Source organism: Artibeus jamaicensis, unplaced genomic scaffold, assembly GCF_021234435.1.
Source record: "Artibeus jamaicensis isolate MK-2021 breed Jamaican fruit bat unplaced genomic scaffold, CSHL_Jam_final contig_432, whole genome shotgun sequence".
In the NCBI taxonomy this organism is placed as follows: Eukaryota; Metazoa; Chordata; class Mammalia; order Chiroptera; family Phyllostomidae; genus Artibeus; species Artibeus jamaicensis.
Window position 1 is genome coordinate 7379608 of NW_026521828.1, and position 121896 is coordinate 7501503.

Genomic DNA, 121896 nt, shown 5'->3' on the forward strand with positions numbered 1-121896 from the left:
ATAATTGGTTTTGTTTCTAAATACAAATAAATAAATAATTGAATTGAAAAATTAAAACAAAAAAATTTTTTTGCCTGAAAGTTTAGGCCAAAAACATGGGTGCACATTACACACAGGAGCGCATTATACACAGCCAAGGATCGTGGTAACTTCATTACCAACCCCCTCCACATAAATACAATATTATCACAGCCCTTTTATTCTTAAACGATTGGTATGATCCAAAGGCATTCAGTCTGTCTTAATAACATTCTGGTTTTTTAAAAAATCACAGCTTCTCCACAACAGAAAGAAAGAAAAGGCAGCATCTTAAGAGAACGATATATTTAACAACACACTGGACTCCCCCAAGAGCCGCAGGAGCAGGTGGAGGTGAGGCCGCCAGCCACACCTGAGCAGAAAGACACAGCACAGACCTGAGGGAATGAAGTCAATATTAACAGATACTTTGCAAAGACAAGCCTACTGCCTCTGAAATCTGGAGATGACGCCCACAGTGGGGAGACCGCTGTCACAGGACCATGACTACTTCAACGAGCTGGAGGAGAGAGACAGAGAGAGATGGAGAGAAACAGTAATTTTCAAAGGTTTCCTTACATTGAGATATGTTTGGCATACAGCATTTTGTAAGTTCAAAGTGTGGGCCATCGACTTTGTGCACTAATCCTGCAGTGTGATTGACACTGCGACTTTGGGTAACGCCTGCACTGAGTCACGTAATCATCATCTCTCGATTGTTGGGGACACTGAGATTCAGTTTCACAGCAAGGAGAATCTTATAATAGAGTTTCGTGGTCTATAATCCTTGCACTGTGTACTAATTAGGTCTCTAGGACTTACTTATCTACTAGTTGTACAAAATAAAATTTGTGAGGAGCAATGTGATGTTCTACATGTGGGTGACTTTTTTAAAGGTATAGAACAGGGTAAATCTGGGTTAGCAGCCATGCATTTAAAAAACAAATAAAAGTAGGGTTTTAACTGACTGCTCTGTGGCTAGTTAAAAAAAAACACACAAGCAGAAAACAAAGTCAGATTTCACGAATGGAGTGCACTTTCCGCGTCTAAGGAAGGTACCATCCCCACTGTAATCGCTGTACTAAATACCACATTCTACGAGAGACGCTGATCCACTATAATATATTCAAAGGGGAACACATTAGTTGGCTCGGGCTCTAGGAAAATATTCCAAGAAAAACCGGAAGACGTTTGCCCTGGGGGGTAGAAAGCAAAGAGAAACACAATAAGAAGAAAATTGCAGTCGAAATGATCCACAAAAAGCCCTCGAAACCACCTGCAGGATTCATCCAAGTACATATAGACTCTTGTTCATACACACTGAGGTTAGGAAATGTCAAAGGGAACAAACAAATGGAAAGAGACTATGCAACTAAACGGGTCTCCAGTCTCCAGGACCATTTATCAGTCCCGAGCTTCCTAGGGCTGCGCCAGCCAAACACCACAAACTAGGGGGCTTAAAACAGCGCAGATGTATTTCCCCACAGTTCTGGATGCAGACATCTGACACCGAGGTGTTGGCAAGGCCACGCTCGCTCTGAGACTTTGGAGAGAGAGAGAGAATCCTTCCTCATGTCATCTTAGTTTTGGGTAGTGACATAAGTCCTTGGTGTTCCTTGGCCTGCAGCAGCATCGCTGGAATCTCGGCCTCTGATGTCCCAGGACACTGAGTGTCTCTGTCTTCATATGGCACCGTCCTTTTCTTATAAGGACACCGGTCCCACTGGGCCCATCCTAATAACTTTCATCTTGAGTTGATTACCTCTGTAATGATCCTATTTCCAAATAAGGGCACATTCAGAGGTACCGGGACTTAAGACTTCAACCTAACTTTTTGGAGCACACAATTCCGCCCATAACAGAGGGATGTGTGGAACAAGTTCTAAATTTGCACACTGGTTCTAAAGGTCAGGGTCTAAAGCCACAGGGTGAGTGCATGCAGGTGAGATGGGTCTGCACTGGCCTTGCTACTTAATAGCTGCAGGCCTCTGCCATGTCATACGTAAAGTGGAGAAAGTGGCACACGCCCTCTCATGGGACCAGTGCACATCAATGACGTAACGTGTGGGGAAAGCACTGAAAACAAAGCCGGCCCCTTGCAAGTATGGGGCAACAACGGCTACGTTCTCTGTTATTTACGGGGGTGTCCAGCCTGTGGCCTGCAGGCCACACGCACCCCAGGACAGCTGTGAATGCGGCCCAACACAGAATCATAAATTTACTTAAAACATTATGAGATTTTTTGTGTGATTATGTGTTGCAATATATTTAATGTGTGGCCCAAACAACTCTTCTTCTTCCAATGTGGCCCAGAGATGCCAAAAGTTGGACATCCTGCAAGCTCTGTTGTTGGAAAAGAGGTTTAACAAATTGTATCATGGAATTGATAGTCATTTTAAGTGAAATCTTACTCGCAATAGTAACTAATCCCATTAGGATGAGCCGTAAGTGGCCTGGTTGGCTTTGCAAAACAGAGGCCCCCACTCACAGCTGTGTGTAAGCAGAGTCTGTATCCATCTGTTGGGGAAGGCACTGGATGCTAGCTCTCATCTGAATGCAGGGGGATAGTGCCTACCTCCCAGGGTTGCTGCACAGATTAAGAAAATCACAAGGGAAAGGGGAGTGGCCTGACACTTAGCAAGGTGTTCAGAAGGGGTTTTCCTATTATAATCCCACCTGTTACCGAGTCATTGTTAGAGAAGGTTCCAGCTGATCAGAAAACTCCCTTCGAACTCTCGGCCGGCCCAACAGCGCAGGAGCACCCAGTGTTGAGTGCATTTTCCTCATGTTTACTTCATAAGAACACTTGCCTCGTAAATGTTTCAGGAAGAAATAAATTCCAGGGGGTCTGCAGGCTGAGATTTTGAAGACTCATGAAATGAACGTGGCAGAATAGAGACTCAGAATCTCTATTCTGAGATTCCATGGCAGCATTGTTTATAAATAGTTAAGGCTGAAGAAGAATGGAACGCACAGAGTTGGGACTGAGCACAAAACAGCAGCGCGTGATCGAGAAGGACATGGAGTCGACCAGCTGGGTCTGGACGCCACTCACCACCCTCTGGCAAGGTCAGCTCTCCCAGCCACTCTCCTCATACGCTGAGGCTGCTTGTAGGGACTGAAGCTGGTAAAGCCTTTAGCGCAGTGCCTGGCAGAGCAACAAGCCTGTGGTGACGATAATGGCGATGACAACTGTGATTGTGACGGCCCTGGTGCCACCACCATGAGGAATAATCCTGTCTGTTCTTGCTTCACATGCATGACTCACACACACGGCTGCATTTTTTTTACAGCCGGTCATGCAGTGGAGAAGCGGCAACACAGTAAGCCGACGATGAAAATTGGCACTACCAGTGACCATCGTGCACCTGCAGACGTGGCTCATGATGGCACAGACGACACTGTCCAAGGGAGTTTCGGCCAGAAATACGTAACCTGAATACAGTCAAGAGACAATGTCAGATAAACCCAAATTGAGGGGCATTCTATAAAATAAATGGCTGTATCCTTCCAAAATGTTCATGTAGTGAAAGGTAAAGAAAGGCTAAAAATGGTCCCAGAGTAAAAGAGACAAAGAAACCAGACAGATGAATTGTCTACGTGATCCTGGACTAGAACATGAACTAGAGGCAAAAAAAAAAAAAAAGATTGTAAAAGACATTATTGGGACAATTGGCAAATCTGGAATATGGTCCATAGATAAGAGTGTTGGATCCACTAACTTTTCAGAAGGTGATAACTGCACCGTGGTGAGTGAAAGTCCATCTTCGCTTTCAGGAAATGGGCATCGAGGGACCAAGAGGTGAAGGGGCCTGAGCCACGCAGTCTGCGGTCATAGAACCCAAACCATCAGTAATCCTGATGTGTATGTGCGCACACACACAGAACACAAGAGCAAGGATGATACAGCAAATATGGCAATATGTTCAAATTTAGTGAATTTAAATGAAAGGTATCTGTGTATAATCGATACCAGCAACTTTCCTCTAAGTCTGAAGTGATTTCTATGTAAATAACTTTTTTTAATGTATAGGAGGGAAAGCAATGCAAGCAGACACGGCACGAGACTGGCTGTGAGCTGAGCCCCGATGAAGCTAGGTGACGAGCGCCCGGGGCTCGCTCTACTCCTCTGCCTACTTCTGTATGGATCGGAAAGGCAAGTCCTACAACACCAAGAACAAAGTGTTAGTTCCGTAAGACGTGTGCACGTGCTCACCCGTGTGATTGTGGAAGTGTGTGCATGGCTCTGTACTCCTATGATTATGGGGTATGAGCACGTGCATGTGTGTGAGCAAGTGTGCACACGCACGTATGAAGGACCAGGACCAAAGGGTGCAGAGTGCCCGCCCGCAACAAGACCGTGTAGATTACTGATGAGGAGCACAGGTGTTTAGAGTCGGGAAACCGGAGTTTTGAATCCAAACGCTCAGGTGAAACTGGAATTTGATGTTGGGAAACTTACTTAACCCCTATGTTCCTCAATTTCCCCTCCTGTAAAATGGGAATTACAGTAGCAACCACCTCTTAAGGTTAAATATATTCATATATAAAGTGTTAGAACAATGCCTTGCGCCGTTTTTATTTTCAGTGATGTCATGGGTAATTTTTGCTCTCTGCTTTACATTTTTCCTTGTTGTCCAAAAGGTTTTTTTTAGTGACTTTATCTAATCTGAAGGAAAAAAACTTTTTCATTTTAGCAAAATAAAGAAAGAGGAATAGAAGGGAAAGGGGGGGAGGAGAAGATTTGCTTTCTAGGGCTAGTTCCAGTTTCCCCTGAAGCTGAAGTCTGTGCCTTTATTGGATCATTTTAATTGCTATTATTAAAAAAAAAAAAACTTGAGGGGATTTTTTTTCTAGAAAATAAAATATTCTTTTGTAATGCAAACGGTGTATCTCTGGAGCATTTGTCCTATAATCATGGACTGGAAGTTTCTTAAAGGCAGGACAAGTATGAGTGCCCATCTAATAAGTCATCTTTTTTCTTTTCCTTGCTTTAATTTTGATCATCTTTAAACATACAAAAGTTGAAAACAATAGTATGTAGCTGCCACTTTTACCTCAACAATGATAAGCATTTTTTCATGTTTGTTTCCTCTAACACACTTTTTTTTCCCTAAACCGATCAAGTTGCAGGCACCATCCTGCTCTGCCCCAGAATATGTTGGTGTGACTCGCTTAAGAATAAGGGCGTTGTCTAGATAACCACCACAGTATTAGATAAGGGCAATTACACCCTCACATGGCACCAGTAAACGTTGCCGCGCAACTGGGCATTCATCACACAGATATTTACTGAGGACTTACTATCAACCAGTCAGTGAGCTACAGTGATGACCAAATAAACACGACCCCCACTCATGGAGTGAGAGGGCGACACATTTGAACAGAGTCCCGCCGACCCCTCCATGTAATTACAAACGTGGTGAACATCGAGAAGGAAAATGCCACAGCATATCCACTTCAAACTTAGTTTGATTATCTACTACTGCTCATAAAAATGGCTAGCACTGCTTGTTTATTAATTAGGTTTCCAGTTGCAAGTGACAGAAACCCAACTGCAGCTGGGTTAAGAGAAAAAAGGGAATTTATTGGCTCACTCTAGGCACACCCAGAAGCAGGAGCTTAAATGATGGTCTCCTCTGAAGGTCCAGGCCCCACCTTCCTCTTCACTGCTGATTCGGTTCTCAGGCACCCTCTCTCCATGTGGCCCTAAAGAGGGCTACTGGTAAACCAGATATATAAGGACCTATAAAATTCTAGACCCAGCAAAAAGAAAATGCCATCTCCCAACTCTTTGAAAAGACCTGATTTGCCCAGTTCGGGTCAGGTGCTCTTTCTGAACCAACACTTGAGGGAAAAAATGCGGTGTTCCCAATGGTCAGGCTGGGTCCTATGCCCGCCCACTGTGCCCAGGAGATGGGCAGGAATGATGCCATGCAAACTCCACAGGGTGGTCCTTGTACCAAATATTGCAGAAGGTGTTGGATGGTCAAAAGCCACCGGCCACTGCATGGCAGTGTCTGGAATTCTGCCACTTCACAGTCCTGAAGGCATTCCTACCACTGTGCACATAACTAACCAGGCACGAACAGGTGGGGATAGCAAGCGAAGGCTCCAGACTGTAGCCTGGTCTATGTCTTAACAGGCCGAGTCCACCAGAGGTCAGGGCAGAGCACAAAGCAGGAATGGTCCCTGAGCTGGGGCTTTGACCCTGCTCAAATCCCCAGCGCACACTAGTAGGCCCTGGGACAGAGGCTGCCGCTGTCACAGACAGAATGCAGCAAGGGCCATGTTTCCATGAGAACTGGCTTCCTAAAGGGCAGGCTAGGTTTCAGGGCAGGAACAGACAGAGGGAGGGAAGTGATTTTTAAAGCATTGTATTCTGCAGCGACATGTGGACCCAGAATCATGCCAAACGAGACTCAGTACGTACCAGTGCTGAATTGGCCAGAAAAGCTGACTTCTCTCTCGTTCCTGTCCCCTCCTCACCTGCCATCACACTTCTGCCTGCTCACTAAGAGTCAGCCACACCGACTGACTGCCTTTCTGCCACCTGATCGTGCCAAGCTTCTTCCTACCTCGGAGCCTTTGCACTTGTGGTACCCTCTGCTTGGAGAGTCCTTTTCCTAGGTCTTTACATACTGGGCTCCTTCCTGGCAAGGAGGTCTCATATTAAATGTTAGCGCCCCATCAAAAGCAGTGTGCCACCTAGCACCCTGTTTATTTCCTTCAGATCATTTAACACGCTCTCATCTGTTAAATCTGTTCATGTGTTTTTCCCTCGCCCCACAACAGAGCACAGAACTCGGGAACTTTGTGCTGCAGTTTACCCAGCACGAGGCTCTGGAAACAGGTGAGAAATGAACAAATGAATGAGCCCAGTTTCCCGCATATAAAACGAGATGGTTAGCTTATATGATATTAACAATGGCGCACACACATTGAATGTGTATTGCATGGTGGGTACATTGCCGAGGGCTGTGGGCAGTACTGTAGATAGGTGGTTGACTTGTTATCTGTTCAGCCTGAACAAGATATCAAATATTCTCCAAGTCCCAAATATCCAAAAGGATGTTTCTGATGCCAGAATTCCTCAGTTAGCTATTTATTCCTTTACCTTAGTTCAGAACTTTTCAAAATACCTTTTGACTACCAAGACATTTGTTCAAGTGAAATTTCACCTGGAAACCCCATATAAAAAACAATTGGGAAACAAGTATGTGTATCAGACCAGTAAAAAAGCCTTCAGCGAAGTTCAAGAACAGGAGTCTGAAGACATCATCTCGAGCCAGAAGAGATGGCGCTTATAAACAGTGGAAGAGGAGACATTTCTCTTTGTACAAGCAGTCTAGCTAATAATTGGAGGAAGACAGAATTAGTATTTTGCTGCTTTTCAAGACTGAGTGAATCTAGGGAATGAGCACAGATACCCGTGAACATGACAGAGACCGACAGATGTCACGTGCCTCCTGATAAAAGAGCATCTCACCGCCCGTGAAGAAGCCTCACCAGAAAGTCACATCTGAATCTGACCAAATCTTGTGATTTCACCACTGGTTTACAGGAGACACAGAGGAACCCAGGAAGGTACACCACGGACTACGGCCAGCAAAAGCCAAAGATAAGGAAAGGGAAAACCTGAATTCTTCAGAAACAAACTATGTGAGCAGGGGAAGGAGATGGAATGGACCCCGAGAGAGTGAAGAGCTTTAAAAGACACATCGACCAATCATAAAACATTTGGATCCCAATTTAAGCACACAATCTGGATAACAAAAGAGTTCAAAATGTATGAGATAAAAATGCTCAACACTGAACAGACAATGATCTTGAATCACTGTTTTCAGATTGACATTTTGGTGATATTTTTCTAGAGTCCTTTCATTTTACAGATACAAGCTGAAATATAAATAAAATGAAGAAAAAGTTAACAAATAGATCAATTTAAAATGGCGACTTATTTGGACATTTAAAAATACGCTGAGCCAAAAACTTATTGCAGCCTCTCCATCTTGAACTGAGAAAGGCGTGGGAGCATCACGCAGGTCTTGACTTCTGAGAAAGGGGGGCATGGGCAGCCGTGACCCACGTGGACAAGAGGCTGCGTGGGGCTCGCAGTTAAAAAAGACACAAAAGGCTCTTTAGATCAGAAACATGAGGAACCACTACGCTTCGATCCATAGTGGGTCCCTTCTCTTCCTAAGGAGCCAATATTATGGAACCCTAGCGACCGATATAAGTCCCCGGTTAAAATCTCCTGAGCGCAGATTTTCAATGACCTGAGGGACAAGTGACCAATGTTTGTTTCCGCCTTGGCGTTGTGGGCTGTCTCATTTATTACTAATATTTTTTTCTTTACTCTTTTTTTTCTCATTTTTTCTTGTTTAATTTTTTTCATATTTTTTTCTGTTTTCTTTTTCTTAATGCTTTTCTTTTTCTCTTCCTCTTGTTTTTTTCTGTTTTAGTTATTCTTTTTTATTTCTTTTTTTTTTTTTTTACTTTGTGTTTTTACTTTTTGTAGTCTTCCATTGTGTTTTGATTCTTTTACAGACATTGGTTCATCGGGTGGTGTCTGGAAGTGAGGTTCTGGTGAGGTGGCACGGACCAAGCCTCCGCCCAGCCGTCCCCAGGTTTACGTGACCTTAGGGTACCTCGCCTGCCAGCCCAGCTATAACTCCAACATGCACAGAGCCTCTCTGCCACCTCTGCTGAGGAGGAGACCCGTGTCAGCATCAACAGCTCCGAGACCGTCAGCACAGGCACCTCTGCCGTGGTGAAGGTGGCCTCACACGTCCCGGCAGGGAGAGGCCGCAATGATCACTGGCAGTACTTGACCAATTCCTCCCCCACAAAGAAAGAAACATGGAAGCTTTAAATCATCTCAACGCAATGGGATTATTGGAAGTGACGGAGGACAAGACTCCTCGGCAGAAAGAGCACCTGGAGACTCAGCACAGTGCACAAGAAGAGATCCAAGCCACATTCTGCCGGATGGTCTCTGCTACAGCAGGGGTGTCAAACTCATTTTCACTGGGGGCCACATCAACCTCATGGTTTCCTTCAATGGGCCAAATGTAATTTTAGGCCTGTGTAAATGTAACTACCCAACAGTTAAGCCAGAGCTTGGCACTGCCACCAGGTAGAAACAAGGTGCCGGGCTGGAAAAAACCAGGTGGAGGGCTGGATTCGGCCTGTGGGGCTTGTGTTTGCTGCCTCTGTGCTGTAGTAATGACACCAGAAATTTATCATCCACACAGACTTACTGATAGAAAACCAGCTCTCGGATGCTGACAAAAACATCAAGATTGCAGACTTAGACTTCACCAACAAGTTTACCTTTGGCAATGAACTGGACACCCTCTGGGCAGTCCCCTGTGAGCTGCCCCGGAGCTCTCCCAGGGCCAAAAGTACGATGCACCCACCGTGGCTGTAGGGACCTAGGAGTCATCCCTTACCTGCTGGACAGAACCTGAAGTGGCTGTGGGAGAGAGTAGAGGGTGACCACATTCCGCTAGACTTGAGCGTGGAATAGGAAAACTGCTCGAAGTAGTTCTCATTCTCAGTCCCAGCCAGAGAAGCCCTTGGGAGCAAATCATAAAGGGTCCGTGGATGAATGTGGGTCACGGGTGTGAGGAACTAGAGCCTCGAGTAGAGCCACTGTCTGACTACAAGGGCCCCAGACCAAATCGGTGCATCCGCGGGTCAGTTCTACACAGGAAGAGATCCGGGACCCGCTGACAGGCCAGAGGTACAGTACGGTGATGCCCGCCTCTCTGCTCCTGGGCTACCAGAGATCCAAGCTGCAGGTCGACACCCTCGCCCTGAAGCGCCAGCCTTCAGAAGATCTCACCAGCAGCACCGCCCCCATCACAAGGCACAGCGCAGGGTCCCTGCCAGCCGCCCCTCCCACCCTTAATTGCTGCATCACTGTACTTTGCTTGGGCTACTATAACAACATGCCGCCGACTGGGTAGCTTCAACAGACATTTATTTTATCACAGTTCTGGAGGCTGAACATTAGAGACCATGATGCTGTCAGGGCTGGTTTCTAGCAAGGCCTCTCTTCCCCGCTTGTAAAAACGCCTTCTTGCTGTGTCCTCACATGGTCTTTTCTCTGTGTCCCTGCCTCTGTGCATTAGCCTCTTTTTTCCATAAGAACACCAAGCCTTGTGAGCCAAAGGGTCACCAGTTCAATTCCCAGTCAGGGCACATGCCTGGGTTGTGGTCCAGGTCCCTGGTGGGGGCATGTGAGAGGCAACCACACATTGATGTTTCTCTCCCTCTCTCTCTCCCTTCCCCTCTCTCCAAAATAAATAAAAATCTTAAAAAAAAAAGAACACCAAGCCTATTCTATTAGGGTACTTATGACCTCGTTTGAACTTTATCACCTCCTTAAATGTATTATCTCCAGAACACAGTCCCCTTGGGGGTTAGGGCTTCAGCATATAAATTGGGGCAGGGGGACTGGACACAATTCAGTCCATAACAATTGCTGCTCTAAGAAACCTGGGAGGAGCAAGGCAGACCCTGAGGAGGGTCAGGAGAACGGCAGAACGGCCAGCATTCCTACACGCCCCCCTGTCCTGCCTAGAGAAGAAGAGGACCGTCCCCGGACCCTCTGCACACATCAACCCCTTCACCAGCGCGAATCAGAGCAGGAAGCCCCACCCCTCTGGGAGAGACGCAGCCTTGGCCAGCCCTCCACGCAGAACAGTGCCCAACCTCAAGGGCTTCTGCTTATGCTCCAGTCTCCCTGGCTCTTCCCCACCAGCACCAGGAATCGCACATGGCCTGGGTGTGGCCCTGCCAGGCTTCTGGGCTACACCCCGTGGAGGTTAATCATAACCTCCCATGCACAGGCCCCCAGTGTGTCCCTGTGGCCTCCTTCTCCAGCCACAGCCTCAGCAGCAGTGCTAGGACCTCAGATGGAACCAGTTTTCCCCAGGGTGTATCCATAGGAAACTCCATACGCACTGGGCAGCTCCCTCAGGTATACAGCCAGAATTGTACCCCAGTGTGACCTCAGCCTCTCCCACTGGTGACAGCCTCGGCCAGCACTGGGCCACTGGGGGCTTCTTTAGCAAGCTCTGCTTCCAGTCTGTAATGGAGATAACTTTGCTTCGGGTTTGCCAGCAGGAACCTGAATGAACCTGAAAGCAAAGACCAAATGGAGACGCTCACACCTGGAGAGGCCAAGGCGCACGCTGCGCTTTGCACAGAGCATGAAGACCACGAGCCCCACAGAGCCCGGCCAGATGACACGAGAGTTCAGCAGAGCGCTCTACACAACCAGCTGTCGGCACCAGCTGCACAAGACCTGCTGCTCCTGTGCGTGCCGAGCACTCCGGGGCCACCGAGCCTTCCTGCAGTGGAAGGCGGAGGTTTGCAGACTCCCACAGCGGTCTCTCAACAGGGTTCACTTAAAATACATACCCAGCGCCCATGGCCCTCAACAGCATCGCCTCCAAATAGCCAACGAGCTTACGCTTTAAAGGGCTGCCAGGTTTTTAAGGCAGTGGAACTACTCTGTGTGATACAATCATGGCGGCTCCATGTCATTGCACATTTGTCCAGGACCCTAGAAGGTACGACACCAGGAGTGGATCCTAATGTAAACTATGGACCAAGGGTGATGCGTCGATGCAGGTTCATCTGTCGTAACAAACGTGCCCCTCTGCAGGGAGGGGGATGCTGATGACGGGAGAGTCTGTGCACGTGTCGGGGCAGGGATCCCATCGCAAATGCACTAAGACAGGGTGGCTTCACTCACATGCCTGGTGGTTGGCAGAACACTTGGTGTAAGGGCCTCCCCTCCAGGCTTCTTTTCTTTGCTCCCTGGGTTTTCTCACCTTCTGCTAGGCTGGTCCAGGGCAGCAAAAGGGGCTCTAGCAGCAAGCGAGGGCAAGCCCGAGGCAGCGTTCAAACCTCTGCTTGCACCACAATTCTTAACATTCCTTTGACCAAAGAGGTCACAGGGCTGAGCCCAGGTTCAAGAGGCGGAGAAAGACTCTGTCTCTTGGTGGGAGGAGGAGCAGAGTCATGTGCCAAAGAGAGTGCACTCTGGGGCGGGAGGAATTCACAGCCGTTTTACAATCTACCTGCCTGCAAGGATTTAAACAACAATCATGTGAACTCATATTCTGGGTAGTCAGTGACTGCAAACACACGACTTAAACAGCCAACTTCTCGTGTTAGCCCTCTGTGGTTAATTCTTAAAGAAAAGCTTTTCCACCAATAACAAGTTTATAGAACAGTCTGCAATTCTGCTTTTCACAGAGCGCTCTTGTGCAAATCTGTTGTCCAAATGGGTCAGCCAAGACGTTTCTATAAACATACTATTTATATCAATGGTTCCTAAGAAAACAAACATTCCCTCCCCTGAACTCCACCCAGAGGAACTTACCAGACATGGAGCAGGCCTGCATAATGTGAAAACGCTCTAATAAACCACACAATTTTGTAGTGAGAAAATAAAAAATATAAAACTATTTTTCATAATATAAATTACAGAACACATCGCATGTATAAAATGGAAACATGGTTTTTAAAACTTGAAATACACCAGCCAAATACTAGAAAAATTTCAGTTGCAAGTATCCCCTGAGCTGGGTAGAAGCTATTTCTCTTCCAAAGAGACCCTGTGGGCACAGGGCCCGCTCAGAGGGACATCTCCTGGAAACAGCCACAGGGACAGTCTCCTGGCTGCATGGACCCCCGGCTGGTCGTCGGCACTTGGCGACCTGACAAGTGTTTTACATCCGAAAGGTCAAACTCTGACTGCATCTGCCCGGAGCCTCTGGTGAAGGAGGCTGTGCAGCTCACGCCTGGATGCCCAGGCCTGGCGTCTGTGCCTTGTTCTGCCCTGCTGACAGCTGTGGAGGAAGGGGTCCAGGGTCCCACCAGCTTGGCCTGTCAGGGCATGTGACAGAAGCTGAAGGTCAAAGTCCCATTCCCGCTCCAGGGAGCCTTCCTTCTCTTTGTCTCTCTCTCAGCACATCCAGCTTAATAACGGTTTGTGTTTTTCTGCTACTTCATAGTCTTAAAAACATGTTCCCTTTCACGCTCCCATCTGATCCTCTCCAGTGGGAAGAGGGTCAGAGCAATTAGGAGTTTCCCCTCTGTAAGAATAAGCAGCCTGGGAGGCCAGGACACAGTGAGTTGGGAGAAAGGGTAACACAGGGGCAAAGGACCAGGGCTCCGGAGTTAGGCTCCCGCCGATCGCCAGCCAGGGGACCCTGGACAAGTGACATCCTCTCTCCTGATTCAGTTTCCCTATATATAATATAGAGGTGATAATTTTCCTACTTTATAAGGTTTCTTCAAGAACAAAGCATAGTGAGTGAAATGTCTGGCGTATCACAGTAGCGCAGGAAACTGGCAATATGTGTTCATGATTTGTGTTGCTTCTCTCACCACACTGCTGGTGAACAGCTGAACCAGGACTAGAACCCACATCCATGGGCCCGGGAGCCACAGGCCCACCTGCGTCCTTGCACAGTGGGCATTCTGGCTGTTCTGCCATCCCCTGAAGTAGTCTAGAGACTCCATTAGATCCATTTCCCTAAAAGAAAACTTTTTTTTATGGCTTTCTAAAGCTTCATGAAAGAACCCCGGGGCCTTATGCTCTTTTAATTACTTTAAAAAACAAAACACACACAAACTAAAAAACAGGTATTACCAAAAACTGGGTTTGTCCTCAGAATACTGGGGCCTTTCCCTTCACAGCCTATGATTCTAACCCAGGAAAGTCAGTGTTCTCAGGGAAATCAGCTTTCTGGGGTCATCAAAGTTCCCATTGATTGCCAGGAACTTCAAATCCTTCCCCAACTAACCTTTCATCGGATTGGCTCCAAAGTCACCAAATTTTAATTGTTCGAGTTCCTTGTCCTCCTTCACCCCTGGGTAATTATCAATGACTATGTAGTAAGCAGGGAAAGGCTACAAAGTCCACAGTGGGAAGAAGCTGGAAACCTAAGAGTCCACCTGACCTGCGAATCAGGCTGCTGACCCCACCCACGGTTGACCTGCCCACCAAAACGAGAATTTAAATGCGTGGTTCAGGATGCAAAAACAAACAACCAAACGCTTAGAAGCAGAAAAGAATTAAATTTTGAATGTTCTACTCACAATATAGGAAAATATCAAATGGGAGAGAAAAATGGAAAGAGAGTCAGGATCCCCAGGAAATACGTTAAACTGTGGCTGTGAAAGGCAAGGGGGAGAGAAAGGAAAGGGAAAAAGGACAGGAATCTACCTTCAATGCACTGTGTCTGACCAAAGAACAGGATAATGAATCTCCTACTACCATTAAATTAAACATGAATTGCTTTGTTTCTAATTAACATCTGCCTGAGTCAAACGTGATATGTAAAAGTCTTCTTTCTTAACGGCTTCCCCATGCCACAGAAATATTGTAACCAGAGTGAAAGATTATGGATGTTTTCCAATAGCTTCCTCTGAAAGAGCGGCCAAACCTTATGACATATATGCGAGAGTCATTTGAATTCTAAATGCATTTTCAAGGACCAGCTCTATTACAGTGCATAGCAAGCCCTGGCTGGCGTAGCTCAGTGGACTGAGCACGGGCCTGCGAACCAGACAGTGCATAGCAAATGGATCCATAATGAGGAGATATTCCAGACCAATTGTTTCCAAATTATGCTTTTAGATTATCTTCATTTCCCTTTAAAAAATATGCCTTGTTATTTTTAGCCTGGCATAAGAAACCCTTGACTTGCCTGGCACCAAACGGCTTCTCCAGTCTGTGGTTGCTCTCCCTGACGCCTTCACACACCAGCCCGGCCACACCGGACTAGACCCTCGTCATTCCTCGTCGGCTCCTACCATCCTTCGCAGGCCAGCTCACACGTCACCTGCTCTGTGACACCTTTGCCAGGACTCCCAGGGGGAGTGAGAAATCCCTCCTCAGTGCTTCCTCCACTGATGTCTATGCATCTATTGGGTCTACAGGTGGCCCTCCGCAAGAATCTTCTCTTCCAATGGCTGAACCGCCCCAGGTGAAGGGCATAGCCATAGCACCTGAATTGTATTAATAGTCAAGTAACAGAAACCTGTGGGAGCTGGCTTCAATTTCAAAGGGTGAGGAGGCAGAATATATACTAGAAGCACGTGGGAAGCTCGTGGAATGGAAGCCAAGGCCCAGGAAGAGACCAATATAAGAGGTGGAAAGCCATCTGGAATCCAAGGTCACTACCTCCCATGTTCCACCACCAATTCATGCCTACATCGTGTTTGCTCATTAATCACTACAGACCAACTTTTGTGATCAGACTACACAGCAGAAGGGGAGGGTGGTAGTGGATGGACTCAGTTGCACATCGATCTTTGTACCCACAGGGTAGGAGATCAGCCATGCAAAAAAGAATCCCTGTTGCCTGCCCTTTGACCCAGTTCTAAATTCCGGGGAAAGAATCGACTGCCCCACTTGAATCAGGCGTCCACAGTAATCCAATTTGCTAAATTCAGATGGTCGGGGCTGTGAGGTTTATGGAAGGGAGGAGTAATTTAATTTTCGTAATTTTTCAATTACAGTGGACATTTACTATTGGTTTAAGGTGTACAAAGGGTCATGTAGTTTAAAGGCAGTTATTAGGGACACTGAAAAGGGGACAAAAGAGAAGGAAGAATCATTGTGAGCTGAGCAGACAGCCCGGAAGGTGACTCCAACACAGGCACTTTGTGCCATAGGAGGGACAGAGGAAGAGGAGGAGAGGAGGAGGACAAATCCAGATACACTCCAAGGGAGGGCTTCCTCCTGGTGCTAAGAGTCGGGTGGGAAGGTTAGGAGCTTAGTGTCTCACTAGGGATTCTCATGAACCCAGTGCTGGTGACATCTTTGACGTCTGCATGCACATGATGAGGGTCCGCAGCTAAGTAGCCACTGATATGGACTCTTACCTTCAAGAACGTGTGTGCTGACCAACAGCAGGGGCCTGTAGCTTAGCAAAACGCAAAACCAGGCAAAGAGTTCACCGAAGAGCCCCAGACCGAAAAGCCACATGCCCGTCAGTGGCATCTGCTCCCAACAACCCAGGGGCGCGTGGTCTTGTGTCTAGTAGGAATCAAAAGCCCCCGGGGAGGCAGGGGAGGAATTCCACCCGCTCCCACCAGAGTGTAAGTGTGTGCTCGCAGCAGGCAGCGATGTCAGCCCGTCGGTAAGATAAAGCCTTGTAGTCCAAGTTCCCCAAAGTGCGGTCTGCGGCAGAATCTCGGCCAAGTCATCTGCAGGTTGAACGAGCTCCCCGGAGGCTTCTCGTGCACAGCACCGCCGTGCAGCGGTGCAGCAGGCAGCCTCTAGAGTGAGCCCTGGCTACACCTTCTTGTAGTCCCCTCCCATACTGTCCCAGGCTTGGTCTGTAGGACCAGTAGCAGCGGGCAGAAGTAGCAGAATGTGCCGAGTTCTCCTCTCTCTCTGTCTCCTCCCTCTCTCTCTTTGGATCACTCCTACTATGGGAAACCATATCATGAGCAGACCTATGGACAGAACCATGTGGTAAAAAAGTGAAGCCTCCCGCCAACAGCAAATGAGTGAGTTGCTTCAGGAACTGCAGCACCTGCTCACAGCTTGGCTGCCACATCGCTGGAGACCCTGAGACCAGAACCCGGCATCTCCTTGGCATCCACCGTGACGCCCACTCAGGCTTTTCGACATTGGCTTCAAGTTCATTCCTGCTTCTACTAACTGGGAAGAATGAACATTTACGCATCTACTAGGTGTCAGGCACTATCCCAAGTCCTTTACTTCTCTTAATTTAGTAAGTGATTGCAGCAACCCTAAGAGGTAGGTCCTGCTATTAGCTCCACCCTCTATGTGGACAAACACATGCCGGAAAAGGAAAGAACTTGCCCAAGCTCACAGAAAGCTCACAGGTGGGGGAGCCAGCCGTGCGGCCTGGGCAGGCTGGCTCCACCTCCTTGTTCCCATAACCACTACTCCACACTCCCCTCAGTCCTACCAGGTAGCTGCCATTACCACCTCCATTCTCAGGCCGAGGAACCTGAGGCTTAAGAACAGTGTGTCCTGGCCCAAAGTTCACACTTAAAGACAAGAGCTAGAAGGAAAAGCTTCTCTAACGCCCATGTTCTTAAACACAACCCTTCCATGCACCCCCAAATGTGGAGAACATGCAGATTATATTGGGGTGTAGCCCAGGCATTTAATCTCAACTCTTCTCAGCTCTCTTTATCAGGTAATTTAGGAACAAGAGTAGTGAACCTCACACCTGTGGTGTAAATCAGCAGTCCTTAAACTTCCCGCACCTGTGGTGAAACCCAGCAGCTCCTAATCCTCCCGCCTCCGTTTAGTAGATCAGCAGAACTTAGAAACATTCCTTTGAGCTCTTTAAATGTTCTGCAAGCGGCAAACATGGATCTGCCCCTAACTCTCCACCAAGTTCAAGGGTCAACTGAGTAGTCCCCCCGTATCCGTGGAGGATACGTTCCAAGACCCCCAGTAGATGCTTGAAACCAAGAATAGTAGTAAGGAACTACATAGCTATGTAATATTTTCCCTATACATACATGGCTGTGATACAATATAATTTGTAAGTTAGGCAAGTAAGAAAATAACAACAATAACAAAACAATTATAACAATGTACCGTACTAAAAGTTACATGACCGTGGTCTCTCTCTCAAAACATCTTGTGCAGTACTCACCCTTCTCCTTGTGACGCTGTGAGATGGCAAAACGCCGTCACGAGGGGACGGAGTGAAGAGCTGGAGGGAGGTGAGTGATGGAGGCACCGTGATGCTGCTCTGGGCAAGGACGAGAGGGACGTGAACACAAGCACCAGACACCAGTCCATCTGAGGGCCGAGATGGCTACCGAGCACTAAGGGGCGGGGAGCACGCAGCGTGAAGATGCAGGACGAAGGGACGATTCACGCGAGATTTCATCATGCTCCTCAGAATGGTGCGCAATTTAAAACTTATGAACTGTTCATTTCTGGAATTTTCCGTTTGATATTTTCGAACCACAGTTAGTTGACCTTACTTGGCCTTTCTCTCTCCTTAGAATACACACCCCCAGAGCCCTGAGCCACCTGGTACCAAGTCTAGTTACCCTGAGGCCACCATGCCAGAGCGATTACACGAAGAGACCTTGCAGAGCTGGGGGGGCCGCTGCCGGAGAGCCTGGTCTAGGCTCGGGGCAGCTCTCAGACGCTCCCATGCTCTGCACTCCCCGGCCCTCATCCGGCAGAAGCAGAGCTGGGCTTTCTCCACCAAGCCTGCTCAGACTGCAGACCTGTGAGCAGAAGAAACGTTGTTGAGGGGTAAGTCCTAACCTCTGGGTGGTTTGTTACGGAGCCATCATCACTGAAGTAGGATGTGAAGCACTCATCTGAATAAGCTGTAGGGTTCTAACTCAGAACAGAGTCAGGCTGAGCTGCCAACGATGAAACTGTGTGTGTACCAACCTATCACCATGGAGGTTATTCATTTGTGTCTCTCACCTCTCCGTCCAACAAATATCTAGGAAGTGTCTGCTTCATGTGCTGGAGATTTAGAGGCAAAGACAGAACTGGCTTCTGCCTCGATGGAGCTTTCAGACCACTGAGGGTCAGAAACTAAAGGAGGAATTTGTGAGTGTTACAAAAGAGAAAGCCCGGGATGCTTTGTCACATGATGCCACAAGTCTTTTCTGGAAATTTCTTAAAGATGCATTCCCCTTAATTGGTGGAGTCTTTTAGATTCTGGCCACGTCCCAGATCCCCAGAGGAGGAAGAACTATCATTTTACCAGTTCAGCCAATGCAGGCTTCCTGGGTTACCAGGGTTAGTGGTGGCTGCTTTCAACCGTGGCCGTCAGCTGTCCTTTCTTTGGATTAAACATCCATGGACAATGGGCAATTGTACGCCTTTCCTGTGCCTACTTTGAAATTATTTATAATGACGAAACTAGAGGATCATCTTGTCCAAGGCACGCTGATCTGCAGAATGGCTGTCGCGTGGTTGCAAATCCAAGTTACAAGATCTTTATTACAAGCTAAAAGCTTTCTCATCAGGCTGCTGATAGTGAAGTTTGCTAACCATTCTAGTGCAGAAAGTGGAATTATGAAAACTGACTCAGTCTGATTATCCAAGAGTCGGGGCTTTTCCACGACTCTCAAAATGTAGCCATTGAAGTGGCTTAAAAACTCGTTGTCCGGAATTTAAATTGCCTCTTGCCAAGGCTCAGCGACTGCTCCAGGAATGAATGAAAGTGCTTGAAACCTCGGGACTGTGTGATTACAGGTAGCCCCTTCCGCCCGTTTGCTCAGTGATGTCCAGCTGTGCAATTAAAACAGACGGTGGCCCGTGAAAGGCCAGCTGGGGGGGAATTGGCCTGCGGGCAGAGGGCGGGTCCGGTAGAAGGAAGTGCCAGGCAGAGTGGGGAAAATAATGAGCAGAAAAGACACAGGTCCCCAGCAACATACCCCCTACGAGCTTTTGGGCTCCTGGGGGAGAAAGACAAGTAGGCGGCCACCGAGAACACCGAGTGCAAGAGCTGTGTCGCAGGGCAGCTGCTCAGAGTGGGACGGGGACGGGGAGAGCTAACCCGAGGACGTGACCTCCAAGCTGAAGGTGGCTTGGGAACTGGCAAGGCCAAGATGGGGGCACGAGCGGGAAATGAAAGCAAGGTCCCAGCTGAGCCAGGTACGAGCCAGGACACACACGAGACTCAGGGTGTTAGAAGGAAAGAGTTTGGGACGGCTGGAAGATTAGGAGGCCAAATGAAGAGAGGTGAGGCCAGAGGGTCAGCCTGGTCGTGACCCCTCACGGGCCATTGTAAAGAGGTTCTGCTTCCTGTTCCTTGGATTTCATTTCTAACGCAAAGCAGACATGTTCAGCTGGCACCTCAAAATAAGGTTGTTTTTTTGTTTTTTGTTTTTCAGAAATTCAATTTTATGAGGATCTCTAAAATTCAGGTAAATGAGAGAATCCATTCTTCTCTGGTCTACCTCCCGGAGACCAGCCCACAGCTGCTCACTCCTTACCTCCTCAGCCCTGGCCTCGCTGTGACCGGCTCACTAGAGAGGGAGGCCATGGGGGACATCAGCCTCCATTCTCAAGAGAAGTTTTTCCAGCAAAAAGGATAAGAATTACTGTTTCTGATATACAGAAGAAGAGGTAAATATCGAGACTTTAGAAATGGCAAACATTTTCTTTTGAATGCAAGAAAGACTTCTTCCTGTGTCAAACATTTCTGCCTTTTATCTGGGTCTCAGAGAAATCACGTTTCTTGCCATTCGGCACACAGCACATACAAACGCACGACCATAACTGGGTAGCAACCAGTTTTACTGTAGATGAAGTGGCTGCAGGCCTGTGAGTTTACTAAGTAACAAAATGAGCATCCCTCCTGAGCGCCGCCCTGTTTGTAGAAATGGCTGAACCAAGGGTGAGGTGTCTCCCTAATTAAACACCAGGTGTGTGGTATACCCAGCGTGGTGTGGGGGTAAGAAATAGAGATGAATGGCTCTGGCCAGTGTGGCTCAGTGGCTGCACACCAACGCGTGAACCAGAAGGTTGTGTGTTCAATCCCCAGTCAGGGCACATGTCTGGGTTGCAGGCAGGTCCCCAGTTGGGGGTGCACGTGTGAGAGGCAACCAATCGATGTTTCTCTTACACATGTTTCTCTTCCTCTTTTTCCCTCTCCCTTCCCCTCTCTCTAAAAATAAATAAAATCTTTAAAACAAAATAGAGATGAATTAAATAGAAGTTACAGGCCATTGCTAGTGCAGACACAGACCCAATGGCCTGAGGCAGGCTGGGCTTCGGGAGCAAACAATTCCGAATTCTGGGGAAAATTTGCACTTGCCTGAACCACCCAGGCATAACTCACAATAAAGATACCCCTTAACTTAAAATTGTCTAAGCAAAAAGACAAGTGTATTGGAGTTTCCTATTACTACTATAACAAGCTACTACAAACTTAGTGGCTCAAAACTATGCAAATTTATTATCTTACAGTTCCAGAGGTCAGAAGTCCGAAATGAGACTTAGAGGCTGAAGTCAAGGTGTGGAGAAGGCTGTACTCCCCTCGGGAATCTAGACGAGAATCCATTCTCTGGCCTTTCCAGCTCCAAGCCGCTACCCACACTCCTTGGCTCCAGCCCTGCCTCCTGTCACCCCACTGTGTCATCATTCTCGACTCTGCTGCCTCCCCCTTTCCCTTGTCATCACACCGGGCCCACCCAGAAGATCCAGGGTAATCCTCCCATTTCAAAATCCCTAAGCACAGTCGCATCTCAGAGTCCCATCCTGCCACTGAAGGTAGCACAGTCCCAGGTGCCAGGGATTTGGACGTGGACATCTTTGGGGGGCCATCATTCTGCCTCCCACCACAAGAAGAGAGCAGTCATCACACAGAAGGTAGGATCTGAGGGCAAGGCTGTGTGGATTGCTCCACACCCTCCCCGGCACACACCTGGCTCAGAACCAGTGCTCGGCCAACGCCTGCTGAATAACAAGCAAGTGAATAAGCAAATGTAAAAGGTGTGCTGCTCCCCGTGGGAAGTCCTCACGTGAACAAGGTACAGACGGTGCCAAAGTCTGTAATCTGCTGTCTTCTAAAGACAGAGGACTGAGGGTACAAGTTCAGCTTGGGGAGACGAAAAGCCCCAGAGACAGATGGTGGTGGCGGTTGCACGGCCATGTCAGTGGACTTCATGGCGGTGGGTTGTGCATTTGCTGTTACGTCATGTGTAAAAGAATATGAAGGACTGCCCTGGCTGGCGTAGCTCAATGGATTGAGCACGGGCCTGCAAACCAAAAGATCACAGTTCAATTCCCCATCAGGGCACATGCCTGGGTTGCAAGCCAGTTCCCAGCAGGGGATGCACCAGAAGCAACCATACGTTGATATTTCTCTCCTTCTCTCCTTCCCTTCCCTTCCCTTCTAAAGATAAATAAATTAAATTAAAAAAAGAAACTTTTAAAAAGAAAAAAAGAATATGAAGGACTAATGGAAAGAGTCTGTAAGTCAAGGGAAAGAATTCCAAATGACTCTTGACCAAAACAATAACACCTAACTTAAATAGATATCCTTCTTGTAATGATTCCCTGAGATGAAAGGTTTGGAGTGCCCTACATTCTGGGGCGGAATCTTCTCACTATTTGTTTTCCTCCTCGAGCATCAGAATTTATCACAGGTCACGCTCATTGAGCCAAAACGTTTTCATTATGCTTTTTAAGTTACACTAACTCAGGAGAGATGAATCAAGTAAGCAGCTTTCTACTGGGGCCTCTGGTTGGTTTATTTGTCTGCATCTATGGTTATAAACACACACACACACACTCTAACACACATACATACTCATACACACACAGACACTAATGTACACACTTGGACTCGAAGTCAGCATTCTCACGGTATCCAAATACTCTGTGGGTTCACACAAAAACCAGTCGGATTCCTGAACAGACTTTCCGCAACCTCCACAATCAGGGTGTGGAGTGAATTTTTCACTTATTCATCAGTTCGCTTGGGAAAACCGTATACACAGCTTTAAACAGACCATTCTCAGAATAGATGGTCAACTTTTATCCCAAAGTAACAACTGGGAACCAATTAGAGCCACTCTCTTCAATTGGGCTGATTACTGGTGCTAATCTGTGAATAGAAAAGTCCAATTGCGAGGAAGGTTAGCAACCCCAAACAACACCCCCGCGAGGTGCATTAGGCTTCTGCCAACACCTCCAGGCTGCTTTAATTGCTTCTTCAGAGCCGGTTTCACACGGAGAATGGAGCGGCTCCCAGCGCAGTTCTCTCAGCCTCAGGGGTGGAAGGAGGGGAAGAACACGGAAAACCGGGGCCACTCACTAAACCTGTGAGAGAGCTGTTTTTTAAGTAACTGACTTCAGTATTGCTCCCCCCAAAAATCAATAAAATAAAACCCGAGCCCAAATCTGTCTTCCTCAAAGTCTACCACCTTTCAGATGCATCACACAGAGTCAGCCCCAAGTCTTCGGAACATATGGTGCAGTTCTTCCTATATCCCGGCCATCTCTCCTCAGCAGCCAGCCATCTCTCTCATGCTCTCTTGGGAGCCCAGCCCCCCGACCTCCCCCACCAGACACACACTAAGGAAGAAAGCATTATGTGAGACCAACTTTCATGCCAACTATACTTACAGGGTGCTGGCTCCGTGGCTGAACCTGCGTCAAAGGTATCACACGCATTGTGGACCTGTGGTATCTTTTTCTTACGTATGATTGGTGATGCCGAGGTCTGAGACATCATTAGCAAAACCAGAGCCTGAATTTATGCCACCAGACTGAGTTCCAGGCCTTTCTGCTCCACCACGTGGCCTTTGGGGCCAAGACGCCGCATTCCCTACCCTGGTGAATGTCAGTACATGGAGTACAATGTTGGTTTTGCCATATAAACACACAGCACCCCAGGGAGGCAGTGAAGACAGCAAAAGAACAAGAAGCCCTTCGCCAAAGGAAGAAAGGACTCTTTTGTAAACAATGTTCTCTTGCATTTTGCTTTCAAAGAATTTCTTTACAGCAGCAAGAACTCCATGAAATACATTTGTGTTGGAAACCACAAGAATGCATCAATATCTCTTTTGTGCATCCTGTGTGCTGGGTGGAAGGAGCTGGGCAGAAACTGCTCTTTCCAGTGTGAAGCTAACCCTAGTCCTAACAGATCTACAAGAAGAGATGGATCCAGGGTCGGTCTTCATTACTTCACAAAGTCCTCACACTTCTTTAACCACCGATGTCCTAACGCATCATTGAAAACTAGGCTAGATGTTTCTTAAGAGATTTGCTCACAGAAGTTCATTATTTTTTCAAAGAGGCTGGAGTAAAAATCCTCCTGTGAGAACAGCCTTTCCAGCTTAACGTCCCTTCCTGTCTGTCTCCAGATCTCTGGGGCAGGGAGTGCTGACTCAGGAGCACCCCCTCTGCAAAGCTGAGGAGGGGGCAGGGTGCAGACTGTTTATAGAGATTCCAGTCACCAAGCAAGAGAAGATTCAAACTGGATCCTGACTGGACTTTTCTGTAAGACCACCCAAGAGATTGCTGAAATCCTTCTACGGGCAAAAAGAAAAACAAAACCCCCGAAGGTTGGAAAGGAGAGATTCTAAGCTCTTAATGTTTAGCATGTAAGGAGAACTCCTCCTCCTTGAAATTAAGCAGAGAAGCAAGCTAATGCCACCAACCAGTGGTAAACAACCGTGAAAGAAACCGATGGGGCAAATGAGTGTGGAAGAATATTTGTCCTCCTTTGAAAGTGACAGAAAATCACACAATTGTCAGACAGTCAGTCTCCAGGCTGCAGCCCAGGACAATGGAGGAAACTGCTCATGGATGACGTTAATACGCAGAAAATCCCTCTGTGGACAGGATGAACTTGTCAGGGAACTGGGTGCCTGAGCATGAGAAGAATCAGAGTCAACCGCAACAAACAGCTGCAGGGCAGAGCTGAACTGATCAGCAACGCCGATTTCGTGCGTATGGCTTGAGCTTGCAGCGTTTGCAGAGCTGAAGAGTTACATCTTCTACTGACAAGTCTCCTGGAGAGCTGCTTGCTGTTCTCTAGCTGGTCATGGTGTTTGAAAACCCCAAGCCGAGTGGCCCTGGTGGGACGTGCAAAGAAAATTCCACTTCATCTGACTGACACCGGGCCAGGGTCAAATTGTGACCTTAGCTGAAGCCTTGTGGTATGACTTAGAAGATAAACCACCTGACCCCACAAAGGCCCGGCCACCACTGCTGGGGAGTCAACCCCGGGCCTTATTTTTCTCTTCTGCAAAACGATGTTTTGACGAGGTCATCTCTAGCCTTCGTTTAAGCCTTCACCAGTGAGGTTTCTAAATTGGTCTCTGGCCCCTTTTTATTTCCCTCAAAGCCCTTCTCCCCCAGTTCTGTTGCTTGCCTACTGTATGGCAAAAACTGTCCCATATACTTCTGTATATGACAATGTCTATAAATATTATTTGATTTAAAACACTCACATACACAGAGTAGAAAGGTACTAATACCTTCATCTAACACAGGGATCTCTAACCTCTGGGCCTCGGACCATTACTGGCTTGGAGCTGTTAGGAACCAGGAGGTGAGCTTGGCAGGAGGTGAGCTTGGATATAATGCTCTTGAATCATCCAGAAACCAGCTCCTGGCCTTTGGTCCGTGGAAAAACTGTCTTCCATGAAACCAGTCCCTCGTGCCAAAAAGATAGAGGACCACTAATTTAGATGATTCAGAAATTGAGAATCGGAGAGATTAAAGTACTTGCCTAAAATCAAAGACCAAGAAGAGAGCCATAGCTGGATTTGAACCCAGACTGTCTGATTCTAAAACTCACATACTCCTTCCTCACCGCACCCCGCTGTCTGCCTGTGGGCCTACTATGAGCTCCATGACCAATGACATTTCCCTCCATTTAAAACCCCCAAGGATGGAGTCTCTGCTCCCCAACAAAACCCGCGTGTCCTACCCCTCACTTTCTCCAGTGCCCGTGAGTTTGGAACACACTTTCTTTCTGATAGAGAGCGCAGTACATATTACGATCCACTTATAAAAAAGGAGAAAGAAACCAAGGACAGAGGAGGCAGCCTGCCCAACCTCAGAGTATGGCCCCAAACCGGCCGCTTTCTAAGCTCTCACATACAGTCATTAACCACCAAAATATCACTGAATTATTTGGGATTAATATATTAACTCTTATGTATAATGTTTCAAACAAGTTAAGATGTTCTCTTCCACAATAAAAAGAATACAAGTTTATTTTTGAACAATTTGGGAAATAATTAAAGCAAAGTAAGACAAGGAAAAAAACCTTCATAACTCATTCAGAGGACGGCACCGTTAATTTTATCAAATTTACTTCCAGTAGATTTCATTTCTTTCTTTTCCTTGGAATCACTTCGGTTATATTATTTTTGTCACAAGACTTACTTTTTTTCTGAATAGTGTGTGATACACAATAAGATACCACAACACAGCTACCTGAATGGCTAAAAAGTAAAAAAAAAAAAAAAAAATGTAGAAAGTATAGAAAACTCCAGAAGTTCAAAGAAAAAGGAGACATTTCCAAAACACTGCTGCTCAACAATAATATTAAAAACTGCAGTAACTGCTTTTCCATCCTTTTTCCCCCAGGTTTATGGGTGTGAGTGGGCATTTTACAAAATGAGTACCAAACAGATTGTATCTTCCTACTGTACAGCACCACTATCTCTGTGGTACCTCCCCAGATCATTAAGCTTTCTTCAAAACTGTTGCCTTACAACTTGCTTAGCCCTGTGTTGAACACTTCAGATTCTCCTTCCGTGGTGAAATAACACCGAGATGAACATGCGCAGGCAACTGCTGTGTTTGCCGAGGGCCTGGCAGCCACCCAGTGCTTTCACCACAGGGAGGTGCTTTTCGAGGCAGCGTGGCCTTGTGGTTTGAGGAGGGAGCCGGAGTCCGACTCCGCCACCTGCCACACGGCCACCTGGAGAAATTCACCAAATCTCTCTAGCCCATCCCATCTGCTGCGCTGGGAGGCGGGGTGTGGGAGGCGCCCGGTACTGCGCCCCGCACGCAGCTCCCAGTCACGTCACCCAAGCACCGTAACAGTCAGTGAGAATATTTCTGATGAGAGAACACTCAGAGAGATAGAGGAAGACGCTGTAGACATAACAAGGACCGTGCCCCATGTGACCTAGTATCACCACGTCCTGCACAGTTTCCATCGTGTAAGACGTGTTCAGTAAACCCAAGCGGAAGGGGTGAGTGGCGAGCGAATGTATCAGTAAGAGGGTAAACCCCTGGCTTTCATACGCCGGGGCCTGTAAGCTTATCCCGCCCCTGGCCCTCCAAAAGCAGTTGAACACATCTCTCCTTTGTTCACTGAAATGATATGATAGACCTGAGTTCCAAGTCTGGTTCTCTCTCTGACCAGCTGTGTGTCTTTGGACTAACACATTGGTGACAACTTGCCATTATTCTGTTCGACTATTACAGTAGTCTTCTATGAGGGACTGGTATAGAACATGTCATTATCCCCTCATTCAGAGGAGGAAACTGAGGCCCAGAGTAGAAAAATGATTTGTCCAAATTCTCTCCTCCCACCAGGGGCAGTCAGGAGAATGACCTCCTGGGCCTCTGGCTCTTAGGGACTCAGACTGCAATGCTTCCTTCCACCACTGTCTGCATAGGCTCCTTACCCTATTGTCTTCTGTGCTGCATCCTGTGTCCCCTTCTCCCAAGCCCGCTGTGCCCGGCTGAGCAAGGGATTGGATTTTGGACAGCAGAGGGGGCTGCTGAACCAAAGGAGGCTTTCTCCAAATAAGGAAGAGAAGGTTCCGCCTGCTGAGACACAGCAGCTTGAGTTCCTCATTCCACCACGAGCTCTACAAAGACTCTTAGGTTGCGGCGACACAAAATTCTCCAAGGGTCTACAGTACAAAATATAATCCACCAGAAACATGTGCTCTGGTCCTAGCTCCGTCATCCCGGGAAAGGCCCTCCATCGACAGGTAAAAACGCCCTAGCCCAGGGACTCTCGGATGCTTGTAAAACACACCATCTGGCCTCCCATCCCAAACCTACTAAATCAGAACCTCCGGTGGCATGGAAGCTGGAAATCTCTCATTTTACAGTTTAAGATCCCGGGGCTTTCCAATGCACAGACATGATCAGGGGCCACTAAACTGGATAAACTGGAAGGACCTTATTTTTCATGGTAACATTAAAAACTCAAAGTGTGTCAACTTCTCTGTCACTCCTATTAAACACCATGCTGTTATTTCTGGTTTGATGATTAACAGCCCAGAGAACTGCCTTAAGAACGATTTGAAGGCAGCGCCCCAGGGTAAGAACAGGACATGAGCCACAGATGTGAGACGCGTAAACATGTTTACATTTTCTAGTAGCCACTTAAAAGAAGTTAAAAGAAGCAGGTAAGATTAAATGGAAGCATATTTAACTTAACCTAATAATGCAAGATATTATCATCTCAACTTGTAATCAATACCAAAAAATTGAGATATATTACTTTTATTTCTTCTGTGAGTGAGGTCTTCCTGCTAGCCACATGTCAAATGCTCGCTAGCCACATGTGAGCGGTGGTTGCCCGTATGAAAGAAAGCTGCTAAAGCCACATCAACAGGAGACAGCGCGATAACCAGCAGTGTCTCTACAATGGGACTGGAGGGAGGCACAGAGGTTCTATGCTTGTCATCCCTGGGCAGTGGGTGCCCAGTGACCTAATTTCTAGTTCTCTGAAGATCAGACACAAGCACAAAAACACAGAGGTGTCTGACCTAGGTTTTCCTGAGGAGGAAACAGGAAATCCACACTAGTTAGCGGTTAGAAGCCCTGCAACCAAGTGGAAGAAACATTAACATAAGTAAGAAAAAGATTTGTGGGTAGAATAGGTCAAGCACCAACACTTGAGAATATAGTTTGTATTCATGTTATGCAAATAATCTTCAACCAGGGCCAATATAACAGCCTAGTGAAGGACTATTGACTGGTTTACAAGGTGCATTCACAGTATGGCTGAACCTCTACTCTGAGAGACAGACAGCTGATACACAGCATAAAAAGGAGTGGGGAGGGCGCCCTGGCCGCGTGGCGCAGTTGGTTGGAGCGTTGTCCATACACCAAAAGGTGGCAAGTTCGATCCAGGTCAGGACACACACCTAGCTGGCGGGTTTGGTCCCTACTCAGGACATGTACAGAGGCAACCAACTGATGTTTCTCTTTCACACCGATGTTTCTCTTTCTCTCTCTCTCTCCGCCCCCTCCAATAAACATATCTTCAGATGAGGATTAAAAATAAAAAAAGAAGTAGGGGAAGTGAAGACATTGAGAAGTACAGGTTGGCAGTTAAAGCATAGGCCTGGGGCTGGAAAGTGTAGCACAGGAAATTCAGTCAGTGATACCATAGTAACTGTGTGTGGTGCCGGGTCGGTACTGGAACTGTCCGGGGCAGGGGAACCCTGTGTAAAGACATGGTTATTTAACCACTACGCCGTACACGCGAAACTAATGCAAAATAATATTGAGTGTAAACTGTACTTGAAAAATAAAAAATTTAGTTTAACAAATTAAAAACAAAGAAAGGGGGTACCTAGGCCATGAAAATGATAATGTAAGCAGTAACAATAACAGGCCATAATTAAAATGTATGGTTTTAAAAAGCATTTTGCCATCTGTTTTCATTTAGTCCTACGACACTTGGGACAGGCGGGCAGGGCGCACGGGCCATTGTTACACTGGGGACTGAGGTTCTGAGGGGTGTGGGTTTGCCTGGGCCCCAATCCGGGCAGTGAGCTGAAGTCTCTCCACATGAAGCACCCTGGTCCACCTGGGAATTCAGCCTTGGCCTCATTATCAGCAGCTCCCCCAGCTACTTACCTGATGCAGCTATAAATATCACTAATTCACTTTTCAAAGGGCTCTCCTCTTCTAATAGATTAAGTTCCAGTCGCTTCCCAGCCACCCCTCCCCGAGCTGCACCGGCACCTCCCCTGCCGTCTCTAATCAGACGTCTCCCTGGAAGGTGTGAATGCCTTTGCCTGAGGCAAGGATGCCTTTTCTACTGTGCCACGTGCAGCCGCAGCCGGCTGGCAACAGGAGCCCCGCTTTCCCTGTTCTCTGAGTCCAGACGGCAATCTGCAAAGTCACTCGGGGAAGCATGGAAGGGTTTCAGGCAGGAAAGTGATGTGATGAGATGAGGCAACGTAGAAGGCAGGCAAAGAGCTGAGGGAAAGGGGGAGAACTAGAAAGGAAGAGAGGAAGAAGAGAAGAGTAATAACGATAATAGGCAATGCTGGCTTTTCTGGCCATTCAGCTCGGAGCTTGTATCCCTTGCTCAGGGAGGCCTTTCCTGTCCCACGTGCCTGAAGTAGCCACCCCCTCACTCTCGGTCAGTTCACGGCCCCATCCTTCCTGTCCAGCAGCCGTCACTCTCAGACAGGTCTGCGTCACCAAACCTCCACACCCCGGGCGGACTGTAGGTCTGTGAAAGCACCAACCCTGTGTGTGCGCTTCACCCGCTGTGCTCTGCAGACACCACAGCCACACCTGGCCGGTTAGAAACACCCATTAAATGTTAATTTAACGAGGGAATGAGGGGCTGAGCAAAGTACTTCACCACTGTTTACAGGTTGTATCACCGAATCCTCACGTGAGCCCAAGGAATGACATGTTACCACCTGCATTTTACGGGTTCTCAGAGTGTGAGTGTGAGGTGATGCGAGTTTGTAATCCGCATTCAGTGAAGTCGCTTTTGGGTCCCAAATCTCCAAACCCAAAACGTTTTTCTCCACAAAACCTTTTCTCATTCTTCTAGCCTTGCTTCAACATTTGAGAGGGTTGTCCCTGCATTTCTCCTAGAAAATCTCTTTCGGATTCCACTCATTGCAGCATTATTTACAATAGTCAAGATATAGAAGTGACCCAAATGCCCACTGATAAGACAAATGGACAATGGTACATACATACAATGGAATATTAGCCAGCTATGAAAAAGAATGAGATCTTACCATCTGCAACAACATGGGTGCTCCTAGACAGTATTAGACTGAGTGAGGTAAAGTCAGACACAGAAAGACAAATACCATATGATTTAACTTATGTGTGGAATCTAAAAAAACATAATAAACAAAATGGGAGCAAACTTACAGAGAGAACAAACTGATGTTTGCCAGATGGGACAGGGGTGGGCAGGTTCAGTGAAGAAGATGAAGGGATTAACAAAGTACAAGCTGCCAGTTACAAAAATAGCCACTCAAATGTAAAGTACAGCATAGGGAACAGGGCCAGTAATATTGTAATAACTGTGTGTATGCTGCCAGCTGGGTACTGGACTTACAAGGGGGATCACTTTAGTTATATAAATGTCTAATCGCTATGCTATATACCTGAAACTAATATATTATTGGATGGCAGCTGTAATGAAAATTAAAACATTTTTTATTGTATTTGACTAAAAGAATACAGATAATATACATTTTCCTTTGCCTATCTGTTGTATTTCCAAAATTGTGATACTTATTACTTTGAAGTGTTTTTATTTTTTCTCAAATATACCTTTATATTTGCCCAGTAGAACAAAGTTAAATAATAAAGAAATTTAAAAGGCAAACATCTACTCATTACCATCATCACCACCGTCAAATCCTAACCCCAAACTAACCACCATCCATTAACTCTCTAGCTCGGGGCCTTCGGGCTTTTCCCTGTGGATTAACCAGCATGAACCGTGCGTGTGTTCATACATGCACACACACAGGGTTGTTTTGTTTTACCACTTCTGTGGAAAACCGCAGGTCTGTAGTTTGGGAGATGATTGAACGAACACCAACCCTGGACACACCTGATGCCGCTGCGCTGCACCAGGTACCAGGGGGGCCGTGGCCCCACGCACACGGGCGCCTCTGCCGGTGGGCCCAGGGCTTCACTTGATCCCCCCCTTAAATACAAGGTTTCTGCCTTGTGCACCCAAACCAATAACTCATCTGGCTGACTCTGCAGTGAGTGTCCTTGGGTGCAAATGTACACAGCATATCTTTGCACCAGTGTTTGTTAGATAAATTCTTAGAAGGGAAACTGCTAGGTCAAAGGGTATATTCACTTCAAGTGTTTCTAGATGAGTCTGGATTGTCCTCAATCCGGTGCCGACTTACACCCTGTTCTATCTCGCTTCCTTATCAACACTGAATGTTATATTCCAATGTGTGAAAGGAAATAGCATGCTGCCTCATTCTGCATATTTTGAGCATTAAAATAATTGAATCTTTCCTATCTTTTATACGTCTAATGGGCTTATAGTCTGCTTTTTGAGTTGCCCGTTTGTATGTTCTTTGTCCTTTTCCTACAGAGTTGTCTGTCTTTTTCTTGTTGATCTTAGGAGCTCTTTATCTTGTAGGGTTCTTTAAGTAAATATTTGCAAATATCTTCACTCAGCATAGACTTTGCCTTTTCTTAAGTGTATAGTGTTTGGCTCTGGCTTAATTTTGTTTTGGTTAGAGTCACATCAGTTTATTTTATGACATAGCTCAGTGTGCACTGGTAGGCCCAGCAACAGTGTGACTCTGTCGGTGTAAGAATTTCCCACTCCTAGAAAAACCCTGGGTGTGTTTCTGCAAGGTCAGAAGCAAAGCTGTTCTAAATGAAGTTAAGCATCATAGCTATTCTTCTGCTCTGAACAACCCAATATATTTTTTAAATCCACACAATCCTAGTTCTGAATATACAAACTGCCTTTGAATGTTTAACCAGTATTCACATTGCCTCGGAACTCCGACTGGAATTTCTTAGTGCCTATTCAACCGGGGGTGCTGAACAGCAGACACACATGCCGTCATCACCACCACCGTCCCTTCTCACCCACGGCCGACTTCACTAATTGATCACTTTCTTCCAGGGCCCAGGCCCGGCCTAAAAAATCTCTCTCTCCGTGGCATTCCTGGGAACTGCCACCCATCAATCAGGATTTGTGTGTAAGATAAAACCTGTTGGCCACCGTGGTTCAAGTCCAACCTTCCATTTTTAAAGAAAGAAAGGCAGGCCTCCGGTGGGAGTATAACTTACAGGAGGATGTGCAGCAAGGCCGGCACAAAACCAGGCTCGGAACTGGGCTCCAGTGAGCCAGCCCGGGGCTCCTCCCACGGCACCGCTGCGTCCTGCCTCTCTCACCCCGGCGGCCAGAGAAAGCCCTCCAAGGAGCATTGGGTGAAGACCCTTGCACAGAGCGAATTCTATAGATACGGTCTGATCGCAGCATCTGTGTCAACAATATCCAGATAAGCTCAGAGCCGGGCGAAGAAGGGCACCAGCTGGGCAGTCGACAATCTGTAAGGGGACAAAACACAAAGACAAAAGTAGGGCAGTGGGGGAGCCTGCCTGAGCAAGAGCCCCTGTGGAATGGGACGGCATATCAAGTAAGTCGTGTGTGGTGGGAGTAAGAAGCAAGGGCACGGCCAGGCCAGGCTCCGTAAGGACAGAGGGTCTCTAAGCCTGTGGTCTGATTAACCCTTGTTTGGTGGGGGCAGGGGTGGGGTGGTGGGTGTTGGCAGCGATGACAAATCCTCAGTGACAGTAAAGGAAAGACAAGGCTAACAAAAGGTGGCCTCCTTCTCTGTCCTTCCCCGACTTGTGCTCCTCCAAACTAACACTGAACAAATATCTAAGGACCTGAAATTTCAAGGATCACAGTATCGCCCTGGCTGGTGCGGCTCAGTGGATTGAGCACCGGCCTGCAAACCAAAGGGTCGCCGGTTCCATTCCCAGTCAGGGCACATGCCTGGGTTGCAGGCCAGGTCCCCAGTGGGGGTATGCAAGAGGCAACCACACATTGATGTTTCTCTTCCTCGCCTTCTCCCTCCCTTCCCCTCTCTCTGAAAATAAATAAATAAAATCTCTATTAAAAATAAAGGATCACAGTATGACAGTCTGCTTTGAGCACCAAGTCACTGAGCCTCAGGCCTTCCCTGACTCCTACCTGCCCCCATACCTGCCCCCATCACCTGCTTCTCCTCTTGCTGATTATCATCTGCATCTTGATGAGGCCCTGGGAATGTGCTGGCTGTTACCAGCAAGTACGTCTCTACGGAAGGACAGCCTGCTTCTCCGCCAAGTACAGACTGTGCCTTCTCCTTATTCGTGTGCCATGAAGCACCCAGTTGACAATGTCCTTGCTCAAAAAATATCTGTTGACTAAATGGCAAAGAGGAAAAACTCACATTAACTTCTGGGCTTGACTTTCAAAAAGTCCGTGGAGATCCTGGAAGCAGCCGAAGTTTCTCTCCCTCCGAGGCCTATCTAAGCAGGCCCTGAGCCACCCACGGAAGGGTTCTGCTTGGAGAGGCCTGATTTTGAATTGCCGGCACTGTTTTTATTTTTTGAGTGACTCCCATTTTATCAGAGTAGCCATTTGCTTCTGTCTGATCTCACGCCTAAGACTAGTGGTGGGGCCCACGATGTAATTTGTTGTGTCCTCTGGCATGAAGGCTGGAATTCCAGAAAGAGGTGGGGAAGAACAGAAGTGGGCCAGGAGTAAGAGAAGGTGGTCGAGGTGGTTGATGACGTGAGCTCACTGATAAAAGCAACTCTTTTGTAGAAGACTGGTTCTTAACTCGGGGAGAGCGCATCATCCCCCGAGTAGGTTGCCACATTAGGTACCGTACACCCAGTGAGAGCTGCACATTCTAAAACGTCGTCATTGTTGTTCTGAAATTCTCACTTAAATAGGCATCGTGTATTTTCATTTGCTAAATATGAAAATCCTGTCCCAGGGCACATGGGGCGATGTCTGGAGGCATATTAGGTTGTCACAACTTGGGGGTTGTTAAAAGGTAAACTGAGGCATACTAAAAATTCTAAGAGTTTATTGGAGCAAAAATCCATTCAAATGGGGCAGCACGGAACAGGAAGTATTTAGGAGCACCCCCACCCCAGAGCCGGGGGGGGGGGGGGAAGACCTGTACAGAGAAGAGGCAGAAACAGTGCAAGGAAAGTATTTGAATGGCTGCCGTGTAAGCAGTTGCCTTATTTGGAAAAGCCTAATTGGTCGTTTGCAATTGGTTGTCCTTAGGTTTTGACTTCTTAATCTTGAGGCATTTACAGGCTTAGGTTTTGGTTTACATATGTAGGTGGCTGAGGCATTAGAACCGCCTTAGTCTACTCACCTCCTTCTCGAACTAATTTAACGGGGAGCTACCGGCATCTAGTAGGTTGAAGCCAGGGATTCTGCTAAACATCCTTCCATTCTCAGGACCATCCTCCCAGCAAAGAACGGCCTGGGCCGAAACGTTGACGACGTCACTGCTGAGAAGCCCTGGTCCAGAAGAGTAATTTTTCACTCTAAAGAGCACCTAGTGTGGCTGAAACAGCACAGTAGGAACACAGTACGCATGTCTATGTGTATGCATGTATATTTCCCCCCAGAAAACTTGTTTGCAAAGTTTGTTTCCTTTAATTCTACAAGTTATGATGATCTACAGTTTTATGATTCCTCTCTAGGGAGATACAACAAAATTCAAATCACATTTGGAGGAGAAAAAAAAAAGTACCGACTGCTGTGGTCTCACAGAGCCCTACGGAAAATAGAATTAAAACTCACAACTGCTGAACACATTGCTCATTCTGCTAAAGCCAGCCTGCCTGCCCCTGTCTGGCTGGGCTCTCACAGTGCTTTCTAGAGAGCACGCACGTATGCACACACAGCCCCAACGGCTGCAACAGGAGAAGATCAAAAGTTTGTGTAACTGATTAGTACCCAGAAAGCAACAGCCTCCTTTAACCTTGAGATGCAAATAGCCAAAGATTGTCAGGGGATCTGAAGGGCTGGAGGATTTGATGAAAGATCAAATTCCCGGCATTTCCAGGGCAATTAGTTTCCCATGCAAAGTCACAGGAAGGTCCTGCCTGCTCTCCACAGCAGTAAAGCTGTAATAAGACTCTGAGCTTTATCAGCTTGGACTAATTGGCTTGCTCCTACCCGGCAGAGTTCATTATTGTTATCCCCATTTCATAGAACTCCAAAGGTGGGTAGAAATCTTTTTACTACCCCACCACGAGGCACAAGCTGCTTTAATACTTCCCACTCTGGATCACTGTACATAAACTCCTGGTACCGAAGGTCGGGATTGCGCTGCTAATTATTCATCCTAGCAGGAAGGAAAGGTCTGGAATTAAGTCAACTCTCTTTGCAGGTGCCTCTTAAAATTCCCCTTGGAGGTGAGTCCTTGGCCTCAAAAAGGTTTAAAACAGTCCAACACTTTCTTTTATCTGATAGTTAAGGAAACCAGGGAGGAAGTTGCTGTCAATTACAGCAACGATTTTGGAGCATGAGCCAAATTGATTTTGAAAGGCCTGATTGCTGGATGGCTTCCCTCGCATCAGTGGCCAGGGCTGGGGCCAAGGCTGACTTCTCCAGATAGACTGTTCGAGGTCGAGGTCCAACCAGGTGGCCCTGTCCATTTGGTGACTAAAATGGAGCCTGTGGTCACAATGGATTTTCTGCTTACAGATGCACAGTTATGTCTGCATGTCTTTTGTCATGGCCTCGACTTCCGGAAGGGCAGCACCTCAACTTCCTGCAGGTTCCTTTCCTGGCTGGGGAGTCTTCTGCAGGGAAACCCTCCGTGGCTGAAGGGGTCTCTGAGTATGTGACAACCGCAGACACTCTTGGGCTTTCACCTTGATGTTTGCCTTCCTCTGGCATGGGCGAGGCTTAATGACATGCAAGCTGTCAGCCTGCTTTCTCAAATCAGCCGGAGGACTCTGGTCGAAAAGGCCTGCCCAGAGAGAATGTGGCCGGCCAAAGATGCCGGTGGGAGGCATGACTGCCAGCAGGACTGACCCCTTGCTGAGCAGCTCAGCACTGGCTTCCCTGCCCTGTTCACTAACCTCCCCTGAGAAAGGAGGGGCTAATGCCAAGAGGCGCAGGTCCTACAAAGACTTCTGCCCCCGCCCCCTTACCTCTCTGGGGTGGTTAAGAACAGGGCCCAAGTCTCCGCCACTTTACCAGCTGGGTAACCTTACACAAGTTATTTTTTAAACTACAGTTCCCTCGTCTATAAATGTGAGATAGTGATACTGAGACCACAAACCACAGGCACGAAGTGAGGGCTCAGTAAAGACGACCTTGTGTGATGGTGGGGGTGGTAGTGGGGGCTTCCCTGTCAATCAAAGTCATGGGAAAAGCCAGGCCTTGAGGAACAAAAAGAAAATACATCATGAAAAAACGACAAACCCCAAGTTGACTCCCTCTCTCATTCGCCCCCTGTTGCCTTCTGAAAGCTCCTTCTGTCCCCACCCGGCCTCAGGGCCCTCCTCCAGCCCTGCTCCTGCCAGAACCCACACTACCCCCCTCACCACTACTCACACAGCGCTCCCACGCCCACCCTGGCACGTGGCACGAGCCTGCGCTGCCCGTCACATCAAAATGCCCACTATCTGCCCCTCCAGGCTCTCTGCCGTCGCAGCCTACAACCTGGACTGGCCCTGGGCATTGGCAGGTCACACGGCTGCCTTCAAAGGGTGAGCAGAGGAGTGCCAGGAAACCGGGCTCCGCCGAGCGGGCGCCTCCCACCTGGGCTGCTGGGCAGGGCCTGCCTCCCATCCTCCCACCCTCCCAGCTTCCCACCCTCCCATCCCCCCATCCCCCCATCCCCCCAACCCCCCATCTCCCCATCCCCCCATCCTCCCATCCTCCCATCCTCCCTGGCCTAAACGGGGCATGTGAGACTTCCCCTTTGGGCAGCATCGTCCCCACATCGGCTACTCCTCTCCTGTTCGTTTATTACATGAGAGGTGAAGGAAGGCCACTTCCCTTCCTCAGCGCCCAGCAAACCATCAGTTCACAGAAGCCGATTAGATCTAAAGTGCGTTGGAAAGCCAGCCAACCGAGAGAGCTGGGACACGGGACGGGGAGGTTTTGATGGGCTCACAGGGAGGAAACATTTTAGTACGTGGAAAACAGGCAGCTCTGTGTAACAACATCTTTCAGGGAAGAATGAGGGCTTGATGTCCTGGAACTTACATGGGAAGAGGCCCGTGACTGTCGGTCAGAGATGGGTGGGAGAGGTCAGCTTCTTCCAGTCCCCTTCCTGCACCCCAAGTCCTGCCTCCCCGAGCCAGAAGGCAGAGCTGTCTGGCTGGAAACGCACATCCAGGCACCCACACCGCCGCAGACGGACCGCCGTGAATATTTTAAATCTAAGTTTTCTGTTTTGTCGTGCACTTGAAAACTCTTGCAATCAAATTGTGAAAGGCAGAGAGCCTAAGGGGGGGAGACCATTACTTTCTTGGGCTTTAACGTATGATGAACCTTCATTTGCAGGGTTTGTGGGGTAACTGCTATAAAAAAGGAGGGAGCAGGGGAGGGTGCTGCATGTGGGCTTTTATCCTGTCCCCGTGATGGGTCACTTTGTCTGGGGACAGAATCCACGGGTAGAAAGAGCAATCATAAATGCAGAGCAGAACGCACAGACCTCTGAAGTATCTCAGTGTATAAAGTTATTCCTTCAGGGTACCGGAAGTACTTGAAGTATCGAGTATAACTTTTATTGACTTCCACAGATGCCATTAACACCGGCATCGAACACTCCTATACCCACACACCCAGAAATAAAGAGAACGAAGGGAAAGGATCGACAGATATGTTAGGGTAACAACCCTCTCCCACCAAATCTCAGTGATCTGTGGGGGAAGGTTTTACCTATTCCCAACACAGTCCGATGTGGGGTGCTACTACTCAGGTATCGAGGTCCCTCCAGTACATTCTCTCTTTGGAGCTGGTGGAGACAGGAGAAGAAGGAAGCTCAGAGAGCCTCTCCTGGGCTTAACCAACTTAGCCCAGAGACGACCCATATTGCTCCAAGTTTCATTCCGTTGGTGGGAATTAGTCACATGGCCAAGGCTTAATGCAAAGGAGCTGGAGAAACACAGTCTGGCATGTGGGGGAGAGAAAACGGACTGGCAAGCACCCAAGTTTCCACCACAGCCAGTGACACCAATTTTAGCATCTAGTCAGTTCCACATTCAGCTTTCCCTTCAACCATATGGAAAAATAACACAATAATTAATAGGTAATGATAACACAAGAATAAACTCTGTGTTCCGCCTACTCACAAGTGCAAACCTACTTTTGCCCAGCCCCAGATATGACACCAATGTGGCTGGGCTGAACAAGACCGGAATTCCCATGAGTCAGAGAAATCTTCTTTCCCTAGATGGCACTTCTTGGGCAGGTGTGCTGTCACTTGTAATTTCCCGCCCATGGCTGACATAGCTAATCAATCATGACATCCTTCCCTGTCACTCCCGTCACAGCCGCGCAAGCCTGCTCAGTATGGAACTGCAGACGGCCAGCTCCAGTGGATCAGAGTCAACGTGCAAAACAAAGCCTCTCTTTCCCCCTGCTTGTTTCCACCCCTTACGTTTCATAGACAAGGAAACTGAAAGTCAAGGAAGTAGAGTCACTTCATTCACTCATCGGAAAAGTTGTATTTTTTCCCTTACTATATACTAGACATTGGGTTAAGCTCAGACAGTGTTACTTCAAGCAAGATACCGGCCTGCCTCCAGAAACTTGATGGACAGTGGGAAGTCACGAGAAGGCAGGTCATTGCGATACAGTGTGACCAGCGCTAAGAAAGGGGTAAGGGCAAGATGCTGTGGAAGAACATGGCACAGACAGCTAACCTACTTTTGGTGAGGGTTGAGCAAATCTTGCTGGAGGAAAAGCCATCTATGCTAGTCATGAAAGATAAATAGACTTTAGCCAAGCAAAGAACGAAACTGGAAGATAAGATCACTGCAGGCAGAAAAACCAGCCTGTGCAAACAACAAAAGGTGAAAGTGAGGATGACAAAGAGGAAACTGCAAGAAATGTAGCCTGATTGGAGCCCACAGTGCAGAGAGATGGAACGAAGGGTACATCAACTAGCTATTGCTGTGTAACAAACTACTCTAAAACTTGGTGGCTAAAAATAATAACAGCATTTCATTGCTCATGATTCTATGGATCGGCTGAACAATTCTCATCTCCCCTAGTCTCCTTCACGTTTAGACAGTCAGCTGAGAGCTGGGCAGGGGGCTCTTTCTTGCATGTCTGGGCATTAGCTAGCTGTGGACTGGTTTAGGGTAGCCCTGGCCGTGACAGCTGGCTTCCCCCCAGATAGTCTCTCATCCTCCAGCAGGCTAGCCTGGCCTTGTCCACATGGCAGTGGCAGGGTTCCAACAGAGAGAGCAGAGGCACTCGAGGCCTCGGGATTGACACAGTGCCACTTCCAGTGCATTCAGTGAGCCAGAGCAAGTCACAAGGACAGCCCAGAGTCAAGAAGTGCAGAAATATACTCCACCTCTTGATGGGCAAAACTATTATACACAATCTTTTGGCAAAGCATGCAGATACAGGGAAGCAGAATTTAGGTGATATTTTTCTAAAAAACCAATGACCACTGAGGGAGAACAGTGGCAAGAAGGAAACTCACCAAGATAGACAGGTCCAAAACATAAGGTCTTGTTTTCCAAACCAGTCTTTGGAGAGGTAGTGGAGAACCATGGAAGAGTGTCATATACAGACATTGAACTTGGCAAGGTGCTGCTTTAACCCAAAAGACTTGACAAAGGCTTGGACCAGGGCAGGAGAGATGGGTTATACAAGAGACAGATACAGGTGCTACCTACTGGGATGAAAAAGAGGGAAGTATCTGAGGTGACAGTGCTGGTGAGTAGCAGACCTGAGATTCAAGCCAGGTCTTCCACACTCCAGACTGATGTTATTACTCTTCCTCCCCGGGAACCATAGTTAAAGACCAGGGATTTTCGACCCTACCCACTACCAACTTCCAGTGTTTCCTTGGCTCCTCTCTGAATCCATGACCTGGAAACAGGGACACCAAGGCCATTCTAAGAAGTAAATCTCATTGAGATATGAAGCCCTGCCTATCACAGCTAACTGTCAGCCACAGAAAGCCTTTAGACTTGGAGGAGTAACAATGGACTCTCATAACTAGCAGGTCTACCAGAGGTGGTGTGGGAAATCATTAACCACCTTTAGGTAAAGAGATCCTGGCTGTGGCTTATCCAGGAGCCTGTGAGAAGCCGCAGGTTGCACATCGACACCTGTCATTAGGAGCAGCCACCTTTTTTTGACTTCCAAGGCAGGACTCATTTTCCAGACCAGTTTGTCCTCTCTGCCCATTGCCCCTTAACCCCTGGCATCTGTCTTCCAGCCTGCAGTCTGCAGGCCTCAGCTCAATTTCAGATGCTTTGGCGAATGACTTCTCCAGAGCTCCTCACAAGTGAACCACACGTATGCCAAACAAATCTTGCCTGTATCTTGTCTGATTGTTGCAGACATACCCTCCAAGTCTGACTGCATCTACCGAATTGATTGTGCAGGTCACAGTGATGAACAGAAACTAATTCTCTTTGTTGGTAGTGGATGCTTGCCCCTAAACTGTGTACAATGCCCTTTTCTACCAAGGGGCTCCAAACACTTTGTGAACGATGTTTCATTTAATAGAACCCCCTCGGAGCCAGGTACGAGTCATCTGTCACAGATCCTCTCTCTTTTTTGGGTCCAAGGGTGGTAGTCGATCTGCAAAGATGGCCTCGGAGATTCCCCCTGTCCCTTGCATCGCACAGGCCACTCCCAACAAGAGGTGGAATCTCTTTCCTCGCTTCTTGAATCTGGTTTGGCCTCATCACTTGCTTGAACCAAGAGAATATGGCGTAAGCGACACTAGGCAACTCAACAGGCCTTGCAGCTTCTGGTGTGTCTCTCCTGGACCTGCTGCCATGGTAACTAATGACTGACAGCCTGCCGTGCTAGCCTGCTGGAGGATTAAACAAGAGTATGGGTACTAGGTTTCCTGTTCAATCCCCAGCCAGGACACATGCAAGAATCAACCAGTGAATGGATAAATTTGTGGAACAACAACACATCAGTGTTTCTTTCTCCTTCTCTTTCCTTTGTCTCTCTAAAATCAATTAAAAAAAAAAAGAGTATGTGTACGGAGTCCTTAGTACAGAGCAGGTGATACAGTAGACGTCAGTTTCCTGCCTGTCTATGATAATCAGTTCCTATCCAGGTAAGGCTTGAATTAAATTAGTAATTTCTGCACATTTCTGGTTAAGAACAGCAGAATAGTCCTTCCTTCTTCCTCAGCCAGAAATGTTCTCAGAACCTGGTGTGATGGTGGCTGGCCGAAGTGTCTCAAACATGATTATCACCTGGCAGACAGCCCCAGGCTCCTCAGACCCGCCGAGCCCCTCACAGGGAGCGAGGGCTCACTCTGTAATTCGTTCTCCGGCAACCTGTGCACAGAGGACTTTGAGTTCTGAATACCAAGTACAGTTCAAAACTCCTACTCATTGGACAGCAGAAAGGAAAATCACAGGCTTTACAACAAAGTCACTCTTCAGGTTCTCGGAATCACTTGAAAAGACCAATTTTACTGTTTGCCTGCCAAAGCTGAGTTTTTGTCCCCAGGCTGCTAACCACACAGGTCTTGGTGGGTCACCACGACTGGCCTCTGCCTCCGAGGCAGAGAGACTGGGCCGCTGTAGCAGGAAAAACCAGTTCAGCGGGTGGAGGGCAGCGCAGCAGGTGGCAGCTTGCTCCTTCCTTGGAGTCCTTTCGGGTTTACAAGGAGAAAGGTGTGGCGGGTGAATGGGTGAATGGGGGCGTCAGGAGGGCGGTGTGTGACTGTGGCAGCAGCAGAGATGACATCAGTCCAAAATCTGGATGGCCATTAATAGATAAAGACACCGTGCCTGCTAAACGTCCTGACCAGGACCAGGAAATACAATAAACCAGGGTCGCTGTCTTTCCAGAGCCCCCATCCAAGACCGATGCATGCTCTTCTGCTTGCTGCAACTGTGACCACACAGTACGGCGGGCACCAGGGCCTGAGAGTAGTGAGGGAAGGGAGAAGTCAATGACCTCCACATTTGGTTCTTCTGGCTGGGGCAGGAGGAAGGGCAAGGTTATGCCTAAGCCAGTTTACCTTTGGCATATGAGGTGATGCTTGCCAATACCTGCAGTAAGTTGAAGTCTGTTTGAAAGTTATTTTAATGAGTAGAAATTGACTCAACCCTCTAGATTTGAGCAATGTCACGTGTGTTTCTTTTTCTAAACCACATAAAATCCACCTTCTAGCCCCACACAATGAGGTTAGTAAGAAGACTAACATCTGTCACCTTTGTAGCATCGTCTCTCTGTCTTGAAGACGGTCATCATCACACTGGTGGAGCAGAGGAAAGAACCCGACACTCCAGGTTCCCTGCCATTCTTCGGATATGAAGGGAAGTTTTACCTGCTCTCTCCTTGGCTCTGAGGCTACCACAATGAACACAGCGAAACATAAGCTAAATAATTATTAAGGACAACCCTCCCGATTCTGAATTGTGGTCATTTCTCTGCCCTCCCACGTTTGGTAAATAACAGGGAATCTCAATGGACAGAGATAAAAATGCAAAGTCACTTACACAACTCGATCGTGCTTTCTTTGCCCAAGACAGTGGAGTTTCTTGGGCAGTAAACTCCCAGGGATCATCACCAAATGCTTTCTTTTAACTATGGTTACAACACGATGCACCTGAGGTGGTTATTTATGACGATCCCTTCCAACAATAATTATCATCATCACCATTATCCTGTGCTACCATTTATTGCAAGCTTATTTTGTAATAAGCACTATGTCAAGAGCTGGGCCTGCATTACCTCATTTTATCCTCAGCACAATGCATAGAAGTAGGCATTATTATCCCCATTTTCCAGCTCTGAAAAAGTAAAGCTCAGAAACATTAAATTGCCTATCACCAGCTACTACGTGTAAGAACTAGGATCAAGAACCCATTGTCTTACTTGCCACCATGGAATTTTATGCAGCAGAGAGAAAGAAGGAGCTACTACCTTTTGCAACAACATGGATGGAACTGGAAAGCATTATGCTGAGTGAAATAGGCCAGGCATTGAAGGACAAATACCATATGATCTCACCTTTGACAGGAAGCTAAAGAATAAAACAAACAAGCAAACAGAATAAAAACAAAGACGCTGAAATAGAGAACAAGTGGGCAGCGACCAGAGGGGAGAGGGAAGGGAACTTAAGGGGAAAAAGGGGGAGGGATTTTGAGGAACAAGTATGAAAGACACAGAGATGAGGTCTGGGGGGGGGGATTGGAGGGAGGGGGGAGATCGGGCGGAGGGGGGGAGAGAAAAAAAAATGTACTTGAAAAGTAACTAAATAAAAAAAATTTAAAAAAATAAATAAATAAAAATAAAATAAAAATAAATATCAGCAAAAGCAACACAGAGTTTTGAAAAAAAAAAAAAAGAACCCATTGTCTTACTTGAAAGCCCACGCTCTGAACCTCTGTGGCATGTCGTCTTCCTACCACACACAGGGTATGTCCAAGAGCGGCTTCCTAAGGCCGCCATGACCTAGCCCCTACCTCCTCCCCACACATCTGTACTGCTTGGTAAACGCTACATTTCAGGTCCGTCGGAGAACTTACACTCCCTGAACACACCCTGCTGTTGTACCCCTCGGATCCCCGGTTCATAAGGGTCCCTCTGCTAGGATCGCCGGCTCCCCACCTCACGAGCTTCCTGAGAGCCCTTTCCCAGTCCTCCCTCGACCAGGGTTTGTGTCCTTACTCTGTTGTCCACTAACATTCTAGGTACTGTCTGTCATATCCTTACCAGAGTGTACTTTCATTCTATACTTCCTGTTTATTTAGCTTCCTACTTAGACTTTGGGCCTTTTCACAAGCAGGAGCTATTCTAGATAGGTAGACAGATAGATGATAGATAGATGATAGATAGATAGATAGATAGATAGATAGATAGATAGATAGATAGATAGATGGTTTTGTAATCTCCAGTCCTCAGTACATTCCCTATTACATGTTAGACGGTCAGTATTTGCTGCCTCACACTGCCAACCGTGTTAAGTGAGTTGCCAGTGCTGTCTGAGAGTATTACCCACAGCTTTGGAACAATAGGTAAAAAATGATCACCATTCAATTAAACCAATATTTGCCATAAAGTCATTATAAGAGTAGGAAGGCTGGTGTGAGAATCCTGAACTTAGAGAAGACTTAGTTCAGGATGGTCGTAAAGTTCTGGGATGGGAAGCATGGACATCAGTTCGAGTCCCTCTTAGCTGCCTTCCGGCTCAGGGAAATATGTGATCCTGTGCTCTGGTTGGCACGTTCATCTACAGAACAGGGTTAATCATATCTTACGGGCCGTGAATGGCTGGTGTGAGAATCAACTGAGGTAGTACTTATGGGAACACTTTGTTTGCTGAAAATATTACACAGTGAAGTGCTTTTGTTTTGTTTTTGCTTTTCACAGAGCCTGGGACATAGTAAGTCCTCAGGGTTGATGCTCCATGAATGTTTCTGGAAAGAAGAAAAGGAGGGAGAAAAGGAGGAGGATCGTACAACCGGGAGGAACTGAAAGCCCTAGTGCGCTGATTCCTCCGTCGCAGGTCCCTCCACTTGATCATGGCAGTGGGTGCTGTAAGTCAGTGGTTCTCAAAGTATGGTCCCAAGAACCAGCAGCAGCAGCGTCAGCCTGGGGTGTCTTAGAAATGCAGGTTCTCAGGCCCCGCCCCAGACCTGCTGAATGAGAATCCTGGGGGGTCTGGCCAAGAGTCTGGGCTTTTCTTCCGTGAGGCCTCCAGTGACACCTGTGCACGCCGACACTGGACAGCCAGGACGCTGGACGCTGGGGGAACTCATCACCTGCCTCTACGTGAGACATATGGGAAGACAAGGGTGAACTTATTTAAAACTTGCATAATTTATTCTAGAAGCCTAATGCACGTTATTTTCATCATCATTTCCCACAAACGACACATTCATGATTCAAGGGGATACATTAGTAGAAAGATTGCACCAATAATACAGACTATTTTTGGTTTAAAATAGCAATTACTGAATTATTTTTATAAGTATTGATTATATGACATGATTGATCATTATTAATAATGACCAATAATTTACCCATGAATAATAATGGGTAATTCTAAAAATTGCAATGACACTTATATGGTGCTCACTATGTACTATGCATGATTTTAAGCACTTCTACTATATTAACTAACATTACTCAAAACAATCCCTTGAGGCAGGTACAGTTTTTTACTATTGCCATTTTACAGAGAGAACACTGAGGCATGTATAGATTCTGTAACTTGCCAAAGGTCACATGACCCGGTAGAGCCAGAATCTGTAACCAGGCAGTTTAGCTCCAGAGTCCGTGAGATTAACCACTGTGCTGCACTAGGAATCACCGACAACTTAGAAATAATCACTCACTGTTAATATTTATGGAGAATCTAGGATTTTCCTCCAAGTTGGTAAATGCACACACACACACATCTGTGCACATACATGTATATATATAAAATATTGGTAAGTTTATTTATTTATATGTAAGTAATTTCAACATGTTTTTTTTGACATTTTTACATATTTTATAAATGTATTTCTTTACAATTAAAAAAATAAAATCGGGTCATACGTAGCTGTAAGCTAATTTTTAATTTAACAATTGATACAGTTCTAAGATCATTGTAAAGGACCTCTGCGCCCACACTCAGCACAGTGGGAAGGGGGAGCAGAGCTCTACTAGCTCAGTCCAGATCAACTAGAGGGTCCGGCTGGGGAAAGTGGAGGGAGGACAGAGGCTGGTATCACCAAAAGTTTCGGGAAACTCCTCTCTCTGCGCTGTGCGTGTATGTGTTGCAGTGGGGGGCGGTGAGATCTGAATAATTCCCAACGTCAAAAATGACACTGTATTGTATTTTTTGCATTGGGTGGGGCCTCGTATTCAGAGTAAATGTTATACATGAAATTAGAAAAGAAAAAAACTATAAATTGGCACTGTTAGGAACTTGCAAAAGACTGGAAATCATGTACCATATTTCGCCATGTATAACACACACTTATTTGCCCAAGTTTTTGAGGGAAAAATAAGGATGTGCACTATACATGGGTAGCGCCTGAGATACCCTGTACCTGTTCTTGTGTTTTGTAAATATTTGTTACATAAAATGTCTTGTAGCACAATATGTTAAAAATAAATGCTAAGATTCCTTTATAATATAAAAAAGTATCTAAATAAATCATTGAATTAAAAAAATGAAAATGAAAGATATTTTTTCTGAAAGTTTGGGTTAAAAACATGGGTGTGCATTATACATGGGCAAATACGGTAAATATCAGTAAAGAGTTGGCTGCGTAAATAATAGTTAAGTACTCACAATGGAGTTTTCTAACCTGTAAAAATGCTACAAAGGGATCTCCAAAGTATGACATTGAGTCAGAAAACAGGGCAGAGAACAGTTATTTTAATAAGCTCTTGTTTATATACATATATGCTTATATATACGTTATACAAGGTCTGTCCAGAAAAAGTCCAGCCACTGTTACGAGAATGGTTTGTGCAACATCAAGGTAACCTGGCAGCCAAGGTAACCTGGTAGCCAAGGTCACCGGGCAGCCTGGAATGAGCATGCATGAACAGCGATGACTTCACTCTACTAGTCAGTGGGGGCAGTAGGTGCCATTGAGTGAGCATGTGCACTGTGTGGCCATTGCATTCAAAATGACTGAGCAAGTACAGCAACGAATCTGCATCGGATTTTGCATTAGGCTTAAACATTCCCCCATGAAGAGATGTAATGCGGTGAAAACAGAGGCAGCTATGGGCAAGTGGTGATTGGCAGCTTCGTCATGAAAACGTGCCTGCTCATGCATCACATGAGCTCAGGCATCACCTCTTCGGAGTTTTTTGGCGAAACAGCACATCACCCAGCTGATTCAGCCCCCCTACAGCCCAGATTTTGTGTCCTGTGACTTCTGGCTTTTTCCAAAACTTTTCTCACTTTTGAAAGGGAAGAGATTTCAGACCATCCATGAGATTCAGGAAAATACAACAGTTGCAGCTGATGGTGATTCCAACAAAGGATTTTGCAGTGTTTTGAATTGAACTGTGGAAGAGATGCTGGGAGATCCGGGTGAGGTCCCAAGGTGCCTACACTGAAGGGGACTGAGGTGTCACTGTTCTATGTGTAATGTCTCTTGTATCTTGTTATCTTCTTCAATAAATGTCTCTGTCATAACGCACAGCTGAATACTTTTTGGAAAGACTTTGTGTGTGTGGGTGTGTGTGTAGTGTCTGTATATAGTTAAAACAGAATGTTACCTACTGGGGAAAAAGGGAACAGGGTAGAGGAGATACACTGAGAAACCAGACTTCCGAATATAATTTAATTTGCAGATTTGACTTTCAACCATACAAATGTTTAAATGATTAAGTAACAAAAATAAAAATACTCCCCGTGAAACAAAACATAACAATATATTAAAAGGAATTCTTTCACATGATATTAAACCACAGTGATTTGTATATGACCAGTGAAGAAAAAGAACAGCAAAAAGCTAGCCTAAACTATTTTCAGTAATCATCTTATCAGTATTACTGCTATTATTCTGAAACTATTATACTCAAAGCAAATAAATAAGTTTTAATGTTGGGAACCAAGATTTTCATAAGGAAAAAGAAATGCAGATATAAAAAAAGAATGTAAGTAATAACCTGTAAAAATAAATTTTGAATTATTATGAACTCATATTGTCTTCACTTTTAAATTTTTAAAAAAAGTTTTTACAAGCTTTGTCCATTAAAAAGTCCTAGAAATGATAATAAACCCAGTATTAATAAACACTGCTAACCTTTAGATCGTGGCCTCTAAATACCATTTCCTTGGAGAAATGGTTGACCCTACATTAGGGCCGAAAATGCAGAAGAAAGCCTGACTACCCTGTCATATTAAAAGGAAAGAAGCAATTAAAGAAATCTGCCGTCATGTCAAAAGGAGCCATAATGAAAAACCTCTCCCTGGCCAGAGCTGGGATCATTTGAACACTAATAACAACTGCAATTGGGTCAAAGTCAAAAGTATTAAACCACATGACTTCATTTTTAAAAATATTATATTTACTTATTTTTAGAGAGAGGGGAAGGGATAGAGAAAGAGAGGGAGAGAAATATCAGTCAGGTTGCCTCTCGCCCGCCCCCAACCTGGGATCTAGCCCACAAGCCCGGCATGACTGGGAATTGAACCAGTGCCCTTTTGGTTCACAGGCCAGCACTCAGTTCACTGAGCTATACCAGCCAGGGCCATGACTTCTTTTTTTTTTTTAAAGACTCATTTTTGAAAGATGCTAGGGAACCAACTTTCTTATTGTCAAAGTTTCCAAATAATCGATGAAGGACAAACTTCTCTTTAGGAAAAAAAACTCCAGTCGAATGAACAAGGACTAATAGAATTAGAAATAGGCCCTTTTGGCAAACCTCAAATAAAATAAGAAATCTAGGCAATAATCACTAATATTGCCGCGGAGACACCCCAACACCACGTACTTTGTGCTGGGATTCCGCCAGTGTCACTTTCCTGGCTGAGACATTGGAAATTAATTTTCCCATAGATCTGGAGACATATGTGTGAGGCCATTGAGAAACATAAACATTGACTAATTCTGAAAATTTTTTACAATATTAAGAAATTTTGTGGTTATGCTTTTAAAACAGTCCTATCCTTCGGAGATAGATATTGCAATCTTTGTGGATGGGTGGTGAGACATCGGGGATCTACTGTGAAGCAGTCCGTGGGGCCCTGGGGGGTGCTCAGTTGTCTGAGCGTCATCCTGCACACACGAAAAGGCTGTGGGTGTGTGGGTTCCATCTCCAGGCGAGACGCAGACGCCAGGCAGCCAGCTGCAGTTTCTCTCTCTCTCTCCCTCCCTTCCTCTCCCTCTAAAATCAATAAACATATCCTCAGGTGGAGATTTTTAAAAAACTATAAAATAAAGTAGATAATAAAAGAAAATAACCCTGTGGGGAAGAAGGCAGAGGGAACATTGACGACAGCAGAGTGGCAATGCTTTCCACGAGCATCAGAGTTAATGACAGGACCTTGGGGGTGGGTACAGCGGGCTTTTATTATCCCATCCTCTCTACTTTGGGGCTCACAAATGTATAAATGAATGAGTACGTGGGGGGCATGCCATGCACCCCACCAGCAAGGGTAAACCTACTGAGATGAAAATAGGGAAAATGAAGGCACCCAGGAGCATAAGGGGAAATAAACGTGACTGACAAAGGAGCATAGCTACGTAGCCCTTTCTAGATTCCAGGCCAGGCAAGAGGCAAGGTGTATCCATCTATGTGGAAAGTCACAAATCTCTGCTGTGTTTCATCTTTTGAACATTCCTGCAGTAGTGGGGAAACTGAGTCATTTTACAGATAGAGAATCAATGCTCAGAGATGCCTGGTGCCACAAGCTGCGAAGGACCTGAGGCGAACCGGCACCCAGACCATGTGTGTGCCCCTTCCGCGAGCTCAGTCTGCCTCTGAAGTCCAAAGCGGAAGAAATAAACACAGCACCTGAGTCCAGGGAGAGTGGCCTCAGTCTGGAAATAGAGCTTTCGGGTCTCTTTCTGTGTTCTTAAGGAAACTTGTTTTAGGAGTTCACCTGGCTTTGTCCTCTAACAGTGCTCTTTATTTAAAAAAAAAAAAAGTTGTCGAAAGGATCCTTATGCAGTAGGAGTGCTTGCAGTCCCATTTCTTCCGCAGGTTCACTTTTACACTAATGGATGCCAAACCTTCTCTTCATCCCCATGATGTCAGTGTTGAGCTTGAACATCGACGTGAACAGAGAGCGCGCGGAAAATGCGCATGCGTTCCTTCTCTCCTGCTCAGAGTTTCTATGCGCAAGCTATCTCAAATGGAAGGGCATCCGTCTTTTTCGTTTGGAAAGTATGTTTGGGTTCTGTTTTTTATTTTCATGGCCCTCTTATTAATATCGTGGAAAGCAGGCTCTGTTTGAGAAAGATTTCCACCGAGGCAGATAAAAATGAAAGCGTCAGCCCATGAAGCTGAAGCTGGGCTGGCCCGCGGTGCTGCCGGCATTGCTCGAGCTCCTGGAATGCCTGCTTCTCTGTCCGCCCCGATTTTCACCTCCCTCATGAGTACTGGTGAAAGAGTCGAGGTGCAGGTCGATTTGTCCCTTCCACAATCATCTTCTTGACACTGCTTTTTCAAGCTGCTTGTCCTCTGGCCACCTCCCCCTCTGCCAGGATGGGCGGAGGGGACAAAAGAGAGAGGGGCTTTACTTCCCTTTATGAATCTGCCTCAGGCCCAAAGAACTCTGGGTAGAGGGTTACAGAAGGGCCTTCTGGTCCGGCCTCTCATTCACAAAAGGACTAAAGTTTGCCTTTAACGTGACTTCCAAATGGGTTTATATACACAGATAGAAAGACAGGCTGGCAGGACTGCAGGATACTGGTGTCCACCTTGCAGCTTGGACGGGCACCTGTCCCCGAGCAGCAGTGACTGTGTTCTGTGCAATTACCCGGGGAAGCGCACACTGTTACTGCCTGTGTTCCTGTGTGTGTTGTAAAGCACCACTGTGTTATATATAAATGTTTAAAACATACCGCAATCCTTTGCAATCATATTTTGTAATTTCCTTGTTTCTTTTGATACACTGGTAGCCTCCAAGATGGAAGTGGCCCTGGCCTCTCTGGTTGCCGGACAGGCCTCGAGAGGAGGAAGAGGAGGAGGAGGTGTGGCAATAACCGTCAGGGCAACAGTAACTACACAGAGGGCCTTTTTATGCCAGACACTGCCAAGTGCCCTATTTAATTCCCTTCAATTAGCTCATTCATTGCTGTGTACTAATTCATTTAACTCTCTCCTATGAAGTAGGTGTTTTACAGATAAGGAAACGGCTGAGGCACAGCTGATAAGCGGCTGCGTGTCGAACCTTCCGGAAGGGCTGGAAGAAGCAAGAGGGAATGACTGAGTGTGAGGGAAACGGTCTAGAGCCCTTTGGAAACTTCCTGGCTAAATGGGAAGCACCTAAGAGGTGCACTGCCTCCTGAAGGCAGCTTCGTTCCTGGAAGGCCCCAGCTCCTAGCCTCGTTTCTGAGCCCTCACGTTCCCACAGGAGGGTAGTGCCTTCCCCTCTACTGCTCTCTGGAAAATTCCACCCTCCCAAGGGCCGTTCTTGTTCCAGGCGTCACTCTTCCTCACTCACGTGGTATCTTCACCCCAGGTGAAAAATCTCGAAGTCTGAGTTACTCAGAATTAGAACGACACCCAGAAATTTTGGACAGTGGTCGGCAGTAGGGTGGGGGTTGTTGGCGCTCCAGGCGTCTGGTCCTCTTTGGTGTCTCTCTGACATGGTAGGTGAAAGTTAACAATTTTTATTCTATCTCAGCCTGTCCGCAACTATTGGATCTACCAGTACCTTCCTCTGACATTAATTGTCAGAGGACGTTAAGTCTAAACCAACTCATAGGGATGTAGAGAATTATCCCTAAACGATTAATAATTTGCAAACGTGACTTTCTTCACAACGGAGGTAGTGCTTTGGATTACAGTCATACCTCGGTATTTGACGGCTTCGGAACTCGTCAAACCCTGTACTTGTCGCATTTTGACAAGAAAAAAGTGTTTCCGTGCCTGGCGCCGGCTCAGGACCCCATCACACTTATTAGAACTTGTGTGAGTCCCAAGGCTGCCCTGCAAGAGAAAACGCAGTCAGTGTTCCTAGCTTTCAGCCCCCATCATGAGTTCCGGAAAGAATTAATGATGAGGACTGAGCGAGGTACCACTGTAGTGTGGTTCGTTCATTTGACTCACTGTCTCCCTCCCCTAAAACTGGGTTCCTTCTGGGCAAACCACCGTCCCCCCCCCCCATAACTGCCTGTGATAAACAGGAGGTGGGTGGGTGAGGGCCCGAAAGCTTCTTTGGTCTCCCAGCTTCCAACAATGTAAATAAGGCCGTGTGAGACTACTTTTCAAAACACACTTCCTCCACATTCTAAGTGATCAGTAGAAAACTGTGGTCAATGTCCTTTGGTCACATTTTGCACCAGCACCCAAAATATTTATTGAGAGTTCCCTGAGGGCCTGGCAGTTCTTACATACTGTGTAACTGCTTCCTCTGAGCCAAGTGCCAGGGCCTGGCCCTCACCCAGCTGCGGAGGAATCTTGTGTTAACATTTTTTTTATGGTAAACATTACTTGGGGCTAGCCCCAAGCACAGGGATAAATTGGTACTGTAAACAATTCAGAGGCAGATTTTAGAATGAAAGCTCTATGAATTGCTCATAATGTCCAGAATTCAGGTTAAGTTTTCCAAAGTACTTTCACACATACCACATTGTTTCACTGTTACAATAACATGGGAAGGTCATTAGACTTGGCATTAATACACCAGGAAATCGAGACTAGGAGAGTTTACGTGACTGGGCAAGGTCATTGAGCTAGCTAATTAATCATAGACTAAAGCTTGGCTTTTGGCAACCTAGTCCAACTCTTACCAAAGCACTGGAGTTTCACTTCTTTATATCCACAAAGCATTTCATGGTTATTCACCCTAATATACAGTTCTATGCTTTGATCCAGTGACAGTGAATTGTGTGTGTCAACAGGATGGGGCTAAGTGATGTCCAGATAGCTAGTAAAACATGGTTTCTGGGTGTGTCTGTGAGGGTACTTCCGGAAGAGATTATCATTTGAATTGGTGAACTGGGTAAAGCAGATAACCCTCCCCAATATGAGTGGGCATCATCAAATCAGTTGAGTGCCTGAATAGAACAGGAGGGTGGAGAAAGAGTGAATTCGCTCTCTTTCCCTACGAGCTAGGACATCTACCTTCTGCCCTCAGACATCATAACTCTTGGTTCTTGTGCCTTTGGACTTGCTTGGACTGGGACTTCCACCATCCCCTCTGCCGCCTCCCCTGGTGGGTTCAGTGCTGTGTTAAGAATACAAATCTGAGGTCCTGGAATGATCTCTGAGACGACAGTGCTTAGACAGGAGGAGACAAAGAATCTTCATATAAACCAGGTGCCAGCAATAATTCTAATCATCGTTATCGATATCAGGGAAAACTTCTGAGAGTTATCATCAACTGATTTTCAACAAAGCAATTCATTGGGGAAAGAATAATCTTTTCAACAAACGGTGCTGGGTCCCTTCCTGACACCATATACAGAAAGTAACTCAAAGTAGATCAAAGACCTGAGTATAACAGCTGAAACTCCAAAATTATTAGAAGAAAATGCAGAGACAAATCTTCATGATCTTCGATTAAGCAATAGTTTCTTAGACAAATCACCATAAGTAACCGAAGGGGAAATTGCCCTGGCTGCTGTGACTCTGCGGTCCCAGTGTCATTCCAAACGACAAGAGGCTGCAGGGTCCATCCCTGGAAGGGTTTAGTCCCTGGAAGGGGCACATAGAAAGGCAACCAATGGATGTTTCTCTCTCACATCCATGTATCTCTCTTTCTGTGTCTACCTCTGTCTCCTTCCCTCCCTTCCTCTCTCTCTAAAATCAAGAAACATATTTAAAATTTGTTTAAAAAATAGATAAACTTCATAGAAACGAATAGTGCTTCAAAGGATGTCATCAAAAATGAGAAAAGACAACCCACATAATGGAAGAAAATAGTGGCAAATAATACATCTGATAAGGAACTTTTGTCCAGAATACATAAAAAACTCTTACAACTCAACAGTAAAGAGACAAATAATTCAACTAAAATATAGGCAAAGGACTTGAATAGACAATTCTCCAAAAATAAAATACACAAATGGGAAGCACTGTCAGCACATAAAAAGATGTTTGACATCATTAACCTTCAGAGAAAGACAAGTCAGAATCACAGTGAGGTGCCACTTCACACCTAGTAGGATGGCCACGGCCAAGTGCTACCAAAGACGTGGAGAAATTGGAACGTTTGTACATTGCTGGTAGAAATGTAAAATGGTGCTACCACCTTGAAAAACACTCTGGCAGTTCCTTGAAAAGTTACCCATAGAATTACCATATGACCCAGTAATTCCATTCCTGGGTATGTACTCAAGAGAATTTAAAACATTTGTCAACACAAAAGGCTGTACACAAATGTTCATGGCAGCATTATTCAAAGTCACCAAAAAGTAGAAGGAATGTACATCATTCAAATGTACATCAACGGATGCGTGGATAAACAAAATACGTAAGTCCATATATGAAATAACGCTTGGTCATAAATGAGAAATGAATTACTATGTGCCACAAACAGATGGACCTTGAAAACCTGGTGCTTACTGTAAGAAGCCAGACACAAAAGGCCACCTACTGTATGATTTGATTTATATGAAATGTCCACAATCAACAAATCCATAGAGACAGAAAGTGCATTAGTGGTTGCCAGGGATGGGAAGAGAGAAGGAAGGAAAGTAACAGCTAATGAATTCGGGTTTGGACAGATGGTGATAATGTCCTGGAATTAGTGGGGCATTGTCTACCTTGTGAATATACTAAAAATCACTGAATTCACACTATAAAAGAGTAAACATTATGGCTTCTGTATTGTATCTCAATTTTTTTAAAAGAATAACCCCCAGCTTCTCACAGGTGCTACCATAAGGGCAATGACTAAATCACTGGATTCAGTGCTCCTCGGCCCATCAGGGAGCCAAGAGAGAAAAGATGGAGGCTCAGAAAATCACGAGGGAGGGCAGACGGGTTGTTGGGACTCTAAAGTATTCTAGTAGCACTCCAGGACAGTCTCCACAGAATTTGCATCCTGCTTAACACCAGGACTAGATCCAAAGTGAAACTGTGGTCTTAGGACCAAGCTGATCTCATTTTCATAAACCTCCCTCTTGCCATCTTTCAGGTGCTTCCTGTGAGGTCTCAGAAAGAATGAAAGTCAAGCTTATAACTGGTTCTCAGAGAACTAAACTCAATTCCACACATGTCACTGAGCACTCAGAATATGCCAGGCACTTGCTAGACCTGGGGAGTCAGCTTTGATCAGGACGAATGCTCCCTTCCATAGACGCAACCTATAATCTAATACGACAAACGGGTAATAAACAATATGCTGGTTCTTCTTCAGCATCCAGCCCATCCTCAAGCCATTCGGTGGACTTTTCTGCCCTGCTTTGCCTTCTGGAGGGGTGGGGCTGGCCTCTGTGAATTGTACCACCCAGGCTCTCCTCCAATGGCAGATTAGACAGCAGGAGAAGAGAGATCAGGGTATTTCTTCTGCTGTTCTTTCCCTACCTCAGCACCACCGTTGTTCTTTTAATCTTTTTTTAATTGATTCTAGAATTAAAGAATCAATCTCTACCTTCTTCTACAGTGAAGAAGGTAGAGACAGAGTGAGACATGGATTTCTTGTGCCACTCATCTGCACATTCATTGTTCGATTCTCATGCGTGCCGGACCAGGGATGGATGGAACTCACACCCCTGGCACATTGGGATGAGGCTCTAACCAACTCAACTATCCAGCCAGGGCCTTATTCCTTTCCTTTTTTAATTCTCCTGTTCCCAGCCCTTTTTCTACCTCAGGCAATAACAGTTCTAATTTTTTTCAACTTCAATTAATGCTGCCTGTTCTAGCATTTTGTAGAAATGGAGTCACAACTTCTTGTGTTTGGCTTCTTTTGTTCACTATTATGTCTATGGGGTTCATCCAGGTTGCTGCCTATATTACTACCTCATTCCTTTTTATTGCTGAGATGTATTTCATTCAAACGACATACCACAATTTGTTTGACCACATTCTGTTGATGGACATTTGGGTTGCTTCTAGATTTTGGCGACTGTGAATAAAGGCGCTATGAACATTCTTGCACAAGAACTTTGACACAGATTTCCAAGTGAATTTATGGGCCAAAGGCTGGATATGTGAGGCTATATGAACACATTTTACTTTTGTAATATAGAACTAACAAAAACATTCCAAAGAAAATGTTTGAAGAAAGAGAAGGTATCTGTCTTTAAACAGGTAATAATACTTGCTTTCTTTTTCTCCAGTCCCTCCCCTCTCAATAGGTATTTAGGTCGGTGAGATCTTAGGCTTCCTAAGCCAAGTCAGCAACCCACTACTTTTCAGGGTGAATCATCGAGGATGGGGAAATTCTAATGTTACACCTTCCCAACAGGAACTGGATTTAGATTATCACCCACCAGGAGCCATGAACTCAAGGGATCATTCAAGAGAACTGCTAACACACAGGAAAAGCAGCTTCCACAGAAACCACTTGCAAACAAAACAAAACAGAACTCATGACACTCCTTTTCTATAATAACAGCACGTCACCAGAGTAGATACTTAGCATTAACAAAAAAAAAAGGGGGGGGGAGGTTCTGAAAGTAGTCAAATCAGCACAAGAAAGAGAGTAGCGGAAGCAGCCTCACCACAAGGAAAGGTGTATGAGCAAATTGTGGAGCAAACCTTGGTAAATTCCAAAGCTAAACTGAAAGTCCAATGTGCTACAAAAATCCAGCCCGTGTCACAAAGACCTATTCTTCAGAGAGATTGGCTAGAATGTGCATATATTTTTAACTATTAAAAAATAATATTGACCTGCTGCCAGTGAGAGATTTAGGAGCGCCTACTGGCCCATGGCCCACCACTGCCTTTTCCCTCAGAACGGGCCTGGAGTCCTGACCCACAGGAGGGTCACGGTATCAGTAGTTCCTTTAGAATACAGCTTTTTGGACCAGGGATGGGCCTCCGATAGGTCAAGTTTGGGTTCTAAGTGCCACGGGAAGCCATTGAAGTATTCTGTGCAAACAGTAACATGGTCCCATTCATGATTCAGAAGAATCTTGGAGGAGGAAACCAGGAAGCTTTTGCAGTGCTTCCGACAAGAGCTGGTTATGAGGGAGGGAAGTAAGTCCACTCAACATCTACAAGGCAGGGAGGAGAACACAGGTTTCTGAGGGGGCCTGACATGTTGGAAGAACTGGAAGGCTGGTGGGTAGCGAAAGTAAGAGAGCAAGGTTATGAGAAGAAAGACGTAGTCAACGGTGGCCCGAGAAGCCTGTTTGTGAAGACGACAGCCCTTCTATAAGGGGAGCAGAGACACGGGGCTCCCGCAGGAAGATGCCGAAGTGACAAGGAAGTGACTGTAGCATGTCTGCAGCTTCTTGGTGCCCTTCAGATAAAAATCTAAAAGGCCATGCCCTTAGCTTGACACACAGGTCCCTCCTTGTTGTAGGACTCCCTGCATCACTGAGTCCCAGGAGCAAAGACGGGCCCACTCAGTTTAGCTGAGCAGAGCACAACGAAGGGACAAGTCACAGCAGGGCAGGCAGGGGAGGGAATGAACCTCATCTGGGGGAGCACCCGGGGTCAACCTCGGGGTGAAGAGAGCTCGAGCTATGGGAGGCAGACCACCTGAGACCAGAGGGACTCGGAGACGGTGGGGGGTGGGGGGGAATATCACAACTTGCCCCTCCCCCATCTTCTGACCCCACTTCACAACATTGACTGAACCCAACGGAAGACAGGAGCCATGAGAATGCAGGTGACAGAGTCCTTAGAGGTCAGGAGGGAACATGGCAAGGCTGACCGTGCTGGCTCGCGTCTGACTATCCCACCCCTCTTCCCGCAGCCTCCCTGGGCCTCCTTCCACACCCTGGAACATGCTGAGCTGTGCCCCATCTCAGGCCATGGCACAGCCTGTTCTCTCTATCTGGAACGCTCTTTCCCTCTCTACCTCATTAGCTCAAAATGATCTTTCCACCTTCACCTGAAATGTCACTTTCCCACAGAGGCCTTTCCTGTCCCTTGTCCCTACCTAACCTGAATGAAACACCATTATAGTCTCTCATAGCCTCTTGTTCTTTTCCTCCACTATGTTTGTCGTATTCGCAGGGATAGATTTATCAAGATGTTATTTGTTTGAAATCCATCTCCTCCCGCAGACTGCAAACCTAAGGAGAACAGGGGCTGTGTCAGTTTTTCACTGTCTACTTCTTGGCAGTGGGGTGAGTGCCCACATACATATTTATTAAAGGATCTGATGCACCCGCTCTAACACCCTCTCCCACACTGCCCATGATTTCTGGATATAAGCAGTTCAGCAACGCTAACAGATCTTATTCAATCAGTCCCTGCTACGTGTCAAGCGTTATGCAGACATTTAATGCACTGTCATCTCAGTCACTCCTCCCAGCAGCCCTATGAGGCAGGGACTCTTATCAACCCCATTTTCTCAACAAAGGTGCAACGGCCTAAGAGGTCAAGTAACTTAGTCAAAGCCACACAGTTTACAAGGAGTGAACCAAGGTCCTGATGATAAGACGGCCGATGTTCTGACCTGCCCCCCACACTGAGCTGCCTCCTTAAATATCTCACTGTGGTTTTGTTTGTCTATTTATGTGTCTATCTTCCACAGTAGACTGTAGGCTTCTCGGGTAACAATTGACTTGAGTCATCTATTTAACTCCACTGCACACTGCAGATGCCAATAAACATTGAACGTTGACTCTTTCCCACCAGGAAAGCAGGCCTTGTGCTGACTGACCCCCACCCCAAGTCTTCAGCTGCATTCATGTGTTTATTACAGAGCAGACGTCTGCCTGCATGTCACATGCCTTTGATGCCCACTGCAGCGAGCCTTCCCTCTACAGCACAATTGTTTTCTAATGATCTGATGGAGTTCAAAGACCAGCAGAGCCTCCGTGTGCACTCTGGACACCGGGGGGCTTTCCCAGGACACTTGACCTTATCCAGAAAGACCCTGCCTCAGAAACCAGCCAGCCCGTCCTCTCGGGCATCCACCCCATTCACTCCTGAACCTGACTCGACAATGCTGACTAGTTGCTACGTTGATGGCACCTTGGCTCCCCAGAATAGAGCTCTCGGAGGCCTAGACACTAGGAGCAGTACGTCCCCCCTGGGCCCGCCTGTGGCTGGGGGACAGGAGAGAGCATTGCAGGAGGCAGGGAAATGATTCCAAGAGCACTTGCGCCTGCGCATTCTCGCAGAAGGACTGCAAGCGTCAGCCCTTCAGAGCACCTACCAGGCTTTCTGACTAGGCCCACCTGAGCCCTGCTGGCAGCGCGGACGGGAGACGGAAGTTCAGCCAAGAAGAGCCCAACGGTCAGCGGGTCAGAGTCAGTGAGGGCACGCCCGGCTACCAGCCTACCTGCTGCACAGCGCTGCACCGCCCGCCACGCAGCTCCCGCCCCCTTTGTTGCCCCCTTTTCTCTTCCGTAATTCCCCATGGTAATCGTTTCTCATTTGCTCTCCAACATTTGTGGAATTTGGACCTTAAAAATAAAAGGTACGGTGTCACAGCTGGAAAGAACCTTGTGTCATTCCAATCCAGAGCATCCCTAACCCCGGTAAAATCACTTAAGAGGGTTTTTTGTTTGTTTGTTTTTTTAAATACAGATTACAAGCTCCCACCTTAGACCTAGGTTTAAGCAGAGCAGGGAGTTTAATTAACAAAAGGGAATGGGGACACTTCAGAGGTAGAATTTGCTTCCGTTGCTTTTCTCTGCCAGGGTGTGGCTTTCTTCAGAGCTTCTTCAGAGCACCCGTCTCCCCCAACTCATGGGTTCTCCTAAAGCTACCAAATCTGTAATGCATACTGATTTTCAACAAGGTACCAAATGTAGGTGATTGGCTCGCACATAGTCACATGGTCAAACCTGGGCCAATCAGAGTCATTCCCCGTGATATTCAACTCGGTGAGAGACGGATTATCTCCTCCCACTGGGTTGCCTAGTTGGAAAAATGGTACCTATTCCCCGCAAGGTAGTGTCCTTATTACCTGCCAACTAGGAGAAACCTATCTGCAATAATGGAAAATGAGAATTAGAGAGTTTCTGACATTTGCTAAGTTCCTGAGGCAAATTTTCTCTCTGAAGTGTCCCCATGCGCCTTTGTCAATAAACTCCTTTGCTCTGCTTAAAGCTAGATTTGATTTCTGTCACTTGTGACCAAGAGTATACAGGATAATACACCTATTGAATCGGGAACTCAGGGGCCAGGACGAGACCATCTGAAATTTTTAAGGGTTCTAGGAATGTCTGATTGTATGGCAGGGTCTAGGATACTCTGATAAACCAAACTTCTCAGTCTATAAGGAAAAAAAGCTAAAACCCGCATAAGAGGTATGATATTAATAATGAGGTAGGACTAAGTGAACATTTACTACATGCAGGACCCAATGTGAAGTGAGTTATATGCATTATTTCATTTGATCCCGAGCATATCACTTTTGAGTTTATCATGCTTATTATATCATTTACTTATTTATTATCTGTTTATCTGTAAATTGTAAATTTCATTTATCAGTTGTACACCCACCACCCAGCATAGCACCAGAATATAGTAAGAGCTTACCAAATACTTCTTGAATATTGAATAAATTTTATAGATTTATATAATTACTATTATTATTATTTGGGGGAAGAAGAGTAACAATAGTAGGAACAGCATTGCTACCATTTACTGAGTGTTTATTTTGTGTTAGATACTGTCCTAAGTTCTTTTTAAACATTACCTTATTTAACTGTCTGAAAAAGTCTTTAAGGCAGGCTTCTAGTACCCCCCGTTATGCTGAGAAAACTGAGCCACAGAGATGTTGAATGATTTTCACAGCTCAAACCCAGACTCTAGCTGCAGAGTTCCAGGGCACAGCCTCTGTGCTGTGCTGGTTTGATTAACTTACCCCGAACGACCAAGCTACTGAGCATCAGGTGCAGAAGCTGGGCCTACGTTGGTCTCAGTCCTGCATCTGCACGCTTGAACTATTGCTTTATACTTCCTCTCTGGGATGAACTGTCTGGCAGGTCATGGTGGTCCACATCGGGTTATGCAGTGTATAATCCGCACGATTCTTGTGGCCACCCTGTCCCTGTGATTAAAAACTGAGTGTCCTGACTTCCAGAGAATAGAAACAATAATATCAATGGAGCTATTTTAAAATGGAGCCAGAGCTGCAATGCCAGGAGAACTGCCTTGAATATCTTATACCTTAAACCTTGGCATGTTAAAAAGAGGGCACAATTCACCTTTGGACCAGACCTAAGCAAATTTGTTTCCCAAAGAACTATTTGAAAAGCTACCGAGAAAGCAGTTATTATGACTACTGTACTGAAATTTTAAAACCTTGTTTAGAATTAACATCACTGTGTTATTTTATGTGCACCAACAGAAATGACTTCCTTCTATTGATGTAAGTGTTCCCTTTTACCTTCTTGTAAACACCACTGCCTTTGCCTCCTAACCGGAACACCATTTGGACTTCTGCCTGAATGAATGATTTCCAGCTAGCTATTCTTTGATCTCAAAGGTACACTTATTTGCCTTTCACTTTGAAAGTCCTTTTTATTTTTAGGTTAGCAAGAGGAGCAGTCAGGTGTGATTAAAAAAAAAAAAAAAACAAGACTGTTTGAGCCAAATGCTGAAACTGATTGTTTGCCTGTGGTGTCCATGCGCACACTGCGGGAAGAAGCAGCCCAGATGGAATTAGAAGTGGAAGAGATTTACGGAGGGAAACACCTATGAAGGATTCAGGGAAAAGGGAACAAGAAAGGGACCAAGGTGGGGAGAGCCCAGACCACAAGGAAGTTCTGACATGTGCCACAGAAGGGAGGGAAGGCAGGAAGACTGGGTAGGACGAAGGTCCCTCAAATGGCAGGGAAGTTCTGAGGACACCCAGACCAGGTTGATGGGGAGACCAGGACAATGTTTGCCTCTTAGAGAAGCCCAGCCTTGAGTAGAAATGGCGCAGCTCCAGGACACCGTATTCAGTCACTGTCTGGGAGCAGCCCAGTGAGAGCAGCGTCCCGATGGGAATGCTGTGTCTGATCCCCGAGGAGTGGCTGCGGGAAGCTGTCAGCCGTTCCGGTCCTCACACTGGTTCCCTGGCAGAGAGATCTGGACGGTGCTTTCCCGGGGCTGCCACACCCTGTGCCATGAATTCAACTCCTCCAGAGGAAAATACCAAGGAGCCCACCACGGGGGATCAGTCAGTGTTTATGATCGCTCCTCATATATAAATAACACAACTGAGTACATTTACTTTCAAACCTTGTGTTGGCTTGGCCTGTCAGCTCATTTAGTGAAAGATATGCTTTCCTAAGGAGGGGTGGGTGGGGCATTTTCTAATTTATTTTTCTACCACACACACTTAAATTGCCACAAAGAAGTTACTATGGAAACTGCTCCCAACCTGGCAAGATAAGAGGTAAAAAAGGAACACTTTGTGGACATGCGAATACGTAGTCTTTGTGACCACTTTTTAATAAACTCTCTTTGTTTGGTTCTTCTGAGTCCATTAGGGACTCTCTTGAACGAAAGGCGACGGGCAGGTTTTCGGTGTTACATGCTAAATGGCCCTGGACAACCCTGGACACGCCACAAGTGACAACCCTGGAATAAGTCTAGACACTTCCAAACTTGGTGTTGGAACAAGCAAAGCAGACAACTACATTACATTCTCTGGGTAAATCTGGTGAAGCTGACAGTGAATTCCTATAAACAGGCAAACAGGCTCAGAGCTCTGAAAGTAGTTATATTTATGCTCTGCCCATTCTGCTGGTGTACCCTGGACCCCTTTGTTTGAACGTTAACTTGCTGAGCTCTTATTTATGCAAAGTAGTTTCTCCTATCTCTTCCTGCCACATTCTATCCTTTAAATCTTGGGCTGCCCAGTCCTTTCAACAGGAAACACAAACTTCTAGCTTGCAAGTCCAGTTTCTCTACCTATCTCTGCTCATCTTTACCCGCCCACCTCTCCATTTCACTTCAGGTCTGCCAGGCACCCCTATCTTGACAAAGTTCTGAGATAGCTTTGTCCTGAGTTCTGTTCTTTGTACTTTTCTGCCTTTTCTACAATTCTTTCAACTTGCTTCTCTCAGCCTTAATTCCGAAGCCTTATTGAAACCCTGTTCAAAACTGCTTCCAGTAATTGAGTGGATGCAAGGAAAAGAGGTTACTTGACCTGAGGAACTAGGGGTCAGAGGTTCTGGGTCCTTAATTTGGGATTCTTATTACCTGGCTTTCTGCCTGGCAGCATTTCACTTCTTTGTGAACCAGTCTTTGTCTGTTCCCTTCACCAGGGATTCTTTTATTGCGGATCTTTCTTTTGTAGCTACCTTCTCTTTCACTTTTAAGATTCACCCTAAATATACTGTCCTCAAAGGGGCCTAAATATTCCCTAATGTTATTTTCTTCCAACATCATTCTCTTTAATATTATTGCCCGTCTTCTTCACACACTTTCTATTTGCAATTGTCTTAGATGTTTCCTTGATTATTTTTCCCCCCAAAGACCTTTAAGACCCAGGAGAGCTGGGGCCTCTCTGGCTTGTTCCCAGCTGTATTCTCCACTCACGGCACATAGAAGATGCTCATAAATATTTTTAGAATGAAAAGAACTGTAAAATCTAAGCAGCTGGGCCAAACGAACTTTAAGAATGTTTACAGCTTTAAGATGAACATCGTCAACAATGAGTAAGTGGAAACTGAAATAACAAGCACCATTGCAATAAAACGCCGAATGCAGTGTGTGTAGGCACTTGTACTTTAAGAACATGAACCTGCTAAGTTCTGGAGCATGTCATAGTGCTGCCTTTCTACTGTTTGCAATGGAGTGTGAACTGAGTTTCTGGGCTTTATGATAACGTATCTGACAAGGATATCAGGTAGCTAAATATGAAACCACCGTATCATAGAATTAGAATAGTTTTAGAATACAACCTCTTCAATTTGCAGGGAAAACTAAGCCCCAGAGAAGGAAGTGTATTTGGACACTTAGAACCAAATACAGAGCTGCTCCTGTCGGTGAGGAATACATATACCACTCACATTTCCCTATAATCATTGTTAATAACTGCAATACTTAACATTTGAACCAGTGGGTCGGCAACTTGGGCGTGAAGGACGTATTAAAGCACAGATTGCCGGGCCACGCCCCCCAGAGTTTCTGGTTCTGTAGGGTGGGGAAAGGTGCAGAATACCCCGGCAGTTTAAGAGAAATCTTGCCAACCTTAACACGCCAACTCAGTTTAAACTGCTCCTCGTGGCGCGCAGAACTACTAGTCCCGGCGTGCCCCGCGCGCAGCGGGCGGAACACTGGGCACTTCCGCTCCACGCAGCGCCTCTGCCCTCGCGTCTCGACGTGTCACCGGCGGCGCCGAGGCTGTGGCTGGAGAAGGAGCTGACTTGGGAAGTTCGAGGCGGCGGCCGGCAGCGACCCGGCCTGGATCTGCCCTGGCGCGGAAGTGATCGGGAGTCCCTGCGGAGCAGGAGAGGGAGGCGGCGGCCCGTCCCGCGCGGGGCACGATGTTGAACATGTGGAAGGTGCGGGAGCTGGTGGACAAAGCGTGAGTATCGGGGGGCAGTTGTGACCAAGGCCGACGCGGGGAAGGGGAGAGAGGGGTACGGGGAGCTGACCCTACGCACCGGGCGGCCCGCGTCACGCCCCCCGGCGGGGCCAGTCTCATCATGGCGGCGGCCTGCTCTTTCCCCGGCCCTGATCCTCGTCCGAGTCGGCGACACTGGGAAGGGACTCTTCCCCATTTCAAAACACCCTCATAGCCCCTGTCGCTCCTACCGAGGCCCTACCTACTTTGTTCCTGCCCACGTTCCCCTAGGCGCAAACCCTGGGGTCAGGGAAGGGGGCGGGGTTGTCCAGAGCTGGGTCACTGCCCTGGCCGAGGACTGTGGCCCCAGGCTGTACGCGTTGCTTCTTGGGCAGCCGTGGAGGTTTGAGGGTGGGGGACGCAGTGCACTGGCCCTTGTGTCCCTCTGGTGTGGTGCAGAGTCTTGAAGTCTGGTCCGGATAGATCCTCTACCTTGCTGGGTTTCTTTGAATTCCTAATGAACCTGGACTGGTGGAGTGGGTGCTAAGTGTAACAAGTGGCCATTGTGGTCAGGCTGGAGTTACTCAAGAGGAGACTCATCCTTTGCTAAGTCCAGTGAAAGTGGATCACCAAATAACTTCTTGTATTTCTTTTTCTGTTTGCTTTTCCACTACACTTCATTTTTGGAGGGCCACTTTTTTCCTATGGTTTAATTAATAAGTCATTAAGAAATTTCCCCTAAAGAAGAAAACAGTTTAGGTTGATATCCTGTTGTTCTGCTTTTAACTTTCCCGATAGGTAAAATGACTAATACATAGTTGATTTCCTTTAAGACTGAAGTTATAACTTTAGTATCTTACCGCACTAGGAAAACTTAAACACTTAAATTGATTATATCAGATACAACAGTGGTTAAGTAAGGTCTTCTAGGCAGGAAATAAAGTTTAAGAATTTAACCAATCTCTTCCTTTTGGGTTTTAGTGAGTATGCAATAAGTGTGGAAACAGTTCATTTGTGCCACAACATCCCACCTAAAATTGGGAACTGTGGACAACAAACTGTTAGGCTTTCCGACAACAGAAAAAAAAATTAACAGTGGCTTGGATAATGTGTCAGATAGAACTCAGAGTGACCATATCTTCAAATGTTCTGTGGTACGAAGAAGGTAGTAGAGCGCCTAAGGAGCAAAGGTTTCAAGAGTTGGTTCGAGTGCTGTGACAGTGAGAATGCATCTCAGAGTGTCCCTGTGTTCTCAGGCACACTGTGAAAATGATAGATCCCTCCTTACCTTGGAATGCCAGCATGAAGGGCTAATATGTTTAATATGTTCAGATCAGTATACTTTTGATAACTACAGCAACTGTTCTGCATGAGAGTGAAGTGAACTTTGTTAAGAGAGAAGCCCCATCTTTGAAAAGTGATTTGCTTTAATAATTTCCCTTTATCAGCTGTTCTTTTGACCACTAAGCCCTCAGACATGTACTTTGGGCTTATTTTGCTATTCATAAACTCTGGTTTTGCTTTCCAAAGATAAAATACTGCTTCTTTTCCAGACCCTGGTTCATTGGTTCCTTTTTTCATATATGGTATAAAGACTAAGGTACTAGCATAAACAGTTTTTAAAAAGTCCAAACGTTTCTAAGTAGAAGAAAACCACTAAAAACACCTTGTTATCTTAAAAGACTAAATTTGTGGTACTCAGAAATTCGAATTTAACCTAAAGCACTAGATTAGTAACATAGGCGATAAAGACAAACAGTTTCATTGTTTGTCTTTATCACCTGTGTTGCTAATCTAGTGCTTTAGGTTCAGTTTGCCACGGAAGTAGTTATCATCCACTAGAAGAGCTGTTGTTGAAAAACAACTTCTACCTTTGTACTTCTCAATTTAGAATGGAGACTTCAACCAAGTTATTCAAGAACTTGTAAGAATGTTGCCACCAAGGGCTTTTGAAAGCTTTCCTGGGTGCCTGACACAAGATATTAAGATTAGAACATGAGGTTATTTCATTGATGCATACTCAGGATTTAGTTTTCATCCTTCACTGGCAGTAGAGAATGTACATTTACAGAACCGGTACCTGTGGCACTGTGTACAGGTGGACTGTTCACCTTACAGTGCCGTCAGTGGAGGGGAGTGGAGCCCTAGAATGTCTGCTCTGGTTATCACGGGGGTAAGGTGATCAGGGAACTTGCAAATGAGGAAACAGTGAAGTGATTCAAGGCTGCTCTGAGAGCTTAGGTTAATATGATAGAAAGGGCATTGGTTTGGATTTTGTGGACCTCAGTTCAGATTTCGACAGTGCCTTTTAGACTAGCCATATGTATCATTGGAGGCAGAATCACATGAATCTCCAGACCATGGTTTCCTTATCTATAAAAGGAGGGACTGGGCTAGAGTATCGATTTTCAACCTTTTTCATCCTGTGGCACACCAAAAAAATATACTTTTGCCTATCTGACCAAAAAAATTGGTAGAATTTTGATCCATTCACACTAGACGGCTATTGTGTTGGCTGTTTTCATTTTTTAATGTGACAGTCTAAGGGAAAAAGGTCTGTGCCCCTGACTAAATAGTCAGGTGTTGCATGTTTTGAAAATCACTGGGCTAGAGTAAGACTTTTTTTCCCTTCACTGACTATTTGGAGACATGAATTTCCCTCGGGAAAGAATTGGAACTAGTAGTTCATAATAGCACATCAATTTTGGAAAGTCATTATCCTTCAGAGATAGTTTTGGTTTAAAAAGGACATCTTTTGAAAGAGAGATGGTAATCAATAAATGTTATGTTTAAATGCTTTGTGCAGTAAATAAGTGCAAGCTATGACTCAGGAAAACTAGGATCTTTATGTAGTGTATATTCCTACCCAGTGAGGTTTAGAAAGAAAAATGCACTCTTACAAAGTGTGTTCCTGGAGCTCATGTTTGACTCAGGGTGGTGGCAGTTCTTAGGTATAATGATATATGGCAAATACTGGCTTTTCAGATCTTTAAGACTTAACAGAGAGTGGGAAGATCTTTTCCACAATTGTGGCACCTCCTGGCGGTATTAAATAGCTGTTTTGCAGAACAATGTGGACTAAGGAAAAGGAGATAAAGCCATAGGTCAGCCAGGGCTTGAAATGCCAGTTTCCTCCCACTTGTCCTCTAGTCCCGCAGAGGCAGTCGTGGCAGGAAGGGATAAGTGGCACCACTCCCAACTGGGACTGGCTTGACCATCACCATCCTGTCTGTGCCCTGCCTCCCTTGCTTGAGGCTGTAATAAACTTGAATACTTTTGCATTTAGTCACGCCATACATGATATAAATTGAAAGTTGCTGCAGTTCTGTTACATTTTTTTCTCCAAAGTTTGGAAGCAGGGTGACATGGTATAGTGGTAGATCAAAACTGCTACTTATTCAAGCCTGGCTAATGGTAAATCTATCTCATCAGTGGCTCCTACTCTTTTTATGATCGTGATTCAAACAGCACTGGCCAAGGTCTAGAGCACCTGCTGTTGATAGTCCACTTCCAATTATTAAGCATAGCCTGCATTCCCCCCCCCCACCATAAGTTGATTTTTGGTGGTGTTTGGTACATGTTTTTAGTCCCTAAATGTCAGCCAGTGTAATACAGCCATAGAAGCTACTGTTCTAATCACACTGACCACAGAGGGAGAAACTTTTGCAGTGTGTAGTATATTCATTATTTACTGGGTTAGTACTGTTTTTTTCTGAACTTGTGAAATAAAATATATCTGCCTTAATAACCTTGCCACTGCAGATATGCCACACATTCCTTGAACTCATCATCGGTTTTGTTTTTCTTTTTTTCCTGCCTTACCAATAAGTCTCTGTTCGGTTTGCTTCTTAGCACGTAAAAGTAAAGATTGTCAGCTTTCTAGTCTTCCCATATCAACTTTTCTTTGAACCAGTTGTAAATAATTGTTATTGCTGAAATAGTAAGTTGATTATCCTTTCTTCTAGTAACTAGACAGAACTAGATTAATAAGAATTTAATTCCAAAGAAAGATGAGTTTAATTTGTCTTCTGCCAGCATTTCTTAGGGGTGATTTTCTATAGCCTAAATTAATGTTTAGTACTACTGTCCAGATGCTTTTAAAAAGCACTTACCTGCTTCATGTTTTCCTGAACCCTTTAGTGATAGTTTACAAGTAGTTTTTCATGTTTACTGATAACATCTGCTAAAAGTACTAGCGAGGCCTTCTTAAGTACAGCCTACTAGTACTCCTAATTTTTACAGTGTAGCTCTACAGTCGAACCTTTTTCTACGCTCTTGTGTTATTTTCTTACTTATTTCCAGTGCATAATGTTTTCTTTGAAAAGAGTATAGGCAGCTTAAATAACATTTTTTTAATCTTGAAGAAATTTTATTATTTATATTTAGATCTAGTCTCCATATCTAGTTGGAATTTGTTAGTTTTTACTATACAAAATTTCAAATACATACCAAAAAAAGGAGGGACCATTTGTGTACACATGAATAGCTCCAGCAGTTTGGCCAGTCTCACTGCATCCGTGCTTCTACATAACACTCCCACTCTGTATTGTTCTGAAGCAAATCCCAGATACCATGTGGTTTCATCTATAAATCTGTCAGTCTCTGAAAGGGGAGGAGTCTCCGTTCATTTAAATCATAACCACACTACCACTACAAAATCTTTTTTAAAAGGATGGTTACTTAATATCAAATGCCCAGTGAGTTTTCATTTCTTAATTGCCTCATAATTTTTTAAAAGATTTTATTTCTCTCTAGAGGGGAAGGGAAGGAGAGAGGGGGAGAAATATCAATGTATGGTTGCCTCTCGTGCATCCCCTGCTGGGAACTGGCCTGCAACCCAGATGTGTTCTCTGACTGGGAATCGAACTGCCATTCTTTGGTTCACAGGCCCGCGCTCGATCCACTGAGCCACACCAGCCAGGGCTAATTGCCTCAAAAATCTTTTTTGATGTTTCTGGTTAGTGGGCATATCTCTTGATTCTCTTAATCTATAGGTTCAACCTCTACTTTTCTTCCCCCTTGCAGTTTATTTGTTGAAGAAACATGGTTATTTGCCTTTCCCTCAGTCTGGATTTTGCTAATTGGACTCCCATGGTGTTATTTAAATATTTATCTAACCTCTATTTCCTGTAAATTGATAATTGTATCTAGTCATTTTGATCAAATTGAAGTTCCAATTTTTGAAGAGCAAAATACCTCAAAGTACATTTTTTGGTACTAATAATGGGTCTCGTGTACAAAGTTAACTCTTTTCCGTCTCAACCAACATTACTTAACATTCTGGGAAAACATATTTAACTATTTGTTTCATATTTTTTTAAGATGGCACTTCATGAGAGATTTCCTTGTTTAGCCTAATTATGTGTTTTTCCATCTATGCATTTCTATACTAATTTGCCAGCCATACACACTCTCCTACTAGAGATAGCCCCTCTAGATGGAATTCAGGGATCTGGGAAGTGGTTTGTGGTTCAGAGGTCAGAACTAGATTGAAATTGTAGGTTTGCTACTCAGAAACGATGATCTTGGGCACTGGAACCGTATCTCTAGATTTCCCTATCCAGAAAGTGGAGATGTTTATTTTACGGAGTCCTTGTGAGATTAACTACATGTGGAACACTTAGCATCGTACTCGACATAAAATAAACTCTTGAATCACCTACCTGCCATTCTCATTATTATTATATAATGCACAAAATAACTTTAACATCTAGAACAATCAAAGGAATGCAATATTGGAAAGGATACAGAAAGTGTTGTTGCCAGACTATTCAGAAGTACAGGAACTGCCTTAATTCATGGATCATTATTTTCCACGGGTGCTCTCTACTTAAACCTTTCACCTGAGTAGACATCTTAACCCTACACACAGGAGAACTCATGTAAATATCTCTATTGTGCATGCCTCCTGTTGTGTTTATTTAGCAAATTATAAATGCTTCTACTTTAATACTGTAAAGCATATTACAGAAGTGACTTCTGAAAGACGTGTTGAGGAATAAAGTCTTTGGAAAGACATATCGCTCCATCTGCTCATTTTTTTTTTCAGTTTTGTTTTATATTTTCTCAAGATTTTAAAGACACTGCTAATGTAAATATTTTAAAATGTAAAAAGGTTTATTTTTGAAGGAAAATTGAAGTTGACAGTTTATCCTTCAAGAGAGTGAACAATATCAAGAGAAAGAACCCCCTAAAATATGGTACCAAATTCATGGTCTCTGACAATGACTGAGCAGTATATACAAGGAGAACACATTGTAGAAAGAAAGGACTTTGTGATTGTGCAGCCCAGTCTCTCCAACCGACAAGAAATTCTTTTTGCCTTACCAGAGCCCTTTAGCCTGCAAATCACATACAGGTAAAAGAACATAGCATATTTCCATGTTGGAACCAGTTTATAGCTATTTATGACTTGTGGATAGATTTAGCTAATGAATTATTAAATATGAGTGATTTTGTTACAATGCAACCATAGATAGGCATGTTTTTGCTTAAGAAAAGCCCAGTTAGCCAGTTAATTTAGAATGTTTCCTTTTGGCACATGAATTTTATTTAGTTTCTAAGTTCTTAGGAGAGTATTTTATTCTAATATAAATAGTTTTTTATAATTTCCATATAAACTCACCATATGTAGTAAATGTGTATACATGCTTTTGAAATGTTTCACTCAAAAATTGTCATAAAGGTAGCCTTACATTTTTATAGTAGAAAAGTGACATGCATTGAAATATCACTTTCTTAACTTTCCTTACCATTTGTTCTCATGAATTTTTAGCAAATCATTAAAGACCAATGCAAATAAACATACTGTTTTTTTTTCTATTTTTCTCATTCATTTTTCAGTTGTCATCTTTTAAAGTTGTCATCTTTTAAGTGTCATACACTTAAAATTGTATGATTGAAACTTTTTATTTGCAATTAAACCACCATGGTTAAATAATATCCTTAGTTTGATGTATTTGGCTTATAAATTTGGTACTGAATGGGCTTTTGAGATAAGACTCATTTCTCATGAAGCTAAATAAAAATTTTAACTATTTGCTCTCCACACAGTAACAAGAGTGATTCTGTAAAAAATATTGTCAGATCTACTCAGAACCTTCCCAGTCTCTTCTCATCTCCCTGTTCACCAGCCTCTCATGATCTGGCTCTCCGAGGCCCCCACCAACCTCATCTGCCACCACCCCGCATTCTTCCCGGGTTCTGTGCCTGTGTACAACAGCGTGTGTCCACACTGCACTCTCTTCCCCTGCCCCCTTTATTCACGGATATACATGTGCTGCCTCTGGGAGGTAAGCTTGTAGAGGGCAGGGGCTTTGCTTTGTTAGTGCTGTGTTCCTAAATCCCGGAACAGTGTAGGACATGGAGTGAGTGCTGCATAAATATTTTCGAATGATTATGTTAAATTTGGCAAGTTGATTTATATTACCAAGGAAGTCATTTAAGTCTAGATATTCTAATAAACACTAATAGTTATTGATCATTTGCCATGTGCCAAGAACAGTGGTGACAACATTGTTATCTTCAATTTATTAATGAGGAATCTGGCCACAGAAAAGTCCAAGAACTTGCCCATAGTAACACATCTAGAAATAGACTTCAGATTTAAATCTACATGATCTGCTTTCAGAACATATAGTCACAGTTTTGACTAACTTTTAAAGGACATTATTTAAGTAAAAAATTATTGCATTTCACTATAATAAAGGTGACTTCTAATGCATACCTTATATAAGTTAAAAACTACTTGGAAAAAAATTATGACACAAGTTTCGACACCAAATTCAGTGAGGATGCTTAGTTTCTTTTTCCCTTTTGTGCTCCCAGCATGGAAGTTTGCAGGCCTCTTGCAGCAGTCTGAGATTTGTACACTGGAAGCCCGCAGTGAAAGGGAGCAAATGTGTGTCTGTAGGTGCAAAGGAGAATCGTGGCCATTGTAACAAAGATAGTCATTGTAGTTCATTCTTTTAAAAATGTGACATTAAGGAGCAGTATTCAATGCTTCAGAATGATTGGGCCTCTGTAACTAGCTAGCTTCACAACCATAATAGGTTTCATTTAATCCTGTGATCCTTATATGGTGGTTAGTTTGCTGCGCCTGTAGTGCTGTGTCAGATTAATATGTGATTGAAATACAACTTTCCCCAATTTTACTTACATTCAAATTGGATAATTTAGGAATAACTTCCTTAGGCCATTATGTACCTATCCAAGTAGTGTATTTTTGGCATAGGCTGTAAATATTTAAATGTTATGCAGTAACTGAAAACATGTTACTGACATCCTTCCTAATCTTGGCCATGCCTTGTAAGGGCCCTTCGGTGACTGTTTATTAAATACCAGCCATGAGCCCTGCAGAGCACTGGAAGGTGGGAGCCAGACCTTACAGTCCCAGTGGCAGCGGCTGTCAGGCACATGGAAAGCATCTGAATGTCTTGGAAACGCTACAAGATGGTGTGGTATCTGAATTTGGGGTAAAGGGTATAAATACTGTAGAAATTTAGAGAATGGAGAGAATTGAGATGTCAAAGCTTCCTGAAGGAGATATATCCTGGTATTTTTAAAATGTCTACTTGCTGAAAGGACGGTGAGGCCAAGTCAAGTACAGAACATGAGGTGAAGATCTGAATCGGGTCAGATGATGATGCAGGCTCACTGATAAGAACCTTTGGGGCGGTAAACACAATACAATATACAGATCACGTATTGCAGGACTGTACCCCTGAAACCTATGTAATTTTATTAACCAATGTCACTTCAATAAATTTAATTAAGAAAAAAAGAATCTGTTCTCAAACGGTTGCAAGAAACAGGGTAACATCAGCGAATACTGTTCAAGTACCTGTTCTGTTGCACAAGGAGGTCCCCCTTCTATACCAATCAGTTCAAACTAGGTCATTTGAAGTGTGGGCGCTTGTTGGTTGTATTTTTAGAGTTTGAAGGAAAATAAATTATGATGGTTTCAAAATTTTAGCAGTGAGGTTCTAGAAACCATTTTTTTTTCATGTCAGGAATGTTGAGTCTAGTTTTGGGGATTCATAAATGCATTTGTGTAAATCTATAATCAATCATAAGTGAAAAATGGAGAAAAACTATTATTGGCTTAATTTAAACAAAATATCAGTATTTAAGTGTATGTAGAGGTACTTATACAAACTTATTACTGTTAAAGTGCAGGATTTCTCATTTTTATCATTCTACTGGTAGGGTTTTTCAGTTATATACTTCCAGTTAAGTGCTTGATATTTGGCTATGCATCTGAATTTAATCGGGGGTGAAAAAAAACCTATAAGTGATGGAATCAAGCTACATAATAGCAAGTGTTTGTGTTTACAAAGATCTGATAGTCTCAGTGCAAGACTTGTCATCATTTTATTATCCTCTTAGGAGGGTTTTGTGCTTTTTTTAAAAAAGTTTTAACATCAGTACATTCAGATTTTTTTCCCATGAGGGTGTCATTTAATAATGCATTTAATAGAACTACTTTAACTGGATAATTTAAATAGTGCCATGTATTTATTTATTATTTTAAAAATAATTTGTTTATTTTCAGAGAGAGGGGAAGGGAGGGAGAAAGAGAGGGAGAGAAAGATCCACCTGCGTTTCTCGTGGGCCCCAGGCTTGGGGACCCAGCTGCAACCCAGGCAGGTGCCCTGACAGGAAATCAGCCTGCTGACCTTTCAGTGTGCAGGCCTGCACCTGGTCCACTGAGCCACACCAGCCAGGGTGAGTGTCACGTATTTAAAAAGATAATGTGTAGGGAGAATGTCCAAGTTGAGCAAATTTCTTTGGGTTTCAATTAAAAAAAATTATTGATTTGTGTGCGTGAGAGAGTCAGACAGATATTGATTTGTTGTTCCACCCACTCGTGCATTTATTGGTTGATTCCTGCTTGTTCCCTGACAGGAATCAACTCTCAACCATGGCTTATTAGAATGATGCTCTGACCAACTGAGCTACCCAGTCAGGGCTCAATATTATTTTTATTTTTTAAAAAGATTTTATCTATTTATTTTGGGGGGGGGGAGGGAAAAAGAGAGAGAGAAACATCAATGTGAGGTTGCCTCTTATGCGCCCCCTACTGGGTACCTGGTCTGCCACCCAGGCAGGTGCCCTAGACTGGGGATCAAACCAGCAACCCTTTGATTTGCAGGCTGGCAATCAACCACTGAGCCACACCAGCCAGGGCTCAATTTTTAAATGAGGGGTAAGGAGGGGAAATTGGAGGGGAAAGACATAAATAAAGAGACTTTGTTCATTTTTGCTGTACAAAATAAGGGTAAGGTTTACCCTTCAAGACTTAAGAGAATTAATGAGTTAATAATATATTGTGAAAATGTTTACCATTGTGTTCTCAGCAAATTCTTGTTCTTTGCTTTTGTTTTGGTTATTTAGTTTTGTCATTGTGAGATAGCTTTAAAAAGCTCTAACCCAAAATAAAAGATATATATGAACAAAGGCTGTTATTCCTTAGATTACTTCTAACTGTAGTGGCTATTTTATCATACCTGTAAAAGTGAGAATTGGAGTCTATAATGCAGATGAAACTCTTATGCTTTACTCATTTTTTAATATGTTGTATACTTGATCTGCTTGTCCCTTAGCTATTTGATCTGCTTGTAGAGCCAGTTTAACATAGGATATCTCTTGACAGGAAAAACATCACACTGTGCTTTTTTTAAAAAAAAATAGTGGATTTACTAGAAAAGCAAAAACTGTGCCAGTGACCGTAAGCAGCTGTCAGCAATAGGAAAGATTGTTTCACAGTTAAACTTACACGTAAAATGGTGTGAGTTTGAAACTGCTTCAGGTACAGAGTATGAGTGTTTGGGGTTGTTGATTAGGAATAATATTCCCATACTTTAAAATAATAGACCTTGGGAACTTAGGCTTTTAAAATTTATTAGAGATTGCGTTCGAGGTCCTGGCCAGGTGGCTTAGTTTGTGGACCATCATCCTGCACAGCAGGAGGCTGCAGGTTCAGTCCTGGTGAGGTCTGTTAGAGAGGCAGCCAGTCGATGTTGCTCACACTCCTGCCCCCTCCTCTCCCTCTAAAATCAACCAACATGTCCGCAGTTGAGGATTCAAAAAATGAAAGATGAAGTCCATATTTAAAAAAATTAAAAGCTGCCTTTAAGGAACTTACACTTGAATTGGTAAAGTGTACCACAGGGTATACAGTTAAACTTGTGATGACTCAAATTTGCAAGACAACTCAAATGTTTTACACTAAAGGCTTTATTAAAATTTTTTCTAGCAAGTGGAAATTGGTGTCCTAGCTATGTAGAGTCCTAAACATACTCTTAACTATCGTACTAAATACATTTTGCTTTTGTTAACTTATCATTACATATGATAATAGATTACTGTTTACAAGAAAACTTGTAACTAGAACAATCTTAAGAGCTTCACTGAGGATGTTTTTGTTGTCTTAGTTGGGTAAAATGTTTAACCTTTATGATTTTTTTACTCAGGAAATAGGACTGCTTGATGGTTGGGGGGCGTGGTTGCTGATATCCCCAAACAATAAGATTTGCTTAATTCATCCCATAGACCGCCTCAGTCCATGGCGTATATTGTTCCCAGAACCTCAGTGGATGCCTGAAACCATGGTACCCAACCCGTACACAATACGTACAAAATACAGACAGGGTGTCTAACCCATAGCCCCAAATTGTAAATGTGCTTAAAAACCTTTTTTTTGCTCATCAGTTTTTATTAGTGTTTGTGTATTTAATGTGTGGTCCACGACAACTTCTCTTCTTCCAGTGCGGCCCAGGCACACCAGAAGGTTGGACACCCCTGCAAGTACAAAGTATCTTATTGTCCTGTGCTCACCTTTCTTTTTCTTGTGATGCCACATTGCCTCTGTGATGAGATGGAGTCAGATGAGTGATGTTGGCATTGTGACATAGCATTAGGGTTACTGTGAGGGTTACTTGAACACAAGCACTTGGATACCCACAACAGTCCATCAATAACCAAAATGGCTACTAAGTGACTAATGGGTGGGAGGCTTATACAGTGTGGAGACACTGGACAAAGGGATGATTCATGTCCCATCTGGACACAGCTGGACAACGCAAGACTTCATGACGCGAACACAGCAGTGTTCAATTTAAAACTTATGAAATGTTTACTTCTGGGATTTTTCATCTAATATTTTTGGACTGTGGTTAACTGCAGCTAGTGAAAACACAGCGAGCGAAGCTGCGGATAAGGGGCGCTGCTTTATTACTAACTGTTCCTTTAACTGTATGTAACATGTAAAGTAAAATGACATTAATTATAAAAATTAGATAAGCCAAATTTTATAATTGTTTTAACTCTGATAAACTTCCTTTACATTAAATTTATGTGTTCTGTGTTTAAAAAGTATAATGTATACTCTGCATCTAGTAATTGCCTCATTTGACACTAAAATAAATGTTTTCCAAATTGTAGAATCAAGAAAATGACAGCTCAAAATGAAAGGGTTATAAACCAACCTGTGCTTTTCATGAAGTTTGACCTTGTTCTAAGTATGTTTAAGAAGATTTTTTTAAAAATGTATTGAGGTAATAGTCATACAACATAAAGTTAATGGTTTTAAAGTACTGAATTCAGTTGCATTAGATGTATCTCATTAAAATTTTTAATAGTTTTATTTGAAATTAAAGTTTTGAAAATAGTAAAGAGAATACCTATGTACCCTTTGCCTATATACCAGTTTTTAAGATTTTGCTACGTTTGTCATTCTCTTTTCCTCCTCCACTCTTTTTGTCTGTGTACACACACACATTTATTTTTCTGATCATTTGAAAGTTGGTTACATACCCACTTTGCTTCGAGACTTGTGTGCACTTCCTAAGAACACAGACTATAGCCTCAGTATTGTTACCAGATTCAGAAAACTAGCGCTGGCTGCTGTAGCTCAGTGGATTGGGTGCTGGCCTTGTAAACCAAAGGGTTGCAGGTTCAATTCCAAGTCAGGGCACATGCCTGGGTTGTGGGCCGGGACCCCAGTGGCAGGGGCATGAGAGGCAACTACACATTGACATTTCTCTTCCTCTCTTTCTCCATCCCCTCCTTTCTCTCTAAAAATAAATAAATGGATAAACTCTTTTTTAAAAAGAAAGAAAGTTAAACAGTGAAACAATGATTTTTCTCTCTCTGTGGTCCGTATCCTGATTTTTTCACTTTTCCCGCTCCAGTACAGGGTTATGTCCAAGGTCATACACTGTATTTAATTGTCATGATTCTTTAGCCTCTTGTACCTTTTAAAAATCTTTAATAACATGGGCAGTTTTGAAGATGACAGGCCAGTTATTTTATAGAATATTCCTCAATTTAGGTCTGTCTGTTGTTTCTTCAGCTTATGTACCATGAGCCGGAATATCACATTAGGTAATATTGAGTCCTTTTCAGTAGGAAAACAATGTCTGTCTCTCCCTTCTTAGTCGTTTTCATTTTGATCATTAAGTCAAGGTGTTGCATGGTTCCTGCACTGTTCACACTTGTTTTTCTCGTTGCATCTGATGAGCAGTCTACTCAGAGACACGCTGAGACCTCCTGCTCAGACTTCCCCTAGGTGTATTCTCTACTGATGTTTCTTGCTTGAGCTGATCCTCACTGTAATGGGTACAAAAGGTGATTCCCATGCCCAAACAAAGTTTGTCTAACAGTTATCTTCTCTGTAAGGCACATCACAACCCTCTTCTGCTCAGGAACACTAGACGGCAGCTGAGCACTGGGGTTGGGGCCACGTGACACAGCGCAAGCACCAACAGCAAGCACAGGGCAGAACACGGCGCCAGAGAGACCTGGGAAAGGACACTCGTCTACAGTGTGAGAGCTGAAAGGAGAGGCAGAGCATCGCCTTTGAGTCCCCTCGGCTGGGACTGTGCGTGAGGAACGACTCGAAACTTCCCTTGCTCTGCATGTTCACCAGTGACCATGAGAGCACTGTGTATGTTAACTTGAAGTTTACAAATACATTTTAGGGGGCAAGCCAGATTTGCAGATATGAAGCCCCCAAATAATGAGGATCAATTCTTGCTTTTTAAAAATTTACACTGTAATAAGGGAATTAAAATAAATTCACACATAAGTCATTGCACAAGGCAGAACATAATACATAAGAGTTCTAAATGTAATGTTAGATTTCATCACAGGAATGGGAGACTGTGGTTTGGAAAGAATCAGAAGGGCTTCATTTTTGTTAAAAACTAGGTTTGCTTTTAACTGAAAGGAGATTCGGGGATGCCAGGACTAGACCGTCACTAAGGTTAGTAAAGGACATGTTTAAGTTTCGACTAGTAACACAGTTTATCCCATGAAGAAAACGCAACAGAAGTAGTGGGAGAGAAGGCTAGCCAACCGAGTAGGCCGAGGCCAGATCATGCAGATCCTGATGACAAGTTCAGTGAGGACTTTTTTGTAGTCAGGAAGGAAGCTATTTAAGAATTTTAGTCCTTTTGTTCAATTACTCGGTGAATGTACTGAAATCCACTGTCACTGAGCATGTCCCATACACTGAGGATCTTCCACTGAATAGACCTTTCCAGTCCAGAGGGGGCAGAGGCCTGCAAACAAGCATGCTGGCTAGAGTGTGCTGGTTTTAATGTTAGTTCCGAGCAGTGGAAACTTCACGGCAGGGCACTGCAAAGAGCCTGTATGCAGACCCCCAGCCTCTTTGGTAGTTACAGAAAGATTTCTTGGAGGGAGTGGCACTAAAGCCAAAGCCCAAGGGCGAGGTGGACTTAGCTGGGGGCAGGCACAGGCGGGCAGAGGACTTGGTGCACGGGCCTGCAGGTGCACAAGACGCTGATGGAATGAAGAAACCAATTGGTATCTCAGGTGAAGGGCCTTTTTTTTTTTTGGTCATATTAAGGAATTTGGACTTCATCTTGAAGGTAACCAGGAAGCCTTTACTAGATTTAAAATGAAGAGCTCGGTTAGGTAGGGTCTGTGTTTCAGCAGGAGTTTGTTTTGGTGGGACAGAGAGGAGAAGCAGGGGCACTACTGGTTAAGTTACAAGGTCATTGGCAACAATCCAGGTGTGAAATGGTGGTGTCCCTGGACTGAAGTGGCAGTGTGGGTAGGGAGAAGTGGATGGACATGTTTGAGACCTACATAAGAAGTCAAGTGGAAAAGTCCTGGGAATGGGTTGGATACTGGATAGGGGAGCGGGGAGAAGTGATCAACACCGATGTTCAAGACATAACTCTGAATGGTACTGTCCACTGACACAGGAAGAGGGAATGTCTGGGGGAAGGTGGTGATGAATTTGTGGTGGGCTAACATGGCTAATCCTAAATATTAAGAAAATGGGTCAGGAGGATGAGTAAAAGAATATCCCTGCAGTGGAGAGACTGTTAAATGGCTTTTGTAGGAGCCTAGGCTAGAGGTAAGTGCCTGCATTTTTAATGTAGAATGAACAGGTCTTGGAAATTAGTGGGAAGTGGGCGCGGAGAGCAGAGGCTCCCAAAGACGGCTCCAAACGTCCCAGTGCAGTGCCTGCCTGGAGTGCCTTCCTTGCATGTGCCCTGAGATCATTTCTCAGGGTGAGAACTAGTGAAGCTACTTTCCTGTTTCTACTTCTCAAACACATAGAAACGAACATTTCATTGTTAAAAAGCAGCCATAATTTGTAAGAATAATCTTTTTTTTTTCACCCTTGGCACTTGATAAAGCTAATTTCTTTTTGAGTATCTCATAACACATATTTCATTGATCTTGTTTAAAATGTTACCTCTGTATGAGGGGCCCAGAAAAGCAGTGGCTGAGTCAAGGTTAAGGGGAAAGGCCATTCATCTCTGCCAGCGCTCTGAGCGCTGTTTCTCTCTTCAGCTTTGCATTATAAAATACCGTAAAATATGCAGGAGAAAAAGAAACGTTAACACGTTTATTAGGGCTAAGAAATTAAAACTTAAAGCTAAAAATAAAGTGAGGACTTTGAAGGTATTGGAATAAAGTTTAAAAGTCTTTTAAACCCAGTGGGGGAAAAAGGATACAAAAAGAGTAAAACAATTGAGACTTCAAATAGAAAGGTAAGATCAACAGTAAAGAAGCAAAGAGTTTTTAAAATAAGATAAATGAGATGTAAAGGAAGATAAAAAGCTGAAAGCCAGCCAACAGATAAGAGTTTAAAGACATAAAAAAAAATAAAAGATTACAAGGAAAATATTTTTAGGAAGAGATAACTATTAGGAAAGAAAGGAAGGGGTGGAGGAGAGAAAAGAAAGAAAAAAAGAAAGCATGCAGTGTGGGGTAAAAGTAGGTTTACGTTCGTATGTGAAACAGCTTGTTCTTGTATTATTTATTAATTACTGTATTATTCCCTATATGAATACCTGTAAGCCCCACCCTGTATTCTAAAAACAAAAGGTATAAAGTGACCTTTTCAAAGTTTGGGGGGGAAGGGCAATTTTTTAAATAATATATATATATATTGTACCAAAGTGGGTTTCTTGGGACACTCAGAAAAAGCCTCAAGGAAAAGGTGTGTTGTGTCGTTCCTGACCTTTTAGAGGAGTTAACACTGTCTCCTGCTGGAGGCGCAGTGCGTGTGTTAGGGTAGTGAGTGGATGGAGCCCCTGAGAAGTTGCCTTTGTTTTTCCATAACACTTCCCAGATCTCACCACGGAATCCTTCTCTCACATAACACCTACTAATGTCTCCCAGAGTGTTTTTCACAAAACACTAGAGTACTGTTTCAGAAGAAAATAAAAATGAAAGTCTTAAGAGTTACAGAGATGCGTGATTTAAAAAAAGAAAAACAGTTGGAAACAGAAAACAGCATTGGCTTGGGGCTGGCATTCCTAGGGAATAGTCTTCTGTTGAGGCGGCGCAGTCCTGCTGCTAGCCAGGGGGCGGAGAGCAACTTGACACTCTTAGCCCGGGCCCAGCCTCGGAACTGTCTTTTCAGAAACCTTTTATCTGTGCAGACAGGGCCCTGATAGAATACACAGGCTGCTGAGCCTCAGCGGAATTAAATCACCCAGCCATGGGGTATTTCCTAGCAAGTGAAGAGTAGTTTTATATACAAGTGCTGTTTTTTCTTTTTTAAAAATCAGTTTTTTCCTTGCTTACATAAAATTTGAAACAAACGTGCCCCCCACGCCATTCTCCTGGTTTTCATTCCTCCTAGGCTTTGGCCATGTGCACGTGTGTTTTCCTGTAGTCGATAGTGGTTAGCATTCTGACAGTTCTGTGTTGTGAAAGCTCTTTCTCTGTGACGGTGAATGGAAAAGAGTTTCCTAGTGGCGGCTGCCTCTGCTGGCTCTCCTGCTGCAGTGTCCCAAGCACCATTCCTGCCACACTTTGGAAGCAGCTTTCCGTCTGCTTCCGTGAACCACACAACGAGGCCTCTCTTTTGTGGCCATAATACACTCTCTCCCCTCTCCCAGTCTTATTGCCACCAGCATGCATACCTCTCTGCAAACTAACTCCTTAGCATCATGGGACCTAGCTTGTGTCAGACAGCTTCTTTATAAGCCTGTCACCTGCAGCAGTCCCTGTGCTGGAGGGGATGGAAGGACTTCCATCAAGACCCATGGACATGCAGACGTTTGCTGGTATTAAAAGTCCTGTTCTTCCAGATGAAACAGCACAGAAACTGGGTATCATGGCCTGTTTAGAACAGGTTCTAAAACCTGTTCAGCCAAACACCTCATGGAATGAGTAATGTAGACCTTATTTTTGGCATTTTGAAAGGTTATAAATCTCCTTTTTATATTCCTATGTTGTAAACAAAATTCATGCTAGATCATTTTCCTTCTTATTATAATGACTTCAATCTTTGTTTTTGGCATAATTTGCTTTGGTATGTGCAACCCCAGTAGTTTAGTTAGTTCAGTGAGTTCAAAAAAGTAGAGACTGTTTCATTATATGATACGAGATTACCACTAAAACAGAAATTGCTACTTAATGTAAAATAAAGTCCTAGCTCATAGTTGGTGGTGTGCTAAGACTAAGCAGAGTTAACTTCAACATATGAACTCTAGTACGCATAAAATAGCAAATGTTGTGTGCTGGGGCTTGTATTAATAGATGCTTGTCCTGTTTTTTAATGATGCACATTCTCAGCTCATTGGCCATTTTTAGTATAAGTCGTGTCTGCCTTACGGTATAGTTATGTCTTCAAAATCTTCATTTTGGGTTCTGCACTGTGACTCAGAAGGGCTGCTAGTTAGTGTAACTGTTAAGTTCTGCAACAATGAATGATGTGGGTAAATCATAAGTATTATACCAGTCTATTCTAAGGACCATGTAGAGCATATCTTAAGACTAAAAATAATAAATACTGGCAGAAAAAGAACCATGAGCGCTAAATGCTTTACACAAATCGTTTCATTTAATCTCCGTATTAATACATAGGAGCTACCTTCTAGAAGAAAAAACGGAGAGATTTGTCCAGGGATCAGAAACAAGATTTGGCCCCTGTTAATTTCTTAATTATTGATCAGTAATATGTATATTAATGTGCTTTTTTTACAGAATTAGCCATAAAAGATGAAGCAAATTATGAAAATAGGTAAATGTGCAGTATTTTCTTCTAGCGTGGCCTTGGGCTGTGGGCAGGTCCTAGAGTCCAGGCCCATTTTAATTTCTGAACACGGGCTGCTCTCAGGTGGGTTTTGTAAAGTTTGCATTGCTAAAGTGGGTTTTGAACTTGTGAGGAAAGGGAAGTAGTAGTACAGTTTCTTCCTCCCACACGTCATAATTTAGTTGTGGACATAAGGATGTTTTTCTTGGCTTATGTCATTCATATAGTTTTCCTTGCACATCTGTTTACATAAATTACAAAACTATTTCCTTGAAAAGTTGCCAGTTTAAGTCTCACTTAATAGTGATCAAGAGGTCGGTTGGTACCTTTTGGGAAAAAGAATGGAATGACAGACTTTGACGGACAGAAGTCCGTTCTGGTTTTATTGTTTTTTTGTTTGGATCAGTTCCTATATTTTTTGAGGCATTGAAATAACTATATGTGGTTTCTGGTGTTTCTGAAAAAACTTTATGTTGGACTATAAACATTTAATATCTTACATATAAAATGGGGTATTTAAATCACTGCTTTTATAAGTTTTTATCTTTTCAATGATCAATTTAAATATATGTTCCAGTCTAGTACATAGTTTGGCATTTGAAACTAAATCTGGAGTGTTGCTTTTTTAAATAATTATTCATTTTATGTAATTCTTCCTGACCTTGAATAAACATAAAAGAATGATTTTCTGTTTTTTTTCTTGGAAAAGAAAATTCATAAGATTTATTCTGCTGGTTATATTTTAGGACAACACTATACTTAAATGTTGAACATATCAGTTTTTGTGAATCTCCGAAATTCTGGATATGTCTGGTTTGTGTGGGCCCATGCAAACTGATACTGAATCAGTACTAGAAATTTTCCTGGAATGGTAGGTGAACTCTTGCGTAAATCAGGGACTGAGTATTTCTTTAATGTACAATTTGAAATTGTGGGGATCTGGAATATTGGTTTTTAAGCTTGAAATATTTAGATATAATTTGGAATACTGATAATCTGTAATGGATATTTTTAGAGATCAGAAGTGAAAGTATATTTATTTTAAGTACGTTAATGTTAGTTCCTGATAAAAGTTCTTACATTAATTTTTTTATGTTATATTGCCTCTGGAACCATTCTCTTTTCCAAAATACAGTAGATTCATGATAAATTTTTCTGTTCAAAGTTGTGATTTTTTAAAACAGCTCTAGAAGATTTATTAAAGAAAAGAACACATAATCTGGTTGTGGTCCAGACCCAACTTGCAGTGTGTGGGCGGGTCCCCTGGCCACGCTGGTCACAGCCACCCGCCTCCACCTCTGGTGTGCTCTAGCCCCGGGCTGCGGCAAGACTTCAGCTTCTTTGTGAAAACAACTCAAAGAAAGCCAGCCTCCAGGATTGGTAGTGAACCTGGCAGAGCCTAAGAAAATCATGAATCGTGAACAGAAAATAGGGTCTTTCACATGTATTTAGAGAGGAGCACCAGGTTTGGTGGTACCTTGAATTATTGACACCACCATATCTATACAAAGTCAATAAAATTATGTTCTGCCATGCAGAAGTTTCTTATCTGAAAAATAAAATTTGGTGAATCTAAATATTGGTTACCCTGAGCTGCATGAGTATAGTATGCACAGGATACTTTAACTCTTGATCGAATCTGGAAGATTGTCTAGAGTTTGTGCAAACGTTTCCATTTTCATAATTTTGAAGATACACAAAAGTGTTTAGCTAATCTTTCAAGAATGTTAAGGGTTTATTCTTACAGCTTCTTCTACCTGCAGAGTTGTATCCAGTGTTTAATTTCCTCCCTGTCCAACTTCACCAAAAACCCTGAATGAATAATAAGTACTTTTATGGAAAACAGTTTTATAGAATTTATCTTTATACTTTATCTGTAAGTAGCACAAGTGCAGTCTAAAATTTTGAATCAGGATTACAGGAATATTTGGTTGTAACAGTCAACAGTGTTCAGCAATAGTAAAAAAACATCAGTAATGATTAAAATTCTGTAGTTCAATGCTGCACCCCCACGATGATCCTGGACTGAACTGTTACTGCAGTTGAGGGCCAACATTGGCCTGAATGGATCAAAGAATTTGGTAGCAAGAGTTAATGTGAGAATGGCTTTTGGCCTTCATTTTTTTAGAGCTTAAAACAGGTGGGTATTTCAAAAATAGTTAACAACAGGAGTAGTTTTCTATTGTCTTAGGTCATACTGGGAGGGAACAACCAAAGTGGTGTTTTGAACAATAATAGATTTTCTGTGGTTTTAATGACATAACATGCAGGCTTCTTGAGTGTTGAATTAGGCAGTTTTTCTTGATCTCTAAAAAGGACTATGGGACTCCTACCCTCGCTCAATAAAACCTGGTAGTAAACTGCTTTACTCTTTATTTTATTTACTGATTAATTTTGACTGGTAGCTGAAGGATGAGATATAATATTTCAGAGCCAATTCTTGATAGTCATTTTAAAAAACAAAAGTTTCATGTTTTACCATTTAGCGTTTTATGGTTCCCTTTTGAAAAGAGGAAAACAGAAGGTGCATTATCCTCTGTAAATAAGTGAAGTCATAAATAATCACATGAGCATCCCACACACTTAAACATAATTAGATTGAAATAGGGTGTATGGTTTTTAAGTAATAATGTTACTCCTTTCTGAAACTGTGTTACTGTAGAAGAATGGCTAAGACTTCAGATAGGTTTAATTTGAGTTTTCCCTATTCAAACTTCATTTTCTTTACTCTGCTTTTAGAAGGGGGTACATTGGTTTCCTCCTTTTCAGTTGAATAGTTTGTATTTAATATTTACTAAAACCAAAGAAAATGCAATTTCCATGACAGAATATGCAAGTATTTGTTTATTTATTTTTGGTATTTTTAAATGTTAAATCAGCATTTAGTTCTTTTAGTAGCACTAATCAGTGCTGTCAGATACTGATTAGTAGGCTTTTTCATTTAGATCATATGATACTGCCAATTCTCTGATTTTAGGGCAATAATAGAAAATGGGCTTTGGAATTAGAAAACCTAACAAACTTGAACATCCATTGCCACCTATCAGTAAGGTGGTCCTGAGTGACTTGACCTAACCTCTTTACTTCTTTACTAAGGACTTGCTGTTGAATCTGTTTTCCCTCATTCCTCCCTCTTTTCAGTACACAGGGCTGCAGCTCGTGGTGGCAGCAATAGAAAGCACCAGTGTTGGGTTTGCCACCTTTGCTGCTTCTGTTCTTCCCAGTAGTTATTTCACTGGTTTTCTCCGCTGTAGGTATAGGGAGCACTGTAGTTTATTCCTTGTTTTAGCACTGTAGCTATTTTATAACTAAGATACTATCTAATCAAATATAATGATATTCGCTTTAGTAGCAGTAAGTATCCTGTTGAACTATTGCTTGTGTTAAGACATTTTCCATTCTTGTATTTCATTTTCAGATTAAGAAAATACTTTTGTGTTTTTTGGTAAGTAGCAAATATCCAGCCAAGAGGATGAATCCGTTTTTCCACCTCCCCCACATCATTTCTATATAGCTTCAGATTTCTGCTAACAACAAAAATTGTGTTTGTAGAATATAGGAGTACTAGAGTTCTTAGTTATTGACCATAAATTTGATACTGTTCACTGGACTGTAATAACATACAACTTGGTTTTAGAATATGAGTACTGAATCTATAAAATGTTCAGCTTGCAAATAAGGGTAACACGGTGAAGACCATTTCCTGATAAAAAACGATTAGCACAATAGTCCATTATCAAGCTTTTAGAGCAGGTGTTCTTAAAACTACTTCCCTAGTGTTTTGGCTAGAATGGCCTTTCTTTTCTTCTTCTTTTTTTAATGTAACAAATTTTCCTGGCTTAAGTGACTTGTTACCTCAGAAAATTTTCTTCATTGTTCATTTTATGGGTGCTTTATTATTTTTAAAAAGTTTTTTTTAAAGATTGATACTTTATAGGGAGCATAATAATTTTAATTAAATCATAAAAATATCTGAAATCTTTGTTGCATTGAGATTAAAAGGTAACTTTTAAGTATAGGTTTTATTGTAAGGAATCATTCTTCCCTGATATTTAAATAGTTTTTAAAAATCACTTTAATTTCAGTGTTAGGTAGTTAAATTATCTGTGTAGTCTTACACATAGGGCACTTGCTTGGTATCCGTATTTAGTGTGTGTGCATGTATTTCAGTTACTAGTTTGCTGCACTTACTAACCTGACAAAACAGAATGTTGGAAGTCTACATAATACTCATGTGGTCTGTAACGATGCCTGTTTTTCCCTGTGCATAAAGTATAGCTAATAATGATATAGTACTTGACTTATGTTTTTAATGACATTTAATAATTGTCCTTTGGTTACAGTATCATGTTCATGGGGGAAATTTTGGAAAATTCAGCGTTATTTAAAACCATTACGTTGACCCTTATCTATCTTTTCTCTGTTTCTCTGTTTCTGACCCTCTGTGTCTGTAAGTGTGCGTATAAGGACATGCATACAATGAAATAAGTTTAGAGATTTAAAAGAAAATACCGCAAAGTACTTTCTTGACCTTGGAGTGAATGAATTATTTATAATAAGTTCAAAACAAAAAGAAAAAACTATATTATAAATACAGACCCATTGACTCTTTTAAAAAACACTTCTTACTACATCAGTGTGTGTCAGGTTTTTTATTCCTTTGTTAACAGTACCGGGTTACACTTACACTCTACCTTTTCTGTTTGTGTATAGTTTTCTTTTAAAACTAAACAAAATGTGCTTATAGTTTGTAAAGCACATTCTTGAACTTTTGACAGGAAAGATATAAATAGGGCTGGCTATTCAAGTTTTTCTTGTCGGTCATTTTACTGATTGTTCTCAATGTCGATGAGAAGCAGCTCTGGCTGTCTGAGTAGAAGCCCCGTTTTAGCTTTTACTTTGAACCAATTTTGCCTCCAAAACATGGTCTCAAGTCGTTATCAAGTAAACTAATGTGATATTTTATCATCAATGAGTGGTGAAATAAGCAGAAAATGGGGAATAAAGAAAGCCAAAGTGAACGTTAATAATTTACAAACTGAATAATCAACCCTCAACAAAGTCACTTCGACTGTCTTTGTTCAAACGGCCATAGAAGCCAGTGTGTGGAGCTGGAGGGCGGTCGGTTTGAGCAGCTGGCGTAGAAGGGCCAGCGAGCCAGTGGCGCTGGGCCGTCCCGAGTTAAGCACGCTCAGTGGGGACTCATAGCTCTTTCCTACTTACGTGCTAGGGTGTTGTGAGGAGCAAATGTGAAAACTAAAAGAGCTGTGGGAGCAGTGAACGGTCTCACAAATGCAAACAAATAATGATTTTAATTGTGGATTTTATCCTTGTAAAAAGCAGTTGTTCAGTATTGCTGTAAGGTAAACTCTTCAGAACATGGGCAGCTTCTTATATTCTTTACTGATAATTTCCTATAATTTTGTTTGCAGAACAGATCCTGCACCTTTGTCTGAATTTTGTGTTTAAAAAAACTGATGAGAGAGCCCCCTCTAGTGTCTGAAATACTTGTCCTAAAACATTTGCGTCGATCATGGGACATTTTAGGAATTAAATGAGCTGTTTTTTCCTTTCACATCTGGACATAATTTTTTTTTTTTACTTTTCATTTGGAGGGAGGGAGGGTTTTTCTTTTTTTAAAAAGGTCACCAGAATTATGGGCAGGGTGTGGATTGAAAGCAGTAGAAAACATGGGAAAGGAAGGCCCAAAATGCTATTTCTACCTTTTTAGAAATAGTTATTTTTGAATGACTTGGAAGAAGGCCAAACTATACAGTGTTGTTTTGTTTTAGCTTACATTTGTTTCTCAATTGAGTGCAGCTTAAAAAAAAACTTTGTTTCGGAATTCTTTATGCCATCAGGTCTCATCTTAAGAGAGTTCTTTCCAGTTTCTGAGAGCAACAGTTTTATTGGAAAATGGCTCTAAAATAGAGCCCGATTCTCTTCGTGGAAGTGTTCTTTGTTATTGCCATTGTCCTATGTTTCTGTGGACATACTTTTTAACAACATTGTGAGTCTGTTCTAATGCCAAGTTGTCATCTTACACAGTTCCCATTTTTTTCAAACCAAGGAAGCAGAGAGATTCTGAAATCATTGGCTCTCTGCCACAGCTCCCTCTCAACACACAACACTCAAACACGGGCCTTCGGCTTAGAATTTTGGGAAGGGTCACGGAAACAAGGCCTTTTTCATTTGACCCATGGGCTTTTGTACCTCGAACAAGGAAAGTGGTGTTCTGAAAGCTACAGCATTTACGAAGGCTCCAGTGAAAATATTTCATGTGCATGGACTAAGAGATTAACTTCTTTCACCTTATTCTCCAACAAACTAAACAGTGCAAACAGATTTCAAGTGCCTTCTGGTAATGAAATGCTTGGATGAATTATAATCCTAATTGCTATTGTTCATTCACACAGCTGCATTTTGACACTTTTTAACTGCCTAAGCCAGGGATTCTTCAGCCACTAGGACAAACAAGCATTCTGAAATCCTTCATTGTATGACATCTTAAACTGCATATCTGTCATTGGCTGCCTTGATTTTATTTTGATTCCATCGTTGACAAAATTAAGAAAATGTGATTATTTATACATAAAATTATTGATGATAGAATCATTATTGGATTTTTATGAAAAGTCACTTATTAATATCCTTAAAATTTGAGGGAGGCCGTGGAGATTGTGTTTTTATTTTAATCCCAGGGAAATAATTTGTATTTATTTTATCAAGCTAGTTGATATTTTAGGAGGCACTTTCTCCAAGGTGTGAAAGAAAATAATAGGATTTTGCTTTTCTTCCTTAATAGAAGAGTATTCTGAATATCTAGAAGTCAGGTTTATTTTGTGGTTTGGCAAGTTGTAATTGTATGCATAATGATTCCTTTAAAATTTGACTCAAAACTGTTGATAACTACTCTGTTCCTTCCTGAAGTGTTTGCAATAAATCTGAAATTTACATTTCTTTATATTTGAGAAAGATTTGAGTGCCATCTTTAACAAAACCTTTCTTATTTAAAAAGCAGAATTTTTTGATGACTGAAAAACTGTACAGCAAAAATTAGGTATATTAAAGTAATAGTTACCAAATTCGGATCTTTCACTATTTCTAAGACTTAATTTTAAGTGGGAGATTTGAATTAGCATATTCATTGGCATCTGTTGTAACAATTGTTTAGTAGTAATTGGAGCTTTAAATGTCAAATTATTGCTAGTATTCTATGTCATATTTAAAAGTATTTCTTTATTCCTCAGAATGTTTCGGAATTTTTAAACCCATTTTAAGCATGAGAAATTGCTTTAAAAAGCAAACAATTTTGCCATCTCATGTCTTAAATTTAACATATTCTTTTAAAAGTTAATCCCTTTTATAAAAATATTAATGTTTTAAAATTCTAATAGGTGATTATTGTCTCTAATAGTAAAATAAGAGCTAACATTGAGCACTTCTTATGTTCAACACTGCAAATAAGTACCATTTGTAGGCTATTCTTTAAGCTATAATTTTTCTTATTTATTCTGATTTTGCATTTGAGAAAGCTGAGTTTAAAAGGGTTAAAATAATTTTGTCAAAGGTTATTACAATGTGAGTGAAGTCAGATCTTTCTGACTCCTAGAAGCCATGTTCTTGACCACTGCTGAAGTCTTAAGTGAAAGTTAAATGCGTTGTCATAGTCTCCTGATGGGTTATCATGTAGCCATTAAAAGAGGTTTACAGTGCCTATAGTGAGGTTGCAGATGTATGTGATGTAATTGAAAAAGACTAAGGGGTTACAGTTATATGTTCATAGTGGTTCCAAACATTTTTAGAGTGTTATGTTTATTTGTCACTGCTTTTTAAAAATATATAAATAATGTCCCACTGTTATATAATTTTGTCAGTTAATTTGCCAGATCTTTAAGACTGCACACAAACTACATCTCATCAGGAAACTGACAACTTCAGTTTTAATCAACTCTAGCATGTTCAGTTTTCTTTGTAATTTAACCCCAAACCATTTTTTACTGGGCTTATGCCAGCTCTAATATAGTCTATTATCAGGATTCTTGAAGAGGAATGGAATAGTAAAATCTTTTTAAAGATAACTTAAATGTGTTATATAGTGTCCTTAGGGTAGCTAGTGCACAAAAGATATTTTCTTTTCCACTGTAGAGGTATCTCATTAGGACACCCAGTTGTGTCATTATTAAGTTTTCATGTGTTTCTCAGTTTTGATGCTAATCTCTGTGCGTATGTGCGTGCATTTTTTTCTTTGCAGCACCAATGTGGTTATGAATTATTCAGAGATCGAGTCTAAGGTTCGAGAAGCAACGAATGACGATCCTTGGGGACCTTCTGGGCAACTCATGGGAGAGATTGCCAAGTAAGTGATAATTTGACTCAGCAGTGCAGAAAGAATCCAACCATCTTTACACAGAAATGTGAGATTTGCTTTCAGTTTTAAATCGTTTAGCTTCCAGATAAAATTTTTGCATAAACATTCAAATATTAACGAAGGAAGTTTTACACAGGGTCATTCCCCTTAAAAATTAGCTCAAAAAGTAAAACAAAAAAAATCTTTTTCAATGACATTTATAAACTTACTGTAGTTTATACCATGTAAAAATTACATGTAACAATTAGACAAATGTATATAAAATAACTTGAAATAACTTTATGAAAATTGTTTCCTCATGAACATCTGGACCCACTATGCCAGTGAATGAGGGACTTGTGAAATATATTAATTAGTGGGGCTTACAAATGTGTTAGATGTTAAAATATAGGAAAAACATTCTTAAGAAAGCATATCATTAAGTTTTTTTAAATTAAGTTCACGTATAATTTTTAAGCTCTTTAGGAAAACACAACAACTTAGAACAAGCCTGCCATCTACTGTCAAAATTGACATATTGCAAGAAAAATTATTCTCTTTTCAGGGCTACATTTATGTATGAACAATTTCCAGAACTTATGAATATGCTTTGGTCACGAATGTTAAAAGACAACAAAAAAAATTGGAGAAGAGTTTATAAGGTATGGGCATTTGTCTATTGTTATTATTTAACATGTTGAAAAATGCTTGAAGATTTAAGGTATTTGTAGTTATTACGAAACACATTAAATCCTGGAATATCCTAAAACAGGTTTAAAAAAAGATTTGCTCTTCGAGTTGTTTTCTAGTCGCCATAAAAACTATTCTTAAAATGTTTAAAATTAACACTACTTCTAAATGTTGAATATTTTTATTATATGGTTAAAGTTGTCCCAACTAAAACCAGTTGTGCATATCGAAAGTAACGAATCTGCAGCAGTGTGCATATTTAGGGTGTGCACCATCAGCATGAAAACTGCAGGCCAGAATGGTCTGTCATCTCCACAGAGGAACGTGCCTCGTTTGTAACAGTGCCGTTCAGTGTTCTGCAGCGACACTTAGCTTATGGGGATCTGTCTTTATCTCCTCCTGTAATGCAGACTTTTAAACCAAGATAGTCATCTGTTCTTCCACTCCCACCATCTTTTCTTATTTCTCAGAACAAGTTTGTGCTTTCCAAAATGATACATAACATTTATCACTGAAACTTTGAAAGCAACGTTTCTGGCTTTCAAGACTGAAAATCAGTGCTTTATTTAGTTACATGTTTTTTATATTATTTATTTCTGAAAATATTCACTGTTATTTCTTCAGACGGTATAGTAGTTGCAATGAAATACTTGAAATGTCTATAAATTAAGTATTTTTTAATTAGAGTTAAAAATTTTGGAGGGGTGTTGGTAACTTTTTTAAAGAATTCATGGTATGCTGAGAGTTTTTACCAATCACTTTTACCAATTTAACTAAATTTTACAGATCTAACCATCTTTATGTGAGGCTTTCTCTAAGCAAAGTTAAGTTCAAAATACATGATTCACTGATTTTCATTGTAATCAGAATAGTGCAACATTCACCACTATCTAATACCAGCACATTTTCATGACCTCAGAAACAAGCCTCATAAATCCTTTTTTCTCTTTATTTGTTAGCAGCAAGTGTTTGAAACAAAAGCCACATCATTACTCATCCCCCACAATTAAATTTTATCTACGGAAAATGCTGTGGGATCTTACAATTACCAAGTAATTGTTCTCTTTAAGTTTTTAAAATTTATTGATTTTAGAGAGGGAGAGAAGGAAACATCCGTTTGTTGTTCTACTTATTTATGTATTCATGGGTGGATTCCTCTTTGTGCCCTCACCAGGGATCAAACCTGCAGCCTTAGCAAACAGGGAGGATGCTCTAGCCAGTGGAACAACCAGACACGGCAGTAATTGTTCTCTTTCCACTGCACTCTAACCACGCACAGCTCTGGGATGCCCAGATGGAGAGGAGAAACTGCTCCAGCTTTCTAAAGCTTAGTGTTCAGTGTATATCATACATTCAGATATTTCTTAGGACCAGAATTATATTTTTTATCTTCTGACACATGGTATCCAATGGGTCGTTTATTTACTATACTTGGTGTAAGAGGAACTTCAAACTGATAATAGACTGTATAGAGTCTAACGTATGATGAGTTTCCTCCCCCCCAACACAAATGAAGATTATTTATTTGCTAATGTTGAAATTATTTTTTAACCATTTACCAAAACTCCACCAGTATTTATTTTGTTGAATCATTTGGTGTTTTGTATTTTTACAGTCGCTGCTGCTCCTAGCTTACCTCATAAGGAATGGATCAGAACGTGTTGTTACAAGTGCCAGAGAACACATTTATGATTTGCGATCCCTGGAAAATTACCACTTTGTAGGTGAGCAATAGGAAAACCTTATAAGCAAATTAAAACAGTAGTTGGAGTTGTCAGTCACCTGAACCAGCTTAGAAGCTTCTCCGCTCTAATTAGAATGTGACTGTTGCTGGTTGTGTGACGAGTGCAGAATCCAAGACGTGGGGCCCTAGAGTATTAATTAGTGAAGACAAGAACTTGCAGAAAAGACCGGCTAATAACAACAGAACCAACACAACATGAGTGTTCGGGTTTATATTAAAATATGCACTGGAGACTGGTCCCCTGTGGTGTCCGTAAAGGAATAGCTTTAATCATATGGGAAGAAAAGGTTAGAGCTCCAAAACACACACATCTGTTTGAAGCTGTTTTTTTTCCTCCCACCAAATAATATTTACTGTGCAAAGGCAGCAAGACCAGAGTGTGTTTTGAATGTGAAAGAAGATACAGAATGAACCACATTTCATTTTGTAGTATACTCCAGTTGAAAGCACTTTAAAAAAGCAGTTTTTCAGCTATACTAAATTCTGGTAATTAGTGTTTCCAAACTTGTATTGGGAAAACCAAAGCATTTGGGTGCTTAAAACCCAAAATGTGAGTTTTAATAACTGAAGTGAGTTTCGTGAGTTTTGATTTTTTTGTTAAAAACCATCAAAAAAGAAAATAACATTTGTGGATATAAGTCCATTTTGTGTGGTCATCATTAGTAATCCTTTTCGGTGGATCTTGCATTGATCTCGTGTAGCACTGTTATCAGTGGTCCTTTCTAGTTCAACTTTACAGGCTCTTATAAACCAAAATTGCATCTCAAAACTTAGAATTTGCTAATGAGGAAATGACAGAATTTAACAGCATAATTGCCTCTCTGTTAATTTTAAAATACTGGTTTCTTCTGTGGAAATTTTCGTTTCTGTTTTTTGTATTAAAGGGTTTGATAGAGATTATCTGAATTCTTAAGGTTTTGTTTCTCCCTTACCATCCTCACAGATGAGCATGGCAAGGATCAAGGTATAAATATTCGCCAGAAGGTGAAAGAATTGGTTGAATTTGCCCAGGATGATGACAGGCTTCGTGAAGAGCGAAAGAAAGCAAAGAAGAACAAAGACAAATATGTTGGAGTTTCCTCAGAAAGTGTTGGAGGGTTCAGATACAGTGAGTATCAGAAACAGACTGGCACCCAGCCACCAGTTTAGCTTCTGGGTATATTTTAAGAATCATTGAACTATGAAAGACCAAAATGCTATTGTTTGGGGGTTTTTTTTAGGAATGCCTAGAATACTAAAATATATGTAATCGTCATTTTGGCTCTTATTATATGAATCTTAGGAATCTTTCTCTTTATTTAGTGTGCTCAAGAATATGATATTTGGTGGGTTCAAGACTAAGATTTTAACCATTAATTGTTAATTAAATGACCATATCTTTGAGTTGATATACAGAGCACAAAACAAATACATACCCTTACCTCTTGGTGTTACCATTCTAAAAATGAAAAAAGTTTGAGCAAGAAATTAATCTTCCTAATTCGAAACCAATTTATTTATCTGTTTTTGGCCAAAAATAGATACTAAGCTTCTGTAAGTGGGCTCAGCCTCAGTCTTCCCCCTCATCAGGCAGTGCATCAGTCTGACAGGAAAGGGACCGACGGCGTCGTTCCTAGCACATCGCAGAGCAGCTAGCACGTTCATCTCCCAGGTTTATTTTCAATGTAACGATGTCGTTTGCCTAAAAGAGATCGCTGAGCGCTTGAAACAGAGAGGGTTCAGAACCGCTCTCTTTCCCGGCGTGCCTCTTCTGACTCGTGGCTTCGCAGCTCTTCAACCCCGGTCGTTGGGGCCTGCACAGCCAGGCCGGCACTGTGCACACACACTGGGGCTCTCCAGCTCCTCCCACCTGTATGTGTGTGTTTGGTTTTTCTGGGACCTCACAGCTTGTCATTGGAACTGTACGAAAACCTTCTGTTTTTTGTCTTGTGATTACCTGTAAAATAATATTTTCACTCCTTCGCTCCTCTGCTTTCTTGTTCACAAAGAGAATGCTACCCTTTAAGTTGTTGTTAGAAGATGTCTCTAACAGCAGAAACGTTTCTTTTCTGTCTCAGCATTACATAAAAGTGAATTCTTGAATTGGGCAAAAATATTTACCTTAATTAAATCATGTAAATATGTTTTAAAGTTTCTATTTATTTGGGGGAGTAAGAAGTTTTTGGATTATTTGCCCAAGTAGTTATTTTATTCTTTAACTTTTCAAAGTAGCTGTAGCAATTTAATGTGTTCATAAAATGTGTTCATGAGTAGAAACTGCTATTTGCAACTCATTTCCTCATTCTATTTGCTTGTAATCCTCTTTTTTACCAGCACATTATATAATTAAATAAATTTAGAAAATTGAATACATTTTCAGAATACATCACAGTGAACTATGTGTGGTAGAGATAAGAGTTGAGTGGCCTATGTATTTGCATCACATTCTTTTATAAGTTATTTTCAGTATATGTATATGCTTTGGAGACTTAATTAATCAACTTTAACTATTTTATTTGGGGGGGTTTTTTTTTGGTTTTTTTTGTTTGTTTGTTTTTCATTTCAGCATTAGATAATATCATGCCAACATCCAGGATTTTTGGCATGCCTTTAGTATACCTACCACACTAATCAGTTTCATTTTCAATGCCTTTCATTTTTCTGATAAATTCTTTTTCAGAGTTTAGTTTATCATATTGTCACTGGAATATTACTGGAAAACCACTGTTTTTATAAAACCATCCTGGTTTACATTTATGTAAGAAACTTTATTTTTCATGTTCTGTGTACGTTGGTGGTCACTGTCAGATTTAGTAGACATGTATTAAAATTCTCAAGCTCTTACACGGAATCCTGACTTCACAGTTTCAGCAGGCACTTCAGGACGGTGCTTTGTTCAGTCTGCAAAGGAGGTGTGCGCCATCAACTCATTTACCAAAGCTGAAGCAAAAAGCTCTCTCACCCACCTTGGGATGATTTTGTTGCTTCTCATTGCCCTTCCCTTTTCTTTCCAACCTGCCTTAATTTTCAGTGTTTTCTTCTTTTTAACCTCATGTGATTTTCCTGTACCTTCTGTTCTTGCCTCTTGAGTTTGGACATGAACATTGGAATGGAAAGGTTCCTTCTAATGCCTATAATTCCTTTCTTTGGACCCCAAGGTCAAGGACTAAAACAGATCCTGACTTTTGGGAGTTTTGTTTGCTGCCATGATCTGTTCCCCTCACTTTCAGATTCACCTTGAGGCTCCCTAGGTTTGACCAGCCCCAGTGTGTATCTGTTTGAACTGCTTGAGCATATTTCATGATTCCAGTCAGTGTAGCTTTGGGTAATTAGAATATTCTTTTCTTTTTACTCTAATTAAAAGATGCTTTCTCATGTCGTAAAATCCATTGACTTATTTTTCTAGTTTGATACTAAGGAATGTCTTTATAGCACATTGAGACATGTAACAGGTAGAATGGTGTTTCTTATAGCTTGTGTTTTAAGAAACTTAGCTGTCCGATACTTTTCTAATAACTGAAAACATTGAGAGGAATGAAATATAATTCATTAAGTGACTTTGGTAAAAACAGATTTCCGTTTCTACTTGGCTTATGTAGCCTGTGTTGGTTTTTGTGTTTCCCTCTACTCCTTTCATCAGCCTTTAAGAACTTCCTGATAGTGCTGTGCTGTGCTGTGCTGTGCATTAAGGTCATGTAAGTTTTCATAAGTGAAAGCTTTTGAATCTGCGTTCCCTGCCACTTACTGACTGGCACTGCCTGCTGTGTCTTGCTATAATTGTGTTGATTCAGCACCATGGGAGCTTTCTGTTTTCCTTTGAAAACTATTTTATTATGAGAAAAGCTTCAGAAAGAACTGTAGACACGTTTTGTATTTAATGGCCTTAGAGTTGCTTCTTTTTTTAATGCTTTATATAGGTGAAAGATATGATCCTGAGCCCAAATCAAAATGGGATGAGGAGTGGGATAAAAACAAAAGTGCTTTTCCATTCAGCGATAAATTAGGTGAACTGAGTGATAAAATTGGAAGCACAATTGATGATACCATCAGCAAGTTCCGGAGGAAAGACAGAGAAGACTCTCCAGAAAGATGCAGGTACTCACATTTTGTGTTCTGGGTCTCTCAGAGAGGATGCTAAATTTGTGCAGCTGGGTTGTTTTGTTTTGGGTGTTACCATTGTTTGAAGTTCAGTTTTTTCCCCTAGTTTTACTTTTTAGATTGCAAAAAAAACTGCATAAATTAGAGTTGTCATAATAACACAAAATTTCCCGTTACTGATATCTTGTATTACTGTGGTTCATTTATTACCAGTTGATAACCAACACTTGTATATTGTTACTAAGTCTGTTGTTTGCATTAGGGTTCACCATGTTGACAGTTGACAAATGGGTAATATCCACCATTACAGAACCATATAGAAGAGGGACACTGCCCTGAAAATGCCCTGTGCAAAAAATGGAATGGTTTATGAATTTGCACATCATCCTTGCACGGAGGCCATGCTGCTCTTCTCTGTGTTGTTCTGGTGTCAGTGTGTTTGCCGCTGGTGACTGACTGTGGCTGTTTTGAAGATGCTGAGTCAAACACTGTTTGAAATTAGCACCGACACACTTTCGTGTTGTCTGTGTCCATTTATTTCTAGTTTTCACATTTCCTGTGTGTTTATTCAGACTATTTATTGGACTTTTTTTCTCAATAAGAACTTTCAAAGCTTATTTTTCACTTGGGCATCAGATTATTCAGAGATCTAAGGTATTGCTGAGGGTTAACAAAGTTTATTATATTAAATTTAAACAAAAGTTAAATGGTTTGAAATTTAACTCCTTCTGTGACATTTCATTAGGATTCTGTGCCAGTGTATACCAAGGAAAAAATCCAAATGGATTTTTGGACTAAATATATTTTGAGTATTTTCATAAATTACATTTTCTAATGGTAGGGCATCTTTTATTTAGTTTTATATAAAACTAAAATAGCACTTAGAATAGCATTTTTGTTCTACTTACCAACATAGCTATCAGTTAGTTTTGCTGCATGTTAAAAGGGCAATGTATACAGCATTTCATTTGCAAAGCAAGTGTTACAAGACTTTTGTCGTTTCTGCTTCCAAGTATCTCTATTTGATAGGCTAGAGAAAGGATTTTACCCTTATTGTTGAGAAGTAAAACCTGAGGCCCAGTCAGGCAGTGTTGAACTTGCCTAAAATGAGTTAGTGAGCATTCGCCAGGTGGCTCAGTTTGTTGGAGCATCATCCCGTGTACTGGAAAGGTGGTCGTTTGATCCCTGGTCAGGGCACATACAGGAGATAACCGACTAATGTTCCTCTTTCAACATCAGTGTTTTTCTCTTGAAAAAAAAAGATTATTTATTTTCAGAGAGAGGGGAGAGAAACATCAGTCAGTTGCTTCTCGCACACCCTCAGCCAGGGATCTGGCCCACAACCTAGGCATGTGCCCCGACCAGGAATCCAACTGGCAACCGTTCAGTTTGCAGGCCTGCACTCAATCCACTGAGCCACACTATCCAGGCCTGTTTCTTTCTCTCTCTCTCTCTCCTCTCCTCCCCCCCCAAAAAAAAATCAATAAACGAATCTTTGGGTAAGGATTTAAAAAAAAATAAGTGTTAGAAGTCTTCAAGCAAGTTCTTGTAATATTTTGGCCATGTATTCTGTTGCTGTTTTCTGAAGTGTCAGAATCAAGTAGATCGGCTGTTTAGACGTTGGACTGTGTACGTTCTCATGTTGTTTCCTCTGCCTTTCCACCCTTAGTTTTTCTTTCCGTGCTTTTGTCTTCTTATTCTTTCTTTTTCTTTGTTGGCTCTAAGACAGAATCTGCTGGAGTTCATAAATCTTTTATATAGAGTATTCAAGTTAAAGAGTGAAAATATAGTGTATATTATTTATTATAGTAATTAAAGGGCACCTCAAGGACTTTTACACCTTGGAGTATTTGTGAGAGAAGGATAGTTTTTAGACAAAGTTGCATGTAACCTTTTTGCCATATTACCACAATTTCAGACTCCTTAGTTTATTATTAGATTTAGGAATTCTTGAACATAAATGAAATATAAGGCTTCCATTTCACTGTGTGCCAGTCAGGTTTATATTCTCAACTTAAAAAGAATCATCTTGATTGAAATAAAATTGTACATCAGGAAGGTAGGAAATTTCTGCTTTACTTATAGAACTGATGGTGGGATTCTTTAGGTCATTTATGCCAAGAAATTATATAGTAAGTGACAAGGACTTATCAATTATCAGAACTTGAAGATTCCTGCTTATAGATAAAAATACATTTAATGCCTTTGCTGTGTGTTAGAAGCCATGCTTTTTGATCCTTGATTTATACAGATTTGGAATGAAACAATTTCAATTGAGTTTATATTTTAGTAGAAATTGGCTTTAAATCAGACTGAGTTAAATTTCATCAGTGATAATAGTCATAGTTTTAAAGAGAATTTTCAGTAATTAATTTTACCGTGGCTGGTCCAGCTCAGTGGATTGAACACTGACCTGAGAACCAGAGGGTTCCTGGTTTGATTCCCAGTCAGAGCACATGTCTGGGTTGCAGGCCAGGTCCCCAGTAGGGGGCACGTGTGAGGCAACCATTACCTCCCTGCCCTCTCTCTAAAAATAAATAAATAAATAAATAAATAAATAAATAAATAAATAAAGGTTCTTTAAAAATTCTTTAAAAAATAAATAAAATTAAGTAATGTAGATAATGGAACATGGTTTAGGTATTTCTCCCTGTGTCCTACTTGCATCAAAAACAAACAAAAACAAAACAGCATCTTATTACTGGAGAACAGGCTAGTGCTGGCATTTTTAAATTCACGGCATATGAGAAATCCAGTTTCTTGTTATGTATTTTTTCTTTTGCACTGTTTTAAAAAAGAAAAAATTTTTGATGTGTCTGAAAAATTATTTCAAAAAAGTTTTAAGTATACATAACTTTTCTATAAAGTAATTTTCATAGTTATATAAAAATTTGATATGCTGTTACTGTAGTGAAAAAGAGCACAATTGTTGTGAAGTGCATGACCTTACACCACAGGTGGCAGACATAAGGCCTGGGAGCCGAACCCAGCCCTCTGCCTTGTTTCTGCCCAGTAACAGACCCGAGCTCCTTGCCCCAGTTAAGGAGTAGTTACATTTCTACAGTCCTACCATTACATCCAGCCTTTTGAAGGCATCCGCAATGCCGATGTGGCTCCTGGTGAAAGTGAGTTTGACATTCCAGCCTTACACTTTTGTGCATTTACAGATAGTGTTTAATCATTTGAATTCAAATAAGGTAGTATTTAAAAGGTATCCATTGAAATATTTTACTGTGTATTACATTAGTTAGTATATGAGAGTCAATGACAGAATTAAGTTACATAAATAGAACTACTTCCACACAACCCATTTCAAGAAAATGGTCCTCAAATGCAGATGTTGGAGCTCCTAGGGTCTCATAAGTTGATTCTGATATGATAATTCTGTTATTTCATTTTTTAATTAAGCTTTAATCTATAATAAATAAGCAGTGGAGTTATTGCAGACATTTTTCATTTGTACACATGTGTGTAAGTACTGTTTTATAGCAGTGTTTTAGACTCGCCCGGGGAGTGTGCCCGGCCCCTGCGTCCTCTCCCTGGCACCCGCAGAACATCACTCAGACAGCGAGGGTAACGTTCTGTCGATCCCTGTCAGCCAGTCAAAGTGTGGAGTTTCAGAGTTACTGTATTTGAAATTCTTCAGCTCAAATCACTGAGGACTCCATTTTAAAGTACTCCCTAGCCTTATTATTTTGCTTCATTTTTAATAACTTTTAGCGACAGTGATGAGGAAAAGAAAGCAAGAAGAGGCAGATCTCCCAAAGGCGAATTCAAAGATGAAGAGGAGACTGTGACGACAAAGCACATCCATATCACACAAGCCACAGAGACGACCACGACCAGACACAAGCGCACAGCCAACCCTTCCAAAACCATTGATCTTGGAGCAGCAGCACATTACACAGGGGACAAAGCAAGTCCAGATCAGAATGCTTCAGCTCATACGCCTCAGTCTTCAGTTAAGGTGGGAATGGCATGAATCTACACATTATACACAGTTGCATTCTTGTGGATTACTTTTAGAATTACTGCATTAGTAGGTTTGGGCATTTCCAAGTAATCATATTAACTACAGATCTTTTGGCATGTATTACTCTGAGTCATTAATAATAAGTAATCTCCTGGGAGGAAGAAATCTGTCCAGTTCCTGAATGATTGTCTGCACTTTCTATGAAAGTAGAAATGATGCTTTGGTTCACTTGGGAAAGGTTGTGAATCAGAATTTAGTCCATCTGTTTCCTTCTAGACATGGTTACCAGGTACGATGAGATCCACCAAGGAAAATGTGGAAGTCTTTGGAATTTATAAGAAATAAATGAAGAAAGATGGCCAAAATAGATACCTGGGGGAAACGGCCTTGTTTGGCACAGAGGAGGTGCCTATGAAGGGAGGCATATTTGTTTGCAGGTCACTGCTCTGACCAGGGGCAGCTCTGACGCATGTCATTTCCCCATTTGTTTTTCATTTACCACAGAAATGGAAGTCCGACTGCTAGATACCTGGCCATGAGCTAGTCTTTTAGACAGAAATCTGCCAAAGAGGGAGATTTGTCCCCAAAGGCTAAATTGTTATTTTGTCAGTCTTCCCCCACTCGTGTTAACTTGTATCTCTGCATCAGAAGTAGCTCAAGTTTGGGAAAACATTTTGCTAAGGTATCCCTGCTAGTATAGTAGTAGGTGACTCTAAAATTAAAGGTAGTCCTACTTAGTGTCAAAAACAGGTATCATGTTAACTTTTGCCAAATATCTTCTGGTATATAATTTCATTCATATTTGCTCTTTTTAAAATTTGGGTGAAAATTTCAAAATTATAACTCAACTTTAGTTGAAGTTAAAAAGGGGAAATGGCTTGTTCTTCTTTCTCATCCTAGATTTTAAACCCCTGTTGTGGACACAGTTAGCTTACAGATGCCGTCTGTGTGAGGTCTGGTAGTCTTAACTGAAATCCACACGCGTGGCGGCTGTCATGTGGAAGATTTACTTAAGGTCACATGAAGAAAATTATCCCAACTGCATAATGTTTTAACAATAAATTAAGACTTTTATAATTCATAGGATTTTTAAAGTATCAATTTTTTGTAGGTGGTTACTCTGCCATAAATATTTTATATCTGTAGTGTAAGCTTTTTGATTTTGTTTTTAGAAGGTCGACATCCTGAAAAAGTTTCTCAACTACTTCAGATCACTTTTGATCTCAAGGTCTTTTTGAAACATAATGTAGTACTTTAGTGGACAAAGCTCAGATTAAAGGGCCCAGGAACTCGCCAGTGTTTCCCTGTTGCCTAGCAATTCTGATCTCATTTAGTGTGTACACACTGAACATACACATGTGCTTCAGGGTGCTTGGCACTATGGGGAAGAGAAGAACTACATAACAGTTCCAGCCCCATAATTCCGTTTGGGAACTAGATGTAAAATAATCAGATGGCAAGGTACATCATACAACAGAATTATACTGGCTTAGTAAACAGTTAAGTGTTGCTGAAGTTCACAGAATCATAGAATGTTAGAGTAGGATAGGATCTTGGCCCCTCGTCCAGTAGATCTCAGACCTTCCTGAGCATTAGGATTTCTGAGGCAGCTTTGTAAGACCGTATAGGCCAAGATTCCACCCTGGGCATTTAAGGCTCGGTATATTGTGGTAAGGCTGGGCACAGGTATTTTTTAGTGCTTCTCCTGATTCTGACACATAGCGCGGTAAGACTTCTGTTTCTGTGGAAGGTATGTGTTCCAGTGTGAAATGCAATAAAAAAAATGACTTAGGAGAAAAGGAGTGTGGATGTTACAGACTTTTACAGTGCTGGGAATAGAACTACTTAAAAATTCTGTCTCTCCATGGGATTTCAAAGTTATATCTGTTGGGGTATTTTTTTCTTTTTTTTTTCCTCCCAGAAAACTAAATCTGCCCCTTTTAAGATAATTATAGGTATTTGTGTCTAAGATGGAAATTAGAATAGAGCAGATTAAAAAAAATAGTAGAAATTTGGTTTCTAAGCTTATTAGTTTCTGTGTTTCAGACTTCAGTGCCTAGTAGCAAGTCATCTGGTGACCTTGTTGATCTGTTTGATGGCACCGGCCAATCAACAGGTAAGCTTCCACATTGGCTCCTTCTTTTTCTAAGATTTTATTTATTTATTTTTAGAGGGGGGGGAAGGGAGGGAGAAAGAGAGAGAGAGGAACATCAGTGTGGAAGAGAAACATCAATCGCCCAACTGGGGACCTGGCCTGCAACCCAGGCATGTACCCTGACTGGGAATCGAACTGGAGACCTTTCAGGTTTGTGGGATGACGCTCGAACCACTGAGCCACATGAGTCAAGGCAGCTTATGACCCATGGACAACGGTGTGGAGATTGACTGTGGAAGCCAGAGGCCAGCTAGGTAGACAAGAGCAAAGGGGGAAAAATTGGGACAACTGTAACACTAATAAATAATACTAATACCAATAGTTTATTATTAGTGTTACTAATAGTCCCACTATTAGTAACTAGTAGTTACTAATAGTAACACTGATAATAAAATAAAATTTAAAAATAAATTTTTTAAATGTCAAGGAATGAAAAATAAATTTCTTTGCAATATATTTATTTTTAATATGAAATTAGCCTTGAACATTACTTGAGGGGAATTGTCCAGTTGCCTAAAATAAGGAAGGGTGCTTAAATATTTGACCAATAATTTATTAATCTCCTTAATTTGTTTAGCACTGAGTATTTGGAGTCCTCTGCTTTCTCTATAAACAAAATGTACTGCTCTGCTTATGTTACTGTCTTTTGCTGAATATTAATTGTGGCTGTCAGCATCAGCCATCCCTAGAGTTCATCCATTTATTCAGCAAATACTTGTTGAACCAGACACAGGTCTGTGTGCTGGAGGTATAATGCATAGTAAGAGAGTTCTTGTCCTTGTGGGAGGTCAAGTGGTGGAAGTACAGTAATTGTTATTCAAGAGTCACAAATAATTACTTAATTACAAACATGCAGAGTGCTTTTGAAGAAAGGAGCATTCTATGAAAGTATGTAACTACCTATCTGGCATATTTTAAGAGGGCTGCAGCAATAGAATAGTTTGTTTACCAAGATTTTCTCAAGATAGGATTAATGATGTCTTCAGTTTGATTACCAGTATGTGCTAGATTTTGAGTAATTCCCTATAAATTATTTTCAAGAAAATTTATATTTTAGGTTATATTCAGTGGTTATGGAATTCTCATAAACTCCTGTGTCAAAACAGCTTAAGAAATAAAACTTCTCTTTAAAGACGTTCCTTCCCAACCTGTTTAAAGTTCATTTCACATTAGATTGTAGATGACAAGATTGGCATATAAGTAATGAGCATAGTAAATACACTATTCCTAGTTGTGTGTAATGATTCTTTAAAACTGTGTCTAAGAGGAAGTCTGTGATAGAAATCAATTAATATAAGTCTCCTGCTATTTTCTTCTTCTCCTTGCCTAGTATCATACAATTCTTGGACTGAGAGTGAACTTCATAGGGTATCTTGTTTAACCTAGTTTCTGAAATTCTTTAATTCCCCCATTTCCTTTTTTTCTGTAATTGTAAACTCATCCTAAAATTATTAAACTGCACGCCCAAGGTTACAAACAACTACATTAGTTTTTTAAGCAATATACATGCTTTTTGTATAGTTACGATTTTAACTCATATTAAGTGGCAGTTAGCATGTATCATGTACTACAGTGTCACAGAATATCAGCTCTTCTGGACGTCTGGCATGAAATATTAAAGAGCCCCTTTCGTACATCTTTGGAAAGTTTTAATGGAGCAATCAGAGAGGAAATAACTAGGAAGGTCAGATGAGTTGGATGAACTTTCTTCCTCCGTGATACCAAGATTGCTTTGAACAGTGAGAATTATTAAGTAGCAGCATGTTTCCTTTGCTTAACAAGAAATCTTTGAGTGGTTTTTCTTCTCCAGTACTTACAGTAGATTGATTAATTAAATAGAAATAGCAGTTAATACAATAACTAAGACAAATTAAATCTGGAAGGTTTCTTGCCTTAATGTTTATCTTAGTATTCTCTTTTAAAAAGCAGCTGAATGTGGGTTGACATCAGAATTATTTTCTAAAGTTTATTTCCTTTTTGAAACTGTGTGTGTATAACCAGTTTGTACAGAGCCCCCCCTCTAATCAGGACATGAATTTTGTTACTCAAAATCTCCATTTAAATATCTCAGTTATATATTCAAAATTGAATTCAGCAGCGGAAATCTTTAGCAGTGCTAAATCTTTAGCACCTACACAGGAGAAGGTTTAAGAATCCACCATGTTGGCATAGCTATTTGGTGTGCCACTGGGGGTCGTTTACCAGCTGTGCCTGTACTTACTGCAGTGCCATCGTGTACATCATGTGGACACGAACTATAAACCTAGGCAGGTATGGCATCTGTACGGCTCACAGATAGATTTCTCCTCTGAGAAAATGTTCGGGTCATCATTTTTGTAGATGTTATTACATCCTTTTGTTAGCAGCTTCAAAAGTATACATGTGGTAAAAATAATTGTAGGACATCTACCAAGTATAAAAATATACATGTGAGCCCGTTCATCAAGATTTACTTGAGACGACCTTGATGAATGTCCCACTGTGGTGATGTTCTTTTAAAATCTGTACTCAAATGATATTTTGATGGCTTAAACACATAGGACATTTCTAATAAACTAAATGAATAAAATAAATAAAGTAAAATAAATACCACTGAATTAAATGGATAATTTCAAGTTTTTAGAAAAATAAGCCATTTAGAAACAGAATGCCAAAAACCATTTCATTTCATTTTTTTTAAAGTACATCTCACTTTAAAAGTCCATGTAGTCTCCTTTGTCCTTTTGCAATTAAGGAATTTAGGTCATGGTTAACATACTGTTAAATCAGATATTTCTAGTACAATAAATAATGTTGAAGAGAAAATACACCAAAGTCAGTATCAATAGAAAGACATTATATGACTTGCATATGTTATGATTTCTTTTTTAAGTTAAAAAATCTTTAAGGTATATCAAATCCAACATTTTCATTACACTTACATTTGAACCTGTTGTCTTGTAACCAGTGATCACTGAAGTGTGTTGGGGCTGTTTCTGTGACTGTGAACCACCTTGTTCCAGCGTTAGCACATCAACATGTGTAAGAATTTCCTGGGAGTTGTCTCTCATTTAAATCACATTTACAAAAGCAAAAAATTTTAATAACTCTTTTTACTATAAAAACAGTGCTCATTCTAGGAATTTGATGGAAAACAAGTGATTCACCATAACTTAGAATCATAAAGTCAACTATGAATTTTGGTGAATACTCTTTTTTTACATACACTTTCTGTATATTCAGTCAGTATATTTTACCATTTATTGTGTGGCAAATCTTTTTTGGGGCTTCTAAATAAGGATTTTTATTTTTTATTTTTTGTAAACTGCTTTTCAACCAAGATCTCACGACCATGTCCTTATGATAGTTGGCATTCTTTTATAGGCCTTTTAATTACTTTATAATCTTAACATTGTATGGTCGGATATACTATGGTTTATTTAGCCAATCAATATCTTTCTGTGTGTGACATTAGGTTTTTAGGGGTTTTTTTCCTCCAAAATTTTCTATATTATAAAGTAGTGAAATAGTACTTTTCAAAAATCTTCCAATTTAGTAAGGAGAAAATAGTATTTCATTTTGCACTTGTTTGATAACTGAGTTTAAATACTTTTTATGTTTTTATAAGTTAATCATAACTTGTCTATTTATGTTCTTTGTCCATTTTTTCTTTAGGGTGTTTATCCTTATTGATTTTTTAAAGAACTTCTTACATTAATTCTTTGTCATATATTTACATGTTTATTTTCATTTAAAATTTTTTTTAAGTATTAGAATTCTATGTGCAAAACTTTGTTTTATAATGTAACCTAGATTAAATTTTTTATTGAAGGAAATTTTCATACGTAGTTTAGCTGTATTTTTCCTGTTCAGATTGCTTTGGAAAATACGTGTTCCCAGCTGGTGATTGTAAATAACCTTGCTGCCCTGAAAAGGCAGATGGAAATGGTTCATTTGTAATGACAGCTCTCACGTGGGAATCTTGAAGGATAGCTCTTGCTGTGAAATTCAGCAGTCTTCTACACGCAGCCATTTTTGGTAGACTCTTTTATTTAAATTCCCTTAGAAGTTATCTGGGAAAATGCCTAAGAACAGAAAATTTCTATTGAGTCAAAGCATTGGTATGAATAACATCAATGCATATGGGTATGGATAGTCTCCCCTAGGAGAAAGTCTGTTCCTACATGAAATACAAAGATTTTTAAATTTTAAGGTAGTTTTCAGAGTTGAAGACCATTGTGTAAAATAAATAGCAGCATAATCTGTGGCACTCCAGATTAGAGAAAAGTTAAATTCTTTTCAAGGAAAGGTGGCTTCTGTCTGTAAAATACTTGTGCGGATGTGTGTTTCCATTCTTTACTCCCAGTGTTCTTACTTAGTCATGTTAAAATCAGACTCCCTTCTAGTATGGGTGGAAAGGAATAATATTTCCTATAGGTAAGTTGCGAATGTGGCATAATTTCAGCATAGGTGTTAGAAGGAAAGACAGTAGAATAACCAAAGTAGGTAATTATCTGAAATACTACATTCAGGATATGACAAAAATAAGTATCTCGCCCAGCTTGGAGTTGTAGTCTGTAGTTACTCGGTGCCTTTATCCACAGCATGAATTTTCTTACGGCTCAGACTGAATAAGATTTGAAAAAATTCCTAACTTGTTTGGCATAATAAGTTACATATTGATGCTTATTCACTGCTTGGATGAAGCAAATTAAAATAATCCCCAATTTTCAAATCCTTTAATGTCATAGTAAGTGATTAACTATTATTTTGTTACCTGATAGTGTACTTTGATCAATATCCTGAACATGAAGGGACATTACAGAAGACAGCTTATGAATATTAAGCAGCAACTGTTTATAACATTCGTTTCCCGGCTATTTTTATTAATGTATGTGCTTGTTTAAAATAGTTCAAAAATATAGGTCATTGATCTTTTGTGCCCCTTGTCATATTTTATCATGATGTGTATGCCTATAAAGAAAACAAACACTGCGATATTATCCTTTGGATAAAGCAGAAGTAGATGCTTGAGCTGTGGTGTTGATAGGGAGTGGAGAGCCTTGGCCTTGGTGGGATGGGAGTTAATTCATGTTGGGTGAGAATATATGTGAATATGTGCGTTTGTAATGAGGTGAAAGAAAGAAGAATTAGTTATGCCTGCTGATAGTTGACTACAGTAAATGTGCATTAAAAAGAAATACTAAATACATATGTATCTGAAACTGATTTGTTCCTTTCATTACTGCTGGCCATTTATTAAGAAGGGGAGATGGTTCTACTTTAATTAACCCAGTTGAGTGTAGCAGATGGGGCAAAATGTCTTGCAGCGATAAGACAATTCAGAAATGGCACCAGATGTTGAAAGCCGTCCCTGGTGGTGTTTGAGTGCAGCCCAGATGTTCCAGTCCCACCTGGCTAGTTTCTAAGCACTGCAGGCTAAGCAGCTGGGATGTAACCTATGTAATGTTCAAATAACACTAAAAGCATCATAATTGAACTGCTGCTCTAAACTTCTAAGGCTGTGACTCTTAAGAGGTGAAATCTTTAAGGACAAAATAAGGACAGCTATTTACGGTTTTAGATCCTTTGGCTGTTGCTATTTAATTGATAATTGGAGAGAGGTGAAATGTTAAAATTTAATAAAATGTTATTGTTCAAACTGTAGATAAAAGTAAATATTCTTACCCATGTCGTGTTTCCAGATAAGAATGTGCATGGGAGTGTGACGTTACGCACACAGAGACTGATTTGCAGCCTTCTGCTCTGGGTCTCACCCTTTACAAATGCCAGTCGAGAAATATCAAAATGCTATTTTTCATGTAATAGAAATGCAAATATTTGCTTGCTCATAGAGTAAACAGTTTTTTCCCTAACTTTTATTTCTTTTTATTTCAAACCTACATAAAATTTTCCATATTCTCTTTCTTTTTGGTGGTTGTTTTATTGTGTACTATTTATTTATTGTGTACTATTTGAAAGAAAATTGCAAGCAGCATGATGTTTTGCCCCTAAAATCCTTCAACACATATCTTTTTACAAAAGGGCATTCTCCTTTATAATCACCATATAATTCTCATACTTGGGGAACTTCACATTAAAACAGTTTCATTGTCTAATAATATACAGACAAAATGCAGATTTCCCTGGTGTCTCAACTGTGTCAGTCCAGATAGCACTTTCTGAAGAACCCAGAGTCCAGTCCAGGACCGTGCACATCATTTACTTGTCCTGCTTCTTCAGGCTTCTCTACTTTAGAGCAGTCCCAGTCCTTTTACCATTAATGATGTTGACATTTTCTGAAGTCTTCAGAGTTGTTTTGCAGAATGTCTTCAATTTGTATTTCTCCTGTTCATTCCTCATCACTAGACACAAGTTAAATATTTTTGGCAGGAATTTCTACATGGGTGGTGATGGCCTTTTCAGTTCCGTACATTAGAGAGCCCATGAACACTATTTTATCCCATTCTTAAGTGTGATCACTTATTTAAGTTGTTATCCATCCAGTTTCCCCATTGTAAAAGTAGTTTCATCCCCTTGTATTTACTAAATAAGCGGTGGGGTGATGTTTTGAGATTATGTAACTCTGTTACTTCCCAGCAACATTTTACCCAGGCACTAGCATGCATGGAGGATTGTTATAAAGAGCATATGCCTGTGTTATGTTCCTGAAATATGAGTGAAGGGTAACTGACCACAGTGCTGGTGTCAGTTATTTACTAGATGCGGTACTGAGGAATGTAAGTCTGTGGTAGCTTAAAGGGACCATGAAAACGGAGATCAACAAGCTGGCTCTTAGGATGGGTCCAGACCCGTCAGTAGTGGGCATTTTTTACATGTGGTGCTAAAATGGCTTCCTGAAATTACTATCAATTGTTTTGTGATTCTAACAATTTAACTTTTTCCTCATACTTAATTTCTAGGAGGATCAGCTGATTTATTTGGCGGATTTGCTGACTTTGGTTCAGCTGCTGCATCAGGCAGTTTCCCTTCCCAAGGTATGATCCGATTCCATTGGCCAAAGTCTAGCAGCAGTGAAAAGGTTATCAAAACAAAACAGCTCCCTTCCACATCAGCTTTTTGGCATTTTCCTCCATACAGTATTTGTAATTCTTAATGGGTTTATTCAAGGTATATTATTGGGCCAGTGTCTTAATTGCTCCACATGAATTAATTTGGTACAAACCACTGAGATACACTTCAAGTGTTCTTACTCATAAGTAATTCCTATTTAGCTTTTTTCAGTGGGGAGTAGGGAGTTTGAATAAGCATTAATAATCTCTTTAGCAGCCAAGGGTAGTGGGATTTATGTTTAGCTTATGATTTTCATGAACGAAATTCAGGGACGTTGGTTATGGGCAGACTATCTTAGTAAAATTCATTTCATTATGATTTAGATATCTTAAGAGCATTTCTATGACAAATGACTGAACTTCATTTTGACACATCCTTAGCAGTTGAACTTTAGGCAGAACTTCTCACTCTGTGTTAGTTTAGACATTTAAAAGCGCCCAGGGGTGTCCACCTGCCGGCCACATGCAGCCCAGGGTGGCTATGAATGCAGCCCAACACAGAATCTTAAATTTACTTAAAACCTTTTTTGCTCATCAGTTTTCATTAGAGTTTGTGTATGTAATGTGTGCCCAAGACAAGTCTTCTTCCAGTGTGGCCCAGAGATGCCAAAATGACCACTCATTGTGGTGGTCATTTTACAACACATACAAATATTGAATCATGAGGTTGTATACCTGAAACTGATACAGTGTGCATGTCAGTTATACTTCAGTTTTTAAAAAAGAAAAATCAAAGCCAACATCCAAGCAGAGTAGAAACTTAAACATCAAAGATTAAGGTGAATAGCTTGTCTTTTTCCCCTTTTTTATCTTAATGCCTCTACCATAGACTGTGGTAGCTAGTTAACTTTGGGAAAGCCCTTGAGCCTCCAGCTTCTAAAACTGCGAGTCATGCTTCTTTTAGAAGTATGGTTATGCCTTCCTAAGGGTTAATACCTTACTTTAGGCAAATCAAAGTAGAATATAAATACTGCCCCAATTTTACAGACTGCCTGTGTAATTCTCCAAGTTTTTATGTATATAAAGTTGCCTACTATGCAAATAATTCAAATATGTTAATGTTGCTAAGTGATACATCTCTTCATTCATATGAATGTGATTACTACAGCTTGATCACCACTACACAAAGGGCTGAAACCGTTCAACAATGTTTGATCATTTCCGAACAGTGTATGCCCCACTAGAAATACCTTCCTCTGATTAATCACCTCAGATCAAGTTTTCACATGGGCAACACATTTTGTCCCAATTTCCATTCTATTTGTTTTATATATCAAACAGACACAAAACCAACATAAAGTTTACCTTTGTCCAACAGTCTTACTTGTTAGTTTAAATTGTTTAATATATACAGCTAATTGTAAAACTCTTAATTCAGTCTTTTTTGTAAAGAATATCAAAGACATATTGTAAAACCCTGAGGTTATGAATATTAGCTGAGTTCTTATATTAAATTGTTGGTAGAGCTTAGGGTTTCTAAGTGAATTATTTTCTCTTTTGAGGGTGTTTATATTTTAATATGGTAAAGGAAGAATATAATTTTAAAGACTTGATGTTCTTTTGATATTTAGCATAAGACACAGCATCACTGTAGTTAGTTTACCTTTTTACCTAGACATAATGTATTTCCAAGTTGTAAGTGAACGCAGAGTACAAAGAGATGGTGCTTATTTAAAAAATATATTTTATCGATTATGCTATTACAATTATCCCATTTTCCTCCCTTCACTCCCTTCTGCCCCACATACCCCACCCACCCTGCACACCCCCTCCCACCCACATTTCCCCCCTTTAGTACGTCCATGGGTCATACATACAAGATCTTTGGCTTCTACATTTCCTATACTATTCTTACTCTCCCCCTTTTTATTTTCTACCTAACAATTATGCTACTTATTCTCTGTGCCTTTCCCCCCCTCTGTCCCTCTCCCACTCCCCTGTTGATAACCCTCCATGTGATCTCCATTTCTGTGGTTCTGTTCCTGTTCTAGTTATTTCCTTAGTTTGCTTTTGTTTTTGTTCTAGGTGTGGTTGTTAATGATCACGAGTTTGCTGTTGTTTTACTGTACATATTTTTTTCTTTTTGTTAGATAAATCCCTTTAACATTTCATATAATAAGGGCTTGGTGATGATGAACTCCTTGAACTTGACCTTATCTGAGAAGCACTTTATCTGCCCTTCCATTCTAAATGAAAGTTTTGCTGGATAGAGCAATCTTGGATATAGGTCCTTGCTTTTCATGACTTGAAATAGTTCTTTCCAGACCCTTCTTGCCTATAAGGTCTCTTTTGAGAAATCCGCTGACAGTCTGATGGGAACTTCTTTGTAGGCAACTGCCTCCTTTTCTCTTGCTGCTTCTAGGATTCTCTCCTTCATTTTAATCTTGGGTAATGTATTATGATGTGCCTTGGTGTGTTCCTCCTTGGGTCCTCCTTCTTTGGGACTCTCTGAGCTTCCTGGACTTCCTGGAAGTCTATTTCCTTTGCCAGATTGAGGAAGTTCTCCTTCATTATTTGTTCAAGTAACATTTCCACTTGTTGCTCTCCCTCTTCTCCTTCTGGTACCCCTATAATTCGATTGGAACGTTTAAAGATGTCCTGGAGGTTCCTGAGTCTCTCCTCATTTCTTTGAATTCTTGTTTCTTCCTTCTTTTCTAGCTGGATGTTTCTTTCTTCCTTCTGGTCCACACTGTTGATTTGAGTCCCAGTTTTCTTCCCATCACTATTGGTTCCCTATAAGTGTCCCTTTATGTCACTTAGTGTAATAAATTTCATCTAATTTGCGACCAAATGTGACCAATTCTGTGAGCATCCTGATTACCAGTGTTTTGAACTGTGCGTCTGGTAGGTTGGCTACCTCTTCATCGCTTAGTTGTATTTTTTCCGTGGTGCTTTGATCTGTTCTTTTGTTTGGGCCAATTTTTTTGTTTCGACTTGCGTGTTTCATAGTGAGGGGCAGAGCCTTAGGTGTTCACCAGGGCGCAGGGTAACCCATGTGGTTGGTTTGAGATGCCGTATGTGGGGAAGGGGTCCAGAGGGAACAATGGCACTTACTGTGCTCTCTGCCAGATTTCAGTCACTTCCCCCACTTCCCACAATCAAATTGGGCCCTGCTGGTGCTGATTCCAGGTGGGTGGGCTTGTTTACGTTCTAGGATCCTGTGGGTCTCTCCAACAAACTCTCCTGTGAGACTGGGAGTCTCTCTTGGCACGTCAACCCCTACAGGTGTTTTCAATCCATAGTTTGGGGCTTTATTTCCCCACTCTGGGGCCCTGGGTTGTGTGGTCCATCCTGCTCCCCAGTTGTTCCTCCTGGTTTATTTGCACGTGAATGTAGGACCACCTGCTCGGCCAGCCACCACCTTGCTACAAGTCCTCTGCCCCGCTGCCTGTCTCCACCCCTTCTACGAGTCTGGATGAATGTGTCTTTAACTCCTTGGTTGTCGGACTTCCGTACAGCTCCATTTTCTGTCAGTTCTGCTTGTTTTTTGTTTTTAAATTGTTGTTGTCCTTTTGGTTGTGCGAGGAGGCAAAGCATGTCTACTGCGCCTCCATCTTGGTCAGAAGTAGAGAAATGGTGTTAATTAATGTGGAAATACATAGTCTTTGCTTTCAGATGACAGTTTATCTACAGCTCTTTTCTTCACTTTTGTTTTTTCAGTCTCTGTTCATATTTATTTGTTCCTTTCTTAAAGAAGGGTTTATTTACTTAAAATAATGTAGTTAAAAAACTTTTTAAAGCATCACATGCCTTTATGTTTACTGTGTTCCAGATAGTCAATATTGTGTATGAAGAATTTATAAAGCTTGACGTACACTTTTGTAAGGCAAACCTGGAGGACAGAGAGTGCAGTGTCTTGGCTCTCCCCTGTCTTCTCACAAATAATCCAAAGTAAAAATAACGAACCTTAAATGGCACTTACTATTTATTAAATTGTTTAATATTCACAACTTAGGTCTTTTTTTTAAAGGCTTTTATTTATTTATCTTTAGAGGGGAAGGGAAGGAGAGGGGGAGGGAAATATCAATGTGTTGCCTCTTATGCATCCCCTGCTGGGAACCGGCCTGCAACCCAGGCATGTGCCCTGACTGGTAATTGAACCGTGATCCTTTGGTTTGCAGGCCCGCGCTCAATCCACTGAGCCACACCAGCCAGGGCTTAGGTCTTTTTTTAACGAGAGGCACAGAGGTGGTTAAGTGGCTTACTCAAGTTACACAGAGATTAAGTTACAAAATCCATACTCTTAAACATTAGTGTTTTAATTACCTTACTGTTTTATATTATTGATTGCATTAAATCTGAAACTTGTAATTATATTTTGAAGTGTAGTTACATATTTTTAATATTAGCATGAGTTCCCCTCTTAAGACTGTATATCCTCCTTTTTATTAAGTAGATTCAACTCATTACCTATTTGAAGCAAATGGTGTACTAAAGTTATAAATATTATGGCTATCTACAGCCCTTCTTTTATCAATGGAGCATGGCCAAATGGGTGAGCACTTCCTACAGAAATGTACTAACTCTACTCTTAATTTTATTGGTTTTTTTTTTATTTTTTAAAATGTATTTATTTTTAAATAGAGGAGGAGGAAGAGAAACATCAGTGTGAGAGAGAAACTTTGATCGATTGCCTCTCGGATTAACCCCTACTGGGGACCGAACCTGCAACCTAGGCATGTGCCTGACATGGAATTGAACCAGTTACTCAACTGGGCCACACCAGTCAGGGATAATTTCATTGACTTTTTTTTTTCTCCATGTTTTTCTACATTTGTTTCATAAACTTAATCACATGAAATTGGGGTTTTTATTTATGACATGGTAGAAATCGTAGTTTGAGTTCTCTTTGAACCTCCCCAAATAATGAATGGAATGAGTCGAATTCTCTGATTTTACTGAGTATGTCCTTGCATGAGGATTCTGGGTCTCCCAGCAGAAAGCTTAACCAGTTCAGAGTTGTCTTCTTGCTTTTAGGGGGCTTAGGCTAGTGCACATTTGTTTAGCTGGAACCACATTAGATGTGCAAACTTAGGGTGAAGGGAGGTTTCGATTATACTTTTGTGTGTCACTTCCGACCTGCTAAGAGATGGATTTTACTTAATCTGTGGGAGTTATATTTTTTCTTTGCCACCTTGTTAATACTTGTGGAATATTCATGAGAAAGAACAATGTCCAGATGGAGATGGTACCTGCAGATGTTAATCTAAATGGACACACATCAGCTCTAATCTGTTTCTGTTCATAGATTTGTTGTTTGTACTGTGCACTTCAGAAAGTTTCGTACCCGTGTCGTTCTCTCTTCCTCAGTGACTGCAGCTAGTGGGAATGGAGACTTTGGTGACTGGAGTGCCTTCAACCAAGCCCCCTCGGGCGCTGTTGCTTCCGGCGGGGAGCTCTTCGGCAGTGCCTCACAGCCAGCCGTAGAACTGGTCAGTGGCTCACAACCCGCGTTAGGCCCACCTCCAGCTGCCTCGAATTCTTCAGACCTATTCGATCTTATGGGCTCATCCCAGGCAACCATGACATCTTCCCAGAGTATGAATTTCTCTATGATGAGCACGAATACTGTAGGGCTGGGTTTGCCCATGTCAAGATCACAGGTAAGTTGTCCGCTTCCCTCGGAAATTGTGATTCATAATCTTTGAGATGCTCTATCTAATCTAATGGCAGATTAGCATAAAGCAAAAGTTAGCAAGCGATGGATAGATTGCTTTTGCACAGTGCATTTATCTTACATGCTTTCCTCTGGCATAGTCATTTGAGTTCTAGAGGGCAAGCCTTCTCACTCATCTTGTAGTCCATACAGAGTCAATCATAGTGCCTTGCACAGTAAAAGCACTTGCTGAAAAATTACTGAATTAATTTAAAAGTGGTATTTAATAGTTTTTAAAAATTGTTTTTAAGAAGTAATAGAGAAACTCACATACCTCATAGCTACAGCAGGTTTTGTTCCAGACCACAACAATAAAGCTAGTATCACAATAAAGCAAGTCACATTGGTTTCCCAGTGCACATAGAAGTTCATGTTTGCACTATACTATAGTCTATTAAAAGTGCAATAGCATAATATCTTAAAAACAATGTATATACCTTAATTTAAAAATGCTTTATTGCTAAAAAAAATGCTAATCATCACCTGAGCCTTCATTCAACAAGTCATAATCTTTTTGCTGGCAGAGGCTCTAGCCTCAGTGCTGATGAAAAATTCAGTATCTGCAAGATGCAGTGAAAAGAGGTGGACCTGTATTGGCTTCACTCATGACTCAGTGAAATCTCTGGTCACGTTCTTCAAGAAGTGTCACTGGTTGCAAACAAGCATTGCTAATAAAATCATTTCCTAAAGTGATGAATATTCTTCCATGTTCTTGGCCTGCTCTACATTATATAATGTTTATGCTTTTCTTTCAATTCTCATTTTCATAAAGGAAAATTAAAACTGGGAGCTTTTTAATTCATTTTTTATAGTTGAATCTAAATGATCTAAAACTAGCTTAGAATTTAAACAAGGGTAGGGTTAGAATATGCATGTCTCAGTGTACTAGGAACTTGGTTTTTTGATTGAAGCTATTCAGAATATTTGTGCATGGTGCTAATACTCATTTTAATTTGTAGATTCTCCTCTTTTGAGTGTTAAGATGGAGGAAGAAAAGAGAGAAGCAGAGGGTGACTGCTTTCTGTAACAGAAATTAGATCTGACATTGAGAAAATGGACAGAAAACCATACCAATACCATTGAATTAACTATGCACCACTGAATAAGCCCAAGCCAGTTTATTTTTCAAGTTTCTTTATGTGATCTAAGCAGAAAACCAATGTTATTTGCAACCTTAGTTGCAGCTGTGTTATCATTATGGGCGTTGGTACATTTAAATTCTTTCTTCCCGTTGCTATTCCTTTCCTTTTTCCTGCTCTTTTCACAGTTGTCCTTAGTATTGTAACTGTCAGGCACCTCTGCTGCTTTCTCCCGAACCTCTCCTTTCTTCCGAATAGGTCCACCTAGGGCAGGCTCCGCTAGTGTTGCTCACCGTAGTCAGTGGATATGTCCACAGGCGAGGGAAGTGCCCAACAGGATGTATGAAATAGAACTTGCTGGTTTGATTGTTTTTGCTTTCTATGACATGAAAAATCATATCCTGAATTCCATTTTGTAAGAACAACTATTTTACTTGTATGTTTCCTTAAAGCTACACTAATGTTAAGTTGGTAGTTGCCCTGGAATGGTGGCTTCTAGACTCTGGGTGACGGGAGGATAATCGTTAGGGTAACATGTTGTTTGTTCCCACCCCAAACACGATTTGGATTTCAGACAAACATTTTGGGGGAGTTAGTGATTCAGGCTATTGAAGAACTTAGAATAAACCATTTGCGGTTCTTTTAATTTCAAGAGTTTATTACAGAATTTAGTATATATTTGGAGTTACTGTGATTAAACTGCCATCTGATTATCTTTATAGAGCAGATGCTTAATTTTTAGAGCATTTTCTATTTTCCAGCCTTTGCAAAATGTTAGCACAGTGCTGCAGAAGCCTAATCCTCTCTATAATCAGAATACAGATATGGTCCAGAAGTCAGTCAGCAAAACTCTGCCCTCTACTTGGTCTGACCCCAGCGTAAACATCAGCCTGGACAACTTACTACCTGGTATGCAGCCTTCCAAACCCCAGCAGCCATCACTCAATACAATGATTCAACAGCAGAGTAAGTTGCCGCAGGATTTACCATTTCTTTGTGTACAAGTAATCTTTTGCCCTGATACCAGGATTGCTTCAAGCTATGAATAAAAATACTTAACACAGACTTCTACGGAGGCAGCTAACTATGTGTTCACTTAAGAGTTTTTGCAGGCCAGGTCCCCAGTTGGGGATGTGTGGGGGCAGCTTGTCAATGTTTCTCTCACACATTGATGTGTCTTCCATATCTTTCTCCCTCCCTTTCCCTCTCTAAAAATAAATGAATAAAATCTTTTTTTAAAAGAAAAAAACCTTTCAGTATGGGCAAATGTGACACAAAATCATCTGCAATCCATAATCCTAGGATAATTACCATTAATTTACATTTTTTCCATCTTTTCTGACTATATTTTTAATCATTGATCATTCTGTCTGTATTTTGTTTCTTGCAGTTCTCATTCAACATTAGTTCTCATTTCTTTGTGTGTTGAATGTTCTTAAATTATTTTGGGGTCTCTATAGTTATCCGTCACATAAGTGTACAGTTCCTCTGTTGTTGGCTATTTCATTTTGTTTCCAGCTTTTTGCTGTTACAAAGAACTCCCCGATTCTGTTTGTATAAATCTTTGTGCATGTGATTTTTTTTCCTGAATATTCTGAAAATAGGAGTCAAAGGATATAAACTTTTTTAAGGCTTTTGATCTACAGTAGCTCTTGACAATTTGTTAGGTTACATTCCACAATAGATTTTGTGGGAATGACTTTAAAATGCCTCATGTCTTCCCCTAACCCACTTTTACTGTTTTTACATCTACGGGAAACCAGAGCTAACAGCCACTGAATATTTCTCAAGAGAAAACAATGCCAGTTAAGTGAATTCTCTTATAAAATTACTAAAAGAATTTTATTGGGGCTTACAGGTAATGGTGGTCAAGAAGATTGTATTATTTTTCTGCTCTATGAATCTAAGAATTCAATTTCGTAGTGGTAGAGTTATTTTGTCTCTTTTCTTCTGGTAGATATGCAACAGCCTATGAATGTGATGACCCAGAGTTTTGGAGCTGTGAACCTCAGTTCTCCATCGAACATGCTTCCTGTCCGGCCCCAAACTAGCCCTTTGATGGGGGGACCCATGCCTATGAGCATGCCCAGTGTGATGCCTGGCACCATGGGGATGGCTCCTCTTGGAAATACTCCGATGATGAGCCAGAGCATGATGGGCATGAACATGAACATAGGGATGTCAGCTGCTGGGATGGGCCTGACGGGCACAGTGGGAATGGGCATGCCCAGCCTAGCCATGGCTTCTGGAACTGTGCAACCCAAGCAAGATGCCTTTGCAAATTTCGCCAACTTTAGCAAATAAGAGATTATAAAGGAGCAGACTGAATGAAGGATTTTTAGTGGTGCAGATAGGTGATGTTGGGATGGAAAATGGTAATCAACTCCCCTCTTACCAATTAATTAAAATAAACATATGTAAACAACCAAAAAGGCTGTTTTATAAAAGTGAAATATCTGCTATATCAGATGGCCAGGCAAGGGCACTTCAGATAAGGTAGTCAAAACCAATTTTCCCAGTGAGAATGGACCTGTGGGTTAGTGAGACCATTGAAAGAAAGCCTTTATACATTGAAGAGTTCATATTAATATTGTAAGTTGTGGGAAGACTGGAATAGGGCTGAATAAGTATGTTTGAATCTCTAATTTTATACTCTTCTTTTCCTGAGGAACTTGATTTTCCTGTCCCTGAATCACCTTGTCATAATTGGACCTGTTCCTTTCACTACCACTCTTGAGCCCATATATGAAATCATTAAAGTGGGATGATCAGTTTTTTATAAAAAAATATATTTTTATCCAAAAAAAGGCATACATATGTGATTATGGCTAAATCAGAGGTAACTGGAATGTATATACTTTTGCTAATGTTCCAGCAACAACACTGCTATCATACTCTCCAAATTTTTATTGTAACAGAACCTCTTTAAGTAATTGTTGATAGCTATGGGACTTTTCCCATATCTTCTGCTATACTTATCCTTTGCAGGACTAGGAAAAATTTTTTTCAGGACTGCTCTATGGTTTCCTTTAAAAGAAGAAGGAAAAAACCCTCCAGTATTCGGTTTGTTTTTAGCAGTCGTCGTTACAAATCGCAGTGATTAACTCAGCAAGGCTTCCTCCTGTGTTTGTCCCTGTGGCCATCGTTTCACAGTTAGCAGCAGTCAGAAGAGGAAAATATTTATTTTTATTTTTTGGATGTCTTTTCAAAAAATTGAAAAGATAAAAAATTCATTAAGACCTTAAGTTAAATATAAATGTTAGACCTCAACAATGTTGGCTTTTAGATTTTCTACAGTATTTGTTTTGTTTCGGTTTTGAGTGTATATAATATGGCACTAGCAATATGGTTCCAATAGAGAAAAGTTAAATATATATTATTAAAGGAGACCTGTAGCAGTCAAAGATTTTATTGATTTAATGACAAATAAAGGAAATGAATTGAGATGTTTTGTTTTCCTGCTGTAATTCTGCATTAAGCTCACATGAGAAATCATGATTCTAGAGTTTGGAATGCAAAATTGTTTCACCCTCAAGCTGGGAATATTTTTTAAAATAAATACTATAATATAGGTATCAAATTATTACCTCCCCACTTTGTGTTGAAATTTTTTTTATTAAATTGATAAAACTTTGTTTCCATTGTATTCATAATGTTCTGTTATACATAACATTAAAATGTTCATTAAAATCAATGTTGAACTGCTTTTTCTTTCTTTCTGTTAGACATTTCAGACTGTTTGGGGGAAAATAATTATAATTTGGGTAATTTTTATAAATAATTTAAAATTATTTAATGACTTCTCTGTCTTTTATCAGACTCTAGTGTTAGGAATTAAAAATGAAGCAGCAAAGATATTCTGACCTGCTCCATTCTCGCTAATGTTCCATCTACAC

At 42.1% G+C, this 121896-nt stretch overlaps 1 protein-coding gene and 1 non-coding gene across 5 annotated transcripts; one reads left to right on the forward strand and one right to left on the reverse strand.

Annotated features, from left to right (window-relative positions):
• Nucleotides 1-64480: 64480 nt before the first annotated feature.
• On the forward strand, nucleotides 64481-121694 carry CLINT1 (clathrin interactor 1). Of its 4 annotated transcripts, none has more exons than XM_037152226.2 (12): nucleotides 64481-64716; nucleotides 91479-91583; nucleotides 92140-92236; nucleotides 93880-93988; nucleotides 94952-95116; nucleotides 97905-98082; nucleotides 101806-102052; nucleotides 104105-104174; nucleotides 111116-111190; nucleotides 116576-116868; nucleotides 118762-118966; nucleotides 119958-121694. In XM_037152226.2, exons 1-12 carry the CDS (start codon nucleotides 64676-64678, stop codon nucleotides 120302-120304), a joined length of 1932 nt encoding a protein of 643 aa, XP_037008121.2. In that variant the 5' UTR covers nucleotides 64481-64675; the 3' UTR covers nucleotides 120305-121694. The 4 variants fall into 4 exon arrangements, with proteins under 4 accessions (XP_037008121.2, XP_037008124.2, XP_037008122.2 ...); XM_037152227.2 differs by having other exon boundaries at nucleotides 64482-64716; nucleotides 118816-118966; XM_037152228.2 differs by lacking the exon at nucleotides 64481-64716 and adding an exon at nucleotides 86652-86669.
• Nucleotides 98437-98540, reverse strand: LOC119054391 (U6 spliceosomal RNA). Its single transcript, XR_005083508.1, has one exon. It is a non-coding gene; the product is annotated as a U6 spliceosomal RNA (small nuclear RNA).
• Nucleotides 121695-121896: the final 202 nt, after the last annotated feature.

Coding starts and splice junctions, on each gene's coding strand:
- CLINT1 (XM_037152226.2), top strand. CDS start 64,676: ATGTTGAACATGTGGAAGGTGCGGGAGCTGGTGGACAAAGC. Junction 91,584..92,139: donor CTCATGGGAGAGATTGCCAA/GTAAGTGATAAT, acceptor TTCTCTTTTCAG/GGCTACATTTATGTATGAAC. Junction 102,053..104,104: donor CGCCTCAGTCTTCAGTTAAG/GTGGGAATGGCA, acceptor TCTGTGTTTCAG/ACTTCAGTGCCTAGTAGCAA.